This window comes from Tubulanus polymorphus, chromosome 7 (assembly GCF_964204645.1).
Source record: "Tubulanus polymorphus chromosome 7, tnTubPoly1.2, whole genome shotgun sequence".
In the NCBI taxonomy this organism is placed as follows: domain Eukaryota; kingdom Metazoa; phylum Nemertea; class Palaeonemertea; order Tubulaniformes; family Tubulanidae; genus Tubulanus; species Tubulanus polymorphus.
In genome coordinates, this window is record NC_134031.1 from 17,149,617 (window position 1) to 17,280,416 (window position 130,800).

Here is a 130,800-nt window from a genome sequence, read left to right on the forward strand (position 1 = left end):
GGATGGTATATCTTATATGTCAGTTTGTTTTAGGGTTTTTGATGACGTGAATGTTCTGTTCGTAGTGACCCCGGTCTGTAAAAATTAACTGTTAGAATGTGTAAAAACAACGACAAACGCTTTAATTCAGAATCGAGTGTATGAATGTGGATTCTGGGCACTGTCCAGCAGGATCTGAGTGTAGGCATCAGACCACAATTAGGTTAGTAGCTCGAAGATGCGTAGGGCCGGACCCCAAAAATAGTACCTAGAGTGAAGAAGAGGTCCCCCATAAATGTTGCCATAATTTCTGCAAATGGGATAGGTAACGAATTTCGGTTATATGTATGAAATCCATTGATCCTGAGAGACAGATCGATGATGAAATAAGGGATTCCCTGGACTTTTTTTGCTTGGAGTAAGGGTACCAAACACGGTGGGGGATTCCCTTAGATATTTGGCTCGGATGTACTGGCATACCTGTACTGGGATACCCCTCCTTTCTAAAGGTTTGATTATTTCAAAAGTTAGGTTGGGTACGTGGGGCGAAAACCACTTCAATGCGTAGCTAAGATGCTGGCCTATGAGCCATAAGCAGGATTTCCCCTGAATTTACGCGCTTATATATGAACTAAACTCTCGAATTTCTTGTTTTTACTATAGGATATAGAAGATTTTGGAATAGTGGTCTGAGCTCTGACAGCCAATACAGCCAAAATAACAAATTTTGAAGTTTTGATGAAATTTCACAAATAATTTTTATCTTATACATCTTTTGCACATATAAGTCGTCTTGAGGCATTCATTGAGACCTAATTCGCTGATTTTAATCAGTTTCATGGTAGGATTTGGTAATATTTTTGCTTGTAGAAGGCTAGAATCGCAGATTTCGGTCAATTTTTAGGCATGAACCGTAAGATATTTTCTCGTAGGAGGCTCGGTCTAGGCTCATAAATTTATTTCATAAAGGCCATCCTTGCCTATGCAGAATAATCACATTAATTCAGCTTTCTTTGATTAAGTTATCTAGTTTGGCTGACTTTTTGGTGCCAGATACTGTCAGGAATTTAAGGGGTAGGGGAAATGCATATTTTCGTTGAAACCATGGCAACCGAAAGGACATTGTCAGAGGCCAGTTGTGATATTTTTCCTAACTAGTACTGGTGACAACTACGCTTGGTATATGAAATTCGTCCCGGCCGAAGGCCTGTGGACGCAGTAGGGTGCATTCGAATTAGGCCTTCAGCGCAAGAAAACGCCAAATCTAAAGGTTTCAGCCCATTCGATGATGAAAATGGCATTTTTTTCAAAAAATGCTTAAAGATTGTGTTTCTGATTTTTATCCATAGCCATATATTTATATCCATCAGTGAAAAAAATCGATCAAGTATTCAGAAAATGTTGTATAATTGTTTTATTCATATTTTGAAATGAATGTTTGACTTAGATGATATTGATAGAAAACTTGGATTTTGTCGCATACGCGCGATTTGTGCATTAGCATGTATTTCCATGTGTAATTGGCCGAGAGCTATCGTATTGCGTTGTATAACTAGGGTGTCTCCACTCTTTCTAAAACTGTACAAAAACTAATGCTATTCTTAAGTTTGGGTACTAGTCAGGCATCAGACCACAATTAGGTTAGTAGCTCGAAGATGCGTAGGGCCGGACCCCAAAAATAGTACCTAGAGTGAAGAAGAGGTCCCCCATAAATGTTGCCATAATTTCTGCAAATGGGATAGGTAACGAATTTCGGTTATATGTATGAAATCCATTGATCCTGAGAGACAGATCGATGATGAAATAAGGGATTCCCTGGACTTTTTTTGCTTGGAGTAAGGGTACCAAACACGGTGGGGGATTCCCTTAGATATTTGGCTCGGATGTACTGGCATACCTGTACTGGGATACCCCTCCTTTCTAAAGGTTTGATTATTTCAAAAGTTAGGTTGGGTACGTGGGGCGAAAACCACTTCAATGCGTAGCTAAGATGCTGGCCTATGAGCCATAAGCAGGATTTCCCCTGAATTTACGCGCTTATATATGAACTAAACTCTCGAATTTCTTGTTTTTACTATAGGATATAGAAGATTTTGGAATAGTGGTCTGAGCTCTGTACGAAAGTGGATCCTTGAAATGTAACATGGAATATTTGATATTATTTAACGGTTTTTAGGAGTGTTATATCTCGTGCTGTTGATTTTACGGTGTTTTGTTAATAATTCACGACGATCTAATTTTTTTCGCTCTATCCAAATTTATACGTGAATGTTTATTCGTCATCTTTCATTTTCAAATATATAATCTTTTAAATGCGTTATCTAATGAATATTTTTGTTTGAGTTCGTGTGTTTTGAGAAAATTGTTTAAGTAAAATATACGAAAAACTTTTATGGCGAATGACTACAGCAAATGGGATTTACGTACAAACTATGTTTACTTGTTGGTAAACAGTATTACATTCGTTGTTTTACCCTATACCCATTATGTTTGTTTGTTTCTGTTGGAGAACTCATCTGAATTCTTGCCTGTCTCTACCCTGCTGCGTTCCCCTCTCGACTCCATCGTTCTCTATTTACCCGGTTAAAAATGATTACTGCCGTTAATGGAGATGGTGTCAAACATTACAAAAAATCTATTTGCCCTATTCCAAGCATAGGATATTCAAATAATGTAGTGTATCCCAAATATTGGTTTTGTGAGACGAATGATTACTGTTTTTGTGTCCACCGTCCTTGGAAGATCCTGCAGGTCACTGTTTAGTTATCCTCAGCAGCGAACGCCAGATCAAAACGACACGATCATCATGTCAAATCTCTCAGGAATATTTATGATTTCGTTGATAAGCCTCTTTCATCTTAAAGGTAAGTTTAAAGTTCTATTTCTAAACAAGCCAAATTATCATCCAGAATCCAATCTATGAAAATCATTCACAATCAATGGTCATTAACGGTGGTTCAGTTAAGAAGGTTCAGACCACGACTTGTCTTAGAAAGTGTGTAATTATTTGTTTTATCTAAATTTCTTCATAAAGAAATCGCATCGTTAACCGACGAGGAACGTTGTACGGAAGATTTAACGTCGAGACCTAGGAATGTTTTGGCCAGGCCAGTTGTGAACCAAAGTGATACCGTTGAACTTAAAATGATGTTTGGTCTCGTTCAAATCATCGAAGTCGTAAGCTAAAAATCTACTTAGATATCCTAATTAAATCGAACTATATTTTCTGTCAAATCCATTCGCTAATCAATCTTTTAGAACGAACGAAAGCAAGCTATTGCACTAGGATCCTACGTAGGAATGGTACGTTGAAAGTGCTTATTCGAACTTCTTTACAGAAAATGCAAAGGAGTCAGAATAATCTATCTGAGCATAGAAACCGAACTAACGCCGGACGTAAATAATTAAGAGTTCTTGATGATTTCAGAGTTGGACAGATAGAACGTTAACGTGGAATGCTTCCGACTATGGCGGTGTCAAAACTGTGCATATGTTCTTAAAGGATATTTGGTATCCGGATGTAGTTGTAAGACTCGGGTATGACACAGTGATATTGATGAGTGTCAACTAATGATGTTTTCTCGCCTTACAATTTGGACGATGATATAATTTCAGAATTCCAATGGCGATTAGTTTACGAGACAGCGATGAAAACACCAGAGTTGTCGCCCATTCTAATGGAACGGTATTTTGGTGTCCTGCATTCCGGCTCAGTATGAGTACATCCTTTGACATGACGTATTTTCCTTTCGATTCTCACAACGTCACTGTTGAGTTTGAAAGTTGGACTTATAGCGCAGAAGAACTGAAGATGGTCGCCATGTACGATCAAGTGGAAACATCTTTGTTCGTCGCTAGTGAAGAATGGAAGCTTGTTAAGACGTACACATACGAAACCGCATTAGCCATTTTTCCTTATCCCCGATGGGGTAGGTTTAGAGCGACATTTCTGATCAGCAGGAAGCCGGCTTATTATGTGATAAACATCGTCATACCGCTGATCGCATTTTCCTTGCTGACTCAGATGGTTTTCTTATTGCCACCGGAATCAGGAGAGAAAATATCGTTAAGCGTAACAGTTCTCGTCACGTGTTCCGTTTTTCACTTGCTTCTCGCCGATCTGATACCCAGAACATCGAACCAACCGATTATAGGTATTTTGTTAGCAATTCGTTCAAATGGATCTCTCATTTACCCGTTATCAAGCTCATTAGGCACAGCACGGTTTCATGCATATAATCAGACAATTTGATTTTCTTCATTTCAGTTATCTATATTACATTCATGCTGATGATGCTGATTTTGTCGGTCATTCTCTCCGTCTGCGTTATACGCATTTCCTTCCGGAACGACTATCCCATCCCTGATTGGTTGCGAAAGTTCGTTGACGTCATCAGTCGTAAAGCCGAAGATTCCACTGCACCGATGACGATGACCCATTCACGAAACGACGACCGAGTCTGGATGCGTGTCGCAAAAACTTTGGACAGATTAATGTTTATCATTTATCTTGGCATCACTTGTTTAGTCACCATTTGCTGTTTCGGAGCATTGATGGTAAAATAGATATTGCGGGGAGTTAAACTGGTTCAATCGTAACTAATCAAAGATTTCAGTTCAATGCTTTTTCGAGTAAAGATGATTCCCAGAATTTTCATGAAATTCCCATCTTCCATCGAGGTAAAGCTTCCGCGATCGGAGCGAATGGAACATTAAAAATTACGATACACCAGCGTTCTTAACTTGCACTGTTCGGCTATGTAAACAGTAATCAATTAAAAGCTTTATAGTAGGTCTACTTGTCACATCTCACTAAAGCCATATCTACATAAACACTCTCGAAAGAGATGAACTCAGGTAAAATGTATTTCGATGAAAGGGTTGATAGTAAAATCTTATTCATACATTCTCGTATTTTCTGTTTGACCTAAATCGCCCGGTAATACGTTCTTTTCAGTCTGTTAAAATCTCTACCAAAAATCCTATGATGTGTTTATTTGTAATTATTTTTACGAATAATGTTGTCTTTATCGATATCTATATTCGATCGTGCGTATTTTGAGAAAATTTGTCGATGGAAAATACATGAAAAAGCAAGGCACTAGAGCAAATTGGATTCACGTACAATCTGTTGATTTGTTAGTTATTTATTAATGATCTGTATAACATTCGTTGTTTTAACCATATGAATTATGTTTGTACGAGTCTCAGAGGACTCGTTTGAATTCTTGCTTGTCTCTCTTAATTGTGTGCGTCTGTCGTTGTCTATAATCCACTCGGTCAGAACATGATTGCCGCGGATACTAGAGATGGTTTTGAACGTTGCAAAGGAATCCATCGTCCATACTCTATTTAAATGAAAATATTGTGGTATCGCGTGTTTGTATCAAATATTGATTTAGTGTGATGAAATGAGAGTGTAGCAGAAATATATTTTTTAATGTCCACCATCCTTGATCCGACGTCCCTGTAAGTCATAAGTGTAGTTGCCATTAGTCACCAGTAGCCTGCAGACGTTAAATCAGAATCATCCAATCACCATGTCAAATCTCTCAGGAATATTTGTGATTTTATGGATTGGTCTCTTTCATAAAGGTACGTAAGTTTTAGAGTTATTTCTGAGCAGGCCGAGTTAATCATCCAGAATATTTCGTTATGGCGAAATCAACCAAAATCAATGATCATTAACGGGGGTACAACACGACTTGTCTTAAAAATGTCTGATTATATGTTTCACCTGATTTTTTTTATTATTAAGGAATTGCATCGTTAACCGACGAGGAACGTTGTACGGAAGATTTAATGTCGAGACCTAGGAATGTTTTGGCCAGACCAGTTTTAAACCAAAGCGATACCTTTGAACTCAAAATGATGTTTGGTCTTGTTCAAATCATTGATGTAGTAAGCTAGAAATCTACTCGAATATGATACTTATCTACTTAAATTTCGCTATTTTCATTTCATCTGCTAATCAATCTTTCAGAACGAACGAATGCAAGCTATTACGCTGGGATCCTACGTAGGAATGGTACGTTGGAAATCCTTATTCGCGCCCTTTATTCCAAATGCGAAGGAAGCCAGAACAATCAGTACAAATCAAAAACCAAATGCTTTGTTGATAGTTAGGAGTTCTTGCTATTTTCAGAATTGGACAGATAGAACGTTAACGTGGAATGCTTCCGACTATGGCGGTGTCAATACGGTGCATATGTTTTTAAAGGATGTTTGGTATCCGGATGTAGTTGTAAGACTCGGGTATGACAGTGATATTGATGAATGTTTAACTGATGATGTATTTTCATCTAATCATACATCGCATTTATGACGATAGTATATAATTTCAGAATTCCAATGGCGATTAGTTTACGAAACAGCGATGAAAGCGCAAGAGTTGTCGTTTATTCCAACGGTACAGTATTTTGGTATCCTGGACTTCAGCTCAGTATCAGTACATCCTTTGACATGACGTATTTTCCTTTCGATTGTCACAACGTCACAGTTGAGTTTGAAAGTTGGACTTATTGCGCAGACGAACTTAAGATGGTCGCCATGTACGATCGAGTGGAAACATCTTTGTTCGTCGCCAGTCAAGAATGGAAACTTGTTAAGACGTACACATACGGGACAGAATTAGACATACCCCCTTATGCCCGATGGAGTAGGTTTAGAGCGACATTTCTGATCAGCAGGAAGCCGGCTTATTACGTGATAAACATCGTCATACCGCTGATCGCATTTTCCTTGCTGACTCAGATGGTTTTCTTATTGCCACCGGAATCAGGAGAGAAAATATCGTTAAGCGTTACAGTTCTCGTCACGTGTTCCGTTTTTCACTTGATTCTCGCCGATCTGATACCCAGAACATCGAACCCGCCGATTTTAGGTATTTTGTTAGCAATCCGTTCAAATGGATCTCTCATTTACCCGTTATCAAGCTCGTTATGTACAGCAAGGATTCGTGCATGTTACCTAACAATTTTATCGTTCTTTTTTTCCAGTTATCTATATTACATTTATGCTGATGATGCTGATTTTGTCGGTCATTCTCTCCGTCTGCGTTATACGCATTTCCTTCCGGAAAGACTACCCCGTCCCTGATTGGTTGCGAAAGTTCGTCGACGTCATCAGTCGTAAAGCCGAAGATTCCACTACACCGATGACGATGACCCATTCACGAAACGACGGCCGAGTCTGGATGCGTGTCGCGAAAACTTTGGACAGATTAATGTTTATCATTTATCTTGGCGTCACTTGTTTAGTCACCATTTGCTGTTTCGGAGCATTGATGGTAAAATAGATATTGCGGGGAGTTAAACTGGTTCAATCGTAATGAAATCGTAGACAATGACAGTGACGAGAGACGAGTGTGTGTCTCATCCCCGTCGTTGTCTATAATGTACCCGCCCGGGTTAAACATCATTACTGCCGTTGATGGAGATAGTGTCGACCATTACAAATAAAACATATCATATCTACTCTATTCAAATGAACTGTTGATGGTATTGCGTGTTTGTATCAAATATTAGTTTAATGTGATGAAATGAGCGTACGTGGCAGAAATATAACTTTTAATGTCCACCGTCCTTGATCCGACGTTCATGCGGGTCATGGCTTATAGTTGCCATTAGTCACCAGTAACTACATCAGGCGTTAAATCAGAACCATCCAATCACCATGTTAAATCTTTCGGGAATATTTGTGATTTCGTTGATTGGTCTCTTTCATAAAGGTACTAAAGGTAAGTTTTAGATTTATTTCTAAACAGGCCAAGTTATATAATACAGAAAATCTTTTTATGGAAATCATCCACAATCACTGGTCATTAAACGGGTGTTCAGATAAATGGTTTATCACGACTTGTCTTAGAAAGTGTGTAATTATTTGTTTTATCTGATTTTCGTGATCAAGGAATTGCATCGTTAACCGACGAGGAACGTTGTACGGAAGATTTAACGTCGAGACCTAGGAATGTTTTGGCCAGACCAGTTTTAAACCAAAGCGATGCCGTTGAGCTCAATATGATTTTTGGTCTTGTTCAAATCATCGAAGTCGTAAGCTAGAAATCCACTAAAATATCCTATTTAAATCTGCTTACATTTTCTTTTGTCAATTTCATTTTTCAATGTTTTAGAACGAACGAAAGCAAGCTATTACACTGGGATCCTACGTAGGACTGGTACGTTGAGAATCCTTATTTGAACTTCTTAATACTGAAAGTGCAAAGGGGTCAGAATAATCTAAACATAGAAACCCAACTAACGCCAGACGTAAATAGTTAAGAATTATTGGTGATTTCAGAGTTGGACAGATAGAACGTTAACGTGGAATGCTTCCGACTATGGCGGTGTCAAAACTGTGCATATGTTCTTAAAGGATATTTGGTATCCGGATATTGTTGTTAAACTCGGGTAAGTCACAGTGATATTGACGAATGTTAAACCGATGATTTATTATCGTCCAAAAAATATCATCTTGTTTTTTGACGATGTTAAATTTCAGAATTCCAAAGATGATCAGTTTACGAGACAACGATGAAAGCACAAAAGTTATCGTTTATTTCAATGGAACGTTATTTTGGTATCCTGCAGTTCGGCTCAGTATGAGTACACCCTTTGATATGACGTATTTTCCTTTCGATTCTCACAACGTCACAGTTGAGTTTGAAAGTTGGACTTATAGCGCAGAAGAACTTAAGATGGTCGCCATGTACGATCGAGTGGAAACATCTTTGTTCGTTGCCAGTCAAGAATGGAATCTTGTTAAGACGTACGCATACGTGGCTGAATTTAACATACCCTCTTATCCTCGATTGGGTAGGTTTAGAGCGAAATTTCTGATCAGCAGGAAGCCGGCTTATTATGTGATAAACATCGTCATACCGCTGATCGCATTTTCCTTGCTGACGCAGATGGTTTTCTTATTGCCACCGGAATCCGGAGAGAAAATATCGTTAAGCGTAACAGTTCTCGTCACGTGTTCCGTTTTTCACTTGCTTCTCGCCGATCTGATACCCAGAACATCGAAACCGCCGATTATAGGTATTTGATTAAGCAATTCGTTCGAATGGATCTCTCAATTACCCGTTATTCAGTATTCAGCTCTTTTGTTACACACGGCAAAAATTCGAGCATATCATCACACAATTTTATCTTATTCTTTATTTCAGTTATCTATATTACATTTATGCTGATGATGCTGATTTTGTCGGTCATTATCTCCGTCTGCGTTATACGCATTTCCTTCCGGAACGACTATCCCGTCCCTGATTGGTTGCGAAAGTTAGTTGACGTCATCGGTCGGAATTCCGCCGCTCGCGAGGCTCAAGGTGAAGTTCATGCAGCAGCCAAAGACTCTACTGCACCGATGACGATGACCCATGCACGAAACGACGGCCAAGCCTGGATGCGTGTCGCAAAAATGTTGGACAGATTGATGTTCATCATTTATCTTGGCGCAACTTGTTTAGTCACTGCTTGCTGTTTCATAGCATTGATGGTAAAATAGATTATGGTTGAATGTTGGTTCAATCGTTGTAGGTCAATTATCTATTTGATTCATAATCAAAGATTTATGTTCAATCTTTTCAAAATTCGTAAAGTTAAAATTCATAATTCAAATTTCCCATCAAAGTAACGCGACGATTAGTGCGAATGGAACATCGAAATCATGATACTTCAGCGCTTGTTTTGCTTGCAGTGATCGGTTTTGTAAACAGTAACCATTTGTAAGCTACAAAGTTGGTCTATTCGTTGCATTTCACTAAAGCCATATTTACAGTAACTCTGCAGGAGTATTTACTTGATTTTTACACAGATTCATACAATGCACGATTCGTATTCAGATCAGCTACCAATTAAGCGACGTATGGCGGTTTGCAATAGCGCAGATTACAATAACGGATGCTATATTTGCTATAAGGCATTATATACAATCACGGAATCGCGGAATTTATGGTAATCCAGCCCATCAACTGGTTTATGAATATAGACAAGTCTTGAGCGATCGACGTTCCTTCTATAACCGCTGTTCTTAGGCGACATTATTTGTGAATTCTATATTCAATAACTCATTGCAACTTTAGTATTAATAAAAACATCAGAAAACATTCTCGTGGCGGAAATTTATCAGCTAATATCCGTAGCCTAGCAACTTATTAAGTGGCGGGTGTTGAGTAGCAGCATTTCGATCTGACAGTAGCCACGAATCCGGCAACGATAGCTATGATGACACTACTTACGAGGTTCAAAATGTAAGCTGGACTATAATGTATACTAAAAGCAAATGACACTACAGACATTATCGAAGCCAATACGAGCGAAAGTATTCCCATAACCGTTACTGCGATGAGCAGCCATTTCTTCGGATTCTTCGCCGCGTAGAAAGCTACGATTCCCGTTCCGATGAAAAGCGGTCCTCCCCAGAATCCGTAATGAAACGAAGTCCATTCGGACACGAAAAATCTGACGAACGCGCTCAGGAACAGAAGACAGCCGAACACGATGAGCGGGAACGAACACGATTTAAGTCGCCCTAATCTCATTCCGGGAGGTGGGAACTGCTCCTCGACAGGTGGTACTACGATAGCTACGGTGTGGCCGGTCTTCCCGCGAGCTGGCGGCCCGTATTGCCCTCTGGGTTCAGGCGGCCGGCGCACTGGTCGATATTTTTTCTTAGGCATCCTATACGATAGAATGGAAATAAGAATTTTCAAAGGAAATACGTCGATTATTCATTCATTTGTTCAATACATAATAAAAGAAATGTTTTTACCTTTCTTTGATTTTAGTCACAGAATTTAGTCGGTGTGAAAATGACAGATTCCTGTATTGCAGACGCCTATGTATGAAATTCTAACCCTGGTAATATAGGTCTATGCATTAAATTCAAATGTACCAGATTGCAATGTGTTGCATAAATTCGCACCAATTTTTAAACTTTATTTTGACATCACTATTCATGATATATATATATATATACAAGCTTTGAATTCATCAGTCAACAACGTTGCTGTACCAGAAGGACGCTATTGATTCTGTCATTATATGGAGGATAAAAAAGTATATATATAAATATCGAAACTACAATGCTAGACTTAATGGATTGGCGTATATCATACTTAAAATCAATTGAATTCAAAATCACAGCACATAGTGTTACGCCATTAATTGGGCCTGATAGCTGTAAAATACAGGTAATGCATAGTAGATGAAAAATATAGAGGAAACACAAGACAAGATTGTAGTTTCAAATCCCAAAATCCGGATCGAAGTATAAGAGATGAAAAGTATGGAGATTGAAGTTTCAAATACCAAAATCCGGAACGTAGTTAACGTCGTGATAAAACGCAACATATTGAAAATAATGTTTGTCCCAACGTTTCTAGTCTATGTGCATATCCCTGGTGACGGATACTGGAAAAACGTTTCTTTCAAAATATTTGGTTTATCATTTACAAAGCAAGATCTTCCATCGCATCGCATACGAAAAAAAAACGATATTCCAATTCTGATTGCTTTTATCTGGATCACGGAGTTCTAGATTAGATTTCTATCCAAATTGAACAGCAGCAGAAAAAAGAATGGAAGAAGTACTGTATCTATGTATAACGTACGGTATATATTTCAACAAATGAATATATATATTTTAAGTAGAACATTTATCCATAATTCATAGACGGTGTGTATTGCAAATATATAGGAGATGAGGATTGGATTCAAATAAATCATATTTACAAAGAATATATTCGTATATACGACATGCTATTTACATAAATTAGGTTTTTTTTTCAAAAATGATTTGACATCATTGAGCTAAATGATTTGACATACAAACTTATACAATGATATTTCTGAATATTGTATAAGACCTTTGGTGTCAGTCATACTCGAAGCCATGAGTAAGACTGAGGTTCTTCTTTCCACCTTTTTGTGTAATGCAAAGAATTGCAACCTTTCCCTGATCACTATAAGTCATTCCGTGAGATTAAGCCGAATTCTATTCGTTATATTTTGATTTATGGTGAATTTATGAATACAGAGCAAAGCCTGAAAAATTCTATACATATATTTCAAATGTTTTTTGTCAGAACACTCAATAGCTCCTTTTGAGTTTACATAATGTTCAGAATTCATTCATTTTGTTTCATCCAACGAGTTCGGACTATTGTTTTGTGAACTTTGACGGGGAGGCATTTGAATGGAATTCATGTATTTTTCGTGTTGTTAATGTTCCTACAATAACACGAATTATCAAGGTTAAAAACTCAACGACGTAAAAAGCGACTATAAACCCAGCTGAGTTACCCCCTTTGACCTATCTGAAGATAATGTAATGACGTTGTAAACATTGAGTAAAGGCACAGCGGGCAAGATACAAATCAAGATTCAGTGTAATTGTATCATTAAATGATTTGTATAAAACCATTAGTGAAAAATAGCTTTTTCAGTGGAGCGTTAAATAAGTAATTTGCTTTAGAAATATTCTCGAACATCGAAAAGAATATTTTGAAATGACGATTTGCAAAAAAAAATCAATTGGTGCATCAAATAGTAGAATTGTCATTTTTGGTCATTTGATGAATTTGCGATTTCTCAGAATATGCAAAAAAGAATATATGTTTTGTAACAGAATGGTTGTTTTCATCGAAATTCCCCGGAATTACTGAAACGTTTCGAGTACGGTAGTTCACGGCAGGCGGCGGCGGGTGGCACGCGTTTCTGAAGCGTTAAAACGAGCATGATTCGATTCTATAAAACTATTAATCTTTGTCAAATATTCATTCGACGATAAACTAATAAACAATGTAATATATTACATTAGAATATGGATGCCAATATGGCGGGTTCATAATTCACTACTACGTATATGTACATATAGACTCAACTGAGTTCATAAACCTGTTTGCAATTATAAGGGATTGGTTTTTAGTATAGTAGTTGGTATAAACAACACGATCGAAATTGTTTGAAAAAATTGGTAGAATATATTCATTCAATTGATATCGTAGTTTAATTTATGTACAGGCTAGGTTGGTGTAAGGCTATGTACAGTTATCACAGATTTGCTAGTTTCTAATCCGGTTAAGTGACAATAAAAATAATAATGTAGTAGTCTATTTCTAATGCACAAACAAATACTTTTCAATCATTGAAATATGAAATTGATCCAGGAATGATTAAGACAAAATCAATTGTGTCAATCGTGAGGGGGCGAAGACGAATAGATTCCGTTTGAAACAGGTGGATGTTGACCTTTGATGGGACCTTTTTGTACGCTGTTACGTCGTTTAAAACGCAACAGTTTACGAAACTCGGAGAAGACCGTGTCCTGGTGATGTATCGTTTTGAAAACGTCCAAACACTTCTGACGAAGTCCCTCGTCGTCGGACTGATAATCCTCCTCCTCGAACAGTCGTGACATCATTTGCTCGAATTCGACAGGTTCGTCGACTGTGCGGGCAGTATCTTCGCCGTCGGTGGTGTCGTAACGAGGTTTACTGGTAGAACCGGCGGCGTTGTAGCGAGGAGTTGTACCGTCCGATAGATACCCGCCCTCCTCAGTCGCAGTGTCTTCTAAATCGCCGAAATGATCGCTAGATCGAAACACGTCGCTATACGTCGAGTTTAATCGATCGGGTCGTATAGATCCGTTGAAACCGGAATCGAAACTGCTCGTACTTTCCAACTGACCGCTTTTCATCATTCTAGGTGATAAAAACTCGGATTCACTGAATGTCCTATCATTAGCAGTAGGCTGAGATAATGAGGCGCGAAGCTTCGGCGCAGTTGAGCTCTGGTAAGGCTGGAACGAAGCCGCGGAACGCGGAGTCAAAGGCGGAACTCGTTTCACTGCTGTAGGTGCAACTGACGTCAGCGTCAACGGTGATGGCAGTTTCTCCGGCTTATCATCGGGCGTATCAAACTCCAACGGAGATCTATAACTTCGGAACGGAGATGGAGGCTTAGTGTCTGATAACTTAGCTTCTGCTCTGCCGGCAGGCGAAGGCCTTCGTTCGGATTTCGACGATGGAGGCGTCATCCTGGAAATAAATTGTGCATCGTCAGTTCTCCCTGTATCGATATTTACGTCCGTGCTAGATGATAACCAAAGCGGTGGTATTAAAAGCGGTGAAGATCGGTTCGATGACGTTTTACGATTACCAGGTTCGTTTGATATCCGCGATTGCGGCGAAGTTTCCGGATTTCGTTGTCGCTGCTGCTGTTGATGTTGCTGTCTCTCGCGGGCGTCTTTCTCGTCGCGTGATACGTACGATTTGAAGACCGCAGCCGTCGCGGCTGGTGCGGATGATTTTCTACTAACGCTACTATTATTTCTTCTATCAACTGTCGGTGACGCAGAAGAAGTTTTAAGCGAGTGTTCAGGTGCTGATATACGTCTATAAGGTGCTACATAATAATCTACATCTACTGACAGCCCACCGGAGGATGATGGTGCTACTGAGTTACCATCCTCCTCCAGTGGGCCTTGCAAGTTTTTTGAATGTGTTTCGTTTGATACTTGCGTTTTTAATGGCGACGACTGTTCCGCCGTCGCCATTTCCTGCACTTGATGTTTCGTTTTTAAAATCCAATCTTCCCCGGTGAATTTTGCAATACGTTTTTTCGACTTCGACTCGGCGATGTCTAACTGGTCGATATCGTCTGCTAGAGTATCGAACGCATTTTCGAATCCCTCGTGTTTAACGGGCAAACTTGTTTTCGCGCTAGGTGATGGACTTAGCACTTTCGATCCGTACGTAGATGCACCGACGTCAGGCCGGTATTCGTCGGCCGATGATCTTTTAGCTCTGTTCTCCGTTTCACCGCGGCTATTTCTCTGATCACGAGCGTTCACCGGACCCGAAGTTGGATGCGCCTCTTGTCTGTGGTTTCTCAGTTTGGACACGTCTGGTTGTTGATTGGGTGTCATTTTGCGGAGACCGCGGAATACAGGCGGAGACGCCCTCGCTTCGGGAGATTGTAGTTGAGCGACCTCCCTCAGTTCCAAAGAGGATCGATTACTACTACCGCCATCCCCAGAACCGCTGCTTGTCTTTCTACCTGTAACCGAACGAATGAATTCACTATCGTCGAATTCACTATAGTCCGGTTGAGGTGGACGTGAATGCATTCCATTGCGCCGCGTTCTCATTTGCGGCGACGACGTCATCACATCGGAGCTGGCATCGCTGATCGAAGACTCGTTGCTCCTCGGTTTAGATTTAGACATGTTCGTGTCCGGAAACACGAACACCCTTGACTCGTCGGACGTGGCCGATAGTGATTCGTCGTGGCTGTCCAAACTCTGATTACTACCGCGTATAAATCCCGCGTGTCCTCTGTGCATACATCCCAGACCTTCGATAGACTCGCCGCGTAATGCCTTCTGAAACTGTAACCCGTCTAGTTGATCTATCACGTTACTGTGAGACCTTTCAATCGGCGTGCACGTTTCTACATCAGGCGGCGGTGCTAGTTGTCTTTTCGTTTTGCCGTAAAACTGTTTGTAAAAATCGACGGTACTCGTTTTGCGGGTTGTTCTCGGCGATCTCGGTGGCCCTTCGGCGACGGATATCGCCCTCCTGGCAGGCGACATGGGAACATCATCCGGAGATTTCGGGTACTCACCTCCGCTGATTTTACGCATGATGTGGAACGATTTCGCTCGTATTTTCGGAGAATTTGGCAAACTTCTCGTCATTAATGGCGACGACGATACCATATAACCGGCGTTCTGTGAAAACTCGTTAATCTCCTTATCGATAAGCGCTTCATTTTCATCCGTATACGGTAAAATCCCGATCGGTTGGAATACCTGACTGGAGGTACTAGCGGATCGGCCGTTTGCATCTTCAGCATCGACTACTATCACTTCCATATATTTCAGCTGTTCGCCATCTTTAAGGTCTATACCGATCGCATGCGGGTCGATGTTAGCCAAATCTTCCGGTTCGCTGAAAATGATTTCCGCTTTGCTCTTGCCACGTGGGTCGACGTCGACAGTTTCGTGGTGTAGTTTCTCAGCTCTGCCGTCGAAATTGCTCATTTTCGTCTTAATCGTCGGAGTTGGCCTCTCTTCGTTAACGAAAACATCGTCGTCACCGCCGCATTGCGCAGACGACGAACCGACGAAGTTTCCGCCACCGCTGTGGATCATATCCCCAACTGTTTCCATAACTGACGGATTTCTCAATTTCTGAACGTTTGGTTCATCGTTGTGCTTAATAAAATGTTCTAACGTCTCCCGAAACGAAGGCGATCTACCACGACTTTCCAGTTCGCCTTCTTGTGACCGTTGTGTTTGACTAGGTTTCAGTAATCCGCCCGTTAAATTTGAATTACCGTCGTACGGCGGTACGTCATTCTTTGATTTATCAAGTGGATCACGATTCGAAGTACTGGACTGTGTAATCGTTGACCCGTCCGGTAAGTTAATCGGACCTCCATTTTGTGAATGAACCACGTTAACAACAGCTGAACGTATTAAACCTGTATCATCCCCGTCTGAGAATACGCTATCAGTGGCGACGTCTTCACTATCATGTCGCTGTGGTAACGACCTGCGACGACCGGGCGACGGTAAATTCTGCTTGAGAAACGATTTCAACTTGTACAACATGATGAACGTATCGAGGTGTTCTCTTTTTGTTTCGTCATCTATGCTATCTTCTGACTCGCTGCTTGCTCCGTGCATCAGTATTGATGTATGCGTATTCGTGAATGACGGCCTTCGAGATAAACTAGTTGAACTATGATAATGTTGCCCATCGGAAATAGACGCGCGGCGCCTGTCTTTGTGGTGTCTGCTTTCTCCAGAGTCTTCTCTCTCTAATGCCTGTTTTAGTTTTTGCGCTCGGTTTTTCCTGATCTGTGACTGTGACCTTTGCACTTTCGTTTTCCGTTCACTCGAGTGTTGCGAGTCTTCCAAGTTTGGCGTTTGGCAACCGTCGCTTTCTTCGACTAACGTATCTGAATGTCCGCGGTCAGTATGGCTTTCGTGAATACCGGAGTCGTAACCACTCAAACAATCGAAACGTTTTTTGTGATAGTCATTTTGAGAATTTTCTGCTTCCGATCTAACTGACAAGTCTGATATTTGCCCAAGGTCGTCGTCGTAATGCCCACCAGACGATCGCGACTGGTGTACACCTCCAACAGCACCAGCTGATGTGGCACCACTGTCACGCGAAGCTTGGCCATGGAACGTTTCATCATTTTCTTCAACTTCAGTATCCTCATCATCATGGCCACCCTCGTCATCATCATCATCATTCCGATGAGTTTTAGCCGGAGTTACGGTTGTTTTCTGTTTACCATTCTTCACGTTAATCGTGAATTTCAGATCAATGGTGACTTTCTCATCGTCGCTCTTCTTCGCTTTCTTTTTCGTGTCGTCTCGCGGCTGATTGTTCACTTTCGGTACTGTTTTGTTGCCGTTGACCTTGACGTTGATGTCCATTTTCATTTTGCCTTTCTGGTTACCGGATGCAGCGTTCACTTCTGCCGAGTAATTCCCAGTCGACCGATCTAGGTTGACTTTGCTCGGAGTGACACGCTGGTACTCATCCTTGTTCATACCAGCAGATGCGTTTCTATTGTGGCCACCTTCCGCCATTTTGTACCAGTTTATGGATGATCACCACATCTAAAACGACCAAAAAAAACAAACATTCACTGGTGACCAGAATTCGGTGAGATTGATTTGGATATTATCAACTTGACCTCGATTCCCAAAATGTTGATGGCCTAATGAACCATTGGCTGAATAGTTTTTTTTTATTTTGAAGTCGCGCATAATTTCGTTCTTGGGAAATTAATCGTTTTAGATCGTATGTCTGCATATTTCCCAGTACACACAGCGGGTATTGTATGTCTGTGCGAAATGAACTACAAAGCCTTTCTTTCTGTGCAATAAAAAACCGCTGTTAAATATCGCACTGAAATAGATACGTTAAACTGTAAACTATATGGAAAGGACCGGTCTTGCTTTTGTTAACTATTTGACAAAAACACTGTCGCTTGATACTTAATGTTTATAGGAATGGCATATATTTCCCATTGTATAATTTTGGTAATTGAAAAGACGGCATTATCTTCAGCATAAATCCAAAAATGTTTGAAGGCTGATCATAATTCGAATTATTTATATTTACGTCACTGAAAAGAATAATTTTACCTACGCGAAGTCAAACGTATCGTGAGCATAACAAACGCAATCGAGTCGCCGAATAATCTATCAAAGTCACAATCTCACTACAGCCATTGGAGAGACCGAATCGTGACATACCGACGCAAAAAAACTACTTTGCCATTATTTACTGCGCTATAAAGTATCTTAATGTGCAGGTTTTATATTCGATTCTCACAAGAAGGAATTTATTTTCCGGTAGTTACAATATGCGAATAATTCGGAAAAAATATAACATTAACGCGCACGACTTTTTTAACCCCATTTATTTTAGTCGTTAAAAGTAGATTTACTTTTTGTCTGCTTCGATCTGGCGTTGATTTCTTTATTGTAACGATTAGCCTTTTTAATTATTTCAAATGTTTAGGTTTCTGATTTTTATCAAATTTGAATTCATCCTCACTGTGTTGATTTAACTCTAATATAATTACATACCTTTCTCCAGACTCGAAGGATAATTTGATAGGCAAACATGTGACCCATTTTCGTATAGTTTCCCTTGGGAGAATAATCAAAATCAAATTACTTAAATGATTGACCTTTCAAATTATTTCAAATTTTTAGGCGTGGGAATATCATCAAATTTGAATGCATCCTCACTTCTTTTTCACTGTCTTAATTTAACTCTAATCGGTTTATTTTCATACCTTTCAATAGACTAGAAGGATAATTTGATCGACAAAAAATGTGACCTATTTGTTTATAGATTCACCTGAGTGAATAATTAATTCGACTCTGAGAAAACATGTGGTTTTTAACCTATGAATATAACCGTTGGGTATACGCGAAATTACAACTCAACCGCAAACGTAGTAATAAGTATAACCACAACAGTTACTTAACAGTTTTATATGACCACAAAATGGACTCACAGCGAGGGAAATAAAGTCTTGAACACGTATTGAGTGTTAATCAAGTAGGTTATTATCCGGACGCCCGTTAATGATGTCATATCATGTTATTACGTAAGTCAAATATATATGGGAAACAATTTAACGACAATTTGGAAGCCCATAGTCACAGTACTTAACTATTACGATCATAATACCTTATTCAGCCTGAAATCCATAGAAAATATGATCATCGGCTTCACGCGAAAACGGAGAAAACTAAAACAGTTTAACAAATAGGTTTTGGGATTAGATTTGAAAATATCAATCGATGGACAAGCTTTCATGAGTACGGTATTCCAGAGTACAGGGGAGTATAGAAGGCTTTATTTGTGGCTGAGACGGCTGAGGGGGATGGCTGCAAGAAAGACACGGGACAGTTGAAATGAAATTGTTTAAAGAACGAAAATAATGTTGTTTACAAACAAACGTTGACGTCTTTCAAACATTTGTCACCATAAGCCTCTGACAATGAAGAATTTAAATGAATGATTTTACAGCTTTACTGTCGCGACTCTTATTGCACGTAACTTACAAGATTTATGTCTTACAAAAATATAAAATCTAGAAACTTAAAAACGACCGTATATTAAGAATTTAATGACACGAGAAACGTTCAGTACTCACTGTAACCGATGGTTTAGCCGGGTAAAGGAATCATGATTCCAACGAGCAGGTTGACAACCGTTACACCAACTGCAGCGAGTGTATTTAATTCACAGATAGAGACGAAAATTAGGTTTTTCTATTCAACGCTGAATTTTCTCCTGAAAGCGTCTTTCAGTTTAACAAACGTCAAATACCTCGCGTCAGAAACTTGATTATTGCTTTGTTGCACTATTGAAACTCGTTAATAAACTATATCGTCGCTGAATGGGCGGCCTGAAAAGCTCATAGTTTTCAGCCTGGTCTATCAACAATCAAAGCCCAGTAATCTTGGCACCATGTTTAATGCAGATTATTCGGTGTGCATTGTTTAGAGATAATTAATCGCAATCTAAAGGGTTTCTAGACGTAGCGTTAAGCGATCCAGCTTGGTTTCGGATCATAGATGATACATGTATACATATTCAATCGGCACGAAATTAACTTTTTAACCACTAAGAAATATAGAATAATGCACTACAAACAATGCCCGAAGCCAAAAAATATAACAATGACATGTTTTGATGGAAATGGCCTTTATCACTGCTACTGATAATTGACATTTTATTGAGTAAATTAGAAGTATCAGTGAACGGGCAACGATAAATCTATCTATAGAAAACCTGGGAAAACTGAAATATATATATTTTCTATAGGAACATCGGCTTTACATTTCGAAAGTTCATCAGTTTTCTGTCTAACTCGTCCTGTGAAAATGACCCCCCCCCCCCCCAGTTCTACACACCGTTCTTGGTAATCAAAGTGACGTTTCTCTGAGGAACTGCGACCACATTAAACGCCAAAAAAACCTGACGGCGGCCATTTCTAATACTATAGGCCTTACACGCTTCATATTTAAGTTAACACTCTACCGATCAACCCAGGAAAAAAATCCATTTAAATACCAATTAACTGTTGATTCTTGACGAAAAACCGTAGGATATAATTTAGCGCAAGACTACTCATTTGTAACTAAAGCCACCTACCTATTTTTATTCAAAAACGGTGTTGTTTTGGGTATCGCGGATATGAAGCTAAACGCAGGTGACGCATGCAGGTTATAAGAAGTCTCCGGTCTCCTATATAGTATCTTTTGATTTTGGGTCGGTCATTAGATTTTCGAATTGGCACGAACCAACTCTAATAGATTGTATTTCGTTATTAGCATAAGTTCGACGTTTGTGTGTTCTTCTTCCAACATTTTCAGCAGTGTTTGTCAAATATTGGCTTAAGGCCAGGCCCTTTTATTTTACAGTATGTCCCTATAATATGTTGACTATCCAAGCTGAAAATCGTTTGAGAAGACAGTACAAGCCATTCTTTCATGTAATTTACTACCAAGTGGAATATTTAGAATGGCATTTTTTCGTGTCGTATCTAAAGATGCGTTTTGCGTTTAATGTTCACCGAAAATATTCACCCAGGTCGGAATATTATCGCTGTCACGAATATTCAGAATACGAAACGACAGACCAGACTCACGAAGGCGTACCGGACAAAACAAACCAAAACAATGAATTTATAGAAAATAATTGAAACGAAGGACGTTATTTATGATAACATTAGAATATACATTTGATTCAGTTCTTTAATGAATTACACACCAACAAGTCAACACAGTGGTTCATATCTAAATCCCATTTGCTGTAGTGCCAATGCCAAATCATTCGCCTCGCTCAATTTACATACGTTTCCTACATCAACGATATTTTCAACGCGCCCGTTCGAATTACAATATACATGAAAAAAACTCATCTTAACCGAAATATATGAAAGTTATAGAAGACGAATGCGGACATATCACGGGAATTTACAACAACAAAAAATCATTGAACAAAAGAGATTAAATCATGATCGATTCTTACACCGTCGGACAAAGTACGTACGAAAATGTATGCACTGAATTCTGCGACATTTCAATCCAAAAGCGAATACCACGAACATCAATAAGAGATTCCATCACACAATTTCAAACACATTCCACTCACACAAGGTTCTCTCACAATATATAAAAAAGCGTTCAATTTCATAACCTGTTAACCTCGCCTCCTGACAATGATATCTTCCCGCAACATATTCCAAACGTTCGTTCGTCCTGGTATATGTTTGTTGGTGACCCCGGTCTTTGTACGCGGTTAAACATAGATCCACATTCACACATTCGACCCTGAGCTGGGCAGCGCCCAGAATCCAAATACACTCACTGGACCGCGCCCAGGAACCACATACATACACCCTGACCCACATTCACATATTTGGATCCTGAGCTGGGCAGTGCCCAGGATCCACATACCGAACTGAATCCTGAGCTGGGCAGCGCCCAGGATTAACATTCTTACACTGGATCCTGAGCTGGGCAGTGCCCAGAATCCACATTCACAAAATCCACATACAAAAATCCACATACAGAACTGAATCCTGAGCTAGGCAGTGCCCAAGATTCACATTCATACGCTGAATCCTGGGCTGGACAGTGCCCAGGATTAATATTCATACACTGGATCCTGAGCTTGGCAGTGCCTAGAATCCACATTCACAAAATCCACATACAAAAATCCACATACAGAACTGAATCCTGAGCTGGGCAGTGCCAAGGATTAACATTCATACACTGGATCCTGAGCTGGGCAGTGCCCAGAATCCACATTCACAAAATCCACATACAGAACTGAATCCTGAGCTGGGCAGTGCCCAGGACTCACATTCATTCGTTGGATCCTGAGCTGAGCAGTGCCCAGGATTCACATTCATACACCGAATCCTGAGCTGGGCAGTGCCCAGAATCCACATTCACAAAATCCACATACCGAACTGAATCCTGAGCTGGGCAGTGCCCAGGATTCAGATTCATACACCGAATCCTGAGCTAGGCAGTGCCCAAGATTCACATTCATACGCTGAATCCTGAGCTGGGCAGTGCCCAGGATTAGCATTCATACACTGGATCCTGAGCTGGGCAGTGCCCAGAATCCACATTCACAAAATCCATATACAAAAATCCAAATACAGAACTGAATCCTGAGCTAGGCAGTGCCCAGGACCCACATTCATACGCTGAATCCTAAGCTGGGCAGTGCCCAGGATTAACATTCATACACTGGATCCTGAGCTGGGCAGTGCCCAGAATCCACATTCACAAAATCCACATACAAAAATCCAAATACAGAACTAAATCCTGAGCTGGGCAGTGCCCAGGATTCACATTTATACATCCTGAGCTGGGTAGTGCCAAAGATCCACATACCGAACTGAATTCTGAGCTGGGCCCAGAATCCACATTCACACACTGGTTCCTGAGCTGCAGTACCCAGAATCCACATTCATTCACTCGACCCTGAGCTGGGCAATGCCCAGAATCCACATCCACACACTAGATTTTGAATTAAAGTGTTTGTCGTTGTTTTTACACATTCTAACAGTTAATTTGTCCAGACATGGCGAACAGACCGGGGCCACTACGAACAGAACATTCACGTCATCAAAAATCCTAAAACAGACTGACATGTAAGATATACCATTCCTCAGTTTCATCAGTAGAAAATCGAATTGAGGCCCCAATTCGACTCTACAGAAACTGGTTACATTCTAAACTTGTTTCCCTCCGCTCTAATAACGAGTCCAAAGAGAGAATTCACATCCATTTAACAGGTTGACATTTCCGTTCGCTTTCACGCTCATCTCCGCCGCTCTTTCTGTCGCGCAACTCGACGGCTCAACTCACTCGTAGTCATACTGCACAAAATCATCCAGCAATCATTACAATCCTATTGCTCAACTCACGCAGGCCCTCGTGGGTTTGGAGTCCAGATTTGTAAATCAAGCTGGAAATATCTTTCACCGTTCGCGGTTTACCGTTTACTGTTCGCTGTTCACTTTTCACCGTTCTTCTCGTACGTAATACTAAAAGGTCTCACTATTTCGGCAAATCTCAGGTTGGAGATTCGATTGAATTAAAGTGTAGAATTCTGTAAAGATCTGATTGGACGTTCATTTGATGAGTAGATAATGATTGAATGATGATAAAATGAAGGATTGTGACTTGTTGGTGTGATCGTTGATTGAAAATAGAATGGGAAATTTTGATTAGTTTTGCGCTTAATCTATTTTCTAAGATCTAACAAGTCTCGAAACTTACATAGCGATTTAGGTGACTCCGCGCTTGGCCTTCGATTTCTTGCGGCGGCCATTCTTCTTTTCCTTTTCCTTCTTCGCTTTTTCTTTCATAGCCTCGGTGTAGCTCTTATCGAAGATCAGCGGAATCAAAGCGGCAGGTTTAGCGACTGGTTTTGGTGGAGTGATTGGTCGCGCAATTATTTCGTCGTCGTCATAAATTGGTGAGACGTTCACACGAGATTTTCTACCCCAGATCAAGTCATTGTCCGATTGCTTTTTCTTCATTCGTGCATCAATTTGCGGCAGTCTAATGTCTCCAGTGCAATCTGTAATATTAATATGTCATACAGTCGTTGCGTCATCTATTTCACGTGAGCTGATATTGTCTGAAATTTGATACATACCAGTTGGCGAAATAGTCGTGAGGCTTCTGCGCTTGCCGTTACCGATATCTGGGAAAAGTTTTGGCTGCTTCCAGGCGGGATCTTTGAAAATACCGTTTTTGCATCGCATCGCGTAAAGAGATTCATGTTTTAATTTCGAAGCCATTGCGAACGAATTGCAGTCAATATTTTCGTTGCTCCTATTTTTCTCTACAATCAATGAGAAATGATAGAAAAAAATTTATGAAGATCAAACACAGGATGTTTTAAACCCTATATTTCATTAAACCTATACGATCTACGTAATTGATACATTTTATTACTGTTCAAATGATTGACATCATTATTACTTATGATTATTTAGTTATCTATTTTCCTTTTATCAGCATAATCGTGAAGCGTGTTTATTCAATTTTCTATCAATATCACCATTTGTTACTTAAAGATATAAAGCATTGCTCTCTGTGGAGACCCACTTAGATCCGTGTTCAACTATGAATAAGGAATTCGCATTCTGAATCTACGTAAATGCGAAATCCGATTGCATCGCCTAAAAATTAAATCATTTGAAAATAGAAAAAAATGTGATTGTGAAAATCTAGAAATAAAGAGTGAAAAATTTTAAATGATACTTCAAACAAAGAAGTGCATTCTTAGAATGTTCATATGTTCAGAGTAGTGCTGAATATTTTTTTGTAACTTCCACTGGACTAATCACCAACTCAGAATTCCTCGAATCCCTCACACTAATGCATGAAGGCGCTTCGAAAGTTAACAAGGCCCTAAATTTAACCAAATTTTTTTTTGGCGGTGGAGGTGAAACCTCTTATTACTGAGTAAAAACTGGTGAGGATGTATAACATTTTGGCATTGTAGAGATAAATGCGGCAAGCCTCATCATTTCAGAGGGATTTAGAGGTTGATTATGAAAAATCTAGTTGAGACTGACGCCGCCTACGCCGTCGCTGATGATACACTGCCATCAAAATTTATCAGTTACGTTTTAAAACATAATGATAAGTTTTTCATTACGTATTAGAATCATCGTTATCATTGAGTTTTGAGGTCAAAATCTCGGTTCAGAATCATCGCCAATACTCACTCGCAATACTCGGTAGTTGACGACTCGGAGGTCGGTCACCGTTGGGGTTCTGTCCCCAGTTCCAATCCATGATGAATTTATCAAATTATAACGTCAGATTCGATTGCTTCTTCGTCTATTTCGTGGAAATAAATCTGCGAAGTTTGAGACTGAAGACTAGGGTCTTTAGTCGGTGGATGGAAGATGTTGCTAGGACACGTATCTATGGAACTTGCATGTGACGTAGGCAGACGGCGGGACCGCCACGGGTTACCACGAGTCAGCACTCAATCTGAGGACCTTAGCGCTGCTTGCGCGCGATGTTTCCATTGATACCGGCGCATGGTATTCCCAATTTGCCAAGAATATTCATCTTTTGATAGCAAAAATTGTTCTGAAAAGTTTTGTTCACGGTCTATCACATACAATCCATTTCCACAAGTAGAAACAGCTTTGTATCAACCTCTTCTCCCTTACGACTGGTCTTATGGTATCAAGCCTAGAAGCCAATTGCTCGTCGAATTAGGCCTTTTTTGATTACTTGGAGTTCGGATTTTTTCAAGAAAAATGGGAGGGCGAAGGAAAAAACAAAAAGTAAGAAAACAAACCTTTCTATAATAGGCGTTTCAAAATGGAAGGGGACAGGAAAAATTTTTTCACTATTTTCTACATAAATCCTCGAAAAGGACTGTTGAAATAAAAAGGAGCGAAAATTGCGATGCATTTGATTCAAATGACGGGAGAAATGAAAAAAAGAAACTGTCTTGCAAATCATGAGATTAAAAGTTAAGGTGAGCAAAACTTTTGAAAGTTACTAGATTGAAAATCAAGACGGGGTTAACATTTTTGTTTTTGAAAAATTGTGATGAACTAAAAATCCAGACTAAAAAATATCTATTTCTTTAATTTGATGATTTTGCAGAATTCTGGGAGGCGGATCCGTACTCCAAGTAATTTAAAATAGCCTTAAGAGATAGCGATGGTGTCTTTGCCGTGTTGTGGCTCGTTAGTTTGGAGTCTGATCTATGTGGGTACTGGGGCTATGTCCATCGAACTGCTTCAAGCCGATGTTGGGGGTTGACTACACTTGCAGCTGTGTACAGCTTCAAAGCTAGCTTGGTGTCCCATATTGTAAATCAACTATTCAATATATTTTGTTCAATTAGAAAAATGTGGAGAAAATAAATCATGTCATATTATCACAGATGCAGCCAAATCTTTCAGATGAATCAAACAAAATGATGAAACAACACCTTAATCGTTATATATAAGATAATAAATGATTTTATTTGTATCTTTGCACAGATGAGAGACCAGTATGATAAAGAACAAGAAAGCTATTGCATTATTACCCTGGTATGCTCTTACGATGAGATTCGATGATTTTCAACGAAAAAGCACAGCAAATTACAAATAGATTACTCGTAACTTGATAAATTTTGGGAATGGCTTTGATCGAATACAGTGTTGTAGAAGATTTGGAATGCTCAGCATTTTCCTAGAAGAAACATCAATTCTAATTGAGACAATCAGCTCACAATCGACTAGTAATCAGTTATGGAACACAGGTGAATTCTGCGTTGGAAGAAGATTATAGGAATATCGAGATACCGAAATGCAACAGCTAATTCTAAATACAAACAAGTTATTACGCAATAACGTTACACATACTAGGTATAAACTATAGAAAACAACAACATCGATTCACGCACAAAAATAAACAACCGATCACTGGCAGCGCGCGCGCCTAAATCTATAAAATCACACAAACGCATATAATTCTATAAGTCATCATTCATTTATATGGAATGTAAACATTTCCATCTTAAATTTTGGAATTAAAATCATGATCTCTGTACATGATTTCGAATTGTTTTTGTGCATTATATGAATATTGTTTAACTGTACACACGGGCCGCTTTAATACGAACTATCATGTTGTGGTATAAAATGATTGTTTTTCATGGTTAAGCTAAAAAAAAATTGATACCTTTTCCAGGGCTGCCAACCTCTAAAAAGTGCTATCAGTAACAAATTGAATTTTTTTCAGTAATATTTCATTGAGATATGAAAAAAAATGTTCAAATTAATCGGTAATCAAAAGTCTGACCCTCTCAGTAACATCTTTCATATTTCTGTACGCATCAAACAAATCAAATCAGTATTTCTCATTATAAAATAGTAGCAAATACTGAAAATCAGGAAAAGTTGGCAGCTCTGCTTTTCTTGTTTCTGCTGAGCTAAAAAATTGACCTGTCCGGCCGCCTATCTACTCTGTACAATACTCTTTTTTCTAAATCACGATCAAGCTTACCATAACTGACCTGGCAGTTTGAACTGATTACAAATTTTATTGCACTTTACAAAATGACCCGACCAATTACGAGAAATAAGGTATCGTTAGTTTTGTTAGCCTAGTATATTTTAACAAGTATATGATACATGCAATGCCTCGTATAAAATCGTTCGTTGGTCACATTTCATATCTCACTAAGTACCGAAACTTAAACGTTGCGAACACACGTGTAAAATCAAAGTCACGAAACTCAACACGACTACAACGGTGCTCGCGTGCAGCGCGGCGCTTCTTCCGAACGGCGTCGGATCGAAGTTAAAACAACCGTGTTTTCCTTCGACGACGATGAAATCTTGCGCGTCGCAGAATTCTTCGCCGCTCGCGTATATTTTAGCTGAAAGGAGGGAGATAGAACATTGATTAATATAAAACATCGATTAATATAGAACATTGATGATTATAAAACATGGATTTATATTTTATATCTTTTTTTAATCTTTTAGCTGAAAGGAATGATAGAACTTTTACAAATTTTTAGAAATATTGATGATTAATATGTCCGTAATATTTGCCGCTAATGTCAATTTCAATCTATTTCATTGATTTTCCCTACTCGAGGAAGATTACTTGCTATGTACTCAGCCTGCGCAGATCTACTTCTCCTGTTCTGGGGTCAATCGCAGCCACTTTATATCAGGGTAATCCACATCGCGTGGCCTAGCTCAGCAGTAATACATACCTGATGTAGGTCTTAATAGGACCAGAATTCACTGGCAGTTGATCGAAAACATCGATTTTTAATCCATTCAACACAGTATAGAAGGATAACCAAAAACTCCCGGCAAAAACTCCCCTTTAAATGGTGTTGTCTCTGAGAGAAGAGGCACCATTTTCATAAATAAATCAAGTTTAACAATATGTTCTATCCCTACCAACTGAAGATTTTTTCAAATCGTCAAAAATCATGGTAGGTAGGCATGGAAACATATTGTTGAAAATTCAATTCAAATTACGGAGTCACTTTTCTTTATTCAACCCCATTCAATGACAACTTTGTGGTGATTCTTCAATACAGCATAAGATGGATTAAGAATCGTTGTTTCAGACCAACTGCCCACTCATGTTGGTTCTATTAAGACCTATATCAGGCATTTGAAAACTGACTCGAGCTAGGTCAACAGATGTCCTCTCATTTTTTTCAATTTACCTATTTCAATCTTTTTATATTCAGCTCCGCGACAGTCTTCGTATAAAGATCGACAGAATTCGGCACAAACATGAGCTTTTCTAGAAAATTATACAAGGTAGAGAAATATGAAAAATCGAAATGACTTCAAATCTAAAATATAGACCGAATCCTGGACCCACATTTCAGGGTCCAATTTCATAAAAAATTGTTAGTAAAATTTCAACTTTAGTTGTGTGGTTGGCTACTTCATGTCATGTTGTCAGTGAGGATAACAATTCAAAGTTTTAAGCTTTTTTGTGAAACAGGACCCAGTTTCACAGTTGTGAGTTAGAGTTAACTCTGAGTTAAAGTTAGTTCATTTTCAACGAGTTAACTCAGAGTCAAATCTTAACTCGGAACTGTGGAACTGGACCCAGGACCTTGGATTGAATTTGAATCAAAACTCAAATAGTTAACTGTAACTGGAAATCAAGTCCTGGTCATCGATGAATCATTTTAGCATTTAGAGATTGAGAAAATGAAAATGAAGATCTTTAGGAATACCTAGGAAACTTACTTTCTGTACCAGAGATGCTGTTCCGGGCTGCAGAAGTAGCACATCATGTAGTTAAGTTTGTTGGCGCACGATTTCGAAGCTTTGTGCAACGGGTACATTCCGGAAAATACGGACGTCACCTCCGTACGTTTACAGCACGAGTTCGATGCGTACCACGAACAGTTTATCAGACTACTTTCAGGAGAAGAGAAACGACCGGGTCCTGAATTGAAACAATCATTTCGAAAAAAGGGTTCATTGAAGCCTAGTTAGTTACCTAATCGTTGGTGGTAAGCTTTTTATAATCGGATGGGGGTAAGATTCAAGAATAGGGGACTAGTGGTTAGGTTTAGGGTTAGGTTTAGTTCCCTAATCTTCATTAATTACTATATATATTACTATCATTATATGTCATCATTATCAATTACTATTATTATTACTTATTTGATTACTTTCACTCCATATATATTGCTATAGTCCCCTATTCTTGAATCGCACCCGGATGGGCTTACACCAACGTTATGTGGTTTGTGAAAATATTCAATCGTGAAACTAAACCACCAGACAGGGAACTGATTAATTGAAGCCCAGCCCTAAGGGGAAAATTTCCATGCAATATGTCGTGTTGATATTTCAGTATCAATAGTCTGTCCTAAACAATAATTCCTTACATACCGTATACAGAAACCGTATTAATTTAGCAAAGAAATTAAAAATATCTAAACCTCAATGAACATAATTGTCAAATTGAATAATTGGATATTGAATTGATTCGCTCATCCACTCTATATATGGAAGATCTCATTTTAAGTCGGATTTACGCAAAACTAATTTCGATAGGCGGAATATTTTAACGTACCGAAGAAAGTACAACTTTTTTGGGTATTATCAACACCGTTCGTCGATCCCCTGATGTCTGTAAACGATAGAAAAATAAGAAAAATCGCCAAAAATCCGTAACAAGTAAACGAAGCCATATTGGAGCATTAAAGTCAAATTCATGTCGGGCTTTATTTCAAAAGAAATCGAATTTGATTTAGACATTAAATCATATTCAATTTCCAGTGATGATTATCAAAGATAGTCTTTTTTCCTTTTAAATCGCCCGTTTTAGGAACTATGCTCAATCTGGAAAGATCTATGAACCTGTATTCGTCTTGTCCCACCCCAAACGGGCTATGCCGTCTACGATCTAGTTCCAACCATAGATTTATTGGATTACTTCCTGCTTTCTGTCAAAAAAAGAAAATCGAATTCGAACCAGGATCGGGTTTGTGGATAATCTTTGCTAGATTAAGGTGATTAAGTAAAGTAAGTGAAAGTGTCTTAAAATGTAATTTTAATTTCGATTGCGTTTAGAATTTATATATCAGAAAATGTGACTCTCTGCTTCTTCTTCCGCAGTTTCAGGGACAGGGTTGTAGAAAAATGAATCTCTCGTGCGAATTCGACAAAGAGAAGTTATCGAATTCACTCATCGAAGCCGTCATCAGGTTTTGCCACGATAACGTATCGTTCAAAAACTACTTGAAAGTGTCCGGTAAAGTGACGCTCGACATCGACAGCGTCACCTGGTCGACGAATATCAACGAAGTTTTCTCGTCGACCAGCGATACGATTACCTTGCCGGACTTTTCTTTGGACCCGATCGCGTCCGCTAACGTCGATGACGCCGACAAAAGCGATCTGGAGCCGCCCGTTTGCGCGGTGGAGGCGACCGCGAAGTTTCCCGATATCGAGTCGATTCGCAATATGCCCGATTTGTATCCGCGAATCGAACAGATTCACTGCGAAGAGAAAGACAATATGGCCGCCGTCGCGCGGCACCGTCACATGTCCGACGGAATCGCGAATCTCCTGCACAGAAATTCGATATTTCAACCGTTCTCCCAGTTCCACCCGACGACGAGCGAATCTCACCTCGTAAACTACTCGCCGAATAAACGAAAACGTTGGAAAAGCGGTCTTCCCGAATCGGACAACTTCACGCACCACGACTTCGAAGAGAAAGAAAAGTCGGTTTACGAAATTCTCGGACTCGATACATTCTTCGCCAATCAAAACGAACCATCCGGCGACGGCGCGGCGTACTCGGGCGGCGGACGTCATAAAACGATCAGCATGTCTTCGGATAAAATGAGTTTAAGCGACATCAAAGAATTTCTGCTGACGCCGCGACTGGACAAACAGATCGGCGCGAACGAACCGCCGCGCGATAAAGAAGATGACGCAGGCCCGGCCGATGTCGAATCTTTCCTCGTGAAATGCGGCGACGAGAATCGAATGGTCGCGTCCGAAAGCGCCGGGTTGAGCGAAGAGCACTGCTGCGCCGGTATCGACGAAGATTTGACGCAGATGTTGCAGGTTTTGTCGTCGGACGGCGACGAATGTATGGTAGAGCGGCCGAACGGCGAGATTCTGCCGTCGTCGGTAAAAAATGAACTACCGGTAGCTGCTGCTGCTGCTGCGACGAGTGAGGAACTCATCGCTCAGCCGACGTTCATCGCGTGTATGAACGACGGCGAGAACATCGTCACGATACGAGAGTCGGATTGTTGCGGTCTTCAATCGGCGGTCGGCGTCGTCGAAAAATCACCCGATTCCAATTTTCAGAAGCCGTGTTTGAAGAAGAAAAGGAAAGCGCGGAAAAGCAAACCGAAAAAACAGCGGAATTCGAATCCAACCGTCGCTGAAATACTGATGCAAGAAAGTCATGTTAATGTTTTATGGGACGGACCTCATCAGAAGAAGTTATGCAGGTACATCTTTTTAAATCCAAGACTTTTCTCATCTAAATGCTCAATGAATAAGTATCAATAAGTATTCAAGGGAAGACCAAGGGCTCTAGTCCTGCCCTGAATTATTATTATCATCATAATTATTACAAAACATTTTTTGAAATTCATGCCGATTCGGTCTCATGATTCATGATCAAAATCTCCTTTCCAATGCCTAGAAAGGGCCTCAAATTTTCCTAGACCCTCCTTCTTGGCTTTTGGGTGACCCTAATGGCAGGAAAAAGGTGCCATAGAAATGTCGGTCGACCTAAAAATAACCCTAGATTCGCCCATGATTATCATGATTATTATTATTGTTAATAGGTATTGTCTGAAGGAGTACGACGAGAAAGAAGGACTCGAAGAGGAGCGTCAGCAGCCGCATGTCTGCGAGGAGATGATCTGCACGTTCTGCGGGGAACATTTCGCGACGGAAACGGAATACGCGAAACACGTATCGAAAGAACATTTTTCGTGTTATGTTTGCGACGAAATATTCACCGACGAAGTGACGACGATTAATCATAAATATATCGAACATCAACACTTGATTTGTAGGCTTTGCGATCGGTTGTTCAGATCGGAATCGCGTCTGAAAGAGCACGGCAAGACGCATTTAAACACGCAGGGAATTACTGTCAGTAAAATTCAAGATTCGCACGCCGATGCCTTAATACCTGTAAGTATAAACTCTAAAGCTCATTCCTCGTCCTTCTCATACGAGTAGAGAACGTTGCGCTTTCAAATAAGATATTGCTGATAATTTTGGGCATTCACATCCTTCAATTTATGTTGTGCCAAGGTTATTTTCGATTGACATCTATCGATTTCGACCACGGAATACGCTTTTTACCCTATTCCAGAATACTCTGTAAACCTGTTATTAGAGAATGACCTGTTAAAGAGTTGGTAATCTGGAATTGGTATGCCTAAATCGGAATACTACCCAAGTTTGCTAAATAGATACCGGGATTAAAGCTCGGCAAAAACACTGGCTGACGATTTCTGTCAAATGATAATTGCTTTACCAAATTTGATCATTTCCTAGTATCAAATCAGTCAATAATGAGAATTTGTAGTCGTTTAGTGAAAATGATGATTTAATTTTGTAGACAACAAGCTCCATCAGTAAATGTAACTATTGTGAAATATGCAGTAAAGTGTTTCTAAATGATACAAAGTACCAGCAACATATGGAGCAACATTCAGGTAATATTGATAGTTGTCAGTCGTCTGATTTGAGTCTTGAGTAAAAATCTGCTTATTTCTCGAAAATCTTCTAGATTCAAATTTTTTGGATTACATAGGTTGCTATTCATTACTTTATGTTTTCAATTGTCAGCTTGGCTCTGGAGTACATTAACATACCGATTCATATATCTGTTTTCTTTGTTGCAGTTACGAAACCGTTTCAATGTGAAATCTGCGGTAAATCGTTCCGACTGAAAAGACTTCTTCGTCAGCACATATTGACGCATAACAAAGAGAAAGAGTGGATCTGCCAGATTTGTAACAAGGGTTTTAAAGTAAGATGGGAGATATTTCATTATCTAAAAACTGGAAACTCCTTGTAAGCGCCAATTGTAAATATAGAATTCCACACTCTTAAAGAAAAAACTCTTGGTTTCCTTTAGTTAATGGTATAATGGTTTATTGTCAATGTTTTGACGGCCATATATCTCGATGATCGTATTCGGGAATACTTAATAAATTATATTTTACAATATGTAACAATACGGGGTTCATCAATATTAATCCGTCTGTTGTTCACGTGTTTCAGACTCGTACGAATATGAACAATCACATGAGAATACACAACATAGATAAACCGCACGTGTGCCTCGAGTGTAAAAAAGGATTCCGTCAAGTTGAAACTCTTATCAGTCACAGAAAACGTCATAACAACGGAAAGAAGTTCGTTTGTGAGGTTTGTATGTTTAACAGGGTTTAGTAGCAGTTGCCCTACCCCCCAGTATTTTTGGAAAAATTCCCTTTCGTTACTTTTTGGGTGACAGTGACCCCCCTCTTAAGTCAAATGCTAGGTACAGCCCTGTTTAGTCACGTTACTGATCAGTTGTGAAGTACTGTCTCCCTCTGATAAGTTGCTACATCACTTCTCTTCTCTATTTTTTAAGTCCTGATTTGTATTTCTAATTCAGTTAACTAAGATTATACCATCATGACATTTGTATCAGCTATGGCAACTTCGACTAGTATTTCGAATGTCAATTCTGCAATTATTTTGTAAACAAGAAAATTGAAAATTGCTCTCATTCATCGACGCGTTTTCAATCTATAAGATTCTTGCGCAGTTGAAAATTTGATTCGTCTAATCCTGTCTGAATTATAGATTTGTTTGAAAGTCTTGTCGAATGAGGTGACGTTACGCGAGCATCTCTGCATGACTCACTCCGATATCGAGTACAAGTGTCCGAAATGCGATCTTTACTTCAAACAAAAGTACGTTTTTAAATCATTTTTACGGTTGTCATTTTAATGATTTCGGCATAATTTTCGGAGATCTTATTTTTCGTTTTATTCTGCCAGACGCGCTATTCGTCGGCACTTACAGGTGAAACACAACGAGGGAGATAAGAAATGGGCTTGTTATCTGTGTCAGCAGAAGTTCCCGGCTAAAGATTATCTCAGTGTAAGCAATTTTGGTTCTCGGGCTTCCACGAGACCCTTATTCTCATACTGTCTGTCTATCTGGGTCTGTGTGTCTGTCATCCAGCTACTTAGCTTCGTTAATAGCGGGCCGATCCTGGTGAAACTGTTTCACAGTGACATGACCTTTAAGACATGACATCATAATCGGGGAACAGGGCTGAAATTCAAAAAGTTATCCTGACAAAATTTAGCTCTTGGCTCTAGATGCAATATATCCGAAACGCAATGGGAACTAATGCATGGGAATTTCTGAGTTCGAGTCTGAGCCCAAGAACCATTGTCGCCTATGGCTTGTTGATGATTTTACAATCTTCGCTGGGCTCAAATTCGGATGAGGCGTTTCGCGAAAATCTCAGTTTTGTTATTTTTACGTATATTTCAGTATCACATGAAGACAAAACATACAAATGAAAGTAACAGTTTACAGTTGTTATCGGTAGCGGCGGAAATGGTGATCAATTCGAAACCGGAAACTAATTAGATGCAGTTATCGGTGTTAATCCTCGTAAAGATTCGTTTATCGAAAAGTTATTTTCGACAAAATTTGGTAAACTATAATGTCCTTAGTTTAATAATAGCGCACCTTAATCCTCTTGAATCAATGATTTGATCTTTTCTTACTTTCAGATGGTCGTAAAGTGAGTCGATATTCGTCTCTGTCAAACAATGTATCTCATCTAGTCATAAGTCGGAGTACTATTGAACTTTATTTTTATAATATTTTACTAAATATACCATAAATAGATAATGGTCTTTTTTCCTGGTTGAAATATACATGTTTATATTAATATAACCAATAAGCAGTGTCAATTTTGATGTTTTGTGGGATGTCTTCCAAGGGTTTATGGTAAGGATATCTGCAACTGAAGTGAGAGGACAACTGCTAGTGACTCGAAAGAGAAATTAACCTCATTGTACCATCAAGTTCAGTAAAGTCATCATGTGATAAGTCATTTCATACACTGAAATTGTCTATTTTTGAGACCGACTTTCTACAGTGGAACCTAGTTTTAACGACCTCGGATATAACAATTTATATAGAATTTCGTCCCAAATACGACGATATCTTTTAATTACTTTCATACTGGATATATTAAACTATCGGTTATAACGAACAGATTTTCTGATTTGCGGCCGAAGTTCGTTGCAATGAGGTTCCACTGTATTTCTGTTTGAATTTATGGTACTAAGTGTACGTCGCCAACATTATGATAGACCCAATTATGAGGAGTTTCACAGTATGTCTGTATGACCTAGAGAACAACGAACAATCAATTGAGACCTACAAAACCGTTTTTAATAGAAATTAAATATTTCATCAGCACAGAAATACAAGAACTAGTGAATGGGTGCAATGCACAAAAGTTTTACTCCGTTAAACTGAGCAGTTTTCAGTGTATTCAACCATCACTGTCTCAGACTAGCACCTCGGTTTTACTGTTTGTACGAAACTAACAATGTTATTAAGCTTAAGCAGAACGTTTAATCGAAATAAACCTCTATAACAATCGCGCACTACATCCGTGTGTCATCGACAACATATTTCATCTCTTAACGAAATATTTGAGGTCATTCGTCTGAAAAAGTTCATCGCAGCAGCTTCGGTGTTTATCGCTAACTACGGTATAAGTGATCTACAGTAGACTACCCCCCCCCCCCCAGTCAGATCTGTTCAACTCGGATTTTCTTTTAATTATTTCTTGTGACACTATATATGAAATACATAACATCTGACAGGGTATCACTCTCAAATCGGACTTGCATAGAAGTCGGAAGTATTTTAAGGGTCCCAAATGATCCGATTTGAGCGAAGTCTACTGTCGTTTCAGATATCACTAGCTAAAGTGTAAATGCACATTTACGAACACTACAGCGACACTGATCAAAAAGTTGGCACGGTGGTTTCATATATTGCTGTACTGTATTAATCACTCGGCAGGTTGTATATCACCTATGAGTCAATAATAAGGTTAAACCTTAGAGTTAAGAGTCGATACTATTCAATAAAACTGGACCATTTTGATTACTGACTGATTTATCATTCATTTATTTAATCGTCTGCCAATAAAGCGAACGGGTTGCTCGTCGTAGCCGTATTGTTTTCGTCCGACGCCGACGATTCGCTGCTCGCGTTGTCCGCTTCTTCGCCGAAATCAGAACCTTCCGTCGTTGAACCTTCCGAGATGATGTCGTCCGATTTATTACCGATGATCGCTCGCTGCCATTCGAGGACTTGCGCCGCTTCGGGATGTTCGTGCCATTCATCTGGAATAAGTCGAAATTGTGATTTTAGGCACACCAGATAAAAAATCTTAACGGGGTCCCTACAGATCAATCATTCCTGGATGTAATCTCAGAATGATGTCATCAATATCGACGCGCAACCGCGAGTGTCCTGTTGCTAGGGGCGTTGCTACGGGCTTTTCTCGGGATTGGATAATGATATTTAATTTTTTTTCCACAAAACTACTATAGACGCATATGGTAATCATTTTATACAAAAAAAATTAGATTCAAAATTTTTTCCTAAACCTCTTCATGACTCCTTTAAGGAGGAAATCTCATGGAATCGTTTGCATAATTTCATATCCCAATCACTGAAGACTTCTCGGTGAACCGTTAATTCAGTGGTTTTAATGAACATGTAGTAATATATCGATTAACAACTTTTGACTGTCCAAACAAACTGGCACATAGGCACGGGTCAAATGTTCGGTACCAGAAGAAATGTCTTCATTGAAGAGAGATTCTCTTACTTGAAAATGACTATCTTATTTGGGTCCCAAGTAAAACGCATTAGTAAAGGGAGGTTTTAATTGTGTAGAGGCGTTCACTGTGGGATGTTGTACTATACTAAAAATATAGAAATTACCTATTTTTTCCGAGTATCCCGGAGGACGCATACACAAACATAGTCGACCATCTAACGCCATACGTAGAATATTATTAGCAGCTCGATATGTATCGTTTCTTGCAGCCTTCGCCGTGAGGAAGCCCCGCTTTTCCGCCCAAGCTAGAAAATAATGAAAAACACCTCATAGAACTGATAGAGAAATTCATATTTTATGTCATACAGAAATTATTTCATCCCTCAAACAACCTGCTGAGTGCTTATCATCTTAGCAGGCTTAAAGTTCTATTTTTCTAGTGTAAAAAATATCGATCAAGGGACCACTGCAACGATTTGAAAGCGCGTAACACCTAGCTTAAAGCACTTGAACACTGCCTGCTCTAAACCAGAAGAATCCTACGTATGAATAACATAAGGCTTATGCCTGGATTTGAAAATGTCTTAATTTGACACACTTACCATCGCAAATATCAAACGAAGACCACTGAATATTTGCTCCTTTCTGTTCTGAAGCTTCGGGATGCGTGAGTTGTAACAGTTTGATGACAGGTATTCGCTCCGCTAAAAACTGTACGGCCGAATATGGCTCGCGAACTTGCGCTACGGGATAAATTCCAGCCAATATCTGAAATATGGCAAAATCACTATTGAAACAAATGAAAGATGCTGCCGAATGCCTATAAAATACTTCACCAAGTAAACTTTGCCCAAGTCAGATAAAATAAGTGCTATCCTAGTTATATGTACATCTACAATACAGGTTCAGAAGTATCCTAACTTGAACAGTTATCCAAGTTGGTCAGATCGGACTTAAGGTCTAGAGTTATGTTTTTGTATACTTCAGTTAATCCAATTTTAAAACTACTCAATTTAGCTACTCTTTTAACGGCAAATAACTCTGATATTTTTAGGAAAACTACCGAAGCAAAATATCGACAGAAATATGGAGCCATAGCTGTACCTGAAGTGGTTTTGCTACGAGTGATGGGAAGACTAGACCAGGACAATCGCACATTTTCACTTTCGGCGTGAGGAAAATCGTTTGAAAATGCTTCGTATGACCCGGCGTTCGCGATACGCTGACAACCTGAAATAACGATCAGAAAATACATTTTAAACTCGACGACAAGTAAAAACAACGCAACAATCCGAGTAGCTTGAATTTACCTTTTTACCGACCAATCCATTTATTAACGTTGACTTGCCTACATTTGGATAACCTGAAGAGATGTATGAAATTAGAAACGATTCGAGTAGATTTGTAAAAAGTTGAGTCTATTTCCAGTCTTGATGAATATCATTAAGAGAAACCCACGATATCGATGTAAATGACTGTTATTGATTATTTCTTTGAAAATTTCAAATAAACTCTGAATATGGGTGGAAGGATTCAAAAAACAATAACAGTTGTTTAAATTGATATTGTGGGATTCTTCTCTCAATGAGATTCAGTAGAAATTTGAAATGAAATGAACGCGAGGTGATTTGTTATCGGATAAAATTCCTTACCTACACAACCGATCGTTAGTATTCCGTCTTTATAGCGTTCTTTCTGTAAATAATCGCCGTCGTCTTCTTCTTGAACGACCTCCGACTCGGCGACGTTTTCGCCGGCGATTTCCAGTTCGATTTTATCCTGCCAAGAGCTGAGGTCCACTGCGAAATCGGCGAGAAAATTGTCGAGTTAACATCAACGAATTCCCAGTGGAAAATAGTAGAATAAACGGGGCGGGTTTCGATCGGACGTATTGAACGCGATTCCAGAATATGGTTGATTGAAATTTGGACAACAAAATCTCAAACGGCTTTGTATCAGGTCTATGATATTTTGGAATAAGTATTGTATTCTGGTTGAAACAAACGCGCCGATAAAGTAGCCGAGAATCGAATGAAAACCTGTTTTAGTAAAGCCTACTTAATCCTGATCAAGTTTGTAAATTATCTAAGCCTGCTTAATCTGCTACTGAAAATATAGCTGCTTCGAATGTCTTTCGAGGGCGCTTTGGACAGATATTCTGGACAGACTTAGTTAACCGTAAATGATTAATTAATAGATCAAAATCAAAAGGAAGCCGGTTAGCCTGTATTATTTTACCTTGGTCCTTTACAATGTTATCACAGGCTTGCCACAGTTGTCGAGGTCCTATCGCTACGTAATGGCCCCGCCTTCGTTTTTTGTGTAATACTGCAACCAAATCCAAAAAAAAAAAATGAAATATTGAAAATGTTGGGAAGGAATAACCACCGATTGAGGTGAATCCATGTAAAGCGATATCCGCACGTCAGTAGAATAACTGTAAACATGATGATTAAATGATAGCAAATATTATAACTGACCTTTGCCGGGGTCTTTTTCTTCTTTTTCGGAATTCTTGAAATCTTGCGGATACGACGTGAAACAGATGATGTGTATTTCGGGATAGCACTTTCGGAAATAATGTTTCCACGCGATGACGAGTCCGGGTGGAGCCAGATCTATTTTATTCAATACGAGCACGATGTGTTTACCAAGGTCTCTCGTCACGTGGTTGTAAAGAGCGGGCGAAAAATGTAGAGCCTAAAACAACAGAAAATTCTAGATTGAGGTCGATGCCACTAATCTAGTCACCCAGAGGACCAGATCCACTGTTGTCTGTCCAAAAAAATCCTGGTTCTAACTGAATTGATTTAAGCATAGTTTACAATACAACTACAAATATTTCTTATTGCATATTTCTAAAAATTGTTTGGAGTTTTGGGCATTTTGCTCAAATTAAAAGGCTGCAAAGCTTCAAGTGCCTTCAAAGGCTTTTAAAAGCATTTTCTGTTTAGAAGCAATTTTTATCCAAGGAATCAAGAATTGTAGGGACCCTGTATAACCATTACTGAAAAACAATGTTCGTGTTGTAAAGATAATTCTATTTACCGGATGTCTGATATCCGTGATCAGCAGTACTATATCGGACATTTCCAGGACTCTCCATAATTGTCGCCAAGTTTCCAAATTCACTTCGAAATAACTGAGTTCTTCTGGACTATGCTTGTCGAAAATTCCATCTAGATATTCCTTTAAAAAAAAATACAAGACAATTTCCATGTGTACAGGGTATTTTACCAATTTTTTCAATACAATCTAGTAATGGAATATATCTATGAAATATTAGCTCGATTTCGCGAAAAAGATTTCCATACCTTGAAATATTTTTCTTCCCTGTCATCCAATTTTTCTTTCGATAAATTGAAATTCCACGTGGGACGTTTAGGCATATCTAGAACAGTTCCGGGTTGGTATATTGTATCGACGTCTAACTCTAAAGCTGTCTGAAAATAGGAAGTTTATGAAGATGTTTTTGATGTTTTTGATCCGTTATGCCTGACGATGGCTAATAGCCTTTAGCCGAAATGTTGCTCAAATATATAGGCCTGAACCTTTTATGCAAGAACTTTAAACCTAGGGCTGAATTATTATCGTGGGGTTTCACTCGTAGATTCTTTTCTGAATAGTGGGTTTAGTTTTTTCGATCTAATATTCATTCGAGTCTTACGTCTGATAGAACGGAGAACGGTTCATACGCTCGTCGTTTTCGTTTTTCCAATTCTTCTTTCGTTTCGTGTAGAAAATGTAATCGATATCTGAAATTGTCAAAAACGCGAAGATAATGAAAACTGTTTACATAAATGCACATTTTACACATCATGTTCCAACAAGGGAACTTCCTTTGAGTCACGTTACCACGCGTCTAGTCAAACCTGTCACCCAAAGGTCATTTGGCAGTAGAGCTTTTTAAGTCCACTGCCCCAGCTTTACTATCTTTTTTACTAGCTTTACTATGTTTTACTATCTAGTATTCGGGAATCCCATCTGTCAACGCTTTTAAACGAAACCTCAAGACTTATCTTTTTAGGAAGGCTTTTATCATCATATGATGTCTCTTACAACTTGTTATCATATTCTTGTATTCCAATAGTGTTTTAATTATTTTATGGTTTCCTATATTATTATTCATTGTAAAGCGCTAAATTATTATAATCATTACTATCATGAATTTTAGCCTGACGGATAATGATTCAAACATTAGTCTGGCATTTTCAAAAAAAGAAAAAACAGAACGCGCAATGATCATTATGATACCAGTTCACCGAGAACCTCAATGTCAGAGGGTGGGTGGTTCATGGGAGTTCTTAGTACACGCAGTATATATGGAGCGCCACAAACCAGCCGCTCTCAGGACTGGGTGAAAATACCAGGATGATCATCAGACAGGATGAAATAGCGATATCGGTACCTGTTTGGGTCGTATCTTTTGTCCGATTTCGTTTGCGGTTGAAGGTTGACTTTCTTCACATCGATAGAATTATCGGAATCGTTATCTTCGGAATCGGTAAGCCCGCGGTACATATGCTTTTTTATCGGTCCTTTGTGCCCTTTACGTTAAAAATGGAATAAAACCCGACTATATTTTAACTATTGTGAAGCAGTTAAAAAAAAAAAATCTGCGATTTAATCAATACCGTCATCTCTCTTGCTAGCTCGCTTCTCCTTTAGCTGTTTCTTCTTAAGCTTCGAACTGAAGGGTTTTTTACGATGTGGTGGCATAGTCACTAAGTCAGTCAGTTATTCTTTGATTAACAAATTAACTATGGCCAGCTCTGTACAGCCAATAGTCGAATCAACAAGAAGTTTGCGACGATGAATATAAAATAGAATTCCCCTTATCGTTATTATACCACCTAGAAAATATCAGAAGAAAAGGTAATTATACATTTATGACAGATCGAAATAAAGTACATTGAGTTGAATTGATTTGAAATGAACCAGTGTTTAAACGTATGTCGCCGACGCAAAAAGACGTTGTCAATTAATATTCTCTATTATGGAATCTAATATGGCAATACCTGAATATCTATCTTTATCTCAACACTCGTAATTTGGTCACATTTCTAAGAAATGCATCATTTCCATCACTTTAGCTTTAAGCGAATTTTTATTTCCGGATTAGTGTTCGCCGTAAGTACGTGGCGGCAGCACCTCCATTGAGTAAAATGATAGTTTTTGTAGATTGGCCGCTTGAAATAGATTTAAAGAATAGCAATTAAAATCACGTTCAACATTAACACAAATATATCTCCCTTTTTAAAGCATTCGGAGATGAGAAATAAGTTTAGGATATCTCTCCGGTGCCGGAAAGTGCTGCGACCTGGTGGCGGAGTACGACACCAACCCGGAAATAAAAATTTGACAGCCCAAAAACAAAACTACCGATGAAAATAGCAACAGCATGAGTTCGAGGAATTTTAGACTGTGCGACTCTTGATGTTTGCACCGTGGTGTTAATTTGGCTTAAGTTGACAGTGAATCTACGACCGCCATCATTAGAAAAGATCTGTAATTTTTGGCCTTTTTGCTCCTTATCGATTCGAATCGAAGCAAGTTGAGTTTTGGACTTGGAGGAGAGAGAATATCGATATTTACTTTTGGAAAAGAAAGATCTGAATACTCAAGCCCAAAATGGAATTTGCGTTTGATGTGAACTGCTTGTTCGAAGGCGATGTGTGTATTCTTGACAATCGATTGCTTCCCGTTAAAAATGATACGATTAACAGTACCATCAAAATGACGTCTAGGTAAGAACAATTCTAATTCATTGGCCTGTGCTACAGTACGGCACAACAAGGGCAGGTCACATATAGCTAGTGAAGTATCTATCACTAAAGAGATGAGAGTTTGTACCGTGAGCCCTATGAGAGGAACCAATGCTAGGCACCAAATTTTCCACACCAAATTTCCAAAAAGAGTGGGATGTTTTCATACATGTGCCTGTAGGGTTCATCCAGCCCTGTTAATGCGATAGTGTGTTCGTCATTTCGTAGAATTTCGTAGGCCTACTGTATTCGGTCCAATTTGTAATTTCAGGTCACAAACGCACAAGGCACAGTTTATGGAAATCCTAGATAAAATGGGAGAAGCATCTGCTAAGGTATGATATCATCGAGCTACTCGGTACTGGTTTAATCTGCAAACATTCCGGGATGACCAATCCTTTGTTGGTTCACTACCTGGTGCCGCAGTTTCATAAATTTGTACGGTACATCTTGGTGTTCAGTCGATCCAGCTTTAAAAGGATAAAAGCAGAGGAGTGTTCATTGTTCCTTTTCAGAAATTGTCTCAAGTGATTAATCTCTACTACAAGAGAAATCGGGATGTAAAGTACACCTGGTGATGGCTAATTTAAATAGTGTTTAGTCGAAACGTTGTTCAATTATATATAAACACTTCTATTCAAGAACTTTACATTTTGGCTGAATCTAATGTGGGTTTCTCTTGTATATTCATGGATACTGTATATCTCGTCGGCTTATCTCTATGACGGTTTATTCATCTATTTAGGCTCAAAATCTGCACGGTCCGATAACAAGTGGTAGAAAATTAGAAATATCCGATCATAAACTCTACCTGATAAAAGATCCTAATGCTAAGTAAGTACCGGTACATTTTTGATGCTATAATGAGTGCACCGAACCTCCCTTGTTTTCAGGGTACGTAGCTAGTTCGAAAAAATCTGAAAAATGCTTATATTTAGGAAAAATTTAGGCTTGGCCCTGATGATTGCTTAATCTTGACCGTGCTAAGAAGTACTTACTTATGGACTCGATCTCATCACAGGACAAATCGAAATTGCAACATGCGACTGAACAGCTGAATTTTATGATGCAATCAGTTTAGGACCTGTTTTGGGTATATAAGAGGGATGACCTGTCTCTGGTATTTGGGAATTAATGTTCAACGATTTATTTGCAGCGCGATCGTCGGAATTCTGAAGGTCGGTCGTAAGCGACTGTTCGTTTACGACCACGAGGGCAAACAACACGAAGTGAAACCGCTGTGCGTTTTAGATTTCTACGTGCACGAATCACGGCAAAGGACCGGCTGCGGAAAACAACTGTTCGAATTTATGTTGAGGGTAAAATTTGTGTTTCTTGTCATTCACTGTTTTTCAGCTTATCAGCTCATTTTCTAAACTGCAATATATATGTAATCAGTTCATTTTCGATTACCTTCACCATGATTTTTAGAAAAAGTTATGTACAGGGTAGATAGGCAGCTGGCCGGGTCAACTTTTAATCCAAGCAGAAATGAGAAACAAGGTATAAATTTTTTAACCCAATAGCCAAATTCTGCCGTTTTCAAATTTGCAGAGCGAAGGTGTCAAGGTTGCGCATTTAGCGATCGATCGTCCATCGCACATGTTCTCGTCGTTCTTGAAGAAACATTATAACCTGAAAGCGACCATCAATCAAGTGAATAATTTCGTCATATTTCAAGGATTCTTCAGAGATAGACCGTCAGGTAGGACACTAACTCTGACTCTACCGGTGGCTTTTCTAGTTATCCGGTATAAATGTTCTGCTCCCTTCGGTACATATTGTTAGAAAATTCATCAACCTTCGCTGGGAATCGGAATTGATGGTATCTATCACCAATCGCCGATGTACCGCTCCCTGATAAAGCACCACCCATGCCTAACATTAGGTTTTTTTTTAAACGAAATGTCACTATTTTTTCTGGGAACTAGTCAAACTTGCATCGTACTCTCTGGATCGCCAAAGTTCTATATCACTGATGTCGGCGGCGGTATATCCATTGTTGATTACCCGGGTAGTATGAACCCCTGCCATAGTATACTGGGTGCAGCTATTGCGAATATTCTGCTCTAAAGTGTTGAACCGTGAGGAGATGAATCACTGTAGGTTAATCAATATGCTTGGTTAATGATGATATCATAATTTGCTATGCGAATATCTGTGCACCTGGATTACTGTGGTAGGGATTCATTGGAGGGTCATCAGGTTTGAATCGGTATTCGGTTCATTTGTACATATTATCGATAATACTTAACTTCGGTTTAAGTTACAACATTTCTTTGTTTATGCGGGGACTTGACATTTATCGTTATCATGTTTCACTATTCATCAATGTGACAGATGTTCTAGTTTAGTGTTACATACGTTTAGAAATAAATGTGTATTTCATCTTTTACGTCAAACTCTGTATTCTATTTCCTCTGTGGCCGGTTCCATAGGTGAGACTTAAGTCCTTAAGTCATCTTAGATCTTAGTACTGGTCTTAACCTGTTAGATGAGGTTAAGAACTAAGATGGTGTTAGACTGGTCTTGAGTCTATGACTATGGAACTGACTATGACTATGGAACTCCCCTCAGAATCCTATGCGTATTATTATCGGCTGTCTTCTTTATCTAGATTATGTTCTGTTATGCTTGTCTCTCAAGTCTTTATATTCGTTTCTATTTGTTGTTTTCGCATGTGTTCCGTAGAATCAAGGCGATCCAAACCTCCCCTACACCCTTATAGAAAACGAGGTGAGTGAACGATCGGGTTCTTGAGTCGTATTACGGTATTTTTTTTTTTTGTCGCCAGTTCCACTATGCTGGGTATAGATTTATTCTCTGTAGTCTGTCAAGATGAACATCTAGAAATCGATGTTACATTAACTCTCAGATCAGATTGATGTGAAAAATCATGAGAATGGGTTGAATTTTGATCCCATTATTATGCCATATACCTTGGCAAATTCATTTTCAAATATTCTAGACTTACTAGAATCAAGTATACCTGTATGAATTAACCCATAACTGTGGAACTGGAAACTGTTTTTCAAGGCTCTTACTCCTCTGTGGTTCTAGGAAATTAAAAAGATTGAACCTCTAATTAAATGTTTCTGAATGATTTATCTTTTTACATTTTAGCTGAATGTGTGGGTAGCCGGTTGTCACTGAGATCTCAACAAAAACAACAACAAAATCAAATCCAAGAGGTACATTCATTAGAACTTTAGAAAACTACTACCGGTAAACACTGTGTAAAATACACGGTATAGAGCTTTTGAATTGTGATGAATTTTATCATTTATTCCATTTCAGAAAGAAGCTTTACAGGAAATACCCGCGCGACCAGTGTCTTGTCATGAGCTCAATCCGACTAGAAGCGATTCTCGATCTTCGAACCCGGATATTGCGTAAGTTCTTTCATGATTCCAGGTGAAAATTACGCAGACATATTTGCCTAGCGGTATTAATATAAGATTTTTCGTTTAAGAAATCAACTCGGTGGACTGACGTTGACGAATCAACGCGATTACGGAGGTGCTAAATCGAGAAACTACAGTCGACACGATATCTCCTCGCCAGTGCCGTCTTTACCTAGCGTGGAAAACAACACTTCTACCTCGGCTCCTAGTAAAAAATTACAGTCTGCTAAACAAGGTTCGTAAAATGCTGAAAATCTTGATGAAAACACTCTGTCCATGCTGTTATGATAATATACAATCCCGCAATAACAAAGCAAAAATATTTCCGTGCCCTTAAGTTTCGACTTTATCCTAATAGCTATCTTCAGCAGGGGTGGTCTCCAGGATACGCACCCCTGCCTTCTGATAAAGTTACAGAAGTTGCATGTATTCGGATGTATTTCTTCATAAATATCTTACACTGAGGTCGGGTCTCGCTGGATGTGCTATATAATATGGGGAAAGTCTTTTCCTTTCTTCTGGACCCTTGCCTCCCAATTTTCCGAAGGAAGATTTTTGCTTAAGGAATACTACAAAAAAACTGCGTTATCTCATAATTTTGTTGTAACTTACGAAAGTATTCCTGAGGATAATATCGTAAATGCCATGCCAGTACTTACAGTACATGAAATTAGGAGGTCGGGATTGAATTGTTGTCTATTCGTTGTATTTTCCAGTTATCGTCGACCCACCGTTATTACAAAGAGATGGACCACCGAAAGAGTACAAAATACTCACGAATACACCAGAACCGAGGCTAATTCAACCCTCAGGTCATACGACTTTACTATACGAAAAACCAAGTAGTGTAAATGATAGGAAAATAATGCCGAGGTTTGTATTATTTCTTGATACTATGGTAAAATAAGTGAAATCTGCTGCCATAGTTCAGTCTTTGATTCTCCATTCCTTTCCCATGGAACGAAAATATCCAAATTTTCATAGCTACTCAATTAGGAAAAGCACAAACCCTGCAGCTATGGTACAGATCAATTGAGTGCATTGTATACCTCTTTTGCTAAAAGGTTTTTGGTAACAATTTGATTCATAAACTGCATGATTTGTCCTGAATGATTTGCAAATTTCATGTATTTTTATCGAATTTTAGTTGAATATGAATGTTATATCTCTTTTCTTTTTCATATAGTATCAATAATAAACCATCCAGTGCGACATACGGAATGATCCCCGATGGAATTACGAGAGACTTTTACACGGCGCATAGCGCAAAACCGCAAAATATCGAAACGTCGTGGACTGTGTTCGGCGTGCCTCCGAACTATCGCGGACGGACCTGGCACCATACGAAACTATGGTGAAATTATCGTATGCGAAATACGCGCTTTACCTTCGTACTTAAATTACGGCAGCAGTATTCGAATCGCAGAGGAATCGGCGGACTTCTGGAATCGGTGGTCTAAATGAATCAACAGAGGAATCATTGGTCTTTGTGAATCGCAGAAGTTTATAATGCTGATATTTCATACAGACGTGTTCTTTCTATCATATAACACCCCTGTCTCGCAGATACTTGTAAAAACTTATAGGATAATAAAACTAGGGTATTGGTGTATGTATAAACTGAATCGGTGAGTCTAGGTAATTAAGAGGTAGAACATTTTGTTTTCGATAAACTTGGTAGTGGTAGTGTTTAGAAGTCTAGGGCGTAAAGCTTTGAAGTCAAATTTGAAATTATATCTGTGAAACTTATATCTGAAGATTTGTTAAAATATATCATATATTACTGTTACATTCGTTATAAGGAGCAAATCCTGTATGCATTCATGAATCCTACAAAACTCGTAGTCATATCACATTTGATACTTTTTCTTGTTATCTATTATTGGCCATGGGTAAACTATACTATATGTACTAATGTTATGATTCTCCTGGTGTGATTAAAGGGGTTTTACTGTTAGGTTTTAAGGAAGAGATGTATTTGTAGCGTATTCGAATGCTACGTACTGTTAATCGTGTCTTATATAGATATTTATAACGTCTTTTCATTCATAGAGAGACTTTCTTCTTGTTGATGTTTTTATTTTTGAGTCTATAATAAAAATCGAAGAAGCAATAAAATACTGTCGGCAATAACCTGGTTTTCAGATTTATTGAATCATCGAATCAAGTGAAGATTTTTTGTTTGAATGTCTTGAAGGGTGACAAGTTTTGTAGACTGGTTCAGACTCTCTAGATGTCTTACTGGATATTCTTGGATATTACCACAATGAAGCAGCATTTCTGCGAGGAATTGGATTGATATGTGATTCATAAAATAACTGAGAAATTGAGGAATTTTTCATGAAATGGTTAGACTTTATTTAACATTTACACATGCTAATCTTCGTATGATCTGTCTTATTATTGAGCGCTAACATATTATCACATCTACCAGTAAACATCAAATATAGTTCGAAAATATTGACTGATTTTACGTCCTACTACGGTACTGTTATGCAAAAATGGGGCAAAGAAACACGCTAGGTCATCAGACTGCAGTTCCACATAGGAAACAAATTTACTAGCAGCTGTGGAACTGTTAATTCTCCAGATCTAATCTAATGTTAATGAATTAGGATTACTAAAATTCAACAAAAGGGGTAGAATATTTGGCACGCACATCTCCTTATTTGTCTTTTCGCCTCTACACGTATTTCTGGTTAGAAAACAAGAGTAAGGAAGATGGCCGTTAACATTACAATCAGTAATTAGTAAAAAGTGATTATTTTCTTGCATTTTTGGTATATCGAGATATAATCTACTGCAATCTAATACATACATGGTTATACTTGTGCAGGCTGGAAAACGTTTCACTAGATTCAGCTATCGGTGATTATTAAGCTAAAAATGTCGAATACTGCTTTATTAATCATGATTTTATGGCTGACTTAAAACAAAACAACCAGTGATGATTAAGTACACTTCAATGATTAGGCATTCTTAGGCCAACAACATTCACGCAGGGACGTGAAATTATTGTTGAAGGGTCAATTTAGTTTGCTATTAGCGATAGAATTTATATCCATTTATGTTCATCAAGTTTGCCATTATATCTGCTTGTTTATAATTTCCACACATAAAGTAAAAATAACTATATACAGCAATATTCCTGTGGTTAGTCTATATAAACATATTCTACAACTGGCGGCCCAAATATTTGTATATTATATTGAACAATCTCCATTTTGAGCCACACGTAGTCTCTGGAACCAGCGTTTCTCCTTAATGAATTGACTGGTATCGAATTATGAACATTTTTCGCTGCACTTTCAGTCCAAGTTGATTTTCGTTACATCTGCCTATTCATTGTAACTGTTACGCTGCTTGTCGGAAGAGTAGGGAAGTTCTGACCATTTACTGAAACACGAGTCCAATATTTTTGTTTCATTAAAAATGCTGAATGATCTTTGTCATTTTCTTGATGAACTACATGTGAAATTATCATAATTGTGCATCTTGTATTTTGTAATCCCGTAGATTTGCAATTGATGTAGTTGAATAATTCCAATCTCTACAATGTACTACATTTACACGCACATACAATGAGCCATAAATCTGAATCTATCAGTACTAACCTTGTATTGGATCAGGTGGCTAACAATTAGGATTTTTCAGCCATTTTCAAATCAATCCAAAATAGTTTCATTTCTAGTGCATATAGCAATGGTAAATGCATGGGTCTAATGGTATTCAATCATCATAAATTCCAGGGGAATGATTTAGGGAAATTCCTGCATCTTTCATCTCGGTGCAGATGTAAAATCCTCAGTGACTCGAAATCTATTGGCACATCCAAGGCCTATAGTGAAGGTCGTACTCTAAGGCGACACTTACCAGTGATTAAAGCCCAAAACTTACTAGAATTGTGATTTCCTCATTCGGGAGTTAGAGTTTGAAAATGTATATCCACTTTTAGATTTAGGAATAGATAATAGTCAAGATATTCCTGCATAAAGTGGCATGTATATACCCTCACTATAGACTAACAACTAAACAACAAAGAAAGAAAACTCCATAACAGAAAAGCAACAAAACAACATCAAACACATGAAACCAAAATAATGCAGTAAATAATCCATATATTTGATAAATATATCTATTTTCTTAACAATAAAATGTGACTAGATATACAGTTACTGTGTACACAACAATAGTTACGATAATGTACCTAAATCGACGCGGTTACCACCTTCATTTTCAACGAGAGTCACTTTCATATCGGGATCTGCTTGTTCTTTACTGGCTTTCATACGTAATTCCTGTTGGTAACCTCTGAAAATTGCCACGGGAAATTTTAGACAACAGAACAAGAAAATATGAGTATCAGAGTACTGTAAGGCTAAAAAAATTGATACCTTGTTTCTCCGCTCTGCTGAGCTTAAATGTTGACCCGGCCGGCCGCCTATCTACCCTATACATTACTTTTTTTAAAATCGTGATCAATTTCACCATAACAGACCCGGCCGCTATAGAAATGAACTGTTTACAAATTTTATCAAATTTTACAAAAATGACCCGGCCGCTGCGGAGAAACAAGGTATCATTTTTGTTTAGCCTAAACTGTGCCCATCCAATGAATGGCTCAAGCCACGATGTACCCTTCTAGAAATGCTTGATATACATGTACCAGTATTGTAAACATTGCTTAACTTAGGCTGAACAGAGATCTTAACTTTTAAGCTGTTAAACGAATTATCCTTATAATCAAAGACTTGACACACGCTAAATTTCATGGACCTTATATTAGTCAAAGAGAAGCAAGTTCGATACAAAGGTCGATTACTCAGTAATAAATATAGAATTACAACTTGTAAAGAGATAGAATAGATTTAATCTTTCGTACACATATACAAAATATACAATATCTATTTGTTTGTTTTTTTCTTAGACCCATAAACCCTCAAGTTACTCTACGTATATCTCATTTCTGACAACTGGCAATACAAGTTTATTCGAGATAATTATTTTACCGAATTACTTATATAGGGAGCTGAAACCTACAAGTTGAGCTAGTATTTATAGTATTGAGACATTACCACATTACCAATAAAGTAAAGAGAATGGCAAAACGGGCTAACATATACAGAAATAGGGCCTATTTTAAACTTGAAACAAAACAATCTCAAAAAGAAATGCACAACGAAGTGAATGACTAAAATAATTGCACAATCAGCCGACTGAAGATTTGAATGTAGAACAAGCTAATTTCGTCGAGTCATAAAGAGCCCAATAGGGCATTCATAAACTGGAATGGAGAAGAAAACTAAAGGCAATGCACATGCATCCTCTCTTCACAAAATCTCAGGAGATGGCATAGATCTCCAGATCATAAATACTGAATGAACGCATATAACAGAAAATACATTGATAAGGTAGTAAGTTGAGTGCAGCACATGTAAGAATGCACTTGACAATTTTAACTTACAACTAACACACTCGAGGAAACTACAATTATCGAATATCTATGAGCCAACATAAAACAGTATCAAATTGATAGACGTATCAAGTAGTTCAATAACTGAGATAGCTAGGTTTAGACTTTGTAATAAAGCGTACCGGTATATAAAACTTTTGTTGTTTAATAGATATTAATCTTATTTGATGTTTTATTCATTTATTTGTTATTATCGAATGTAAGATGTTTTTCTCGTAAAATGGAATGCGGGACGAACTATCATCATCGTGTTAATCGCTTCGAATGAATATCAGATCATTGATTGACCATCGGCGAATAGCCTTCCGAAGTGGTCCGACTTTGCATTAATTGAGAATTTTCTATATCGCCCGAACGCGATTTCGAAGCCGTCATTTTCATTTCGTCGACGTCGGCTCTGAAACAGAATGTCGTTCGTTAAAAACAAAAAACACAGCACGCGACGGGAATAAGCAACCGAACTAAGCCATTGCATAAATATAATGTGAGATACAAGCAACCGGGCTGATGAAATGTGAACACAGCAAACATTTTTTTCGTGCGGCGAGCAAATGAAAACATCACAACTCCATAAATCGTGTCTATTCAACTTAATACGAGAAAAATAATTCTACAAAACATGGCTAGGGACAAACGAAATACTTACTTCGTTCGAAATTGTATCTCGCAAAATACAGTTTCGGGTAGATTTTTATATGTACCAGTTTTACAGCGATGGATTTAACAGAATTCACAGCGTAAATCCTCAACTGAGTACACTGGGGTGTGAGGGCTTAATTCTAAACTCGTTAAAATATCGAAAAACACTCGGAAAGCATTAACACAGACGAACGATATAAGCTTACTTTTTTCCTAAAGACATAATACCATATACAACTCCGGTGCCGATAATCAAAGCACCACCAAGACCAGTGGCGACACCAATACATGTCGCTGGTGGAATGACGCCAAGTCTGAAACATTAGAAATCAAGCGCAAATGTAAGTCACAGCTTTGAGATCCAGATTGCCTAAAGATACCTATCTTATGTAACTTTTTTTCATACTATTTTGATAACATTCTTTGCCCCTCCCACAAAGGAGACCATGAAAGATTTTCCTGACTTCAGAGTGGCATTTGAATTTTAAATGCGCCATTGGAGTTTTTCAGCCCTATTAAAAGGGAGAAAGGAGGCCAGTGAATAAGCCATGAAACACAGGGTTGGCTGCCACCAGAATTCGAACCTGGAGCTCTTAGATTGACGAGACTGATGCCTTAAAACCACTCAGCTCCTGCAACTCCTACGAAACAAATCTTATTCTAGATTTTATGCTGCGAAACTTACAGGACATAAACAATAGCTTTCTGCCAGTAAGCTCTATTATCGACAAATTTTGTTACGCTGTCCACGAAGTCAAGAAATGGACAACAGCAAGGCGACTCGCAGAGGATCAATGCAAATCCAAATAACCTGAAATATATAATTTGTAAAACGTTATTCTACATATTGGCAAGTAGGCCTATACCATTAGACTTCAGGTGGGCTGGTTCCATAGTCCATAGTCAATTCTAATAAAAGTGGTCTTAGATTTTAAGACTGGTCATAAGTTGTTAGATTGGTTTATAGAGCCAATATGGTCTGAGACTGGTCTCAAAATCTGAGCCATGCATGCAACTGGACCGTGGGCCCATTTTCACACAAATCTTTGTTGTACCGGGTAATTGCTATTGGTTATTTCATGTTTTCAATGAGGACAACAATTCAGACTCAAATGATTTAAGCTTAAACTTTTCAAGCGAAACTGGACCCAGGTAGCATCCCGATAACTTACATTTGTAATATTCCAGCTATCAAACATCGTGGTGTTACTGTAACGCATGCCCAGACACCCGTACACAAAGCAACTGAAAGACATTAGCATTTTGTAGTGGCATACAGGTAGTACAAATTCAAACACAGGGTGCAATAAGGAAAGTATCGACGCATGGTTCTACTAATTCTTACTGACTCCTCCAATAGTGCCGAGACCTCGAGCCAATGTCCTCATCCACCAGCTGACCTGAGGATTTGACGGATGCCCGGCACCTTCAGCGCTCGGACGTTGAAATGACTGACCCATTTTAAAAACACCTCACTCCAAACGCATACACCACAGTTACAGGATGAATAACTCTTTAAGGAGTTATGACTCACTCCCTCGCTCCTGGGCTGGCCTTCCTGACCTACTAGAACTGTCCTACCTAGATTTAAGCCCTAAATTACCGATCTTTTCATCCAAAATTTAATGTTAGGATTTAAGTAAATATGTAAACAGCACGGTAAAAGATTGGTTTTCTTCTTGTCGCGTTTAAAACAATTATTTAGAGAATTATTTATCGATGTGTCAAAATATATAAATTTGTCACCGTAAAATGGACCATGTCGAAATACAATCTTTATTACTCGCATGCCACAGTAGGAATACATCCTCCCTCAGCAGGGATTCGAACCTGATGGTATCACTACACTCTCATTCGTACTGTGTATATCAAACCTTTTTAACACATTTGTTGTAATTCTATATTCTGTTCAGTTCAGACCCAATCATTTGTATTTGTATTTGTATTTTATATGATTAACTACTGATTAAATTTTGAATTGAATTGAATTGAATTGTATACTGACATAACTCTGAATATCTCCGCGATTTCCGTCCAAGGTCGTTGAGCCATCCCGTTTTTTTAGATCATAGATTGGCGTTTGAGAGTGGAAATTAGGGCCAAAACGAGAGAGAATCACCGGCTATTATGATCATCGAAGCGAAGGACAGTTTGACCAGCTTTTTAACTGGATCTTGTATCATTTTGATCGCAATTCTAGCAAACATCGGTGGACCATTCGCCTTTGTATTTAATAACTTTTTCTATATCGCTATCGCGCTTTACGTGGTCGTGTTCGGTATCTGGTTATCGGTTAATTTCAAAGGACCACGTTTTCAGGTAATCACAATGATTTTGATTGACATTTTAGCGTTGTATGTCGCTCCTTAACCTACTGTCTTCTAACATTGTTTTCCGTAATAATTGTTGCGATGCCATTTCGTTGTTAATCGGTTGATCTACAGTTATTTATTATGCATCAGTGTCTCTCGGTAAACTACAGCTGGTAATGATAACAAAAAAACAAAAAGTTGTTGTGTATTCATAGTTTATTTCCTTACTGAACAAACTGATGCATAATTAAGTCTAATACCCAGCCGTTGTCAGGGAACCGTAACAACGACTGGTATTCAGACAAATGTATAATGTATGCAGATTATTGATGAAATTAAGGAACAAAACGTCACAGGGATAGCATGTGCTGCAAACAGTAGATGTATGGTATGGTAATCCACTAACATAAGGCCATATATAAAAGAAGTTACTTCATTCTCATCAAAAGTTATGAAAAAAATCAGGGGGAGGTTAATGTTTTATATAGAATATTCCACTAGCTCTTACGATATATAGCCTATATGAAGGCTAGCAACACCTCTATCTTGTCGCTGAAAGAAAATCGGTCAATGTGTGTCAATAATCTATAAACTTTGTGAACTCGTACTACATATCTGTATGTCTATATCGATTGTTTAGACTATCATGTTTCACTTTTGTGTAGATCAACATAAAATATTGTTAGTCTGATTTTTTTATCGGAGGCAGTAATTTATGTTTTTTATTTCAAAATATAAAAATAACTCCAGGCGGAGCGGGTAATATGGCCTAACCCCTTTCTCCCATTAATTGCCTGCGCTCCAACGATACTTTTTTCGATTGTTTCAGAATGCTATCCGAGGTGGATTTCTAGGTCTTGTGTTTGGTATCGGACTGATGTTGAGTGTGTCGGGATGGGTCGTAATGCCGCTCGGTTGGTACATCGCGATGCTCGCGTTCTTTCATTGGTCCGAATACTTCGTTACGGCGCTTACGAATCCATCGCACATCGTATTAGATTCGTATTTACTGAATCACAGTACGGCGTATCAAGTGGCAGCAGTAGCGAGCTGGATCGAATATACGATAGAACTGCTCGTGTTTCCAGGTAAAATGCTTCAAACGCGAACCACTATAGTACGTATAGGATGACAGGGTTCTTATCGTTTTGTAAGGAATATGAAATAGATCTCCGCTTGAAAATGATTGTAAGCGAATTTGAAAAATCCGTGAAGAATCGTGAAAATTGTAAGAAGTCCGTCGTAATATTTTGATCCCCCTTTTTGCCATGAACAGTGGAGCTCCGATTTTATGCAGTGTTGAAGCTATGAAAAATTTTACGCGAATTCTGTTCAGATTGTGATCATCCTTTGTACCTTGACGTAAAAAATGTGAAAAATCTTGGTATCGTAAAAAAATGGGAATTGAATGCCAATTGTAAGTGGTGTGAAAAGTGTGAATTTTTCCAATCTAACCCCTAGGATGAGAATGTTAGATATGTAATATTTACTTGATGTTTCTCTTGCATTTTAAAAAAACTTTTCATGGTTTGAGTGAAATTTATATTTTCAGAGATGAAGAAAGTACTTTGGTTGAGCGCGATTGGATTGTTAATCGTAATGTTCGGCGAGGCGTTGCGTAAAATAGCGATGTGCACGGCGCGGTCGAATTTCAATCACTACGTTCAACACGTCAAAGAAGAAGGACACATTCTCGTTACGCACGGTGTTTACAGGTTTTTCCGTCATCCGGCTTACGTCGGCTGGTTCTGGTGGAGCGTCGGAACGCAGGTTCGTTTCGTATCTCATTCAGACGCTCCCTATTTGTTTCTTCGGCTATCGATCTACTCCCTGTACCCACGAGGCCACATAGGCCTATAAAAAGAAGTGGTTCCTTTGATTTTGGACCCACAGTTATTGCAGTGTGACCATTGACCTGGAGAACTCAGGGGATCAGAGAAATCAGGAAATTTGGCAAATTTTACCAAAACCAGGAAAACTCAGGGGTTTTATATATCCTATTGACCACGCTTTTCTTTATCAATACGTAATCTTCATGAAAAAAGTGAATAAATGGTTAGTAACATTTTAAACCAAGAAGTTCCTCGGATTTACCCCTGGGCCCGGTTTCATTGAGTATCAAAGTTATCCCTAGGGGTAAATCATGAATCTGGGTGATAACCACCATAGTTACAATGAGAAACCATGGTTATAACCGACAAATTTCAAAATATTCCCAGGGATTACTTTTCTTCCACATCCATGAAACCTAGCCCTGGAATTTTGTAACATCGAAAAAATCAGTGAAATCTTAGGGAATTTGTAAATAAGTGGAAAGTGACCATGCTGTATTGTCACAAACCCCTGTGGTATGTCTCTACGGTTGTATAGGTTATATATTTCTCTTTCAGATCATTCTAGTGAATCCTATATGTTTCATCGCGTACACGGCCGCTTCGTGGAAATTCTTTCAAGGTCGCGTCGTAGCCGAGGAGATCACGTTGCTGAATTTTTTCGGCGAGCAATATCTGGACTATCAGAAACGCGTCGGAACCGGTCTACCGTTCATCAAAGGTTACCGCGGTGAGTTATGATATGATGAACCGAGGAGGAACTACGCATGAAAATCGATCTGAATCTTTTTTTTAGAAAAAACGATAATTGACAACTATCGATGACTGAGTGAATGGAGGCAGCCATTTACTTATTTTTCTACGAAGTTTAGGCATTTTAAAAATTGAAAATAGGGATAAATTTGTTAACAGAATAATAATGATAATTTCATTCCATTTATTTGAATATATATATATATATAATATCGATCAGAGATAGATATTTGAAATATTTTCATCTTGATTATTTATAACTAATACGTTTGATATAGGCATATTATTCTAAAGAGGATTTTGATTTGAAATTAAGGACGGTAAAAGATTTATCATAACTTTATGCTCTTGATGTTGATTCCTCCTCTTAATGTGTTATATTCGATTGGGTAGTGGTGTGTGTAAATTAGGAACCTTCTATGAGCCGTATGTGGGATCCAGCTTCACAGTTCTACTGGGTTAAGGTTTGACTTACAAAAAATTGGAAATGGGCAAATTTTCCTTCAATAGTGGCAACTGTGAAACTGCGTGTCCTGATCAAGTAATGCCGGTAAATATGGAGTAAATCGCTCATAAAATGTTGTTTATGGTCGAAGTCAAATTTCTGAGCGGGTACTGCAGTGGAACTTAACGTCAAGCGATCAATCAGGGTCAATAGATTATTGAATGGACTATAGTAATTATAGTAAATAGATTTAAAGAGTTACACTTGTAGATACCGGTATATTTCACATATTGTGTGCACCTTATTTTCTAAATGCTTTAAGTACGACTACTAATTAGACAATTATTACAAATGATTATTTTTTGCCAGTTTGAAGGTAGTGAATGTACTCGTTGTTTGTTATTGATTGTATATATATAAGATGATACTTACTGAGGATAATAAATTAATGTTTTATATATGTAAAAGTTGGACTAGTTTTCGGGTCACCTAAATAGTCGCGGATCAGTTTATTTTAACCTGGATTTTGATCTGTATATGATTAACAGTGATGTAGGCGCTTCCTTGGAATTATCTCCTTTAAAACTCCCTATATCCAGGAATGACTCATCTGTAGGGACCCTGTGTATTCAATTGTGGTTTTATCAGAAGTAGTTGCTGGATAAGTGTTTGCAACCAAATTAATCTTGCCCCCATTCATTGTCTCATTCAAAGCAGTTTGGAGGACAAGTTTCTGGGACCCATGGTCGTTGTTTTAACTGTAGGGCCTTCTATGAATGTAAACCCTGTTGCAATGCCATAAGCCATCTCGATCGTCAGATCTGGGAGACAAGTTTGGGCAGACTGAAGACTCCTTAATACGAGATACAATCAGATTTGCGATATTCTGCAAGGGAGTTTGTTTCCTCGCCATTTATAGAAATCACAAACAAGTTCTGGATTTTTCAGTGAATATACAAATCATCATTTTATTACATATACCCATGCATCATATAGCGAGTAGTGACTATACAAATTTGCTAAGTATATTATCTTTATTTACAATATCACAGCAGGTTTCGAATAGGAATACATCGTCACCATAAAATAAGCATTGAAATCACCTCAAATTTATTCATAGTTCGGTGAAAATATTCAGTAAGTCAGGGCGGAAAATTCTGAGTATCGTACGAAAAGATTTTCGACGTAACGAATGAAACTATGATTTTTCAAAGAAAAAAATGAGCTATTATTCCACGATGAACTGAGTACATTATTTAATATATATATATATATCTTAAAATGTTCATATGACAAACATATATGCACCAAAAGGAAATAAAACAATACATCCATAAAGAATTCATTCAATGAAATAATATACGCGTAATTATGATGAATATGATTAACTCTTAGCAGATTCGTAGATTCCATGACCGAAGACTCCTTTACGCGAGATACAATCCGATTTATGATGTTCGAACGCTTGATCGCGTGCTCTTCCGCTTCTGAACGTCTGTAGGTGAGGTTTAGCCTATAAATGATTCATAAATGAATTGAATTATTAAATAATATTAGTAGAAGTATGGAATATCAACTGCTTTAACTGTCTGCTTTTAGCAGTTTGATACAGATAAACCACATTTTATACACTATAAAATGAATTTTGCAATTATATGTACTTCGATTGAGGCAAACATTATAGTCTATGTTTAGTCTATGTTCCTAAAACACACCTTTTCGTTGAATTTTTGCATTTTCCACAATGGCCCCGGATCGACTGGGTTTTGGTAAGTGCGCAACAACGACGCTCTGGTTTCGTAAACTTTTCCGACCGTGTGCTTCTACAATGCGAGGAAAATATTATATTAGAATGATTCTCTTCAGGGTGAAACGGCCTCGTTTCACAAGCTTATTTTGTTCGCGAACACAAACCTTCGTTTCATCTTTTTCTCTCTTTGCTAGTTCAGATTGTTTACGTTCGTCGAGCCAACGGTCTTGATATTTATTTTCCAAAAGGTCGAAGATCGGAGTGGAAGGTCTGAAAGCGGAGACAATGAGGACGAAAACTTCTTATTAAGTCTTTACAAATTCTGATTTGATTTTAAAATCAAGTGAATTTACGATTTTGCAGTTACGAAGAATTCACTCAATTCAGATCATTAGGAATCAATGAATTCAATCCTGTTTATAAGAACTATGGATTACAAGTCTGTGGAAATTCAGAATTTTCAGGTCTGGACTAACCAGGGCCCCGTTTCATACACATAGAATTAGTAGATCGACTATCTATAGAATAAGTATTCCTGTATCAAACCACAAATCCCAAGGATCAAATTCAAAATTTATGTTTCATAGTGGATGTTTTTGTACCATAACATAAGTTCTCTATCCCTAGGAGAAAATTTGACCCAAAATAACCCATATTGCTACAGCGGAACCTCGTTACAATGAACTGAAATAAAACGATTCATCATATCTAACAAATAGGCCTATAGAAATTCTTCCCGAGTAGAACAATCCAATTAATTTCATACCGGATATAGAAAATCAGTTATAACCAACAAATTTTCTGATGACGTGAAGTACATCGCAATGAGGTTCCAATGTAATGAAAAACATTAGTATCAAATTATTCAATATCTTTGAATTTGGGTTTTACAGTTAGAGCTATGAATATAATAAGCCTACCTTGTTGCGATGCCATAAACCATCTGAGGCGGCAGTCGTCTGGTTCGTGTTTTATTTTTCTCCTCGTCCGACTGTCTCCTTCGAATATCGTGCGTAGCTCGGAAATGGTATTGTTCATTCGGTTGCGTGAGACCGGCCTGTACCGCCGCGCGATTTAAACTCTTGAAATCCCTCTCCGCTTTCTTTTCCTTCCTCCTGATCGGTAAAATGATCGAATCATCGGCGGATTTCTGTTTCCTCTCTTCTCCCGTATTCCAGCATCCCATTGCTGAAAATATTTTAACCATTTTTGAAAACAGACAAGTTCATCAAAGTGAAATGGAACTTATCATGTAGGCCTACTTACCCTCACGTGCTCCTCCATCGTGGCCTTTGTTCGGCGTTCCAAATGTAAAATCTTCACCTCCTGGGAAATGATAACCACGACGCATTGGTTTACCAAGTCTTGGCTGAAACAAAACATGGACAGAAATTAGATCTAAATTACTAAATGATCTTACTTGCGCATCTTGACCTTCCCATTAGTAGGTATTAGGTATAGTCCTAGGGCCGGTTTTATTGACTGGTAGGCCTAATGGTATCTATTTCAACACTAGGGTTAACACAATTCATTTCCAATTAATTGAGTTAACCCTCGGGTTTAAGTTAATACCAGTCTATAAAACCGGGCACTGGACTAAAAGTAGTAATTCAAAAGTAAAGCGCAGTCGTTCAATGGTGTAATGATTGAGTCGAGATAAGAAGAGGAGGGGAGTTTGTACAAAAATTCAATTCTAATAGAATGAATCGGTTTGTAAAAATATCCAATTTCTATAGATTGGAATCAATCAATCTTGGAATGAAGTGAATACTTACAAGTAACAGTAATTGATTTTGGAGCATCGTCTCACGGTGACAACCGAGGACACCGGCTTTAGTATAACTGTAATCTAACGCTGAAGCCATGATTACCCGCTCCTGGTGCGTTTGAGATGAAAGTTCTCAGTTCACTAGGACAGCAGTTTACAGATGTTGTTTATGTGTCATCACCACGGCGACGACTAAGAATCGCGCGGCATACGCTACGGACCTCTGATCCTCAGTCCGTGCCTACGTCCGTTTCGTGAAGAAGTGGCGGATGTTGAGATGGCTCCACAATCAATGAAAGTATATTGAATATTCATTCGTTCGCGCAAACTAACTTAAATAGGGCTCTCTTTCAGCTGGTAAGTATTCAATAATACTATTTCGATGTAAAATTGATTATAATTCTTCTTATGTATTTTACTTCCTTACTGAGGTTAGAATCTATTATACATAATTTCTTCTCTAAATTTAGGCCTATTATGGTTTAAAACTTGTTTCGTGGAATGTCAATATTGACAATAAGTCAACAACAAGAGGTCACAAATTCAATGTCGAATGAAGGATATTTTTGCTGAGTGATCAATTGAATTTTTGATCGTGAGTTTTTTTCAGATCATCTCGATCAGTGAAAGTCTTCAAGATCGAAATGTCGTTGCCGACAACAGTGTTGGGTACAATTTTGCGAAAAAGATGCCCTCGACTACTTTCCACTGGCGTTGGCGGCACATCCCACTACCTGCGGTCAACGGATTCCGGACAATACAGAAGACCAATCAGATCATTTTCCAAAACATCCGATTCGAAAAAGTCTAGCGCTTCGTTAAGCAAACAAGTAGAACTACCGAAAACCGAAATATTCGGTGATTTTAAGGGTTTAGTGACTGACTTTCCCTGCATGTTGAACAAGTAAGTATCGTGTGAAATATACTACAGTCAATTCCTTATATAGTTACAGCAAGCTGCTTAGAATTATTCTTCCCTGAATTTTGCTCCAAAGTCTACTGAGGCTCAGGCAATAGTTAGTTACCTAATCGTTGGTTGTAAGCTTTAATTATCAGATGAGCTTATACCAAAGAGGTGGTTTTTGACAGGTTATTGACTAGGCCTACTCGGTCCTTTTATTAGTAAATCTAATTTCTGATGTTTTCTCTCATTTCAGTCCGTCCACGGGACCGGAGCCAGTCTACGATGAAATCGTATCTGGTTATCAAGTATACCGCAATTCGGAGCCGTTCCACATGCATTTCAGTAACGGATTATTACCGGCTACGAAAATAGCTTACGAAACGTGGGGTGAATTGAACGCAGCTAAAGATAACGCTGTCTTAATCTTTACTGGTCTTTCGGGTAGCTCTCATGCCAGGAGTCACGAGGTAGGCCTAGTTAGTTACCTAATCGTTGGTGGTAATCTTTTTATAATCGAATGGGCTTATGTGGTTTGAAAATATCCGATTGTGAAACTAAACCACAGACAGGTTACTGACTAGAGGTAGGCCTAGGAATTGTTTAATTCAATTTGAATTGACTATAGACTCGTGAGCTGAAGTCTGATGCTGACCTATTCTGATAGCCATAAATTCCGGTTTTAAATATTTTCAAAAATTTTTGGGGGTTCTAAGACTTACTGTTGTACTGGTAGACCCTCTGTTTTCATTAGGAGTTAGCATTATCGTTTAGGCCTAATTTATTTTCTAGGGTAGTCCTGCTCCTGGTTGGTGGGAGAAGTTCATCGGGCCCGGCTGCGCTGTTGATACTAACAAATTCTTCGTGATTTGCGCTAATCACCTCGGAGGATGCTATGGAAGCAGGTAATTGAAAAACAAAATCTGAAATACATCTGCTTCTTCACTTAGCAAGTCTACAAAACAAATACTACTTATCTATTCCAGTGGGCCATCTTCTAGAAATCCAGTTACTGGAAAGGTTTGTGTTCAATTTGTTTTCTTTATGAAAAATATATTTCGTCTAATAAGTGTGTGTTGCCCATTCAGGAAAAAATGAGGCTGTTACATCAGTAAATATGAGCAAAAACAAATTAATTTTAGTATTATTTGGTAAATTAGATATCTATTGATGTACATTATTTAGGACAGAAATTATATGATACCTGTTTTGATGATTAATTTGAGCCAGTTCCACAGTGGAGCGGGTTTTAATTTGACCATCATTTAAAATCAACACCACTATCAAACTCTACTTTACCGGTACAATATTGTGTGTTCTGACTTTTTCAGTTCTCTATTGTAGCCTTACGCGACATCCTTCCCTGTAACATCGGTCATTGATATGGTGAAGTTTCAATTTCAACTTCTCGATCATTTGGGAATCGATAAATTATACGCAGCCGTTGGCTCGTCACTGGGTGGAATGTGTTCGCTTGCCGCTGGTTGCCTTTATCCTGAAAGAGTTAATTGGTAGGTTTCAATCTCTTTTACACAACGTCATTAGGTCGTCTGCATTCGCACAGATTTAGAAAGCATTTATAAAAAAGCCCCACAATATTAAAGATTGACTGTAGAACTTGCTTTAAACATTCATTACTAAAAAGAGTTTCATGATTCATTTTTGAATACCGGTGAATCTTTGAATTGATTTTCGAATAAATCTCTGAAATGACAGAAGCATTCTACCCAGAACATCAGTCTAACTGATCTTTGTTTCTAGTTTCTAATGATTTTTATGTCTTTTTATTTACATTACGTAGTAGTACACTATGACTAGCCTAAATTTCACTTTATTCACTCGTATTATTTTCTCATTGTATTAGTATAGTGTCGATATCAGGAGCTGCTAGATCTCACCCGACTAGTATAGCATTGCGGTATCTACAGCGTCGAACTATCATGTCCGATCCCAATTGGAAGAAAGGCTATTATTACGGAGATAAATACCCTCGTATGGGTATGAAGATCGCGCGGTGAGTTTTTGTCAGTTGATACTATTTGGGCGGCCACTTACCTGGAAATCCGAGAAAGGTGAAGGAATTTTCTTTTCTTTAAAAAAGTCAGAGAATAGGGAATTTTGTAGAAAAAAGAGCTAGAAATCAGGGAATCCTGACTGTAATTGTGACTAGGCAAGAAATCAATGAGGTTTGTCTTGCAAGGGAATTCAGTCCATGCAATGCTGTTTATTTAAGCTACGAACAACAGAATGTTTGCTGAAAGGGAATCGAGTATATGAATGATTCGTATGATTCCATATTTTTCAGTGAAATTGCCACGATCAGTTATCGCAGTGGGCCGGAATGGAACCAACGTTTCGCGCGCAAGAAAATCAATCCCGATACCGATCCGAGTCTCTGTCCTACGTTTCTGATTGAAAGCTACATCGATTACCAAGGAGAATCGTTCTGCATGAAATACGATCCGAATTCCCTCCTGTACATCTCTAAGGTATAGCAAAGCCTCGTGCTTAAACTATACTAACTATGCGGTAGTCTGATGTTTTTGGACTGGAAGATTTTCTTTGACTTTGACTACTTTGAGAAAGTCGAATTTTCAAGCTTTTGAATGAAAACTGTAACTTGAAAAAGAATAATCTTTCATATGTTCGCTTAGCCTATAATCACTAGGGAGAGGGTGAGGTTTACACGTATTTTGACTTGCAGCTATGTTTTGATTCACCTTCAATCATTTGGACCATAAGAATGTTATAGCGAGTTTTTCAAATTTAAAAATCTGACTTTGGGAGAGAAATGCATTTGAAACCAAGGAGAAAAAAACAACCCAACATTTTCCTCTGTTTTGAGCATTTGTCCAAGTTTTGCACAGTTTATTGTATAAACCTTCTACTAAATACAAAATCTCTTTTATCATATACGGTATTCCTTTCAGGCAATGGATCTGTTTGATTTGTCGGATGGATATTCGTCTTTAGCCGAAGGTATGTCGGTTATTCGTTGTCCGGTTTTGGTCATCGGTGTTCAGAGTGATATTCTGTTTCCTATTCATCAACAACGCGAGATTGCTTCAACGCTGAAAAATGCCGGTTAGTGCTGTAAACATTTACACGTTCTATTCTACAATTGACTCTTATCAATTTTCTACTGACCGAATCGATGAACAGCTTGTGTTGGTTGAAAAACATCAGTTCTCTGTGACAAATCTTTACTCAATACTCGGATGCAGATTTCGGAGGCGGTCCGGATCCCTGCCTTTCCACTGAGGTTACCCTTTTCGTCAAGCCAGATATAGTTAAAACCTGCAAATGTGACACTCGTCCTCTCGGAATTTACATCTTTTAGAATGTATTTCTTCGAGAAGATATATACACTGATGTCTGGTCGCCGTTGACAGACATTGGCTGCTTTATCCTAAAAAAATGCCTTTTCTTTTCTTCTATACCCCAGCCTTCCAATTTTCCTAGATCTGCACACATGATACCATCCAAACTGTAGAAAATATATTATCTTTTGAATGCGTTTCTATTGTTAATTCAAGGTAACAAATCGGTCACTTATTTCGAGCTGGATTCGATCTATGGTCACGATACGTTTCTGCTGGATTTGAATGGTGTCGGAGCTGGGGTCAAGGTACGATTGTCGATCGAACTGAACTTTCACTCATTGAACCTACTCTAAGTTGAATATAATGTTCGTTATTCATTTATCTATATTTTCAGGGATTTTTGGAGACGGACTTGTCCGAGGTGCACAAACCTGTCAAGCCACGTAATCAGTCTTCATGATAACAGGATTATAGACATACCTGTATTTATTTTCTATACACTATATTGGTGCTCTCTTTGTCTACAGTGAAATAAATCGGAACTTTTATGTGAACTTGCAGTTGTTGATATCATGACATATTGCTAATTGATATTGCCGCTGTCTGTATTGATTATCAGGATGAACCCGATCATATTGTATTAAATAAGACATATTATATTATACATGTGCTAGAAATAATATACTCGTATTCATTATTTTGATACATGAAATACTAAGATTTATCTTTCTTTCCTTTTTTGATGGATAGCTGTGGATGTTTAGTTCACTTAATCAAAATCTCTGTGGAAATTGGGCCAAATTGTCTGCGTGCACCAGCATATGCACTATGCAGCGTGCACTATGCTCCGACATTGAGCCATTCGAGCACTAAGTCAGGTAACCCTCCAGATGTTTTGAATACACCGAAGGCTTAGTGCCCGGCCCTTTGTGAGGCAGCCGGTGAGAAATAGTTAGCGAACTAAATACCTATTACCTATTACGAATAACTACATGGACGAATAGACACCGGTACTAATAAGCGTCCGTTGCCGTTGCCGTGATGTAAAACAGGGCCGTAGATAGTCCACAGGCGTGTTTTATGGATTCCTCAAAATTAGTACAGCGAATTGTCAACGAAATAACGCAAAAATCATGGCCGCATCATCAACGTACATGAAAATAATTTCGGAGTTTTTCCCAACGATTGACGGTGAAATATACCAATACGTTAACGGTAAAGTATATTTGACGATTGTGCACCAATTCTTTTTATACCGTATCCACTTATTTGTTGTAAAATGAAAATATGCAGTGGACAAGTGGTAAAAATCCGATTCGATCATCATCATCATCATCGTTCGTTTCGGACCAGCACCTATATAGTACGCACTAATCTCATCTGCTGTACCCTCGGCTTCAGTAACTGTCTGTGCTGTGGTTGAGTTTCACGATTGGATATTTTCACAAACCACAGGTTATAGAAGTTTACCACCAACGATTAGGTGACCAACTATTCTAAACCCTGCTGGGCTCGGTTTCATGAAAAAGGTTAAGTTTGAATTGTTGTCCTCATTGAAGGCATGAAGTAACCAATAGCAATTACACCAAAAATTTGACTTAAAGTGAAACTGGGCCCAGGCCTAACCCAATCGAAACCCTAGCCCTATACCATGTTGTTGTGTGATCGCGGCTTTACATTGTAGATAGATAGGCCTAATAAGTTATCAACATTTTGATTGACATGACTCCTAGAATTTGTTACTTTTCTCCTGGAAAACTGGCAAACATCTGGAATTCCAGTTGCCCTGAAGTGTACGAACCCTGGAATGAAATAATTGTTTTGTTGTCTTAATCAGTATATCTTCTAATATATGGCCTAAAGATTTTGGTAAAATAGCGTTTACTAAAGTAATGCTGTGTTGGCAAAATATCCACTTCCTTAAAGTGTTGATTTATGCCTACGTACCCATGTTAGCCAACTAATTTTATTTTTTTATAAATTTCATCGCAGGAGTCTTAGACACAAGCGCTGAGCATTTTGACACATCAGATGATGTTTATGATGCTATCGGGGACGTACTCAAAGAGGTCGATGAAGACAAAACTGATGAAGAAATCATGAAACTATGTGACAGGATGATCAACATCATGAAGGGGTAAGGGATTAACCAGTTATGCTGTAGTCGGCTATTTGAAAGTCAGTCGTTTCTGATTATTGGCAAATTTGAGAAAATATCAAACAGTGTTCAAGAAGGATTAGCCTAGGCTTTTAGATTATACTATTGGCAAATTTGGCAAATCCTTGAGGAAAAGATATTTTGTAGTTGCCTTCAATTGTTTTGACAATCATTATGAAATGTTTATGTAAGATTTTCAGATCCAGATTAAACTAAGCCAAATAAAGCTACCGGTACAGGTCTGGATGTAAAACAACTGATAGAATGTATATTTAATTCTTTCATACCTTGTAATTGAAGGGGTGATTTAAATAGCGGCGCTGCTCACAAGGCATTGGATGCCCCCATTCACCTGGGACAGTTAGCTGAAAATATGGCCAATCGTAGTGAAGAAACTGCGAGTATATGGCTAGTCAACAAAGATCGGGAAACTGTAAGTGACAATATATATTGTTTAAGAAGAAAATTCAATATCTTGAATGTTCTCTTCAAGAGGTTTTAAAGGTGGCACCTGTCAAAAATCTGCCGTATATGAATCACTGTTCTATCACCACTGATTATTGTTTTGTCCTGTAGTAAGCTAATCCTTTCAGTGCTAGAGATGATTTGAAAATTCTTAAGTATTCCACTACAGTGTGTTGTGTAATGGGCATATCACTATAGTGCATCTAAACCGTGGCGCAGTGTATTGTCAGTTACAAATATTTCATTATGTTTGACATCTTTAGATAGAGATAAAAACTACTAACAACTAATGACATCAATACTCCAGCAAAATCCATCACCGATTTATACACTGCACTGAAGTGTAGACGCACTGAAAGAAGTAACTTGGCAGATACCAACAGATTGCACCAAAAATGATATAATTTCTGATAAAGAATGAATGCATTCCCTCTAAAGAAAATACCAGCATTTGAAGAAAGCAAGCCGGCATGTTTCAAAAGCATTTGAAGTTGATTTGTTTGATGTATACTGTTCTTTCTTTCATCAGCAAGTTGATCAGAAGAAGTTAGAAAAAGCGGAAGCGAAACTGCGGCAAAAACAACAGAAAGTTGATGTTCCTGTGATTAAACCTGTCTCAAATGGGTAAGAGTTTAAATAGAGATGGAATATATCACGAGCCAAAGACGTTTGTTTGGCCAAAGACGGCATTTAGAATCGCGTTTAATCGATTTTCAGTGATATGGCGAGTGCTAGTCAGATGTCTGATCGTAAAGTCGACAGAATGGAAACATCCGGCAGCAATAAAACTTACGATATACGCATTGAAAATTTCGACATTTCATACGGAGACAAGTAAGTTACACGCATACGATAGGAATAATCCTATTTGAAATAGGTTTTTAATACGGTAGATGTCTTGTATCGCTACATTTGAGATGAGTGTATGAAAAAAACCTGTGCTATTCTTATTTTTAGAAAACTTTTAATCGGCGCGGATATGAATTTAAACTTCGGACGTAGATACGGTTTGATCGGCAGAAATGGAAAGGGAAAAACTACACTTTTGCGAATGTTGTCAAAGTACGTAAGTCTAGTGCCTCATTTGTCATGCTTAGATTATATGACTACTTACTATATGACTGTCAGTCAGTTTTATCCTAGTCAAAATTGTTTCATAATTGAATTGTATTCATAGAGGTATTTTCAGGGTGGCCACTTAACTGGAAATCAGGGAAAAGTCAGGGAAATTTCTTTTCTCTAAAAAAGTCAGGGAATAGTCGGGGAATTTTGTTTAAAATAGAAAAGGCTTAAAATCAGGGAAAAGTCTGGGAAGTTTGTTGCGATTACTAGATCATGCGTAAAATCCAACAGTTTCCGTCTATGCAGATCAAGTTAGGGAAAACAACGTGCATTTCAGGGAATAGTCATGGAAAAAAGTCAAATAAAAATGGCCAACCTGATTTAGATGTCTAAATACCCCGGTAATCAAATGAATGGTATTTGAGATATTTATGTCCTCTTTTAGTGGCAGTTTAAGAATTCCGTCGCACATCACCGCTTTACACGTTGAGCAAGAGGTGGTCGGAGATGACACGATTGCGTTGGAAAGCGTTCTAGAAAGCGACGAGAAACGACATCGTCTGTTAACCGAGGAACGAAGCATCAATAACCAATTGAATGAAGAAAAGTTAGTAACATTTCGTGAAATTGGATTTTTCGCCATCTATGTGGATGTTTGTATGATTTGGGAACAAACTGGAATTTAGCTAGAACACATTTTAGTAGAAGATGTTATTTTTACATATATTCATCAGGGGCCAGTTGCTCAAAGGTTGGTTAAAGATAACCGGTCGTTAAAATACCATAGTAACAATGAAATTTCAATTGTCACCATATCAACTATCCACTGGTTAACTCTAACCAACTTTTGAGCAACCGGCCCCAGACGGATGAAAGATATACTGTAAGTTTTCATGTCTCACAATATGAGGTTTTTATTTTCAGTCGATCTAACAGTAAACTCAGTAGTCGTTTGGCTGAGATTTATCACGAATTGGAGGCGATGGAAGCGGATAAGGCTCCGGCGAAAGCAGCTGTTATATTGTCGGGTCTGAGTTTTACACCTGACATGCAGAAACAATGCACAAAGTAAGAGCGATGTTGATACTAGAAAAGCTTATGTCATCGATGGGGTGAAGTATGTTGCAATGTATTAAAGGGTGGTTGAACTGGACAATTGGGCAGTGCTTGTTGCGCCATTCCTAAATCCGCTCTTTCTTTCACACAGTTATTTGTATTTTTCAGAGAATTTTCCGGTGGTTGGAGAATGAGACTCGCCTTGGCACGGGCTCTTTTTTCAAAGTAAGATGATTTTACGATGACCAAATTTTTTTCAAAATGATCAAAAATGAATAGTTCCGAGATTTATATACGAATGTAATATTGTTTTTCAGACCAGACCTGCTTTTACTTGACGGTATGTATATGCTGAACATTTTACCTGTGTCAAATAGTTAAAACCCTAGAGCCTGATTACTGATTAACATGGCTAACATTACTACATCTGTGGAATGGTATAAAATGTGTAGAGCCTGATTAATGGTTTACATATAATGAAAATGTTTATTCGCCGTGCAGTATGAATAATATGTAATGACAAACAAGGCAAAACATACATATAGTTACATACATGACTGAATGCTCGGAAAGCCAATAGTGCCCTATAGGGATCCAAGCACCCAGAAAAAAACCAACTACACTTAACGCAAATGAAATAGATATAAAAGAGATATGGGAGGGTAGTCTGTCTGAAGGATTTTAGTTTATATGACATGAAACCAGAATTGAATTTGGATTCAGTAATAACCAGTGTAGCCTAGCTTACTGGCTAAATCAGGTTTCGAGGTGTATATGAGACATGATTGAAATGAAATTGGTAATTAATGCGTAACGCATGCGTTTGATTTCAGAACCGACGAACATGTTGGATATGAAAGCCATTATATGGCTAGAGAACTATCTGCAGACGTGGCCGACGACGATCCTAGTCGTGTCTCACGATCGTACGTTCCTGAACTCGGTGACGACGGACATTTTACACTTGCACTCGCAGCGATTAGACGCTTACCGCGGCGATTACGAGGTGTTCGTCAAAACGCGGACGGAGAAGTTGAAAAATCAACAGCGTGAATACGAAGCGCAAAAAGTGTACAGAGACAGTATACAAGTAAGTTCTGCCCGATCGACTTAAAACTCTTAGACTCAAAGTTGAATGAATTTAATGCGAAAACCGTTGATAAAACCTAACTCAGTGGACGATCAATGTTGAAATGATATCGTAGGTTCAGATTAATCTTCTATCTTCATTCAGTAGCATTCTTCTATTTATGTTCAGAGATTCGTTCGAGATTATTATTTTCACTTATAATAAGAAATAATTTCAAATAAATACCTGAAGATAAGTTGAAGGATTCTATCTGAATGATTAATTTTTGTTCATTATCGATCTTAGACATTGTGGACACAGACAAAAAAATGCTTATTATAACTGATAGGGTGTGTAGTGGTTGAAATTCATCAAATTTTTGATTTTTCAGGTATTCATCGATAGATTTAGGTACAATGCAAATAGAGCGTCACAAGTACAGAGTAAAATAAAACTATTAGAAAAATTGTAAGTCGAACAAGCGTAAGAACGCAATGTTGATTCTTTTCCCACAACTGTTTTATGTTTCGTAAAAATCATGGCATGTTTTCTTGTAGACCCGAGTTAAAACCATTAGAAAAGGACCAAGAAGTAATTCTCAGGTCAGTGGCAGTCATTCGAAGTTGTTGATCATTGTTCAATTCACATTTCTTCGTTTATTCTCGATTTTATTGCCATTTTTTTTCGCAGATTTCCTGAAACTGATAAACTATCTCCACCAGTGCTGCAATTAGATGAAGCTAGTTTCTACTATTCCCAAGACAAAGTGATATTCAAAGACGTATGCATTTCAGCCTGCAGTGAATCGCGAATATGCATCGTAAGTGAACTATCATACAGTAGTATCAATGATTGTTTGGATAGACGATCCTAATTCTGAACTCAGTGAAATTATGGTCCTATCGTTATACAGACAGAGTCCAATTGAATAGACCTATAGGCTCTTTCATTTCTTCTGGTATTTGTCGCAATAAACTGGAGTTCATGGCGTTTTTAAAAGTCCTTAATTGAGGGAATTGTCTTATAAGGGCCCTTAAAAGTGCTTGATTTTGTCTCTCTTGTCTTGAAGTAGAATTCATCAACAAAGCAAATAATCTTTGTGTACTCATTTGATGGTAGATTTATTAACCCCCGTTATCATTAGGTGGGAGAAAATGGAGCTGGTAAAACAACGCTGTTAAAGATATTATTAGGCGAACTGGATCCGGTGTCTGGAATACGGCACGGTCATCGCAACCTACGAATTGGTTATTTCAGTCAACACCATGTAGACCAACTCGATATGAACGTAACGTCAATTGAACTGTTAGCTTCGCGGTTTCCAGGTACTGAACTGTGACATTTTCAAGAAAAGCATTCCGGGTTGAATTATTGTAATATGTAATAGTGCGTTGATGTATGTTTATATAGGGCTGAATTCGGAAGCCTATCGTCATCAGCTCGGTAGTTTCGGTGTATCGGGTGAACTGGCTACGAGATCTGTAGCAAGTCTGTCTGGAGGTCAGAAAAGTAGAGTTGCATTCAGTGCTATGTGCATGAGCAAGTAAGTTTATGCACCCAGTTTCTGCTGGTACACATTATATTCCATTGCTGTTTGGCAATTATCTCGAACAATTCCGGATTCTCGAGTAGATGAATATTTCTGTCATCTGCCTCTTGCCTAAAACTCTTCTTCATCATAATTTTAGTCCGAACTTCTTTATTCTGGACGAACCTACGAATCATTTGGATGTGGAAACCATTGAAGCTTTAGGGAAAGCACTCAATAAATTTCAGGTAAGGACACTTAACGTGCGAACAAGGCCTCGAATTTTGAGAGGTGCATACAAATTAGAAAATGGAATATTTCGATGGGACAGTTGGGACCAGGGCAATAAGTACCGATTTAGGAGTCTACAGCAATTGAGATAAGAAAGTTTTTCAGGCGCTTCCTCGAAATTTGAAACTTTCTACTTTGAATTTCGTTGTATCCAGGATCTGATTGATAAAAATGGAATATTTCGATGAATCTTTTCAGGGCGGTGTCATACTAGTTTCTCACGACGAACGACTCATCAGAAACGTGTGTAAAGAATTGTGGGTTTGTAAAGACCGATGCGTTCGTTCGATCGAGGGCGGCTTCGACGAATACAAGAAATTAGTCGAAGAAGAACTCGCCGCGTTGAAGTGAAAAGTTCGCGCGTTGTACTTAAAAGGTGCCATCGACTGTTCTTTTATTATTAGGGGCTGTCCATAAAAGACGTCCGTAAATGCATAATTTTGACCCCCTCCCCCATGTCCACAGAATGTCCTCATTGCATCATCAGACAAAAAGACGTTGTAAATCCAGTCATGCAAAATAATGTTTTTTCATTCACTCAATCATTTATTATGCACTGTAGATACAGTTATTCCATAACATATTTTGAACTATTTCTCCAAGCTTACAGGAATTAAGATATCCACATCCGCAAAACCCCCCTCCCTTGTCCACGAAAGTCCAAAGTTCACAAACCCCCCTCCCCTCGACTTGGATATCTTTTATGGACAGCCCCTTATTATTGTTTTCGCTTTAATTTTATTATGTTTCTTGTTGTCGCCGATTTCGTAATCGAGTCTGAATAATGTTACATCAAAAAAACGACCGCTATCGAGGGTTAACGGATTTGGATCAAAAATAGCAGTTAGAATCTATTACTTTCTTGCATAGAAACTAGTCTTCTAATCGATGAAGTTGTATTCATTGGCGATATGTTGAAATCGATCAATAGATGCAGATCCGAAAGGATACTCGACGATAGAGAAATTTTCTTTACTTTGTAGAACGATTCATTACGAAATTAAAGAATCTGTGATACGCTTAGTAATTGTAATATTAAACTGTAATATGTGGGTAAAATCTTAATTGAAAATTCATGCCTGTGTCTACTTTGTGTAAAGTGGAAATTGTATAAATTGAATAAAATATCAGTATATATCTAATCTTACCAAATTATTGCTTTATTTCTGATTTAATTAGTTGTTTTCTAGTACAATAGACTCCATTTGACGATGAAAATATGTCCTACTTTAGTGATATCCTAGATGGTATTTACAATTGATGGATATGGTTTAGAAAACCTTTCAACAAACGTCTGCTTATTCGAGTTGATCGACAGTCTACTGAATTGTGGAGAAAATACGAGGTATTTTCCTAGAAACGCTATTTGATCTGGTTGGGACCAGACCTTGACGGAAAGGAGAAAATGAGGACGTGTCATACAATCCTCTGCTGCTATGATAGTGACCTCGGGTGTAGATCCAGGGTTAAACCATTTGCGAAGACGTTATTTGACATTAAGACATTACTGGACGACAATTCAAGGCACGTCTGTAAAATAAGGGCATTTCCTGTATCCATAAAAAGACAAGCGCCACAGGCATGAAGCCAATTTGAAGTCTGTGTATTCTGCCCCAGAAAGTCTTACACACTTATGCAGCGACAACCAAATGAGGTTCTCTGTATGAACAAGGCATAAGAATCATTTACGGGAGGATACAAAATATCTTTTTATTTCACAAAAAAATCTGTCACAACAATCATAATATTTTACGATATAAACAGTACAAAAAACAAGCACCTGCTGGACAATCTATTGAAGACAACTGATTATCAATATAAACCGAAAAAAATCATGATATGCTTGTATATGATAAAAATAATGCAACTTGGTCAATATTCTACTAGATGTATGATATAATGCAGCAAGCTTTCAAACAAACGCTTTCTTAAATGCGGGAGCAATATCAGCAAGTGACTAGAAATAGGATTTTTCTTTTTCAGGATTTCGTTTTTGATTAAGGTTTGACTTAGTAGTAGAAAATGCCTTCGAGAAACAAGCGATGTAACCAGGCCCTAGTTCCACAGTTGTGAGTTGAAATCAGTTCATTTTCGATGAGTTAACTCGAGTCGAATCTTAACTCAGAACTGTGGACCTGGGTCCAGCATTTTAAGAGTAAAAGAACAATATTAGACCAGGATTGAAAGCAATAGTATCACACGTTCTATGTACACGTTAAGACCTGTGTCATATGTCTAGTTATAACCTACGGCAGATATGATATAGCTAAGTCCCTTTCCTAAGTTATTCCAAGCAGATAATTACAATTTTTGTTTTGCCAATTTGCGTCCGAAGATCTCTTTTTCGAGACCCCCGACGATGAAAAATATTAGAACAAACTCTACTACAAATAATTGCACCTTAATATACGATACGAGTGAAATGAACCGAATAAAATGTGATGATACAACGAAACGCTACGCAATAAAGCGCGGCAAAACTTGATTAATTACAGAAAATCAGAAATAATTCATAGGATAATTGAGTTGCTAGATTAAAAATTAAAATCTCTTGAGATTGACGTCACTAGAAGTCGTAAAGGGACCAAAGGAGCACCAGAAGCTAATCGAATTCTTAAAGAGCTGAATGATCGTAAATGCTATGCGTACTATGTCGTTTATTAAAAGCAGATAAATTTTGATTATCGAAGTACATAGTTATTGAAAGAGAAGCTTTCCGTTAGCAGTTTTCATAAGTAGATGTTCAATGACCTCGGCGCAAATTGCTAACCATATTAGGCTAACGATTATTGAAGTTATTATTACATGATTATCTATTAATTCAGGGTGGCCACTGACCTGGAAAACTCATTGAATCCGCAAAAATCAGGGAAAACTCTATTTGACTAATTCTGACTAAAAACCTGGAAAACTCAGGGAATTTGGATATGTTATTGCCCACACGTTTCTTTATCAAAACGTGATTCATAAAAAATGAATAAATTTTAACATTTTAAACCTAGAAATTTCTCGGGATTTATTCAGGGAAATTATTCTGTTATAACATGGAAAACTCTGGGGAATTTTTAAATTAGTGGAAAGAGGCCACCCTGTAATCGGATTCGAACATTCTACACAAATATGTAAATACAAACATGAACGAATGCGGAATGTTGAAATATAACAGATATTCTCTCTACCATTTATACTGCTGTGCCTATTTTCAGCTCTTCCTGGCTGTGAGATCTTTGGTCGTTCGTGCCGTGCATGAATATTTCCTCGGGCATGGCAGCCAGTTCCGATTTGGTCCGTCTTCCGAAAGCTCTGCCAAGGGAGCCCTAGAAATAAATCGGAATATCGTAGCAAATTAGAACCAAGAAAATCGTCTTATTTCGAAATTACGGATGTCTCGTACATACTCTGAAACTTATGCGCTTTTTTGGTCCCTCTTGAGAAGCATCTCCGCCTCCTCCTTTGAACGAGCGCTCAAAAGCTCGGCCAAGTGATCCACCACTTGAAGTGCCTTTCTTTCTGCCGGGCAGTGTAAATGTTGTTCCCAAAGCGTACCTAAAATTGTTGAAATATACATTAAACCCTTTACAGCCTAAAAGGATTATTCTAAGAATGAAGGTTTCGATATTGGCCGATAACTGGGAAGAGACTGTACCATTCCTATGGTTTCACACTGTGTAAATGTTAAAAGTCTAACGTAAATCTTTTTTGATGCCAAAAAAATCTGCATTTGAACTAAACAATCTGATGCCCGTTTACACTCCATATTGTGGGTACTCAAAGAACAATAAACACATCTAAGAGAAAGCTATTTCATTATTGCTAAACTAATATTAAGGAGAAAGATTCACAAAGCTAACATCAATAAGTGAAGAAATCCCCTTTCTGAATTGATAAAGCAATTTTTCTTCTATTGAACGCACATGGAAATGTCTAGAGAAAAATCTTAGCTTGCGTAATGAATGGTAGATAAGTGATAAATAATGAACGTGGTCGAGTGTTTATTCTCGATGATCGTAGTGAATTATGAGAGCGAGTGAGATTTAGAGCCATGCATATTCAGTCTAGCATTGAATCTAAGATATGTCAGGTATATCAGGCATGTATGATGATGTTTTCTGAGATGAAGCCGACGACCAATCAATATCAATTGAGAGTTTATTTCGTGAATTTGCCATGCTAGACTACTAGAATAGAACATATACAAACTAGAAAATATACAGTACTGTAAGCAGAATACACTCGAAATGTGCAGGTAAAAAGGCATTGGAAATTGTGGACGGATAAATTTCGAAGCTAATCTTAGTTTGATTCCGATGCCTTTTTTTTAAATTAATGCTACCATACGCAGTCATTTATTTCTATACCTTCGCTTATTTTTCACTTTTGCTGCAATTCTAAGATACAGGTATAATGATAATATTTCATTTAATGTAACGAATGAAAGTATAAATCCGCGCATTATCCATCGAATACGGGTCATTTCTATCTCGTGAACACGTCTCGAGTCGTACTCACCGAGCCGGTTTGATAAGATTATCGAACTCCTGCGTCAGATGTCTGTGAACGTGCGATTTCGACGGCGGGATGGCTAAGGCAACGGCCAATGCATCGGCGTTGAAGGACGGCTCTAAAACCATCAAAGCACCGTGGACTCCGGCATCAATCAAATTACTCGCATATTCCTGTAGAAGAAAGATGTTGGCATACACTGGTCCAAATAAATATCAAAATTGAGATCAAACTTTCGTTTGCTGAACTCAAAGATTTCACTTATGTTTATATTCTATAAAATCCTATGACAAACGCTTTTTCCTTGGAATCAAAATGTTCTAGTTCATTATCAAGTAATAGGACCTGTCTACAATAAACACCTCTCCACACGGTGTTGTAGAAAGGTTTTACTTTTAAGTGTACTACTTACCCCTAAATCTATAGTTTCAATCCATCGTATAAGACGCTTATTTGTCCAAACAAGTGGATCACAGTTATATATTTCACATTCTTGTCTTCTTTGAGCGAGAGCCTGAATGAGAGCAGAGATTTATGAACAACATATGAATTTCGAAATAACTGAGACCGATCTTCTTGAAACACACCTCTTTGTCAAAATTATTCTTTCGCAATAGCTCGACTGCGTGAAGAATGCTAGCGTGGTGAAATTTCCTGTGAATGTTCACGTGTTTTTCGAGGTCTTTCTTCGACAAGGAGTTCAACGTACGACCGTCGATGAGGTGCTCAATGAATACAGACCTGTACTGCTTGAGTCCTACGTCTTCTAAAAACACTTGCGACACCCAAACGTTGTCGATTTGGGATATCTTCGGGTATTTACTGCAAAAGAAATAAATGATTATTTCGAATATGTTCTTTTTTACAATTGATTTAACCAGAAATTTTCGTCGATAAGTCATATCTTAAACATTGAAACTGTGAAATGAAATCAAATATTGATTGATACTTCTTATTCTTAGAACGAGAAAATGAGAATTTTCGAATTTATGCGTTATTTTCACACGTTCTGTAAACGCTTACATGTTGGACGGTTCTCTTAATTCTTCAATCGCCAGACGAATTTTCCGCCTGTGCAAGTGACTAGTAAATTTAAATGCCGTATCCAGTTCCGAATCACTCATTTCCAGTAATACCTGAGCAAAAACGAGAAATCCAACTTAATATAAGGTAAAACTTAAATAGATACGGTAAAATTGGTAAACGATTGCTGCTCACCTTCCCACTTTTGATATTCGAAGCGCACATTGGTCCATATCGAGGCATGTTCAGCGTAATTTCGAGCCACGATAGAACATGCGGAGCTTTCCACTGCGTGATCGGTAACTCGGTCGCTTGAATCGCCAGCGCTGTCTTTTCCTGCACGTTGTCGTCGCAAATCAGAGAAACGCACGGAGAAGGGTTTTCACCTGTTCAACAGAGAACAGTTTATCGTCGGTTACATGGTTAATAGTAGTAAGCAGTGTTTTCAATAAGAGCCAGGTTCCAGGTCCCAGACCCGTCTGCCTTTTCTAAAGGACTCGCCCGTTTTTTCAAACCAGCTTTCGTTTCAGGTACTGTGACATATTATATTATGGGACCCTCCTGTTTTTCAACGGGACCTGGCTTGTTAATTTCTTATTGAAAACACTGGTAAGGCTGAGGCAGAAGTAAGTACTTCCGGGCAATTTTAGATCAAAAAAGTACACACTTTTTAAGCACTTGTAAGGTAAAAATGACACTTCTTAAGATTCAGGGCAGCCAAAAGTAACAATTCATTGAAATATGAAAGGAAATGTTAAAATTAATCAGTCATCAACAGTAGGACCCTCAGTAACAGTTTCATTGGCTCCTTCAGTCTTTCGACCATGGATAAACAGCGCCGCAGGGAGTTCAGTTTAAATCCTAGCGTGTCTCTGAGCTCGCCTCAGAGTGGCTTTTCTCATTATAAAAGAGTAAGATATACTGAAAATCAGGAACAGTTGGCAGCTCTGAAGACAGCAGCCCTCATCCATAACGTACAATCATAAAACTAACTTGGGATACCCTGAGTCAAGTGGACACTGGCTATGAACCCTGTATCATTTTTTATGTCCACCCTAATGAAGGTTTCGATGACACCTCTAACGTACCATCTGTGTATGAATCAACAGCAAACGATCGCCGGTTTTTTGCGCGACTGAATGCCCTCGTAAGCGATCCGAAACTATTCGTCAAACTGATCAAACTTCCGCGTTTCTTCTTTTCCTGGCTGTGATCCAACAATTCGGCTGCTGTCACTGTGTTGTCCTTGCTGCCTTCGTTAGTGATTACATTTACAGCATTGCTTCTTAACTCTATATCGAAATGAAAATAGACCATTAAAAATAGCGTCCCTACAGATCAGCCATTCCTGGATATGCGGAGTTTTAAAAGCGTTTGAAAATTTTGAGGAAACGCCTGCATCACTTTCATATAAGGAGTTTCAAGCATTTTGCACAAATCAAAGGAGTTTCAAGCACCTTTAAAGGCATTTTCCATTTAGAAGGAGTTTTTAAGGAATCAAGGAATTGTAGGGAACCTGAATAAGGAAACTACGGTCATTTCCCGAAGCAGCGATGTAGATAAGAACTTACCAATATTAGATTTACATATTATGTCTGATTTCAGAGTAACGTGCGGTGGGTTTTCCGTATACGGTGGTAAGTGCTCCTCGCTTGGCGTATATACATCAGTTCCTGATGAGAATCCCGTGTCCGATAGGCTCGCTGGCTTGAATTTCTGTTTCTTGGACTTTTGAAGTTCAGAAACGTGTTCTTTAACCTTGTTAAGGAGAAAAACAGTATCTTGTGAAACTGTGAAGCAAATATTTGGTTCGAATTGTATTCCTAATTAACACTATTTTTCTTGACACCAGTCCCAGGACCCTGAATATGAAAAATGTACCTCTTCTAACTCTTTCTGTAAATTTTTGATGAGTAAATCTTTGCTATCCATGTCGGTCTTCAGGGCAAGAGCTCTTTCAGTCGATTCATGAGCTCGCTTAAGAAGCTGCCATTTTTCCCGCTCACATTCTTCTTTCTCAAGGGCAAGCTGAAATTTTTTTCGAAAGTACACAAATCGATCAATATGTTGTGTTCATTCAGGTCCCTACAGATCGGTCATTCCTGTAATATGGAGTTTTAAAGGAGGAAATTTCAAATTTCGAGGAAGTGCCTGCATCACTTTCATATCGCAATTGGGGTACAGTTTTTAATTTCAGTAAAATCATTAATTTGGTGGTGTTGTAAGTAGGTTTTTATCCGATACACTACTAAACTTGGATTCTAATTCGGTAACTGCCTATTTGGGTTAGGAAAAAATCCTGATCCCAACTGTATCGATTAAGTTCAATGTACAACTAGAAACATTTCTAAAATTGCCTATTTCTCAAAACTGAAGGAGTTTTTGGCATTTTGCACAAATCAAAGGTGTTTCAAGCACCTTCAAAAGCAATTTCTGTTTAGAAGGAACTTTTATGTAATCAAGGAGTCGTAGGGACCTTTTTATTATTTTCACAGAACCTAACTATTTTTTTCTAAACGACAAACCTGTTTCACAGCGTTGTCATTATCTTTCATCCTTTGTTCGAAATTACGAATGAAATCTCGCAATTCGGACTCCTTATCTTCGAGTGTGCCGTAGAGTTGTTTCATCTGACTGAGTAGCTCAACCTTCTCCGCCTTCAATCTTTTACGATCGGCTTTCATAGCTAGAAAAAACAAACATCAAGACTCATTCTTCAAACTCAATTTTTGCCCATGGAATTTGAAATCTTAGATTCCAGAACCACCTAGCATTCACACTTGATTATTCTGCCCCTGCTAGAATTTAGCTGGACCGGGTCCAATGTTTTTGGATGGGTCAAACAGACACAGACCCATTTGGCATCAGTGTGAACGGATGGCCCAGATCAAAAACACTTCTGTGATCGCAGCTTTGATCGGCTACTCCTTACAGGAAAGCATATGTTACAGATTTATTAGTGAATGAGCCCTCACTGCGTAGATACCATACCTTGTAATGCTTCTTTAGCATGCAACAATTCCTGTTGATATTTCAGAAGTTCCAGTTTCAGGTCACTGAGACTCGGTTGTTGGCTGCAGAATGACGCGGCCGTACTCGCTCTGCGTAATTCGTCGATTTCTTTCATGTGTTCATTTAATTTCGCTTGCAGTTTGTTATTTTCGTCGCGTAAATGCTGCAGTTCGTTGTCGGTGTTCGTTATTTTGTTCGCTGGAAAATGAACGAATTACTCTTTGATACGTAGCAAAGTGAAAACCATCGACTGCGACGAAAACTATTTTCATCGTGGAAAATTAAGTTCAGTTGACTTGACTCGTTAAATCTGTACCGATCACAGGGGTTCATCATGGAGGGTCTTTAATCAAAGATATACCACAGTATTATCATCATCCCCAGCAGGGATTCGAGCCTGATGGCATCGAGACTCGCCACGGTACGAAACCCCGCCACACTAGCTCCAGTGCGCAGCTACCACGATGTCATTATTATTCGCCATATTAGTCAGATATCTCGTTTTATTTCAGCCCGGGTTTTTTTGTTTATGGTTTATCCGTGAAATTTGCCACAATAATCTGATTGGTGCTGCAAGTGCCCGTTCTAGTGTGGCAGGGTTTCGTGCTGTGGCCAAGTCTAGCGAAGCCATCAGGTTCAAATCCCTGCCAGGGGGAGGATGCAGTATCCTAAAAACCATTATCCAGTCAACTCATTTGCTAGAATTTATAAGAAATAAGCCATAGCCCTGATTCTCAACTTCGTCAAACACTAATGAGTAAGGCGGTGTTAACTTTATTACCAGTAGTTGCTACTTTGTAAAACAATTTACCCGAGATTTCTCGTTAAAGCATCCGACAACTTACCTTGCCAGTCGACATTTTCCTCATGCGTTTCGCCATTCGTCTGATGGTTAACCGCCAACTCCGAAAGGCGTTTATTCGTGAAGTCGAGTTCTTGCCGCAATTCGTGAATGTTCTCATTAGTCGTTTGCAAGAGGCTGTCGATATTAGCGCTCGGATGTCTGTTGTCCTCAACCATCGTAAAGAATTTCACCTGGAGCAAGAGACACTTTCGTTTAAGACGTCTACATTGACAACGCAACAACATTCCGTAAACAGGAATTATCTAATTATCACATTTCTCAACATTTTTCGAAATTAATTATCACCCAATTCTGACTAAAGCAACGGAAAAGCATCATTCAGACAACTGTTTATCTCATTGAGACCTAGTCCGAGAACTAGTAGAGTGCTAGTAGAGTTCAATTTTTAATATCATTTCAGTTTGCTATCATGCATGCGCAAATACAACTTCAATTTGCAGGGACTGAGCTAGATACAATATCAATAAGACTTCTTTGGTATCATACAAAATGATAAATAGTTTTGTCAGTGTCCGATGCCAGAAATAGAGATATAAGTACACGATGAAAACCAGCAGATGGTACAGAGACAGTCAATCACGAAACGACGAAAAGAAAACATCGCGCAAAACATATATTCGCGTACCTGAGTATCATCAGACAATCCTTTCATGACAGCAATCAACACGTCTTATCTCACGATCGATACATTCTCCGTATACCCTATCTCGCTGACTAATAATATAGGCTTCGATATTTCCGAGAGAATTGGCGGCGAAAAATGTCTTCTTCTAGGTCGAAATCACCGAATCACACACGCGCGAACGCATACAACGAATGATAAGACTTGACGTAACCGATACTCTGACGAGCTGACTTATTGCTTCGCACGGCTATCGAAAAAGAAAGAATGTGACAATGTTAAGAAATATATATATATATATATATATATATATATATATATATATATATATATATATATATATATATATATATATATATATATATATATATACTAATCACTACATTCCAACAACGGATAATATTTACATAGCTTCATAAATGCGGCCTATATATCGCAATAATTACTGGAATCGAGGCAACTATGTTATAGATGAATCCGGATATTGATTATTTATTAGAATGTTAAAAATTCGAACCAACATTCTTAACGCCGCACTAGAAATGATAATCTATCGAATGAAATGATTGATTTTTTTCCCCGGCTCGGCGGAAAATTCCGCCGCGTACACGGACACTAGGGATTCGACATGTTCTTGACTTCATTAATCGATTATGAAGCTAATTTTCTGCTTAAGCTCTCTACGCAGCGGCAGTCATATCGATTTATTATACGATGATGATGATGATGATCACAGAATACATCAAATCAACGGCGCGTTCGTTAATGTCGGAGTTAAAAATAACTTTAATCACCCGCGGCAGCCCAGTGATCATCTAATCATCTTATATATCCCTACTGGTCTATATGAATGTGTGAGGGTCAAATTACATTAAGTATACGGCACATTGTGAATTGTGAATGATATTTGGCCTCAACACCACAAGTGTTATGAAAATAGACGGAAATACAAAATTTTACTTAGTGCTACCTAGTTTCTCATTTTTGCCGAGCTTAAAAGTTGACCCAGCCAGCCGCCTATCTATCCTGTACATAAGTTGGAAAAAGTTTTATGATCAAGTTCACCATAACAGACCCGGCAGCTATAGAAATGAACTGGTTACAAATTTTTTTGCAGTTTAAAAAAGGACCATGCCGATTAAGAATAACAGAACTTTCATTCCACACAGTAAAATGTCAGAAAATTCCATTTTTTATTGATCTTGGTAATATGGATCTAGAAGGCCAGAATCGTGAGGTGTTAAAGCCTTTAATAAAGGCTCTTCAATGCTGGGTGATTAAGATACACATGCCTATATAAAAGAAAGTTCTATTTTCATATGATTTTGCGTGTGCGCTTTGAGTCTGAATGACCAGATAGTTTAAGTTAGAGTAACTGAAGTGGACCTCTATGAGAAGGTAGGCATCCCCTTACAGGGAAAAAACCTCTATGAGAAGGTAGGCATCCCTTTACAAGGAAAAAAAACCAGAATTCCAGATTTCCAGTACGCTGCCCTACCAGTATGCAAGACAAACTAGACTGATTGTGGTCTTTCGACAGCCAACAATTGTATTTAGTAAACATGGGGATGATTAAATTAAAGACAATTTTTGATAATTAGATTAATAATTAAATAGGTAATTAACTGTTAAACACCACCATAAAGTAATAAGAATCTTACAAAGACGAGAAAATATTTGTGGAATGAATAAACTGAACTTTTTCATGAGGATATTCATATCTGGAATTTCAGAATTCAACATTATAATCTTAAGGGTACAAATCCTAAAAAAAAAGGTTTAGATCGTTTTAAGAGGGTTCCTTTCAAGTTTAACACACATATAGCTGAAACAGAAAGTAATGATTATAGAAGTAGATCTGCAGTTATCAAGTCAGTCAGTCAGTCCAGTATGACCATGGTGACTGAATGAAGCTATGAGTAAATGAAGAACTACGGTAAGTAGTAGTAGTAACATGTATATATATTATTTAGAATTAAATAATTAAATGTTAAGCCTATCGTAGCTTAATTAGATTCTTAAAATAGCAAACAATTCGTAACGTTACTCATTTAAGGTTCTATTTACCTGATCCTCGAAATCAACATATCTCTTCTACCGCGGGGTGTCTTTATTCCTGATTAAAAACTGTCAACCTCCATCAATCGACGTCATTTTGTTCCGAGCCAAATTTTCGAAAATATGTTTGCGCGCAACTGTATCAGAAATACGCGGGTCGGACTACGGCGGCGGACGGGTTTCGTGTGAAATGGAGCACCGCCAACTCGGCATGCGGCTTGTCACCAGCGAGTGAGATTGAATCGAAAAAAAAATCTAATGATGTTACAAGCGGGAATGTTTTATTTATTTTTGCAGACACAACGTAAAGCAAGATAAGCTGACAAAAATCCGACCCGTCTGGTAAGCATGGTAAGATAGTTTCTAACGCCGGGTCTACAATTTCAGCTTTTTTTTTTTAAATTTCCAAATAGATTCCTGCTCCTTGAATTCTAAACTGGTCCCTATCCTACATTCCTCTTCTCATATACGTTTTAAAACCAATGTTGAAGGATTTTCATACAGAACGCTGTGATGTTCATTAGGGTGAACTGCCAATTGTATCCTTGGCGTGTGTCGTAGCCTACCTGTGGATTATAGTGTATAAAATCGGTGAATACCGCCATAATTAGATTAACAAATAAATGGATCTAGGACAAGAAAATCGGATTAACGTCAAGAAAATCGCTGGGCCATGGATTATAACATTCCGAACAAAATATTCATTATTCAAAAGATTCGATTATTAATGGGATTCTAAATACTCGCATGGCGTTAATCCGCGGGGGACACATGCGCGTTATTGTGCAGTACGGCACGTAACGACCAGAAAAAACAAATACATCGTTTAGTAGCATATATACGTACACGTATGCGCCGCGCGTTCGTCAGGACAAAATGACCACGAAAAGCGTGAAATTCCAGCGAGAGGTTTCCACATCCTCGTCGAGTAACAAAACACCGAGGATAATATCACCGAGACGAAATCGACAGTTTGTGGCTACGAAAATACCGCAACGAAAAATATCGACAGAAGAGGCGGAAGAGCAACAGAAAATGCTGCTGATTGGCTTGTGTTTAAGACAGGTAACACTGCGCTTTCCAAAGCCCAGTTTTAGAGCCAGTTCCATCATATTTGTGGTTTAAAGTGTGAGTTTATATTTTTGTAAAATTGAAAAACATGTCAAGTCCGACTACAGTCTCTAGATGAACGGACATCAGTTCCATCATAGTTGTGGTGTAAAGTATGACCTCATTCTAAAACGTTTGAAAAAAAAGGCTGATTTTAACTTAAGTTAAATTCGTAACGTTTTCATATCTCCGCTACTAACTTAATCAACAACCGTAGTCGTGAGGTTCTCTGGAGACAAAAAGTCACCGCATTGTCGCGAATTTGTAATTTTGTTTTTGTTTTACCAGTCGGATGCTGATCGGCTTTATTTCCTTCACATCATTGATTGATAATTTTTGATAACTCTTTTTTTCAAATTATAGTAATAGACGAATGTCAAACATTTTACACCCCTGCTTTTTTGTCATCATACTCATGGCGTAATCGCTTCCCAGATAGATAACGCACCTCATACCTATGACACATTTATATAGAATTGCTATAAAGTTATCAAATTAATGAAATTTTGTTTGAAAACATCTAAAAAATTCAACAGAAAAGGTATTTTTCCCAGATTTCGTCTGACTGTTACCCAACGCTCGATCGACAACTGGAAGAAACGTCGTTGCTAGTGAACTCGATCACGCTACGTCTGCATTACGAACTCTCTCGGGACGCCGTCTGCGGACAGATCCTCAAACAAGTCCGACTAGCCGGAGAAACTGCCTACAAGGTCGAAATGATTGACACGTCAACATACGAATGTAGACTGTTCGTGGAAGAATTCATTTTTCCGAAGATGTTTCGGGTGCGTTAAATTCAAAAGTAAATGCTAAGTAACTGGAGTGTCTCCAGTTACGTACTATGTGGTGTGTGCGTAGTGAGAATGTGAGTGTATGTGGTGAGGGATTTTAGACCTAAAGCCTTTTTGGCTTTTCTTTAATTCCTCACAAAGATGATTGTTACACTATGTAAAAGCTATCGTTTTCTGTTATAATCTATGTACGTACCAATTATCTATGCAAAATCAAAATTAAATCGTACTGATTTGAAATCGTAGTTATTTATTGGATGATTTTTCCCCTATTTCATTCGAATTGACTTTCACCTTTTTTCCATTATTGCATGTTTCCTACGAACGTTTGTTTCGAGGGTGCGTAGCTTCGCCGTTTCATTGTGTTTAATGGATCTTTTCTCAATTGAATTTGTAGATAGAATGTGGCATCACCGATCGAATACCCCTTGGTTTCCTGTGCCATAAATTAAACACCGACGAGTTGACGGCCGAAGAACGAATAACGGCTCGACTTGTCTGGTCAAATATGCTGAACAGCCAAGGTTACTTGTCGTCGAGAAAACTTTCGAATCGTGCTTACGCCGGTAAATAAAAAAACAAACCACTTTCAACTTCAATCATAGTTTTAACATTTATCAACATCTTTAGATCGAGATATTTTTAGGGATAAGTTCGCACAACCGAAACTTGTTCAATTTACCCGAAGCGTGTATTCTCAAAACGTTTTGGTCAATAGAAACTACCAAGTTCTCCATAAGCTAAACTTGTCACCGGTAATGCGTAATGATTGTTAGCTTTCGGCGAACGTGTTTGTGTGTACAGATGTTTGAATTTTTTTAACCATATCCATTAATATCGAATAGTGACCCGCGGCGTAACGATCTTGAGGAGAGAAATACGACTCGAATTAATAGCGCAAAATTTGCATATTCAATATCTGTTATCCAAGTAACACACATGAAGTACAAATCTCTTGGATGGCTTCTCGCTTTTTAAGAAATATAAATTACGTTCTTCCTTTCCGATGGAGTTCTCAGTATCATCTCATTGAATGCGCAAAAACACTGTTGTAGAAAACTGTTTACCCAAAAGGAGCAATTATTTGTGAAGTGTTACTTGAAAAAATGATTTAATTTCGGACATAAGTTATTTAGCTACGGGCTGATTCTGTTTTGTTTTATTTGATTCCAGGATTTGTGACGGCCTTAAAAAGAAATGATCTTGCTTCAATAACTCAGTCACACTCGAAAGATTCGAGCGGGCGATTAAAATGGGTTATTCTCGACACAAAAACGGGCACAAAAATCAACCTTCACGTGATGTTGTCCATCCGAGGAACTGGTGTACTGAAGGGAGTTCGGCTGCAACACGCATTGCCTCGCCAGATGCCTTATAGCACGATCGGAAAAGAACATTTACGACGTATCACAACACAAATTGAAGACGGTCAGTATATTTGGTACGCCGATTGCACAAGACCGGCTAGACACAGTTTCGAAAAGCATACGAAACTTGGAATAATCGACAGTTGCTGGACGCTTTATTACGACCCCTTACAAACCGAACTCGTTGCCGATACGAAAGCTATCGGTCTTCAATTCACGATCGAAGATTTCGTCAAATTTGTTATTTTACTTAAGTCGAAGTATTCACAACTGCGAGATATTAGCCTTAGGGTATTTGAAACCGTCGCTCTGTGGCAACACAAGAAACATGGCGCTAAGTGGATGGATTTAGAACCTGTCGATGGCATTATGAATATCATCCAAGCCTGCCTGTCAGATTTTGAGAATGCCGCATGTCCTGATTTCCTCCAACCGAATCGAAATACGCTTTCCGCGTACTCTAAAGCTACTCTCAAGTCGGCAGCCGATTGCCTTCGAACATTAGCATCCGATTTTGAAAAGAGACCTCGGTTTTTGATGAGATTTCTGGGCTGCCAAAAACGGCGATACGCATTTCTGAAGGAAGACGAATCGGGCGACGAAGACGACAGCGGTTCAACGACACCAGTCAGCAGCAGCGGCAATGGAAATCACGTGAAAAATATCGATTCAGAACACGAGGAAGTTTTCATAGCGGAGCGTCATTCTTTATGTAATGCGAGTGTGGAAAATGTTGAAAACGAAGGATACGTCGCTGAATTTGAAAAGGTGAGCATGTCTAGTTTGGATGGTCTCCGCGATGTAGGTGACGAAATCAGCGATGAGCCTAATGCAGACGATTCAGAAGTCTTGGAGGAAAACGGTGGTAATTGTGATGATGTTGTTTATGAATCCGATTTTAACGAAGAAAATGCCAGCGTTGCAGACGATTCGGGAGTGGAAGAAAATATAGAAATTGTTCGGGAAATTGATGGAGATTTTGATCGTTCAAACGTTCGCCCCGGCCTTTCGAAAATGGATGAAATCTTCGAAAATGATGCAGCTGTAGACTAGACCGTATGGAGCATCATCGGCGCGATGCATCATCAAAGGCGAAGGAAGTGACCGATGTGACCAGGGGGGCAAATTTGTCGACGAGGTTGAATGCGACGATACAGTCGTTATGGCGGCTATACAACCTGAACGAAGATTGCTATAATAACCGAAACGATAATAACCGCTGAACGTTGCAATCAAAGACGCCCGACAACTACGAGTTATGATCGAATCAAGCCACAAATGACGAACATTTGCCCAACTGCACGAACCAGCCGACAGCATCCGGTTCAGACTGTAATATAATAGTAACAAATGTACAACTCGAACGAAACCTCCATAACATTCAGAATCTGTTAACAAATAAAACGGGACGCGGTCGTATTTCGAGCCATGTTTTAATAATCAAAAGAAAAATAATATCGTTACTCGTTTATGCAATAAAGATTGTTGTAGTCGATTCCAGTAGTAGTTGTAGCTCGCTCAGTGCGCACACAAACGACCAACCGTAGTCTGCCCGGGGCATCGTACACTGAACACGTAATCACAGAAACTCTACCCAGCAGGTAGCGGTGACAAATCGAAGCCCGGTGTTCAATCGGAAATGTTACATCTTGCAGGTATAAACGGCGGGAGATTTTCCCAAGATATGAATTCGGCGAACTGTTTCGTCGTCATGTGTGGATGGTATCAACTTACTTACTGAAGGCAGGGTGACGATGACCGAATGTATATGTTACATATACGTGAATATTATCAGATGTAAACTTGGTAATTAATGTTCTTCTTATCATCGTATAACTACGTTACATTCTACATTCTAAAACGTTTTATTCGGTTACATTCTAAAAGGTCTAAACGGGATCCTGCTCAAATGACGTTAGCACAACATCGAACCAAATCAAAGCAATTACAACGAATGACATTTGACATTTTTTTTGTATTAAATGAAATGAATTTATTTCACTGTACATCGTCCACAAAAATTGGATATTTCCTCGACACAATCAGAAGCCAAATCTGAAAAATTTCATTTTTTTTTTCTAAAGTTAACAACAGCAAATTTATCTTCATGTCTTACATTTACAAATAACTCCGATAAACAAAAGAAGATTCGTCGTTTATAGTATCGAGAAGGGACACGATTGAAAATAGAACAAGATGTGATATACATGTATATGTTCGTTTATGCCATTCCGTAATTCGATAACGAAACGCGAATATCATAGAAATAATTAATTCACCGCAATGACAGTTCCTACTGGAAAATATTTTTATCATTCACTTATCGTTGATTTGGTATCTGTATGGTAAAGGTGGGATATGGCGTATGCTTTAGTGTGTTGTGTATGTGGCGCGGATGGGTAGAATCGACATATTAAACGATTGTGAAAATTTTTTCTTTATAAAAATAATATATCGTTAAGATCTGTTTCCCGAAATTTAAACATAAATCATCACAAATCATACAGAACTGGTGTATGAGTTGGTAAGCGAGGCAGGCGCTGTAGCTTACTCAATTAACCGTATCGGAAAGGCTTCTGGGCGACATGGCCGTGAGCGCCTGCGCCTACGATCTGATTCCCGAAAGAGCTCAATCTAGTGGCCACGGGGAGAGGTCCCATTGAGGGCCAAAACGAATTCTTTTTTCGTCGGCTAGTGGTCTCGTCTTCGTATTCGTCTAAAATGTTTTGTAGTTTTCCGACAATGTCTCTGAGAGCTTGGACTTCACTGTTGGACGTACTACGTCTACGTCTGCTGACCCATCGTCTGACCGGGGCGTCGTCCGTGCGCTCTTCGCAGCTCACGTATACAACGACTACCAATACAGCAAATAACACTCCGTACGCTGATTTCATCTCGACAGTCTGAAAAAAAGAAAATTAAAGTTTTTCAGACTTTAGGATATAGTTTTTAAGCCTTTAGCTATATCCATGTATCCATGTTCACCGTACTCCCCCGGCGAAATTTTTCTTTCGAAAAAAATATGAAAATTGACGATTACGTAGTTTCGTATTTTTTCGCCCTCAATAGCGAAAGGAAAAAACGAGTTTTCTCGACACTTCGTCGCAAACTGTCTTGGCATGAAACGGTACACTTGCAACTCTCCGAGTCGCTTCTTAAAAAAGATCTCCAAAACGATAAATAATCCAGTATGAACACTAGAAGTAGGAGTTGTTCTCAATTCTCAGCTTCAACTTACATGTTTACAAGTGAAGTGAGCGGTGTGTTTCCAGTTCGATAAGGTTTTATTTCCGTCGTATAACAGATGAACATGCACCTAATCAGAGCTGTTTAGAATATCTAATCACCTGACATTTCGTGGACGGGTGCGTCTGTGTGATCACGGAGGTGGTGTGATTAATCCCGATTCCTTAATTACGTAATATGTAAGTCTCGTCGGCATGACATGTTTTATCTTCGTAATAACACGCCGCTCGGCTGCGTGCGTGAGATGCAGTCTCCCGTAAGTAAAAGTTTACACTATCCAAACAATTTTAATATGTTCAAAGATATGCATCACATTATAATGTCATAAGTTTAAGTTTATTGATATACTACCGTGGTCGTTAATTTCATCGCAGTATATTTCAATACAATGAAATGAATATCAGCGCAAAAAGTGAGTTGATAACAGATTTGACGGACAAACGAGTTACTAGAAATGCATTTAGACAGCGATGATTTCTTTTAAATTACTGGTCACTCTACAATGACGTCACCAGGGAATCCACAATCTGTCGACCGTGTAAGTAATCGAGGAACACCACCAAACGGGCAACATTTTCATTTTCCAAAAAATCAACCTTCTATGAATTTCTATCATGTTATAAAAATATCCGTCGTAAAGGCAGTAGCTACAGACATGCACTGAAGAAACAAAGGCACGAAGGCCTCGGGAGATAAAACCTTTGACAAGTGGATTATCCGACGTTCCCGCACTAACTCATCGTGGTCGTGAATTTAGCCTTTAATTTAGATGTTCCATTGTCAACGCGGCTCCTCGTGGATTTGATAACATTTTCATCACGCACGATCTATCTATTATTCAGTTTCCCCATTGTCTTAAATTATGTTTTCGAAATTTTAGATCATCATCCCGGAAGCATTTCATAATTTTCATTTCTTTCTCATCTCAACAGATTCGTCGGCAAGCAAGTACGACTAAAACACCTTATATACACGTCATACGAGCATAGAACCTATTCGATGTGCTTTGGGGTTATTTTAGACGGCTTTCGCGATGGAAATTGCTCTCAAAAGCTGTGAAAAATGATATGATCAAAGAGGCTATTGAATCTTTTGACAGTAATTCTAAAAAAGTGGCGATCACAAGAACTGCCGCCGAAGATAGAGATAATGGTTTTGAAATAGAATAACCCATAATAACCAGTGAAGATAAATGATACGTTTATGTAATTGAAATACAGACAGGCGGCACTGAACCGTATTATGTTTCCAGTAGGAGGTTTTTTAACGATTCAGTCGCAAACGACAGCATTAACATTCAACGCGAAGGGCTTCTGAGAACATATTTCGTAGGTGACATTTCAGTCCTCAAACCGTGACATTATGCACGAAACTGCTATTGGGGAATCGCTGAAACCGTTTCAGCATTGCAGTCAGGCAGTTAATAGGTGCGGATATTATTAACTCTGTCTAAAGTGACTTTTGAATTTTAGCTATTCTTGTTAGCGAATCGTGTTCATCGATGATAAGGAAGTAGCGAAGAAATATATTCGCGTGTGCCCTAATTTCTAATATTTGTTATTGAATTCTGTATTATTTTTCCATTTCCATTTATCTGTTTGATCTCGGTTGAGTAAAAAAGGATTAAACATCCGCAGTCAAAGTAACTCTTCGCGTCGTTTCGTCGCACTCGCCGAGCTGCGACACTTTAGGCCGGAAGGCCTCCCAGCAACAGCGAGAAATACAAAATATTGTGGGCATAAAAGACACAGCCCGAGGAAGAACGGAGAAGTTTTTCCAAATCTCTCAACGGAGATCTAACGGGTGTCGGTTGACAGGAGCTGTGGTCGAAGCAAACGCTTTTTGATATATATATTATGCGACGAATGAAAAATAATCATTTGGATTAGTGTGTGGCTCCGAAGCGGTTAATCTGATGAACTTATATACTGCTTAGTCCGTTTATTAATCAGTCTCGGTAGACATCCATGCGCATGTACGTGAAAGACATGGTTATCCTATTGTTTGCGTGATGTCCATCCGCATGGCTGTGCTAACAAAACAAATTCGCCTTGTCCCAATTTGCTTTTTATTTCTCAGAGCGATGTTTGTACTTGTCCTTTTCTTGTCCTAGCGACATGAGTAGTTGGAATACTAACGCAATTAAGGAGGTAACCGTATACGCACGTCGAGCGAGGTATAATGCAGGGGTATGAACATAGGAAAAATGGAACGGACCCAAACGACTTACATATATATATATATTTACATCAACGTGGGCAGTTGGGTAGAAAATCTTTTTGTTTTCATAACGACAGGATCACGATGAACTTATCTCTCATCTCGCGGGAGTTGCGGCCGAATGCCTTGTTAAAATGTGATCTGGGCCCTTCGAGATTCGCCATGGTTCTCTACTCCTTGCGCATCATAATTCATTTCCTACACAAGTTCTAGATTATAAAGTGCTGTGTGAATATATCATGGAATATGAGCTGCCCGGTCCGATTTATCAAAAATCCCCAAGTGATCTAAACATACAAGTTATTTTGCGATGCTTGTGTCCATATATATGGTTTCATAAGTTGATTAAACAGGGTATATTATGTGTCAAACGAAAAAGAGAAGCTTTTCCTCAGTTCATGTCCGGTAACCTTTCGCATTACCGGTATTTCGGTTTATCTTGACAATTTCTGCAATACGCCGTTTGCTATCGATATGAAAAATCAATAATATCTCAATATTTAGAACACAGCGGAACGGATCTGCATCGATCTTAATCGGCGATTTATTCATTATCTCTAAAACATCAGCTTCTGAACTATATTATCTATGTCCACTTAGTAATTATCAAAGCAGAGAAGATCTAAAAATACTGTTCCGGCGGACGAAATGATGGCCGGATAGATGGATGTATGAAGTGCATATACATCCTCGTAATCGGCTTACTACGGACTTGATATTCATTATCCCAAACAATGTATGTATATACATACATGTATACGTCGCGATTTAGCCATTTGCAAATTGCCGCCGCAAGATTTTAAACCACGATCATAATGGGTCGAATGCAAGTTATCAAAGAGACACCTCTTCACGAAAATAATGCCGTGCATTTTCTTAATAACCCGCTGTATATTTGCTATATCTCGAGGCTGCGACCACCGATCCACGACACGCAGCGTTTATGCTCTTAGCTTTTAGCGATAAAATTGATTCCGCGTCGAGTGCTAAACGTCTATACACAAAATTTCGCCCCCATTAAAAAAAATACCGGCGAAAATGAACCCATGAAAGTTTTCTTCGATGAAAATTGTTGTGCGTTGCAGATTAGCGCGCCGTAGAAAATCTGCCGATCTCAGCGTGTTGATTGCGTTTACGGTCGCTCGCACGGTTTTTTTAAATTTAAGCAAATAATTCTTCGTTAGAAAAAGAAATATTCGCGTGATAACCGACATTTTGACGTGGCGCGTATGATCTTCCCGAGAAGCTTTCCGTGAGAGACGAAGAACGATCAGCTTATTTTATGGAGAAAAATTCTCACGACCGGTATACCGAGTAGAGGAAAATGGACTTGAAAATCGTTCGTATAAAACCCTCATAATCGCAATAAATCTCCGATTAACGCGGCTTTACTCAAAAATTCATTACATCACGTATTACTAACACAATAACGAAGTTATAAAAACCAGGTTGTTATAACGTCAATTAACTGAGTTCATTAAGGATTAATGGCCAAATCGTGATATTTGTTTGGACGACAATATCCGATATACATGTAGACCCAAGGAGAAGTGGTTTTCAGTGTTGGGACTTGAAAGATGCACAATAAAATGAATGATTTTGATTTGTCCTATTACCTGACATATAATTCGAGCTATATGTACGTGAAGCTATTTTTGAGGTGCCGTCTTTCGCCCCAGTTTTAGATAAACTTGTGTCTCGATGACTTGATCGATCTTTGGAGTTGCGCCAACGTTTTTTTTCGCTTTTCGGAGATTCGTTTCTGTCGCTGTCCGACTTCCGGTGACGGCTCTTTCCGGAATACGTGTGTCACATTGCAAAACATTCGTAGTCAAAACGGGATGCAACGTGAAAAGAAAATAGCCCGCAAAAATACTACGATACTACATTCGTCCATTACGGACGCCTAGCAGGCTTATGCTGAATGAGATGGAGAGTTCCCCAAAGTTTACCGATTAGAAAAGGAAATCTATAATGAGTGTTTAATGTATTGTCGCATTAACTCTCGGTATTCTAACCGCGTCCACCTTGTATCGGTCAATGTAGACCCCGCAGGGCGCGGCACTAGCTACCTAACTATACTTAAATATAACATAAGTTACCTGCGGGTATTATTGATGAAAACAAAGGACTCTTGTAAACAGATAATCGATGTGGTTTCGAAGAGTTTGGGAAAATTAGCGCTGTCACATTGCACTGCGTATGTTGCAAATAGACTTAAGTACGGCCACTCCGTACACTCTACACATAATGACTAGACCAAGATCATGGTTTCAAAAATCGAATTCAAAGTCGAATAGAACAAAAAAGCTTTTTGTCTCTGGAGATGGACTGAGTTCTGCACGTCTTATCGCGATCTCTGTGTGCAGTCACGTCGATGTCTTAGCGCTGCGAAAGAAAGAACTCTGTCAGTTGGAATTTTGACCGGTGAATATAGCAATTATTTCCGTGGTTAGATTAAATTCCTCGACATCATACCGCTGTATATCGATGCGCCGCAATGGCCAAATTTCTCGGAAAATACGACTTGTACCTGAGTACATAATTAACGCGCCAGTAGACGCTTCTGTTTATGACCGCAATGTCCAAACTCTCCCCATAAATTGTCTGAATATGTACATATTAGCTAGGAAATATGGAAAATATCATTTCATTTTCAATTTGATAGATGGGTATTTTATCCTACTGCAAATTGTAGTGAAATTGCCTTAAGTATGCAGCGGTTTACGCCCCGAAAAAGATAAACGATACATGGAACGAGTTGTATAACGAAATGAATAAATCATATGAAACCACGCAATTTTTAGTGTTCAAAATGAATAGAAACATCGGTCGTTTGACAAACAAAAATGTTATCGATCAATTTTTCCCCCGTTCATTCATCATATTCTATCTATTTCATTGTTGTCCATACGAGATTGTCTATTCACCACCAAAACGAATTGGTCGATTTAGGAACTTGCCACCGATATACGTAGCAATGACTCTAGCACAAATAATATATGATGATATCTTGAGATGATATGATGATGAAGCGAGATCAAGTCATCTGCCAGATATAATCTACAATCGATTTTCTGGCAGACGAAACAACCTATCCGTATTGCGTCCATTCAAGTCGTGGGTGGTTTAACCAAATCCCCGAAACACCGCAAGATGATTACCAACAGTACACAACATGCTAGCTATGTATAATTGGATCGTGGTGTTATACTGGGTTTAAAAAAAGCCCGTTGTTGCTTTTACGAAATCAAATCACGTCTGCATGCGTGCTTCCGTCGCCACGTAATGTAGGCCTTGATTGTTCACGGTCGTTGACTTCACCGACGATTGGATAGTATGAACAAATTTGAAATCAACGGTGTGTCTAAAAACACGACCGCGTGAGACCAGTTAGAAAAAAATATTTTTTTTTCGTCGGAAACATGTAGACCCTGCCAAGATCGTTCGAATGAAACCTTGAGAACGATGTAAGGAGTAAAAGATTATTATTATTTTTTATTCCAAAATGGCCGAAAGCGTCGGTCGAATCCACTGCTTCGTCGTAGAAATATTAATAGTTTTACGCTTTCGCGACGCCAGCTTTTAAAACGATATCAAAGGCTTTGATCCAAAATAACACAGGATTTAGTAAAACGAGACCCCGGGCGTTGATAGTCTGATCTCGACATGCCAAATGAAAATTTCTTAAGTGGTTTAAATCCCTGGCGTATCATTGCTAAAATACGATTCGTCTGTTAAAACAACCGTTTGATGGCCGTATCACTCAAGGGCACGCATTTTTCTTGCGATTGACAGTTACAGTTGTAATTGGTTTTGCGAGTCTTAGGTTTTCTCCAGATCTTTAAGATACCGCGATTGATTTCGACGATATGCCGACGTTAGAAAATCGAATATGGTAGCATTTTCAGTCGGCGGTGAAATGGGACATTTTGACGCCTTCGCAGATGAAAATTGAATAAAGGACTACCTGAAAGTACTATTTTCCTTCAATACATTTATTTAGCATGTCGCTACATTTCAATGAAGCCAACGCGCGTTCAAAGTATTTCAACAAAGTTACACAAACTGCGAAGATATTTCCAGTCATATCCAGAGAGAATTCTGTCGCAATTCCGGTATAATTGCCGGCTTTTTCTTGCTCGGCGGAATCCGGGGTCCGTAATTGAATTAAGAGGTTCACTAAAATCCTATCGCGGATAATTATACCTCACATGCGAGGGCAACATTAGCAGCGAAAGAAATGACAAGCCACATAACGTCAAAACTCTTTGAGATAACGTCGACGCGATGTATTACCTCGCAGCCACACGGATTCGAGGGAGCGTCCGAGAAAAATTTTCTACGAACGTCCTTTCCGTTGAGCTCGCCAGAAGACATTTTGGTCTGATTTGGCGACGAACGCAATTAGCTTAATTGATACAATACGCGAAACTAATGTATCCACGCATACATTCAATTATAGTCACCCTAAAACTCTCACATTAAAGAAAAATGATACCCCAATTCTACCCCACGAATTATTTTAAGTCTAGACCCTAGGGCTGAATACTTTAAATAATTCGCTGAAGCTCCAACTCAGGGAAACAAGGAAACAGGTGACAGAAACATGTTTCAGAGAGTTTTCCTGTGTCGCGTGTGTTTTGGGCTATAGAAACCTCATTGCCGGATAAAACCAAGTTAAGTAAATCTTTGCGTGACACCGATTTTCACTCCAGACATAAAGCTGGTCTAAAAGGTCGTACATCCTTGGCAGAAGTTTGAATCATTCAACACTGGTACTGAAGGTTTACTACTCTCTATCCGTTCATCAATTAAAGAAGACAGCAAGTGGCAGGAGTCAGTGAATTTTTAATGCACTTGACGTAGTTAATGGGTGAACATCGTAAAATTATTTGCTCGTGAATTCAAGTAGCTCGTACGAATATTGCTAGTATGTTTATTACATATTTTGGCGTGCTCGTCAAGTTCTACGACGTAATCAACTTCGTCACCTCTAACTGGAAAACCGCTGAAGCGTATTACAGTAACTTACGTAGGGATCATGAATCAAGTATGAGCATATTTCCCACAAGTATAACAACAGTTGAGAGAGGTTTTAGGCACCGCGAGGCGGTACTAATTGTCGGCGGATGTTCGTCGGTTCTTGAGTTCGCGCGGCTGGCTCCGGGATGTGAGAAAACAGCAAAAAGAATGGAAAACTAACACTCGATTACAACAAGATTCGGAAGGCGACATCGTCGAGTCCCACACGCGATTCCCCATCGAGTATTGGACGGCGCGAAGCTTTTCTGTACACCATGAATAATATATACGACCAAACCGAAATAATCCTTATTTCATCAAACGTATTCGATGACTTCATAATTGAAGAGCGCAGATGACGCTAATGAAATTGGCGATATGGAATAGCAGAAATTCCTACATAATTCCTTCGCGTATACCCAAAGCGTTCACGATTTGTTGACGTCTTAGCGGGCCCCCGAGGTGCAAGTGGAGTGTTCGCAAATCTTTCTTTCAGACGTAGTATGAAAAATTAATAATTAGCTACTAGGAGGCAGTTGGATATGCCAATAGACATTAGCGGAGTGATAGATTTCGAAATACCAGGAACGTTTCGCCTTCAAAGCTTATATTCGTGCATGACGGTTTCGATACAAATTTCACAACATCTTATTCGCGTCCTAATCGCGGATCGTAGCACGAATAACTTCTTTTTTTTCAAAGCGCAAATAACAGGTTTTCAAATGCCAGACGTTTCCAGATCAATCGTCGTGATATATTCGTCATTCGGTAAGACTTCGCCTCTCGAAACGACGTGTCAAATATGGATTGAAAACTAATTATCAACGCCCGTTGGCCAGGCAGAAATATTTGTCACTCGAATGCGGTTTTGCGACATTGATCCCCGGGCCACGGTGGCAAAAGAATAAGTCTCCAATTTACTACGTGGCGTATAATTCATTTGAGATATTGCAAATTACCAAAATCCGGGATTCGAGCCTAATTATGTTTAAAAGTGAATACTATACTCGCAAATCACGAACGTATATTGTTCGATATTGTGATAGGGAATGCAGTGTAACCCGATAGGTATTTGGTACGTGTATGTAAATCTCATGGTAACTGATTCGGGTGATATTCGATGCCACCGATATTTCCAAATCGTTAATGAAAACGGCTGAATTATGTATAGCAAATCCAGATCAAGTCTCACGCGGGTATACACATAATAACTAAATCGCAGCATGATAAACTGTTTATGAAATATAGATGGTTTTGATATGTGATCTGATCCAAAGCGATGTAAAATCACTCCCGCCACTGGGAACTGATGGACTGAAATCAGAACCCTGATAAAGGATTCGTTAAAAGTACTTTAAGATCATCTATTCGGGCATTGAGTGACCATAGGTTTTCGCCTTACGTTTGCAACGATTAGTGAGCTTACGACCGTTCTTATAGATTCAGCTTACCGAGAGCCCGAAGAAGTCCAGTAGATTTTAACTGAATATACCTAATAATTAAAACACATAATTGAAAAGCAACTAAACAATTACTGACTTTTGTATGTTCTAGAACAATCTGAAAAAAGTGTAACTTGACTTCAAACATAGAAAACATCAATGGTAACTTATTCTAGAATCATCTGAAGAAAATGATAGTTTATTTACAGTAATACTTATTTGTCGCGTTTACCAAGAAAAAAAATATTTGGTGAATATTGCCCTCGACCCTTTGATCTTAGCTATATCATATGCCCAGTTTACGTCATCGGATGAAACAAAATTCTAATTACTGAGAAAAAACACACGGGAGATTCAGCAATCAGGAAATAAATCAAAAGTGCTGCTTTTCCGTTTCCTAGCAGGAACAAGTTTTGATGTTGCCTTTGAGTTAAATCTTGGCGAGTTTTCAAAGCGAAGTTTCATTTTCAGGTATTTTCAAAATCTGTGTTACGGGGGAATCGTAACCGCGGCGCCTACCAGTAAGATGGGGGTGTACTTGATCGCGAAAATTTTAATAGACTTTATCAACTTTACTATACAAAACTAAAAATGACGCGGTACGATTCCCTATCTATATGGGAAATAAATCCTTTCTATAAATAACAAGTGACCAGTTTTTACATAAAAAAGAAACTCCAGCTAGTGGTAGTTTTATAGTAGTTTATAGTTTTGATCCAGTATCTAGAATTTCTACTCGGCGTTCTGTTTCGAAATATTGAGCCTGAAGTACGCTGACTATAAACACGGAGTGACCAGGTAAGACGTATCCAGTTCCAGAATAATCAGTTTTCACGAACATGTGTTCCAAGCAGCCATATAAGAAACGAGCAATCAGCAAATAATTGCCTGCGCACATTTTGGGGGATAATTTAACGCATTCGCCGAAGCGATTATAAAAAGACCAGCTTCGACAAAAAATGTAACCGCTTGTGGGGGAAATTTCACGATACTTTGCCTTCACAAGCGGCAGCCTGCATTTTTAATCAACGCATACTATAGTGGAACTCAAAGAACATTTTTGTCAGATACATTAGAGGGCTTTGAAGCATCGGTGCCAAGCGCGGTACGGATATGCGTTTCGGTTGGCAGTGACGTTAAGAGCGCATTTTGTTGAATTGTCGAATCAACTTCAGGATACGAACGCGTGCCCGTCTGATGCAAATACTAAACAACCCGTTCATCCGCAATCTCGTGACAAATTCATTAATTTGCTTTTAAATCATTAGGCGATCATTTACCGCTCGAGCTTTGACCCGCGCGACAACAGAGAAACGCGACAGAGAGATTTATCGTCGCTTTTTATCGCACACAACCCGGAAATCCTTATAAAACCGGCACCGATAACGCGATATTGTGCGAGATAAAAGTGACAGTTGAAATTGATTTCTCGTAAAATAAGCAAACAAATGCTTGTAGCTTCGTAGTAGCAAGAGTCATCCTTAGCTATACGACCTGTTATACCACAAAATGAAATTTATTCATTCATTCTATTCGCGTTTTAGTAAAAACCGTCATGTTGTTTTCTGATAATTCGCCAATACGTTGTAGCCGCGATCGCACGAGCGAATTTGGCCCGTGCCAAAAAACGTAGGATCAGGCCTGAGCCAAATTATAGCACGGGATGGTTGCGTTTGAATTGCAACTGGTTCCGGAAGTGACTCACTTCTCATTGTTCAATATCGAGTGAGTGCAAATTTGAAGTTTGAAGTTTGAATGAAGTTGGTGCGGGAAATATGTAAAAACGGGCCATTAACGAATTCGAGTCACTGCGATTTGTCAATAAAATCTCGCATTGGATTGATGGCTCACATGGCGTCGGTCACGTGATAAACATACAAGGCCGCAAGTTCTCTATAGGTGCGTTACGGTTTTTCAATCTGAAGTATTTGAATGTAATTTTGTCATCGGAATTCTACAGTTAGTTTACGAACTTCTTCCCCTAAATCGAATTAAAGCCAGTCTCGGTAGAAGCTTCCGTTTTCGATTTACAACCGCGCGACGAAAAATAGAAAAAAATTGCGGTACGCCAAATCTGAACTGATTACCGGAGATTCTCCACACTCGGCGATGTATCGCATTGATTATTTTCACCGGAAGTTGAGAGTCGTACGCCTGCGCGTATCGTGACGTTGCCCAATTAGATTAAACTGATCGTCGCTGAACGAGATTAACGGCAAATGAAATCGAGAGCGATTTGATTTGAATTCGATTTTGATCGTGAGCACGTGTTTCCAGGTTCAATCAATGGAAATTGTAAGCCGCAACACGGAAATCGATCGACATCATTCTCAAGACGTCGTTCCAAAGGCAAGCGTATTAATAATAATAATAATAATGATAGTAATAATAAAATGTTCTCGTTATGCACTTTACCGCGCAGTATCCCGCTCTCAAAGCGCTGTCTCCAGGAAATACTTCAAAAACAGACGTGTCTTTAAAAGGTTGCGAAATGTTTCTTCATAATCAGGATGGAAATTGGTAGTCTGTTCTAAAGGTCGGGTCCGCGAGTGGAAAAGGCACGATCGCTATATTTAGTTTTAGAACGGGAAACATGTAAAGCAAGGAAGGTAGATGAGCGAGTATTTTTAGCTGCTAGTTAGCCAGTTACACTTTTTTCAATGATGAATAATTCAAGAGGATATTTCTGATCTACAACTTCTCTAATTTTTATCGGCTGAGAATCATATGATTCGCTCATAAACCACTCTTTTTACTAATCTATGCAACATGGGTGTATAATAGAGTCCATAGTCCACTAAGGCCTTATCCTTGGTGACGAATTTTCCCCGAGCAGAATAACGTCACTCATCTTAGATGGAAATCAATCAATATTTCAAAAATCATGGTTTGGGATCCATCCTAAATTGTGAGAATATTGCAGATGTTGTATTATAGAAGACGCAGTAAAAAGAAAAATCGCATTTATACTTGAACTTAATGCGTCTCGGCGCGTTTAAAAACATCGGTAGCGATCGACTCTATTCAACGACTCGAATTACATCGAATGCGAATCTATCATTTACAATGACTACTTTCTAAGCTTCCAGTATCCAATTACTGGTACAATGACAGAAACCTTAGAAGTTTTCCTCGATTCCGAATGTTTTTAAGTACTATATAAGCATATTGAGTATAATATTGGCGGTGGAACGTAATTTCAATCGAGTTTAACACTATCGTGGAAATTACGGATGGTATTCTGTTATCGTCGCGGCTTGAAAGTTTCCAGCGTTCAATCGAAAGTATTTGAATTGTATTGAATATAGGAAAATATTCCTAAGCATCGCAAGCACTCTGTATTCAATCGAAATTTGGCCAAATTTTCCAACAGAATTCTGAACAATACCGGTAGCGTCTTCGGGGCAAGGAGAACCAGCTTTAGGCCGGACGGCCTTGAAAGAGCCCCGATTCCATCAAATCATCATTCGCTAACGAATTAAATCTCGGTCGAGTTGGTTTAATCGGCTGCATATTCATTTTTTGAATCACGTACTTTGATGTGACACGGAGTGCTACAATCTTGACTCACTCGCCGAATTAAATCATTCCATTTTCCCATGGTGTCATTTTTTCGTAAACGCAATTCTTACACGAGATAAGACGGGGTTCTTACACTATCATATTACGTCATCGCGATTCGATGATTCTTTCTAATATTACTGTTAAACGGCCTACGTTATCGGCGATGAAAAACACGTCGCATTTGCTGAAATATCACATATTCTCTACAGAAAACCTGATATCCAACATACATGTAGAACTCAATCCAGGAAACAATTTACCAGGAGTTCAGGTGAACCGATTTAACTCGATTAGATTGTTCTTCGCATAATTTCTGCTCAGACGCCTTTTCGGGCCACCTTAATGGAAAATTTATCAGCTTAAAAATCTTAACGACAAGAGTGCGGTTGTTGAATTAGTCTGAAAACTCGGTGAATATCGAACGAAAGCAGTTTCTTCAAAGCGAAATTCCCTTCGTCAATTGGTAAAACACTATATGAAATTCATATGGGAGTAATATATACCTTAATGTCGATATTCATTCAATCGCCTTTTCGAAGACCTTAAATGCGTTTTATTGACGCGGAAAAGGTCTAATTCAAAGCGAGAATTTAATTCTCCGTTAAGCATTAGTGGCGGTATGAAATTAGAGTTGAAAATGTTCTGCGTAAAAACACTTAAAGTGTATGTAAACTTTTTCTAATGGTAGATTTTCGTGGGATAGGGAGTTTTAACTTAACCCCCGCATAATAGTCAGGTATCACAAAGGAAGCATCAATCTCGACTTTTCGGTTTGAAAGTATCTAAATGCACACGAAGTTACAGGATTTCTAACAACGGAAACATTATTCGACCTTTTTATCGAAAAAATAAATAATAAGCCAGAAAGTTGTCGCAGTTGGTTTTTTTTTATTCCGACATGAAAGACGTGTATCATGATTGTGCAAGACCGATTTATGCCATTCGTGCAAATTGAACGATTCGTGTAAATTGATTTTTGCTGGCATCCGAAGGCGCGTAATTAGACCATAAATTAGCAATCGTCACGTCAAGTACTTGTGAGTGGCAAAAATGATAAAGCGCCGACGCAAAGTCGTAATAGTCGCCGTATATTCGCCGAAATAATCATTTTCGGATAAAGCCACCCGATAATTGAAATGAATTCATACATGTGCGTGTAATCCAATAAAGTTAGATCTTTTTTCTAAATTTTAGAAAAAAATGTTGGCGAAACAGGACGTTGGGTGAAAGGAACACCATGGAACATGGAACACCGATGGAACACCGATGAGCTATCCCTGCACCTCCACACTGACTTCCAAGGACACTCGATGGACCCTAAAGACGCATCGGTACCCACCAGGGAACCACACTAGTTCCAGAGACGAGTCAGAGGAGCCATACAGATCAGGGTCCACCGCCCAACCCTTACCAGACACGGGAAACGATACCAGCTCCGCCTCGTTTGGGACAATTCAATACGTATACACGCGCATGCGTAGTACATTTACAAGGATCCATGGATTTGGATGGAAAGCTCCGTTGGAGGCATAAAACCCTTAACGTCGTTTGTCTAGTTGAAATTATCCTTTATCTACCGATAGTTTCACGTTCAATCCTAGTATTTCACATCACGTGCTTGGTGGAAATCATATCTTCTATCTGCATAACGATGATCGCGTATCATTCTATTTTTAGTCAATATCGAAAGGTCGTCACTTAATGATACAGTGTCCTTCGAATTTGCATTTCTTCTTATTTCATTCATGTTTACAATGATTTCGCTTTATTTATGAAAAAGGACATATGTCGGATATCCGAGCAGCTATATCAAGTTTAGGGCTTGTGGTTGTGCCGTTGGAAACATTCAAGGAGACCTTTTAATGTCTAAATGCATTTCCAAAATAGCTGTGCACGAATATCTTTGATAAGAATAGCTGTCGATATCGAAAGGCATTTAAGCAATTCGCTCATAATCTGACCAAATTCTCAGATAGAGCGGTTGACCGTTTCGCTGACCGTCTAAATCATGTAATGATTATCTTCGCAGAAAAGAGGGCAAAATTGCAGCCATACCGTAAGAGAAGTATATATTTTCTATACCTAAATCTCTTAATGATTTTTTTCTTTCGGACAAAAGAATTTATTTTTCACTTCTGAATCGACGCGATTGACTCGTCATATACGCGCAATGGTCCATATTTTAAACCAGAAATTGGTCGACTGTTGTAAGTAGCCAATTCATGCTTAAGTGAAATTATGACAAATCTTCGGGGAAATTTCCGCGCAAATATCATGTGAACGATGATGGCTGAATAATTTTCAACGATTTTGAATTGAATTATTGGATATGATCTGCAAACACGAGGCGAGCAAAATGAACTCAATCTTCCCCCGTACGCTACCGACACATTAATTTGCAACGGGAAATCGTCATATTTTTCGTGGTCGCTATTGTATTTCGCGAGTGTGATTTCCCGTCAATTAGCCCGTAACTACAACCATGATGTGACAATCTCCGTGATGTGACGATTAAATACGACAAAAGCTCTCAAGGAAAAAAGAAGTGTCCGAAAAGTTTGCTAGTGATACTATTCCTGAAGATGACTATCAGGATATTTTCGAAACGTCGAATAGTATATTAAACTCATATAGACTTTTCGGACTAGTCTTTCTTTTGTATTGTGAGATTTCTAAACTAACCCGTAACTTAAAATTTTAAAAGTTTAACTTAGAATTTTTATTCATATTTCAGCCACAGTTGCTGGTGCTTTAATGCAGATATTCATCGTTTTCATTATTCCTTAATCTCGCTTTACCGATTTACCAAAACGCTCATAATGACAAAGCATTAAAGAAATTAAAAGTGATATTACTTGTTGTAGATGTTTAACAATTAATTGTAGGCCTGTATAGCCCATTTAGTTCTGAATCAGGTAATGAAGGAAATTATCACTGAGTTAGATTAGAAAAGAAAATGCATACTTATGCAGTATACGCACTAGTTCAATGAAGTTTCGAAGAATTTTTTTAAGAATGAAAGGCACTTTCAATCGAATGAGAATTTTACCTTATTGCGTGTGTAGTGAATGGATTTCTTTGAATTTTTCTCAACGTTTATCCCTGCGACGCCGATTCGTTCTTGGTGACTTGTTGGCTGCGACCGACGTTTTATCAAGTAATGAACTATCCTCACGAAACGCCAGCGAACGTTGTCTACCTTTCCGCAGCTTATTGCGTTACAATCCGCCAAGCGACTGTGTCGACGTCATTTAAACGCTAGCAGCCGACCAATCACTAATTAGCATTGCGAGGAGGTATCCTGCGCGCTGATTTGAGGTTTATGTGCGAACACGTACCGGACGCATAGTAATTTTGTAACGCGTAACCAACAGAAAACGAAAAAATTAAACGAAGTGAATATAACTTGTCTTTGAGAAACAAGTTCCCGCCGTAGTTGTTGATAGCCCGTACACTCGTGGAGAACAGAGAAAAAGTTCAGAATTTTAAAAATTAAAAACTTATTTTACCTATCAATAATCAAAATCAAAATACGCGACGTTTCCAAATCTCGCTAGAGATCGGTAATGATGGTTCGAAACGTCGTGTATTTTGATTTCAATTCATGATAAATATAAATCGTTTTTAATCTTTTGAAATTCTGTATATATGTATCTTGAATTCATTATTCTCGCCGTAGCATGTGTCATATAACTATGGAAGAGCATAGCGGCCATATGAAATATTTTTCGAAGTCGAAGTTTCGACTTAGTTACTCAAAATTTCGACTTTCACACTATGGCGGAACGGTCGTTTAGCGAGCACGTCGTCGTTATTCAGCGCAAATTAAAAAGTCGAATTTTCAATTAACTTGAAATTTCGACTTTTTAATGTCGAGATTTCATCTCTAAAAAGATCCGTATGGCCGCTATGTTCTATGTTCTTCCGCATATTATAACACCATCAAAGCCCCGCAGAAAAAAACATTCGATATTCGCGAATTTTCTAAAAAGAGGCGAAATCAAGTGAACCTTCACGAAAATTATTATTATCGTACATTTAGTTTTTTTTTGTAAAATAAAAATGATCCACGCAAATATCAAATTCGCCTTTTCTCGAATTTACTCAACTATGACTCATATTGACGTTTCTGCACCGACATGGTCGATCCGTGTTAAGTGAGACCACGAACGCCTTTTTATTTCCTAAGGTGCGACAAACGCAACTATCTCGTGTTGAATTCAGCCTCAGAAATTGACGCCATTTCATTCCTTGCGGTGGTGATTTTTAATTTCGCTGGTCGCAAAAATCGCAGAATCGATATTGAATAGGAGACTGGGCCGCGGGTGTTTCGCGCTGCCTAAATTTTCAAACGAAGACAATGCGATGTAGAAAATGATTTTCCAAATGATTTATCTTTCAACTGAACCAGCGTTGAGATTAGATCACATAATTACATCTGCCGAGCGTTATGGTATACTTTTGAAAGCACATTTTGAAATATATTTTAGACTTTTCATCAAAGCGTGGTGGTTTTTGTTGTTGTCACGATTTGGCTGAAGGTTGATGACGTTCTATAATAGATCGATTGTTTTCTCGATTCAAACGCGCGGTTACTTTTGATTCATTTTAGTTCGATGATGACGAATTCAAATATCTGTTGGATGATAAAAACCGCTTAGTCGAGTTGACATTGTCACAGAATGTCCTAAAGGCTAAACAATACATTTAGAAGATTTTTAGTATATTGTTTTCGATTTTGTTTTTAAGCTATCATTATTTCATATCAATTTCTTGTATATATATAAACATATTATTGTTTGGTGAGTTCGATTAGCATAGAAATATTGTTAATTTTAGCAGTATCCACTCAGACATGTATCATCAAATTACTGAGAATGGTACGCGCGTTACTTTTGTTTTTGGAAATAAGGGCGTAAGAAATCGAAGCAAAACGAGGTACACGCCCAGAATATTATAGCAAACAAAGAATGATAATCAGACGAAATATAATATAATCATCATATATAATCACGGCAGAAATAATAGATTTTTGGGGGAACAAATCTATTTTGACAGTCATGAGATTATCAAGTTTATTCTAGATTATTTAACGCTATAAGACCCGTTATACAAATGTTTTCATATATTGATAACCACTATGCGTTATTTAAGGGGTACGGCATGAATCGATGTGCACTACGTCATCGATATTGGCGCTTCAAAATAACCATTACAACTGCGAATTTTGGCGTTCATTTCGTTATTGTACTTCATGACTTTCATGTCATTGGTAAAGAACATTCAATGTACGTGGTCTACGTCATCAATATTGGGATTACGTAGCCTGGTTACATTGGTACCGGTCAATTCAATTCAAATGTCGATATATTCAAATTCAAAATACCTTTACTGGTCCTTAATATTTTATTATATCACTCATTGTCAATGATATTAGGTACGGCGTCAATAAACTTTCAAGTTAGTTTCTTTAAACATTTTCTCATGTAAATTTCTATTGACGATACATTCTATATTTCGTTGTGATATTTCATCGTATCGGGCGTGATGAGATCTACGATACACGAGTAGAAAATAAGAATTGATTAAGAATAAGAATAGTCTTTATGAATTTTTTGTTAACGTTCATCGCATATAATGAATTTCTTTTGATGTATAGTATATGTCACTCAAAATTGTCTTTGTATTAAGACCGAGAGTTTGTCAAATGAATTAAAGTAAAGGTTAACGCAAGTAAGTAAAACTAGAAAAGGCGCGTGTGTTGCTTGTATGCCACTCACACGCTCGGTACTCGTTCACATCCCGCAAAACAGATGAAACCTAAACACAGACGTACGCTGAAGGAGCTACATCCGCCCTAATCTCATTGCAAGATAAAGAGACCGCATTCTGAACGAGCGTAATCATCCCGTTTTTTTTATCTTGTTTTTATTCGGCGACAATCTTCGCCGTGTTCAGTAGAGCTCGGCTCCGATTTTGCCGATACCATTTCAGGTATAGAGCTTCGCACAGGCGGCGTCTGTTGCAGACAGTGACGGTAGTAAGAAAACACTTTTGTGTTCGGAAAGGTGATGACGCATCTCGAACCGATAACGGGACTATATTCTGCGCAACAATTTGAAAACACAATATCATTCTATCGCGCGTCGTTTTGTCATGGTAAAAATCCGATATCTTCCTTAGGAAAATATAGCGCCTGTTTAGCTTCCATTTATTCGAGAAAAAAAAGCGGTCGCCTTTGCATTTATATCTTAGATAGTTACGTAAATGCCGTCTAACAATTCTAGCCGAACCAAAACGTGGATGATACATTTGGGGAATGAAAGGAAATATACGTTGCATTTCCAACGTCGATTGCTTTGATTCTGATAAATATGAAATTTAATAAAATATGCTAATTAATAAGAATGATCAGTCGAAATTTCCGGCGTGTGTTAGTAAGTAATAATGACAATACGGGTTTCGGGTACAAAAGGCATAAAACGGCTTTTATCGTTTCGAAAGGTTTCATTTCCTCAGAACACTTAAGATCGATCATGCCGCGCAGCATGCAGATGTGAAATATATCCATTTAAAGGCAACCGTGGCTGATAATTACAATAAGTCACGAACTGTTGTTCAGATTAAGTTCATTTTATCCATTCGACAAAAACGGCGTGTTCTAAGAATTCTATCTTCGTGGACACTAACATGGACTTCCGTGTAGTGACCGATGTTGGTGGTGTCACTCCATCCTACAAATCGAATAAAATGAAATTTCTGTATTGTTCTTTATAAAGACGGTTTATTGGATTACAATCAGCTTTTAGAAAACAAAGGCCAGTTACTTAGTATTTGGGTTAAGTTAACCGTAAATACCAGGGACTGGTTTATAGATTGGTATTAACTTTAACCAGGAAAAATGAATTGAGTTAGCCCCCGAGTTCTAGATAGTACCAGTCTTATAAAAACCAGGCCCTGGACACAGTTCCACAATTGTAAGTTAGATGTTTTTTAAGAATCAGTATTACGGGAACAATACTTATATGCCTGTTTGTAAGCTACGATTGTATGAATATCGATGTCAAGATTTCAATTTTGTGTCAAATAAATCTGAACCGCCAGTTCAACGTCTGGCTCGTCGTTATCAGTCTCTCGGTCATTTCTATATAATATCTTAAACGGTCACATAGATACGAGTTCGATGAATTCATAGTGCATCCGATATTTCATCACCGCTTTGGTCGCACTTCGCTTCGCACAGAAATTGAAACTATACGCCATTTTAAATATCAACTCATTAATCTGAACAGCAGGTGATATGGCCGTGTGTATAAATTCGTAATTTTCAGTTAGTAAACCAACGCCGTTATCATTTTGATCCCGTAGCGAATTGACGCCGTTGCCTGATGAGTACATCGATCCGCGATCGAAAATCGAATACTCTACATTTTTATTCCGTAATTCATTACTGAATGTTTAAAACGCCGTTTCATCCTCGCTCAGGCGCGAGTTTGGATTTTCAACTACGCACGTATTCATTTTATCTCAATCATTTTTTTAAGTTCTCAATTTGCTTACCATCATCATCCCTCCCCCAGCAGTATGTATAAGAAAATAAACAACAACTATAAAATATGTATTGGCGTCTGCTAAATCTGTTCCGATCAAAACGTGAAATCAGAAGTGAATATCATGCCGAACTTTGATTAAAAGAAGCCATATTTCATGAAATACATACAAAATAGACAGCTCCCGGTGTACCAAACGCTATGTGATTTGACTGGTTAGCATGTTATATCGCAATTAAGTGCATTAACGCCAAAGTTCACAGGAATCGGAAGCATAAATGAACTGACGGAAATGGTCCTGCTCAAATGAAACCTTAATTACACTGTTGCAGGTGTAATTATCTTCAGCTATTGCCGACTTTGCGTAGGCTGGGATGAATCGTATGCGGTATATTTGGTTGAATATAATTTGTACGGCCAAAATCATGGACATATTCACTACCTGCGGAGGCAATACAGATCTGACGGATATTCTATGCTTCTGTGGCATGACCATTTTTTTTGTGGTTTCAAAGATCCTCGGGTCAGTTGCTCAACCGGTGCCCAAAACGTTATCAAAAAATTTCAACTATTTTCGGGATAGCAGACCTATCTCTCAGTCTGTATCCTGAATCCAATCAGTGACATTAAGGCTTGTGTAAATTCATGTTTTCAGGGCTGCATTCAGCTTATTTTTTCTATTTTTTTTTTTCACAGGGAACGTATACGGCACGTCGTAACGTTTGCCGTCATTCAAAGTCAAGGAAATAAATTGAAATCATAATCCAATTAAATTGGCACGCAGCACTAATGAAAGTCGCCTAGACAAGTCAACGTCGGAAAAATCAAAAACAAATAAACGCTACTGAATATGCTGCTTGTAAGAAAAGTGAGGATGATTTACAAAAATATTTATAGTTCGTTCCATTGATATTTCATATACTACATATAAATTGGTATTATTGAATTATCATCATTGTAGCAAGTTTGTACCGTTATTTGAGACACAGAGGTAGGCGCATGGCACATGGTGGATATTATATAGATGAACACCATTGTCCGCTTTAACATCTTCGGATAGGCTGCGACAAAAAGTCATCAAGAACGCAAACACATCATGTTGTGCGTTGGTTATTTCAACAAATATCATTATGGAAGTAGCAATGTCATTTGTTTTGTTGGGCAAATAACGCATGTAATCGGTACAAACCGAGCGAAGGCTGCGCAGACTGTGCGTGCCCTTCCCCGGATCCTGTCGCGACTTGACCATTGATTTATCGCCGCTGATGTATCCAGTCTGCTTTCCGAAACATCGATCAGTGTTCGTATCGGCGCGATGAAAAATACCTCGCAAAATACGAGTGTAATACATCGATCGAGACACATCCCCGAATTCATAAGCGATATGCCGAAAAAATCTTAAAAATCTTAAATTGAAAAATACATCTTACATTGGCTTTGAAATTCACACTGAAATATAAGAAGTAGAATGTATATATTTAGCACAGCAACGCGACACCTCATCAAACATACCACATTACATGGAAGAATTTTGATCCGACGGTCGGAAAGTTCATGTTCCCTCCTTTTGTGACGACTCAATCATATATACTATAGATGACACTATCTATGTGTATACATGTATAAACGTCTATATCTATGAATGACAAAAATGATATTTTTTGTCGAATAATGTCTTTGACCCAGTGAAAACCGTAAAAATAATGTTTGTATACATTGATGCATATAGTATGCGTATTTACGTAAGGGCTTTTATTTTTCCTAACATTTTTGATAAATCTTAATGATTATTTTTGAAAGGATGTTCTCTACATCATCAATCAGGGCTAAACTAACTGCCAGTCAATTCAATTCAATAAATCGATGTACTCAAATTTTAGATAACTTAATGTATCCCTTAAATTGCTTATATAATATTATCATTCATCGACGACAATGATAAGCAATACATGTGTCATTTTTCAAGGTGTCAATAAACTTTGTAGTTAGTTTTCTTTTTTTCTTTCATCTAGCGGTTTATCATTGAAAACGCGAGAGTTTACAGCTAGTAGGGAGAGTTCAGTTATTTTTGAAGTGAGATGACTATAATGAAGTATATCGGGTTGCAAGAGTTAGGCTCTTTCTGTGCGAACTGCTGCGGCGTTAAACAAACTTTGTTAAGATGACGCCACGGTTACATAATTGACTCGAAGGAGCCACACGCTGGTGAAATGAAAAGCGACACAGTATTCGCACACCAGTGCCGTGTTAATGAGCACGTATTTCAGCGTTACTGGCATGGTCGTCAGCGTCCATTATCCCTCCACGCAGCCGGAACCATGGTCTTTTCCTCCGTCGAACCCCCAAAGAATAGGCTCGATAATTACTATCCACGTCAAACCCAGTAATCCCGGGCTTTCAGTCAGTCATAGATGCCAATCAAACGCTGTCCATTTGCAGGTCAGCGTCAGTACTAAAAATGTGCAGGCCATATATTCATTTAGGCAAAAAATGCACATATTGATGAAAATCTCATCTATAGCTTTCAGTGGCAATAAACCGAAACATTATGACGGACTGTTAAGTAACTGAGATGCTATCACTAGCTTTTGAGAGGGCTTCTGATGATTAATTTTGACGGTGTATCCCTCGAAATGACGTGCCTGTTTACATAATTTTTTTACGTACATATACTTCAGCATCGGTTACGACCGAAACAATGAGGAAATTATGCAGCGCTAGAAATGGCCTCGAATAAACCTGCGCTTGAAGAATATATACCTTATAAAAGCGAAAGACAGTTCTTCGAGGATTTTTGTGAGGAAAATGAAGAAAATCGAACTATCAGATAAAATTCATATTCATTGCAAAATGCTATTCGGAATGAGAAGGAATTATTATCGAATCGAGGTTTTAATTGTTTCGCTAATGATGTTTAGATCGGGTATAGACGCGGAACAAGAGAACAACTCGACGACTATTGTGTGTTTTCAACCGTCGCTGCTAACCGCGCGTCGAAACTTCTAATTACAGAAAGACGTTTCGTTCAACGGTGTGTATAAAATATCGTTAATTGCAGAACGATTATAACCAGACGCCTGAAGAACAGCGCCGGATTTCACAAGATGCTTCTTCCTCAGAGAGGTCCTAGAAATGACGTTTCATCGAATGCCGAAGGTGATAGCGCGGTGATTTTGCCTTTGTTGCATGTCACACCGATGGGTACAGTAGCTGCGTAAGAACTTACTAATTGGCTGCTAATTGCAACTAAACGAACGGGAAATTGTCAGCGCGAGATTGCCACGAGTTGCATTACCGACAGTTTGCGAAGAGGTTAGTCTTGTCCGCGCGGACGAGAATGGTTTGAATAATTAACGGTCGCGTTATGAACGGAAGTCGGGCCGATCGCATGCCTCTTTTGTTTTTACCGTACACGCCGTGTTTTATAATAAACAGGAAGTGATACATTTACTTGAATAATTCAGAGCTCGATACTACAAGACATGCCTGATCACTGGCCGTTATTTCCTTTATTCTTTCATATTGCGCCGATATTACGTACATTAATATTCTCGCTCGTCGACAAATGGGATCGGTGATAAAATATTTTGATGGAAAAATATAAACAACGTCGCGTTTCCTCTTGTTAAAGACGTACTGATATTTCTTACTACAAGATAAGTGAAAATTGAAAAAAAAAAACGGAGAAAACGAAAACTGGCCAAATTCAAACCCGACAACAGAATCCAAAAATACCGCTTGGTTAAACAAATACCGTTATTCCTTTAACATCCCTCTCCCTCTCCCTCTCCCTCTCCCTCTCCCTCTCCCTCTCCCTCTCCCTCTCCCTCTCCCTCTCCCTCTCCCTCTCCCTCTCCCTCTCCCTCTCCCTCTCCCTCTCCCTCTCCCTCTCCCTCTCCCTCTCCCTCTCCCTCTCCCTCTCCCTCTCCCTCTCCCTCTCCCTCTCCCTCTCACTCTCTCCACGGAATGAAACAGGACTTGGTTAAACAAATACCGTTATTCCTTTAACATCCCTCTCCCTCTCCCTCTCCCTCTCCCTCTCCCTCTCCCTCTCCCTCTCCCTCTCCCTCTCCCTCTCCCTCTCCCTCTCCCTCTCCCTCTCCCTCTCCCTCTCCCTCTCCCTCTCCCTCTCCCTCTCCCTCTCTCCACGGAATGAAACAGGACTTGCATATACAAATATGAAATATCCCAACAGTCTGCTTATAATTGACGTCTTTTATTGGTATAAAGGCGAGACGATGTTAATAACAAATAATTTCACCGTCTCTTTTTCAAAATCACAGGGGAGCCAATTCTTTTACAGAACGCGCGGGGCCTTCATAGCGAGAATGCAAATATGAAATTAGTCTATCTAATATGGAGGGGTTCTTAACCTAATTACATGCTATCAACTTGAAAGAAAAATCAAGATGAGGTCTTTAATTTCTAAAATTCTGGAGTTGACGATTACAAAACCTACGATTTTTGAAGAGTTGTGCTTACTATCCGACCATAGACTGCGGATCATACGTGGGCTCATATATGTAGATATTGCTCATCCACACTCGGGAAGCCGTTACCGACAGAAGGCGTAACTAAGCTACTGACCATCAATCGAGTTGGAAGCAGTTCCTATATATAATATGCCAACAGCGATTACAAATCTGACATTAATGTTCTTTTTCGTTTAGAGGGCAAAACCGATGACAAACGATACCACGTTTTCATTTTCACAGTTTGGTACATCGACGACGTAACACTTTGTTTACATGCTGTGCTTTCACGGTAATGTTGCCAATTATTTATTTACGCCATGACAGCTCGGACTTCCGGTGACAGGAAATGTCGTCCGGTCCGCGATAAAGTGGTTCGCATCTACGATTCTCCACGTCGCCTGTTTTTGTCTCATTGTGTGTAGGTCCCTCTTTTGCCTAATTAAAGCGTGCAAGTCGATAGGAATCAACTGGCCGGGTCGCGCCCCGGTCAATCTATTGAAGCCGAGCAAGGCGTTAACTGAGTTTTCTTTTTAAATGATAAGCAGGCTGATGATCTTATAGAAATACAAAAGTGCCAACAAAATTTGAATTTCTTTTTGCGAAGAACTAGGTATACTGATAACCTAGCTGTACATCATACACCCAATGTATCTAATTGGACGAAATGAAAAATTGTTGTTCTTGCTTCGACGACGTCACTGGTAGAGATTTCGTTATATCTGTTCGAATGAGTGGTTCTGGCTCCCGAAACTACTGCGTGACTGTGCAAACGACGCGTGTCGTTGGTGAAATCGTAGACTGTTTAAGGGGAGCAACTTTTACGATTCAGTGGGTAAGATAAAAGCTGATGGAATAGTAACTAGACGTGTAAGATTCGAAGACATGGACATCGTGCTTTTTTCTCTCGTATGTAAAGAATGTAGTTTACCGGCATTGGGGAGGAGGGGGCAGTGAATCCTAAGGTCAAATTATGTTTTGTATATCGGTTCTTCGGTGTAAAGGGCCATACAAAAAACCGCCAGGATTTTTTCATTGATTGACACTTCTCAAAACCAAAATGAACATTTCAAATAAATCAGTAATTTTGCCGAGTTAAACAGCCGTCAGACACGCATGTCAAATCGGACTTTCTATTTCATGCTACGCCTACCACAGACAGGTCCGGAGAGGTTTTGCATCCGTTTCTGGTTTCTGGCCTCTAGCGACGGAGTTAGCAAATCTGAAATTATATTCTGGAGTTCAGCTTAGTATCACATCCAGAAGAACCTTAGTGTTCAATTTCAAAGTTGTGGGTTACATTTTTACCGTAAGGTTAGGCATCCATTTCATCTGCAAATCGAGGGGTGAGCGCGTGGAAGAAGCTTCAACCACCGGTTGCCAATTCGTCTGTTTAAAGGTCCGATGTCCTCTAAATTGAATGTTGCGAAAAACACATATTTACATGGAATAAGTTCACAAATAATAAATATGCTACTGATTTCAATTTTCAAAGTATCATTTGGATGTCTAATCTCAGAAAGTAAGATTTAGAGGACATAGGACCTTTAAGGCCAGTTCGTATAGGTACAAAGCACCCACCAAAAAGGTTAATTCTTCATTGAAAACTAAGCCAATTATAACTTGTCTGGAAAAAGTGAAGCTTTACAAATCACGACGCAGTACAAATGCTTTTTATAGAGATTAGTTTTTTTTCGCGAAATTGAAAATAATTCCCGCATCTGTGAATGATTCTCGGTTGAAATGCGAGCAGCAATGACATGGCCTGAGTAATCAATCTATTTGTTCAGAATTTGCTTGATTTGTTGAATAATCATGTTGCTCGCCAGCTCACGTCATCGGTACCATATATCTCACGAAACTAACGAGTAGTCGCCAGTGACCAGAAACGAGCCGACCAACCGTATTATTACCTAATGTAATAGTAATGTTCCATTCCCAATAGCAATATAAATAATTCCTTTGACAAATCACTCGGCACATGTCCGTATCCGACGTACTTGGAGGGGTATTTCGTGGTCCATAGTTCGGTAAACCGAATCATACGGTCAACAGTCAATACCGAATTAACATCTTAAATCGTTATGTTAAGCAGTTACGAAAGTTTAGCGGTGATTTGAACTTACAGTCAAATATTAGTTTCATTTGTCAGCAAAAATACTACATAACAAAATGACCAGAGTGTTTATTCAGCGTTTCAAGTAAATGATCGTAATAGAACGGCACCCATTTCACGAATAAACACAGCAATCCAATTTGAGCCTTCTTGCGCTGGATATTAACACGTCCCACGCGTATCGTGTTTACTTAATGAAATGAAAGATTTTTTTCCCGATAACTGCTCGAAGACCCTTTTGTAAATTACTATATCAGTGGATTTGTGTCGATCCGTTGTCGATGCCAAGCGAAGGCGCGCCAAGATACGAAGTCACGAATTTTTCCGACGATGCCATAGTAAAGAAATTGTTACCCGAAAAAAGAGTTTGCGCGTCGATGCGAAGGTAAATGAAATTCAACTATAAGGTTGCACTCGAAGGACTATCGGTCATTTTTACCACCCGCGAATTGTGATATAAAAAGGGAGATTGCATCTAACGTCGACGATACAACAAATTATATGACGCAGGGATTACGTCACAACAGTCGTCATTCTGATCATCTTGACCTTGAAGTCAGACGTGCTACATCAATGTTAAATCTGTATTGGTTAGTTTTATCATATTCAAGTCTAATTCAGTTGACGAATGAAGCCCACAATATGAACAACACTGTTACAAGATGTCGATGGTTGGTTTTTGAAAATACAGATTAGTATATATCTCGGTTTGCATAATAACTATAGAAACTTTATTTTCAACGACAAGTTCATAATCATATAATAACGTTTAGTACAAAAATGACGGATAACCGTAAAAGAAGACAATATAGATATTATGTGGCGCAGATGGTGCTTCTTTCCACCATCTCTGCTAGAAATAATAGGTATGAATAGTATGTCTTATAGATGAACAGACCTACGCTAAACTTTAACTTTATGTAAGTACTGGTGAATGATGTTCGTGTTACATGAATTACTTGGAAATCTGATACATTTGAAAATATCATATATGTAAGCTTACATATTTGAAAATGTCATTCTTGGTTTGCTTTCTTTGTCACGATGAATTCTAGACACTTTCGCGACGGCGCACTCGGCGGAATCTTCGCCGTGAAAGTTGTACGAACTAAAAACCGCGTATCACAACAGACGGTATATTCACTGTGATTGTCGCTAATACAATCTCGAGTAGAACGTAGCTCTCCCGTGACACATCAAAGACTGCTGGTAATTAAAACAATAAGAACAGTAATATGAAGTACCCATTGGGCCCGGTAGATGCCGAAGGGCGCACATTCTTTTTTTCGTATACGCAACGATAGTATTCTTTCACGTGTTAAAAAAAAATCCTCCGAAGCTTATGATTCAACATCTAATCATTGTTCATCGAAAAATTCATCAACGTTAACCCAATTTTGTAACCTGGTCTTAATGATTTGATATACTGTCGGATGTCACGGGCGTCTTGCCTATCTCTGAGAGTTGTTAATGTCCTGCTCGCTCGACTGTCGTTCTGTCATTGAGCAAAACCATCTCGTGGAAAATATCCCCCTTAAGTCATGACACTTAAATAACCATTGCTTCATCCAAAAATTAATCTCTCAATTACACTTGTTTTCAAAATCGAGTCGTTCATTCTGGAAGGCATCAGCGATAGTCACTTATGCAACGAATTCAGTAAATATTCATATCTGTATATGGAAGAACATAATAACCCGTTTAATGGCATCGTTTTCCAGGTGCAAACAGAACATTCTTCGTCCTCGATCTATATATTCAGAAGTGACTTGTCGAAATCATCCACCTAGTAATTCGTCCCGAGACGACTTAATCGAGTCGGTTATTGCGAGATTTGTTCAACGCGTATTGGACGGTGTCAATATTTCATCAGTTATATTCAGATGCAGTTATAGCCTCTGCCAGGTATTGTTTTTACGCCGCTGAAGTTAGTGTCGCAATGGATTTGCGAAAATATCGCAGACACGGATCTCAAGGCGATATTGCCATATGTTTCACTAAGACGTAGGCTTTGCATTGAATTATTAAGGAGTTTTAATGGCAGCACACATTCTGCTTCAGAAAACAAGGTTTTCCAGCGAGTTGTCTAGTTGAGTGCCTATCCCTTATTCGTTCTTATTGATGGATATGTATACACGTGGGAGATGATAATTGCGCCGAGCAATCAAAATACACCTCTTCGGAATTAAGAAAACAAGCTAAAATTGTTAATTCGCCCTACGTAAATGTCACCCCAACTGTGGTTTCCGGGAGTCTCGTGGTTAAGGTTTTAAATCTTAGTTCGATGAATTTAAGAATTTACAGCTTCGTGAATTATATGATTCTGAAATGATATCAAGAACACCAGCACGAACCGCCTATACTATACTTTATACGATACCAAATTACGAGGCTTTTTTTCAAGAGAATCTCCTCCTTTTGTGACGATGGAATCCTATTAAATCACGCAGTCGATGGTCATCCTGCTTCAACGGGCTTAGCGCTGGTCCGCCGAAATACCTTTTCATATTTTTTTCGCAACGAGACAGGAAAGAATTCGCGCGCACCTAGAAAACTTATATACCAACCTTCACAACGTCAGACTTGTAACAAAAACGCATTCAATGTTCGACACAAGAGGTGTTCGACGAGAGATGAACATTAAGGAAATGAAACTAGACGACGTTTCTTATTTGATGTTTGTTAATATAACATAATGGTAGTCTGTGTGCGCTCCCCTGGTTTGCCGTTATTAATAAGGACACGGCTTTTCCGCGTGAGACAAAATACGCCTCGATGAACAGTAAAAGATCTCAGGCATACTACCGATAAACCGTGTATCGTCATTATGATTAAATTTCAGATTTGATTTCAAGAGTAATGATAAGGCAAGGATGCGCATCCAACAGCGGACGTGACTGCATCGTCAACAGTTAGAAAATGCGCAAGGAAATTACCGCGACAGTTTTTCAACCCCATATTGATGCGTATTGAATTTAAAACGAAATACGCGTGTTGAAATACTAAAAGAATAAAGAGTCCCACAATATATAACAAAAACTCTTCGTTGATAAGAAAAAGATTATATTCATAGTTTCATAACAAATAATCGCCCGAAATCTGCTAATTCTGATTTTTCTTAGGCACAACGTTCCAATGGTCGCTTCATGCCAGTTGACGATGGCGGGAAGCGACCAGTTGAAACGTCGATGGCAGAATTAGCAGATTTCGGACGATTATTTGTTATGAAACTATAAATAAGATATTTTTTTTCAAATTAACGAAGAGCTTTCTACTAGGATAACCTGGATGAATACGTACTATACGTACGTAGATTCGAAGAGCATTTTGTGAAGCGATTTTCCCCCGCAAAAACTTGTCAAAAACCCCTGAATTGGCATCGAGCCGTTTCATTTACAAAATTAGCAATTGGTCTTTATTGGTATTTGTGAAGCAATCGACCGGAGATCGGACAACGGAGGCGATACGGTGGGCGAACTGTTTACACGCAATCACACCAGATGAGAGGAGAACTATGATGTATTGCGTATAGTCAGCGGGCTACGTCGGTGAAAAATGCCAAGGCGCCGGTCAACGCTAAATTACGGCCTCTTAATTACGTGCTTCAACTATCACTTGATCGATGGTTTTATAGCCGGAGCAATTGTAAAAAACGGCCTTATAGTTGAATTACATAAGGTCAAGTGACTGTTACTGTGTATACGGAACGAGATTCTCTGATAATACTGCGTGTACAGCACCTGAAAACAGACGCTTAATTAGATAGATAGTCGTTACGAGTTCATAATAGCCGCACGCATAAAAAAAATAATCTACAACCATAAAATGCCTTAATGCCACTTGTTTACCACGTGAAAAGGGTCTTTCCACTGTAACCTTTGTGGCAGAATCTCTTCGTTAAGACAGTTTCATTATATGAATTCATATACGACAAAAAACTTACTAATTTCAATACTTCTTAACTAGTAAACTTAGCAAAAATGTCATGGCCAACATCTTGATATTAACGGTTTATTTACACGACGGTCGTCTTCTGGTGATGTATGTGTGACAGCTTCCAAACATCTGTTTATGTTAAAATGTTGGCTTTGACTTTTTGCCGTTTACTTGTTAAGACTTTCACTCTATCGGATTAGTACTTCATAACAACCAACAGTTTTATTCTCATTCTAGACTTTTCTTTTTATTCTCAAAAGCGCAAACTCTTCGCGACTGAAAAAAACCACATTATCACGGATTATTACTAGCGTGCCGTGGGCAGTACATACACGAGATACTATATAGCATCGGGTACGATGAAAGGTTATGTCAGGCTAAATTAGGACGGAAAATAACATAACATTTCTCTCAGTTGAATCACTGCTCGTTTCATTGCCTGCGACAACACCATGTGTATCAGAATGCATGACTTGCTTTTTTCTACAAGGCGCAAAAATGGATCCGCGTTATGTTTCTTCAGCCCGAGGGCGCTGCAGGGGTTACAACTTTGATCCTTTATGCTCTACTGGATCACACTCATTGCCCCAATGCTGTACGTAAACAGATCGACGAGATTCCACGTATTATCATAGCTCGTTGATTTTATCTCCGTACGGAATCGGAGTAAATTGTTGTTCGACGCCTGGACTCTGAAATTCATGTTTTACCGAAGCTAAAACGGTAACGTATCGTTCAACTTGTTTGAAAGAACGTCGGATGCCGTATTTCAGTCACCCGGGGCCGGTTGCATAGTTATAGCTTATACTTAAGACCAGTCTAAGACCAAGTTAGATCTACAGCCAAAGACCAGTCTCAAGATTTAAGACCACTTGAGTCACGACTGTGCAACTGGCCCCTAATAACGATGATCTCTAGTGAGAGTTCGAAACGTCGTGTTTTGATTTTGATTTTTGATGGATAAAATTCGCTTTTAGTCTTTAACACTGTATGTAGTGGAGTGGGTTTTTAAACTTATCCCCAATGATAATATACCATCATCAGGGCGCCCAAGTTATGGCACCCAATTTCTATTCAAACACGTTGAAATAGACATTACTCCAAATGTAGATTGTAAAAATCACCTTCTGTTTGTCCGGTCTCTTTACTAAAACAATATATCAAATCTATCAGCATTTTCTCAACAGATTCAATACGGTTTACTGAGGTTATGACCCGAAAAAGCTGATGAAGAAAAATCGACGGAAATTTAGAGCAAACTAGTAATTTGATATATCCATGACCACACATTCGTGATTAATCGTATTTGAACTAAATAAAAAAAAAACGTGAGCGGGCAACGAAGCTGCGTGTTTCCCCCAAAACTAACCCTACCAAAACCCGATGCGATAAACCCATTTGCCAAGAAGCCTTAGGAAGACAGATAAATGCTTGGCACTAGTTTCCTTCCGAGAAAGCGTTCGCTGCAAAATTCAGCCGCAAAGAACGTTGTGACCACGCGCAAGCAAACGTTCATTAGAAAATTCAGTGAGTTTGATTGATAGACTAATAAACTGCATTAACGTGCGCAAACACCGTTACCACAAGAAATAAGTTATATTCGTGCCGCACGTCACTATTGTCTTCCGCAATGATTTAAACACTGGAAATTATGATATCTCACACGTTGAACTAGCGAAATTATTTATGATCGCCGAGCTTTTTATACGGCGATCAAATTCTTCCGGATTTTCTGCTTTGCAAAATCTTAATCAATCATCGCACAGTTGGATTGGCCTCGGTCTTAACACGTAATAGAAGTTAGGAAGTTGTCGGCTCGAAGTCATCACGAAAATCCCGCTAAAACGATTTAATTTCTCGGATAATGGGTCTATTCGATTGTGGTCGGTCTTTATAGAATTACTCCTGAAATTAAGACTTTTTGTGCGTGTTTGTTTCGTAGAGCAAATAAGTAGAATTCAAAAAATTCGTTCCTATGAAATCCCACGATTATTCAAGCAAAAGATGGAACGTTCTTGAGTGAATGAGCATACAATACGAGTATATAATTTAGTCAAGAACCAAGAAAAAAATTATCTTGGTATTTCGTACCTAAGTATGGAGCCCCGGAGGTGGCATGGTGATGAAATGATATTTTGCCCCACGCAAAAAATATATATCTACTTCTCACCATGTCAATTCCGGGGCTCTGTGCGTACGTATTCATCTAACATGCGTATCGCGTATCTTTGTATCTTCTCGATCTACTGAACAATTCAGTTTTTGATTTTTCCATGAACCGACCTCAACATGAACGCGTCGTAATGTAAAACTGATTCCGTTCACGAGATGGAATTCGTAGAGACAAAAGTTTTGGCCAATTTGTTGTTTTTTGTTCTTGTCGATGACGTCGAATTAACGCCGGGCGAAATCTTGTTAGCGAAATCTCCAAGGCGAACAACGCACGCAAGCATTGGTTTATTGCAATTCCGACTTATCGCTCTTCCCGGTGGCCGGGTGAAGAATGCACTTATTAAAATGACATTACAAGCAGTAATAGGAAATTGTTCGTAACGTCAGTCGTCGAAATAAATATCAGAAATAATAATTAGCCGGTGGATATTTCACTTTTATTGAATTACCAGCCGCGCCGAGTAAATCTACTTTTATCTTCATGCTGATTTAGACGGGTTTTATATCAGTGAAATGTGAATGTAATGTTAATCATTTAACATTACCAGATGATAAACACAGAGTTTGTGGTGCGTTTATCGGTTTACACTGTTTCTGGTCTGAGTGTAATTCCTGCACAATTGGCTTGTTGATTTTCGGGCACGGGTGGATGGGAACAAAATGGGATAAGAACGGCCATAAGCCGTCATCAAAGTCCCCTGGGATCTCTCTCATGCTATTGCAAAAGTAAAATGCGCAAAAAAAGTCCCGGTCATTTTGGTTGTGTCATGTTATTGAATGGATTGGGATTAATCTAAGGATTAATTCTATTGAACGCAAAAGAGCAGGGCTATTTCTGGTGGCAATCTTATTATATATTGTCCAAGGTGATTTTTAGAGTCGACGAATTTTGATAAGCAGCAATCAGAAGTGAACACACCTACGTATTTTGCTTGAACTCGAACATGATGGCTTGAGTATCTCATGTGAAATACGTCATAACGTTGTCACAAAGAGATACCAACTGTTAATGAGGTGATACTGTGATCCTGTTAATTGCCTATGAATATACGCAATCAATGTAATTTCGATGTGCTAAACGACTTGAAAATACTCTGGTAATGAGATATGCTATTAGTGATCATGATCTATTCGTATATCAAGGTGTACTTTTCACTATGTTCACGTTTCCTGAGATATTCAGAGAATTCGTGACTTTGACGAACCTAAGTGGAGGCTTCTAAACATGCTTTCTCAACAGCCCTTTTAAGTCACGATCGTGAATGATGCCCAGCGAGCCAGCGAGCCAGCCAGCCAGCCAGCCAGCCAGCCAGCGAGCCAGCGAGCCAGCCAGCCAGCCAGCCAGCCAGCCAGCCAGCCAGCCAGCCAGCCAGCCAGCCAGTCAGCCAGCCAGCCAGTCAGCCAGCCAGCTGTTGTCCCTCCTAACTGTTCAAAAAGGTGCCATGGCACACCTTCATCGCTGACCACTTCACGACTTATCTATCGAGAATGCGGGAGTGGACAACTGTTTAATGTCCAAGTTTATAAGTTGCATTTATAACGTATCGTTTGAAATCTACAATGAGCAATCCGCCGGAGGAATTATCGAATTTTTGATTTGATGAATCGACGGCGGAAATCCGAAACCGTCGCACTATGTGTTCATAGGGGGGAAATTGAGAAGAACAGTAAAGTTTGAACAGTCCTGAAAATTGATTGTTACTTTGAATTTGATAGTACGTCTCAAACAGCTGCACACCTGTTACTGGACAACTAATACTTGAAAATCAGTTTATCAAAATCTGCCATTTTGTAACGTTGTGAGCTAGTAACTGGTCGTTGGGTAAGTGTAACGGAGGTTTATAAATTCGAATCAATCATTTTCTGACAATTTCTATGCCAGATATAAGTTTTGGACTCAGTTATACTGCAGTTTTGGGTAAAAAATTTTGAATTGTTTTAATAATTTCGAAACGGTTTGGATCAACACATTTGATATCATTCCGCCTGTTATGAAACGGATGAACGACAGTTGAAACGATAGGAACCATGATTAAAAACCCATACAAAAAGTGTGCATCATTTTTTCTGTTGTTACTGACGACAGTGCGTTCTTTCTCATCACGTTACAACATTAACATGGAATTCTTATTTTTTCAGTCTTGTTGCTTTAAGTTACAAGATGATGTTCTTTTCTTGTTTGTTGTTATTGATTGCGAATCAAGCTTTTGCCGACGAAGGTAACATTTGAAATATAGAACTTGAAGGTGATGATAGTCAGTATAACTAAGAATCATGCTAGGGAATGAATATCGGCAATGCTACATTTCAGGATGTCACAAGCAATACGATCTGGTCAAGTCACTTCCCTTGTCGCAAATAAAAGTCAGCAAGCACGCGAAAGACGAAGAATTTGACAAGACCGACCCCTATCAAGAAGAACACCTGAATAATACGGCTCAACGTCTATACATCGACGATCTGTACGGTTGGCACACGTACTCGGTTGATGTCTTCGTGGAATTAGATTTCGGTTCGTTTTTTTTTCTCATGTCCATTTCTCAGAAATATCGCTGAAACGCTGAAGGCGAACAAGGCTGCGAAACCTACGCGCTATCCGTTGAACATGACACAAATACATGTTCCCCGAGACCGAAAAACTAACCGACCGAAACAAGATGTTTCTAAGCTTTTGTCGAGTCTAAAATTGAAGAGTATACATCTTCTCGATAGAATTCATTGAAAATACCTCTAAGCTGAGAGCCGTCTGCAAATAGCTAAACATGTACGATACATATATATCTATATCTTACGTATTTTTCGTTTCGTAATTTTATGCATAGACAAAATGGCAAGAATTATAGAAATCGGAACTCGTGGACTGAATCACCACCTCGGTAAGATATGGGTGAAGTCCTATGTTCTGAAGTTCAAAAGTGCGGAATCGGACCCTTGGACGGTTATCAAGGATGAATCAAATAACCCCAAAGTACGTACTGATAAAAGTCCCTTAAAATCACACAATCATGATTGTATTGTGGATTTTAAGCTGAAATTTCGAAATAATATTAATTTGATCTTCTTTGCAATTCAGATATTTCAAGGAAACTACGACACCGACAGTTTAGTTACCCACGAACTGAATATAACAGCCACAAGAATCCGTCTGGAAGCAGTATCTACCGCACGCTGTTGTTTCGTCGATTTTACGTATCCGCCCCATGTGACCGGTATGAAAATGGAATTGCAAGGTTGTTTCATTCAGGACGAAAACAACGGTAAATCATAAACGATTGACTCTCGGTTTTAGAGTCCATGATAATACCGATCATTCTAAACATGGGCGGACGTAACAAGGTTTTTCATTTCAATTATATGAATTCAATTGCAGACAACGAAAAAACTGGCGATTATATCATCTTGTTAGACACATCAAACAGCATCTCGTCGCATCTATTTGATCACATGCGACAACGCGTTATCGAATACGTGTCCAAACTGAAAGACGAGGATCGGATCGCTTTACTGACGTTCGCGGACGAACCGCGTTTGCAATTCGGACTCGACTCGCATCTGTCGATTATCAAAATGATTAGCAGGATCCAGGAAATACTACCCACAGGGATTGACATTGACACACAGGGATTGACATTGACAGGTTATAAATACAATGATCATTTTGAATTCCAGGTTTAAAGTCATTTCTGATATTTCCTGTATTCTTTTTTGTAGGCAAGGCTTTGAAGTACGTCAGGAAGCACGTGCTAGATGCATCTGGCAATGCTGGTGCAACAACAATCGTCATTGTGTCTGACGGTTCCGAGTCTGATGACATTGAAGCTGCTAGGGAAAAAGCAACACTGGAAGCTGAGGGCTACATCGTCAAAACAATGTCATATGAACTCTAAATACAAAATCATAAAAAAACATTCCTATTCCAATAAGTGTTCATTTGTTGGATAATTCATAATTAGCTTCATATATGACTATACGTGATGATTATAGATTATGGATTTTTTTTAAAAAGAAAACAGACTATTCTTCTATCACCAAGGAGGCATTCTCTTTAGCTCTATCAATATATGTGCAAGAAACAACTTTAGACGCGGTCTTACAGTCGTTTTCCTGCTCTTCCACACGTCAAACACCAGATTAGCGTCTTGGCGAATCCTCGCCGGATTCCTAGATATACGAACATGTTAATCATCGCGTTTATCGCGTGTATAAGCTGACCAGAATGGAACGGGCGTATTTTTACGTTAGGAATCGCCGGGATTATTGTATTTATCAATCCCAACACGTATTCCATGAAATAAACGCAATTCAATACTAAAATCGTAATAGTTATTTGTAGACCTTGGCTGCTGTTCGTGTTTTTAGGATCTTTATCTTGGGTTAGTTTTTGCCTGTCTTTAAAAGATCTGCGTAACAGAAATAACATGTGAATGTTACATATGATAACAACTGTACCGGGTATAACGCTTATGACCACTTTCCCGAAAAAGAAATCGTACCACAGGCTGTAATCCTTATTTTTCAAAAGTAACAATCTTTGACGCACGAATGAACATTTTTCTCCGGGTTTCTCGCGAAACATTTCCACGTCCCAGTAGGTCGGTATATCGAATAGAATGGTCAAGATGAAGACCATGGCCGAAACGCCGCGTGCACTTTTTAGCGTGCACAGCTTTTTCGCCGACAACGGGTTTCTGATCGCGATATAGCGATCCAGCGACATTGCAAATAACAACCACGCGCTGGTGTTCGTTGTCAGTTGAAAAATCGTGTCCACCACCGAATAATAGTGCAGATAATAATTCTGATACGAAGGGCTGTATTTGACTTTTCCAAATGGAAATCCGCGACTCAGAAGCATCAACTCCCGTCCAAATATTCCCGACAAACAGTTCACAGTATCGGCAATCGCAAGCGATTTGAGGTAGAATACACTGCTTCCTTGCAAAGACATAACGTTGAGCACAATGAAAGAGAGGGAGTTAGAAAAGCTACCCACCAGATAGAGCAAGGCTCGAGACATTGTCATGATTACGCCATATTTGTAAGTCCCAGTTTCGCTGTAGCATAACGCATCAGGACTCGGGATAGGACTGGTTGCGTTTACCAACGCTGTCGTCATCCTCGAGCAATATGAAACGACCGAAGACCTATTGCGCTATCAGTTACGGGCAGACGAGACCCTGCTAACCTGCCTCCTTTTTGAACACAACTATCACACCGTTCAACTTACTGTGAAATTGTATTTTTTCTAGATATCGATTGAATCTGTGTCTACATGCTCGACACCAAATAGATTATCAGCGTTTAGGTTTGGAAATCACCGCAATTTCCAAATCGATGACGCTATGAAATCGACCAGGGGTATTTTCAGGTGCTCCGAGTAGTAATTTATGGAGAGAATTGCGGAAAATCATATGAAAAATAGTCCTTTTAATGAGTGGTAATTTCTTCATCAATGACGACCCGTTGATTTGTTACCATATGATGTGAGATAGTTCATAAAAATGAGTGCTATTTCCCTCATTTTCCTATCTCCATTACAGACAAAAAATACGTTCAACGAGTATATTAGATACCTCCTTAGGAGAGTGACAACTATCTCAGAAATTATGCATCTTTAGTACTAATACCCCGCTGACAAGAATATAGATTCGGTAAACTTTCACGAATGGATAACCCCAATCTGTAGTTTATTATGGAGGGTTTAGTTCATCATATAAACATGAATATTTTCATACGATGCTGAGAAAATCCGTGAAAGGAATTGTCAATCTGATAACCTAATCTACACAGCCGGTGATAAATTCGTGAACAGAATTGTTGTTCTTGTATTCAGTAGAAATTATCATCGAGTTCCTTCCATACGACCAAAAATAGTCAAAAAAGAAAGACAAGGTAAAGCTGAGATTGTTGAATAAAAAAGATGATATATTAATTACAAAATATAGTGTTTTTTCATGTTGATTAACAAGAAAAATGTACTATTTACAGTTATATTATATAGAATTATGTACAATGATTTTTTTTCGCTTTATACAATGATTTTGATATTCTTAAAGCAATGGTTGGCACGATTAACATACGAGTTGTTAAGTTTCCTTGAAAAATAGCACACTTCAAAAAAAACCAAGAAAATAGCACACTTCGAATTTTATCATCGCATACAAAAATCTTTTACAATGATTTTCGATATTTTACATGCAATGGCTAGCATGATTATTTTGCAAGTTGTAAAATTCCTTGCTTGAATAAGTTAGAAA

At 38.6% G+C, this 130,800-nt stretch overlaps 12 protein-coding genes across 13 annotated transcripts; 5 read left to right on the plus strand and 7 right to left on the minus strand.

Moving 5' to 3' along the window:
• Positions 1-11,660: 11,660 nt before the first annotated feature.
• LOC141909218 (uncharacterized) lies at positions 11,661-17,592 on the minus strand. The gene has a single exon (XM_074799603.1). The coding sequence runs from the start codon at positions 17,590-17,592 to the stop codon at positions 13,174-13,176; it is 4,419 nt and encodes a 1,472-aa protein (XP_074655704.1). The 3' UTR covers positions 11,661-13,173.
• An 8,990-nt stretch (positions 17,593-26,582) lies between these two features.
• LOC141909219 (uncharacterized) lies at positions 26,583-30,274 on the minus strand. The gene is made up of 4 exons (XM_074799605.1): positions 30,157-30,274; positions 29,319-29,520; positions 28,781-28,860; positions 26,583-27,967 (listed from the first exon to the last, which is right to left on the minus strand). Exons 1-4 carry the CDS (start codon positions 30,272-30,274, stop codon positions 27,768-27,770), a joined length of 600 nt encoding a protein of 199 aa, XP_074655706.1. The 3' UTR covers positions 26,583-27,767.
• Positions 30,275-30,531: 257 nt separating this feature from the next.
• LOC141908787 (uncharacterized) lies at positions 30,532-35,509 on the plus strand. The gene is made up of 10 exons (XM_074798992.1): positions 30,532-30,608; positions 30,702-32,056; positions 32,399-32,753; positions 33,187-33,283; positions 33,473-33,600; positions 33,855-34,001; positions 34,425-34,534; positions 34,622-34,724; positions 35,127-35,291; positions 35,372-35,509. Exons 2-9 carry the CDS (start codon positions 30,726-30,728, stop codon positions 35,223-35,225), a joined length of 2,370 nt encoding a protein of 789 aa, XP_074655093.1. The 5' UTR covers positions 30,532-30,608; positions 30,702-30,725; the 3' UTR covers positions 35,226-35,291; positions 35,372-35,509.
• A 520-nt stretch (positions 35,510-36,029) lies between these two features.
• Positions 36,030-42,581, minus strand: LOC141908034 (guanine nucleotide-binding protein-like 1). The gene is made up of 14 exons (XM_074797814.1): positions 42,471-42,581; positions 42,087-42,305; positions 41,861-41,999; positions 41,120-41,207; positions 40,767-40,895; positions 40,501-40,641; positions 39,933-40,152; positions 39,691-39,780; positions 39,105-39,251; positions 38,763-38,815; positions 38,557-38,682; positions 38,055-38,220; positions 37,617-37,757; positions 36,030-37,009 (listed from the first exon to the last, which is right to left on the minus strand). The coding sequence occupies exons 2-14, from the start codon at positions 42,169-42,171 to the stop codon at positions 36,795-36,797; spliced, it is 1,740 nt and encodes a 579-aa protein (XP_074653915.1). The 5' UTR covers positions 42,172-42,305; positions 42,471-42,581; the 3' UTR covers positions 36,030-36,794.
• A 223-nt stretch (positions 42,582-42,804) lies between these two features.
• On the plus strand, positions 42,805-48,743 carry LOC141908612 (uncharacterized). The gene is made up of 11 exons (XM_074798715.1): positions 42,805-43,199; positions 43,489-43,552; positions 43,963-44,051; positions 44,374-44,536; positions 44,772-44,922; positions 45,909-45,953; positions 46,341-46,408; positions 46,515-46,609; positions 46,690-46,856; positions 47,338-47,494; positions 47,808-48,743. Exons 1-11 carry the CDS (start codon positions 43,084-43,086, stop codon positions 47,977-47,979), a joined length of 1,287 nt encoding a protein of 428 aa, XP_074654816.1. The 5' UTR covers positions 42,805-43,083; the 3' UTR covers positions 47,980-48,743.
• A 1,206-nt stretch (positions 48,744-49,949) lies between these two features.
• LOC141909220 (calcium channel flower homolog) lies at positions 49,950-54,479 on the minus strand. The gene is made up of 6 exons (XM_074799606.1): positions 54,079-54,479; positions 53,906-53,978; positions 53,419-53,544; positions 52,940-53,047; positions 50,829-50,932; positions 49,950-50,017 (listed from the first exon to the last, which is right to left on the minus strand). Exons 1-6 carry the CDS (start codon positions 54,191-54,193, stop codon positions 49,950-49,952), a joined length of 594 nt encoding a protein of 197 aa, XP_074655707.1. The 5' UTR covers positions 54,194-54,479.
• A 309-nt stretch (positions 54,480-54,788) lies between these two features.
• LOC141908692 (protein-S-isoprenylcysteine O-methyltransferase-like) lies at positions 54,789-58,477 on the plus strand. The gene is made up of 4 exons (XM_074798833.1): positions 54,789-55,052; positions 55,875-56,133; positions 56,598-56,815; positions 57,436-58,477. The coding sequence occupies exons 1-4, from the start codon at positions 54,861-54,863 to the stop codon at positions 57,616-57,618; spliced, it is 852 nt and encodes a 283-aa protein (XP_074654934.1). The 5' UTR covers positions 54,789-54,860; the 3' UTR covers positions 57,619-58,477.
• A 557-nt stretch (positions 58,478-59,034) lies between these two features.
• LOC141908634 (cilia- and flagella-associated protein 77-like) lies at positions 59,035-61,773 on the minus strand. The gene is made up of 6 exons (XM_074798744.1): positions 61,601-61,773; positions 61,092-61,194; positions 60,746-61,013; positions 59,990-60,095; positions 59,791-59,898; positions 59,035-59,588 (listed from the first exon to the last, which is right to left on the minus strand). The coding sequence occupies exons 1-6, from the start codon at positions 61,688-61,690 to the stop codon at positions 59,460-59,462; spliced, it is 804 nt and encodes a 267-aa protein (XP_074654845.1). The 5' UTR covers positions 61,691-61,773; the 3' UTR covers positions 59,035-59,459.
• Positions 61,774-61,838: 65 nt separating this feature from the next.
• Positions 61,839-66,478, plus strand: LOC141908652 (uncharacterized). Its single transcript, XM_074798774.1, has 11 exons — positions 61,839-61,950; positions 62,204-62,497; positions 62,751-62,964; positions 63,287-63,399; positions 63,481-63,514; positions 63,839-64,005; positions 64,359-64,508; positions 64,800-64,983; positions 65,425-65,578; positions 66,031-66,122; positions 66,212-66,478. The coding sequence occupies exons 2-11, from the start codon at positions 62,238-62,240 to the stop codon at positions 66,275-66,277; spliced, it is 1,434 nt and encodes a 477-aa protein (XP_074654875.1). The 5' UTR covers positions 61,839-61,950; positions 62,204-62,237; the 3' UTR covers positions 66,278-66,478.
• A 447-nt stretch (positions 66,479-66,925) lies between these two features.
• On the plus strand, positions 66,926-74,571 carry LOC141908093 (ATP-binding cassette sub-family F member 3-like). Its single transcript, XM_074797924.1, has 18 exons — positions 66,926-67,032; positions 67,810-67,954; positions 68,276-68,408; positions 68,970-69,064; positions 69,158-69,274; positions 69,398-69,502; positions 69,948-70,109; positions 70,427-70,570; positions 70,727-70,783; positions 70,876-70,898; positions 71,392-71,648; positions 72,019-72,095; positions 72,185-72,229; positions 72,318-72,447; positions 72,772-72,952; positions 73,038-73,170; positions 73,316-73,403; positions 73,645-74,571. Exons 1-18 carry the CDS (start codon positions 66,951-66,953, stop codon positions 73,795-73,797), a joined length of 2,127 nt encoding a protein of 708 aa, XP_074654025.1. The 5' UTR covers positions 66,926-66,950; the 3' UTR covers positions 73,798-74,571.
• Positions 74,572-75,139: 568 nt separating this feature from the next.
• LOC141908533 (kazrin-like) lies at positions 75,140-85,636 on the minus strand. Of its 2 annotated transcripts, XM_074798627.1 has the most exons (16): positions 85,539-85,636; positions 83,475-83,721; positions 82,830-83,019; positions 81,964-82,182; positions 81,498-81,658; positions 80,854-81,000; positions 80,544-80,730; positions 80,061-80,264; positions 79,168-79,358; positions 78,973-79,085; positions 78,537-78,771; positions 78,362-78,463; positions 77,956-78,122; positions 77,805-77,834; positions 76,845-76,992; positions 75,140-76,763 (listed from the first exon to the last, which is right to left on the minus strand). In XM_074798627.1, exons 2-16 carry the CDS (start codon positions 83,499-83,501, stop codon positions 76,629-76,631), a joined length of 2,256 nt encoding a protein of 751 aa, XP_074654728.1. In that variant the 5' UTR covers positions 83,502-83,721; positions 85,539-85,636; the 3' UTR covers positions 75,140-76,628. The 2 variants fall into 2 exon arrangements, with proteins under 2 accessions (XP_074654728.1, XP_074654729.1); XM_074798628.1 differs by lacking the exon at positions 77,805-77,834.
• Positions 85,637-128,633: 42,997 nt separating this feature from the next.
• LOC141909221 (FMRFamide receptor-like) lies at positions 128,634-129,491 on the minus strand. Its single transcript, XM_074799607.1, has one exon. The coding sequence runs from the start codon at positions 129,489-129,491 to the stop codon at positions 128,634-128,636; it is 858 nt and encodes a 285-aa protein (XP_074655708.1).
• Positions 129,492-130,800: the final 1,309 nt, after the last annotated feature.

Excerpts from the sequence above, each read along its gene's own strand:
- LOC141908093 (XM_074797924.1), top strand. The coding sequence starts at position 66,951 with ATGGCCGCATCATCAACGTACATGAAAATAATTTCGGAGTTTTTCCCA. Across the intron at positions 67,955-68,275 it reads ATGATCAACATCATGAAGGG|GGGTGATTTAAATAGCGGCG; the intron begins GTAAGGGATTAA and ends TTGTAATTGAAG. Across the intron at positions 69,503-69,947 it reads CTTTTGCGAATGTTGTCAAA|TGGCAGTTTAAGAATTCCGT; the intron begins GTACGTAAGTCT and ends GTCCTCTTTTAG.
- LOC141908034 (XM_074797814.1), bottom strand. The coding sequence starts at position 42,171 with ATGCCACCACATCGTAAAAAACCCTTCAGTTCGAAGCTTAAGAAGAAA. Across the intron at positions 39,252-39,690 it reads TAACATTGTAAAGGACCAAG|TGGACCTCAGCTCTTGGCAG; the intron begins GTAAAATAATAC and ends CCGATTTCGCAG. Across the intron at positions 37,010-37,616 it reads GGGATACTCGGAAAAAATAG|ATGAATGGCACGAACATCCC; the intron begins GTAATTTCTATA and ends GACTTATTCCAG.
- LOC141908787 (XM_074798992.1), top strand. The coding sequence starts at position 30,726 with ATGAATCTCTCGTGCGAATTCGACAAAGAGAAGTTATCGAATTCACTC. Across the intron at positions 32,057-32,398 it reads CATCAGAAGAAGTTATGCAG|GTATTGTCTGAAGGAGTACG; the intron begins GTACATCTTTTT and ends TATTGTTAATAG. Across the intron at positions 34,002-34,424 it reads GAAAGAAGTTCGTTTGTGAG|ATTTGTTTGAAAGTCTTGTC; the intron begins GTTTGTATGTTT and ends TCTGAATTATAG.
- LOC141909219 (XM_074799605.1), bottom strand. The coding sequence starts at position 30,274 with ATGGCTTCGTTTACTTGTTACGGATTTTTGGCGATTTTTCTTATTTTT. Across the intron at positions 29,521-30,156 it reads AAAAAGTTGTACTTTCTTCG|GACCCGGTCGTTTCTCTTCT; the intron begins GTACGTTAAAAT and ends GTTTCAATTCAG. Across the intron at positions 27,968-28,780 it reads ATATAAAAAGATTGAAATAG|CTAAAATATACGCGAGCGGC; the intron begins GTAAATTGAAAA and ends CCCTCCTTTCAG.
- LOC141908533 (XM_074798627.1), bottom strand. The coding sequence starts at position 83,501 with ATGAAAGGATTGTCTGATGATACTCAG. Across the intron at positions 78,464-78,536 it reads AGAATAATTTTGACAAAGAG|GCTCTCGCTCAAAGAAGACA; the intron begins GTGTGTTTCAAG and ends GCTCTCATTCAG. Across the intron at positions 77,835-77,955 it reads AATCTTATCAAACCGGCTCG|AATTGCAGCAAAAGTGAAAA; the intron begins GTGAGTACGACT and ends CCTGTATCTTAG.
- LOC141908652 (XM_074798774.1), top strand. The coding sequence starts at position 62,238 with ATGTCGTTGCCGACAACAGTGTTGGGTACAATTTTGCGAAAAAGATGC. Across the intron at positions 64,984-65,424 it reads CCCTCCTGTACATCTCTAAG|GCAATGGATCTGTTTGATTT; the intron begins GTATAGCAAAGC and ends TATTCCTTTCAG. Across the intron at positions 66,123-66,211 it reads GTGTCGGAGCTGGGGTCAAG|GGATTTTTGGAGACGGACTT; the intron begins GTACGATTGTCG and ends CTATATTTTCAG.
- LOC141909221 (XM_074799607.1), bottom strand. The coding sequence starts at position 129,491 with ATGTCTTTGCAAGGAAGCAGTGTATTCTACCTCAAATCGCTTGCGATT.
- LOC141909218 (XM_074799603.1), bottom strand. The coding sequence starts at position 17,592 with ATGGCGGAAGGTGGCCACAATAGAAACGCATCTGCTGGTATGAACAAG.
- LOC141908634 (XM_074798744.1), bottom strand. The coding sequence starts at position 61,690 with ATGGCTTCAGCGTTAGATTACAGTTATACTAAAGCCGGTGTCCTCGGT. Across the intron at positions 61,014-61,091 it reads CGATGGAGGAGCACGTGAGG|CAATGGGATGCTGGAATACG; the intron begins GTAAGTAGGCCT and ends AAATATTTTCAG. Across the intron at positions 59,589-59,790 it reads TGCAAAAATTCAACGAAAAG|GCTAAACCTCACCTACAGAC; the intron begins GTGTGTTTTAGG and ends AATCATTTATAG.
- LOC141908692 (XM_074798833.1), top strand. The coding sequence starts at position 54,861 with ATGATCATCGAAGCGAAGGACAGTTTGACCAGCTTTTTAACTGGATCT. Across the intron at positions 55,053-55,874 it reads TCAAAGGACCACGTTTTCAG|AATGCTATCCGAGGTGGATT; the intron begins GTAATCACAATG and ends CGATTGTTTCAG. Across the intron at positions 56,816-57,435 it reads GGTGGAGCGTCGGAACGCAG|ATCATTCTAGTGAATCCTAT; the intron begins GTTCGTTTCGTA and ends TTTCTCTTTCAG.
- LOC141908612 (XM_074798715.1), top strand. The coding sequence starts at position 43,084 with ATGGAATTTGCGTTTGATGTGAACTGCTTGTTCGAAGGCGATGTGTGT. Across the intron at positions 46,409-46,514 it reads AACAAAATCAAATCCAAGAG|AAAGAAGCTTTACAGGAAAT; the intron begins GTACATTCATTA and ends ATTCCATTTCAG. Across the intron at positions 46,857-47,337 it reads ATTACAGTCTGCTAAACAAG|TTATCGTCGACCCACCGTTA; the intron begins GTTCGTAAAATG and ends TGTATTTTCCAG.
- LOC141909220 (XM_074799606.1), bottom strand. The coding sequence starts at position 54,193 with ATGGGTCAGTCATTTCAACGTCCGAGCGCTGAAGGTGCCGGGCATCCG. Across the intron at positions 53,048-53,418 it reads AAAGCTATTGTTTATGTCCT|ACTTGGCGTCATTCCACCAG; the intron begins GTAAGTTTCGCA and ends CTAATGTTTCAG. Across the intron at positions 50,933-52,939 it reads ATTATGTCTTTAGGAAAAAA|AGGTTACCAACAGGAATTAC; the intron begins GTAAGCTTATAT and ends GGCAATTTTCAG.